This window comes from Schistocerca gregaria, unplaced genomic scaffold (assembly GCF_023897955.1).
Source record: "Schistocerca gregaria isolate iqSchGreg1 unplaced genomic scaffold, iqSchGreg1.2 ptg000378l, whole genome shotgun sequence".
NCBI classification, from domain to species: Eukaryota; Metazoa; Arthropoda; class Insecta; order Orthoptera; family Acrididae; genus Schistocerca; species Schistocerca gregaria.
In genome coordinates this window covers 10,292,360-10,436,538 of record NW_026061824.1, presented here as the reverse complement: position 1 = coordinate 10,436,538, position 144,179 = coordinate 10,292,360, and positions in this window count along the sequence as shown.

Here is a 144,179-nt window from a genome sequence, read left to right as displayed (position 1 = left end):
ACTCGTCTACAGAGCTATGTCGCGTGCTGCGGTATGCGGAGACACTAACAGCACCATAGTAGAACACAGATGAAATTTCTAAGTTGATGTAATAGCCAGTAAGAAGTAGCACAATAACGTTTTAGATATCGATTATTGACTTTTTAGCTGGCTTTGGGGACTTGGACATGAGCTAGGACCTTAAGATTTTGCATCAAAGGAGGACTAGCAGCTGCGTTGCACGGGAGAATGTGAAAAGTGTTCATATGTAGTAAAAATATGAGAAATCCGTCCGTTTTCGTCTTTTCTTATAAAATCGACTTAAAGCCAGATCGTCACATTGGTCGCTCTTATCTCTGAAACGGTTACATTTATCGTCTGCAAAGCTATGTCGCGTGCTGCGGTATGCGGAGACACTAACAGCACCATAGTAGAAAACAGATGAACCTTCTAAGTTGATGTAATAGCCAGTAAGAACTAGTACAATAACGTTTTAGATATCGATTATTGACTTTTTAGCTGGCTTTGGGGCCTTGGACATGGGCTAGGATCTTAAGATTTTGCATCAAAGGAGGACTACATGCTTCGTTGCACGGGAGAATGTGCAAGGTGTTCATATGCAGTAAAAACCTGAGAAATCCGTCCGTTTTCGTAATTTCTTATCAAATCGCCTTAAAGCCAGGACGTCACATTGGACGCTCTTCTCTCTGAAAAGGTTACATTTATCGTCTTTAAAGCTATGTCACTTGCTGCGGTATGCGGAGTCACTAACAGCACCATAGAAGAACACAGATGAAACTTCTAAGTTGATGTAATAGCCAGTAAGAAGTAATACAATAACGTTTTAGATTTCGATTATTGACTTTTTAGCTGGCTTTGGGGCCTTGGACATGAGCTCGGACCTTAAGATTTTGCATCAAAGGAGGACTAGCAGCTGCGTTGCACGGGAGAATGTGAAAAGTGTTAATGTGTAGTAAAAACCTGAGAAATCCATCCGTTTTCGTCATTTCTGATCAAATCGACTTAAAGCCAGATCGTCACATTGGTCGGTCTTCTCTCTGAAACGGTTACATTTATCGTCTGCAAAGCTATGTCGCGTGCTGCGGTATGCAGAGACACTAACAGCACCATAGTAGAACACTGATGAAAATTCTAACTTGATGTAATAGCCAGTAAGAAGTAGTACAATAACGTTTTAGATATCGACTATAGACTTTTTACCTGGCTTTGGGGTCTTGGAAATGAGCTAGGAACTTAAGACTTTGCATCAATTGAGGACTAGCAGCTGCGTTGAACGGGAGAATGTGAAAAGTGTTCATATGTAGTAAAAACATGAGAAATCCGTCCGTTTTCGTCATTTCTCATGAAATCAACTTAAAGCCAGATCGTCACATTGGTCACTCTTCTCTCTGAAACGGTTACATTTATCGTATGTAAAGCTATGTCACGTGCTGCGGTATGCGGAGACACTAACAGCACCATAGAAGAACACAGATGAAACTTCTAAGTTGATGTAATAGCCAGTAAGAAGTAATACAATAACGTTTTAGATTTCGATTATTGACTTTTTAGCTGGCTTTGGTGTCTAGGACATGAGCTAGGACCTTAAGACTTTGCATCAAAGGAGGACTAGCAGCTGCGTTGCACGGGAGAATGTGAAAAGTGTTCATATGTAGTAAAAACATGAGAAATCCGTCCGTTTTCGTCATTTCTTATCAAATCGACTTAAAGCCAGATCGTCACATTGATCGCTCTTCTCTCTGAAACGGTTACATTTATCGTCTGTAAAGCTATGTCGCGTGCTGCGGTATGCGGAGACACTAACGGCACCATAGTAGAAAACAGATGAAACTTCTAAGTTGATGTAATTGCCAGTAAGAAGTAGTACAATAAAGTTATAGATACCGATTATTGACTTTTTAGCTGGCTTTGGGGTATTGGACATGAGCTAGGACCTTATGATTTTGCATCAAAAGAGAACTAGCAGCTGCGTTGCACGGGAGAATGTGAAAAGTGTTCATATGTAGTAAAAACCTGAGACATCCGTCCGTTTTCGTCATTTTTCTTATCAAATCGACTTAAAGCCAGATCGTCACATTGGTCGCTCTTCTCTCTGAAACGGTTACATATATCGTCTGCAAAGCTATGTCGCGTGCTGCGGTATGCGGAGACACTAACAGCACCATAGTAGAAAACAGATGAAACTTCTAAGTTGATGTAATAGCCAGTAAGAAGTAGTACAATAACGTTATCGATACCGATTATTGACTTTTTAGCTGGCTTTGGGGTCTTGGACATGAGCTCGGACCTTAAGAATTTGCATCAAAAGGGAACTAGCAGCTGCGTTGCAGGGGAGAATGTGAAAAGTGTTCATATGTAGTAAAAACCTGAGAAATCCGTCCGTTTTCGTCATTTCTTATCAAATCGACTTAAAGCCAGATCGTCACATTGGTCGCTCATCTCTCTGAAACGGTTACATTTATCGTCTGCAAAGCTATGTCGCGTGCTGCGGTATGCGGAGACACTAACAGCACCATAGTAGAACACTGATGAAACTTCTAAGTTGATGTAATAGCCAGTAAGAAGTAGTACAATAACGTTTTAGATATCGATTATTGACTTTTTAGCTGGCTTTTGGGTCTTGGACATGAGCTAGGACCTTAAGACATTGCATCAAAGGAAGACTAGCTGCTGCGTTGCACGGGAGAATGTGAAAGTGTTCATGTGTAGTAAAAACCTGAGAAATCCGTCCGTTTTCGTCATTTCTTATCAAATCGACTTAAAGCCAGATCGTCACATTGGTCGCTCTTCTCTCTGAAACGGTTACATTTGTTACATTTATCGTCTGCAAAGCTATGTCGCGTGCTGCGGTATGCGGAGACACTAACAGCACCATAGTAGAAGACTGATGAAACTTCTAAGTTGATGTAATAGCCAGTAAGAAGTAGTACAATAAAGTTTTAGATATCGATTATTGACTTTTTAGCTGGCTTTGGGGTCTTGGACATGAGCTAGGACCTTAAGACATTGCATCAAAGGAAGACTAGCAGCTGCGTTGCACGGGAGAATGTGAAAAGTGTTCATATGTAGTAAAAACCTGAGAAATCCGTCCGTTTTCGTCATTTCTTATCAAATCGACTTAAAGCCAGATCGTCACATTGGTCGCTCATCTCTCTGAAACGGTTACATTTGTTACATTTATCGTCTGCAAACCTATGTTGCGTGCTGCGGTATGCGGAGAGACAAACAGCACCATAGTAGAACACTGATGAAACTTCTAAGTTGATGTAATAGCCAGTAAGAAGTAGTACAATAACGTTTTAGATTTCGATTATTGACTTTTTAGCTGGCTTTGGGGCCTTGGACTTGAGCTAGTACCTTAAGATTTTGCATCAATGGAGAACTAGCAGCTGCGTTGCACGGGAGAATGTGCAAAGTGTTCATATGTAGTAAAAACCTGAGAAATCCGTCCGTTTTCGTCATTTCTTATCAAATCGACTTAAAGCCAGATCGTCACATTTGCCGCTCTTCTCTCTGAAACGGTTACATTTATCGTCTGCAAAGCTATGTCGCGTGCTGCGGTATGCCGAGACACTAACAGCACCATAGTAGAACACTGATGAAACTTCTAAGTTGATGTAATAGCCAGTAAGAAGTAGTACAATAACGTTTTAGATATCGATTATTGACTTTTTAGCTGGCTTTTGGGTCTTGGACATGAGCTAGGACCTTAAGACATTGCATCAAAGGAAGACTAGCAGCTGCGTTGCACGGGAGAATGTGAAAGTGTTCATGTGTAGTAAAAACCTGAGAAATCCGTCCGTTTTCGTCATTTCTTATCAAATCGACTTAAAGCCAGATCGTCACATTGGTCGCTCATCTCTCTGAAACGGTTACATTTGTTACATTTATCGTGTGCAAAGCTATGTCGCGTGCTGCGGTATGCGGAGAGACTAACAGCACCATAGTAGAAAACAGATGAAACTTCTAAGTTGATGTAATAGCCAGTAAGAAGTAGTACAATAACGTTTTAGCTTTAGATTATTGACTTTTTAGCTGGCTTTGGGGTATTGGACATGAGCTAGGACCTTATGATTTTGCATCAGAAGAGAACTAGCAGCTGCGTTGCACGGGAGAATGTGAAAAGTGTTCATATGTAGTAAAAACCTGAGACATCCGTCCGTTTTCGTCATTTCTTATCAAATCGACTTAAAGCCAGATCGTCACATTGATCGCTCTTCTCTCTGAAACGGTTACATTTATCGTCTGTAAAGCTATGTCGCGTGCTGCGGTATGCGGAGACACTAACGGCACCATAGTAGAAAACAGATGAAACTTCTAAGTTGATGTAATTGCCAGTAAGAAGTAGTACAATAAAGTTATAGATACCGATTATTGACTTTTTAGCTGGCTTTGGGGTATTGGACATGAGCTAGGACCTTATGATTTTGCATCAAAAGAGAACTAGCAGCTGCGTTGCACGGGAGAATGTGAAAAGTGTTCATATGTAGTAAAAACCTGAGACATCCGTCCGTTTTCGTCATTTTTCTTATCAAATCGACTTAAAGCCAGATCGTCACATTGGTCGCTCTTCTCTCTGAAACGGTTACATATATCGTCTGCAAAGCTATGTCGCGTGCTGCGGTATGCGGAGACACTAACAGCACCATAGTAGAAAACAGATGAAACTTCTAAGTTGATGTAATAGCCAGTAAGAAGTAGTACAATAACGTTATCGATACCGATTATTGACTTTTTAGCTGGCTTTGGGGTCTTGGACATGAGCTCGGACCTTAAGAATTTGCATCAAAAGGGAACTAGCAGCTGCGTTGCAGGGGAGAATGTGAAAAGTGTTCATATGTAGTAAAAACCTGAGAAATCCGTCCGTTTTCGTCATTTCTTATCAAATCGACTTAAAGCCAGATCGTCACATTTGCCGCTCTTCTCTCTGAAACGGTTACATTTATCGTCTGCAAAGCTATGTCGCGTGCTGCGGTATGCGGAGACACTAACAGCACCATAGTAGAACACTGATGAAACTTCTAAGTTGATGTAATAGCCAGTAAGAAGTAGTACAATAACGTTTTAGATATCGATTATTGACTTTTTAGCTGGCTTTTGGGTCTTGGACATGAGCTAGGACCTTAAGACATTGCATCAAAGGAAGACTAGCTGCTGCGTTGCACGGGAGAATGTGAAAGTGTTCATGTGTAGTAAAAACCTGAGAAATCCGTCCGTTTTCGTCATTTCTTATCAAATCGACTTAAAGCCAGATCGTCACATTGGTCGCTCTTCTCTCTGAAACGGTTACATTTGTTACATTTATCGTCTGCAAAGCTATGTCGCGTGCTGCGGTATGCGGAGAGACTAACAGCACCATAGTAGAAAACAGATGAAACTTCTAAGTTGATGTAATAGCCAGTAAGAAGTAGTACAATAACGTTTTAGATTTAGATTATTGACTTTTTAGCTGGCTTTGGTGCCTTGGACGTGAGCTAGGACCTTAAGATTTTGCATCAATGGAGAACTAGCAGCTGCGTTGCATGGGAGAATGTGATAAGTGTTCATATGTAGTAAAAACATGAGAAATCCGTCCGTTTTCGTCATTTCTTATCAAATCGACTTAAAGCCAGATCGTCACATTGGTCGCTCTTCTCTCTGAAACGGTTACATTTATCGTCTGCAAAGCTATGTTGCGTGCTGCGGTATGCGGAGACACTAACAGCACCATAGTAGAAGACTGATGAAACTTCTAAGTTGATGTAATAGCCAGTAAGAAGTAGTACAATAAAGTTTTAGATATCGATTATTGACTTTTTAGCTGGCTTTGGGGTCTTGGACATGAGCTAGGACCTTAAGACATTGCATCAAAGGAAGACTAGCAGCTGCGTTGCACGGGAGAATGTGAAAAGTGTTCATATGTAGTAAAAACCTGAGAAATCCGTCCGTTTTCGTCATTTCTTATCAAATCGACTTAAAGCCAGATCGTCACATTGGTCGCTCATCTCTCTGAAACGGTTACATTTGTTACATTTATCGTCTGCAAACCTATGTTGCGTGCTGCGGTATGCGGAGAGACAAACAGCACCATAGTAGAACACTGATGAAACTTCTAAGTTGATGTAATAGCCAGTAAGAAGTAGTACAATAACGTTTTAGATTTCGATTATTGACTTTTTAGCTGGCTTTGGGGCCTTGGACTTGAGCTAGTACCTTAAGATTTTGCATCAATGGAGAACTAGCAGCTGCGTTGCACGGGAGAATGTGCAAAGTGTTCATATGTAGTAAAAACCTGAGAAATCCGTCCGTTTTCGTCATTTCTTATCAAATCGACTTAAAGCCAGATCGTCACATTTGCCGCTCTTCTCTCTGAAACGGTTACATTTATCGTCTGCAAAGCTATGTCGCGTGCTGCGGTATGCGGAGACACTAACAGCACCATAGTAGAACACTGATGAAACTTCTAAGTTGATGTAATAGCCAGTAAGAAGTAGTACAATAACGTTTTAGATATCGATTATTGACTTTTTAGCTGGCTTTTGGGTCTTGGACATGAGCTAGGACCTTAAGACATTGCATCAAAGGAAGACTAGCAGCTGCGTTGCACGGGAGAATGTGAAAGTGTTCATGTGTAGTAAAAACCTGAGAAATCCGTCCGTTTTCGTCATTTCTTATCAAATCGACTTAAAGCCAGATCGTCACATTGGTCGCTCATCTCTCTGAAACGGTTACATTTGTTACATTTATCGTGTGCAAAGCTATGTCGCGTGCTGCGGTATGCGGAGAGACTAACAGCACCATAGTAGAAAACAGATGAAACTTCTAAGTTGATGTAATAGCCAGTAAGAAGTAGTACAATAACGTTTTAGCTTTAGATTATTGACTTTTTAGCTGGCTTTGGGGTATTGGACATGAGCTAGGACCTTATGATTTTGCATCAGAAGAGAACTAGCAGCTGCGTTGCACGGGAGAATGTGAAAAGTGTTCATATGTAGTAAAAACCTGAGACATCCGTCCGTTTTCGTCATTTCTTATCAAATCGACTTAAAGCCAGATCGTCACATTGGTCGCTCTTCTCTCTGAAACGGTAACATTTATCGCCTACAAAGCTATGTCGCGTGCTGCGGCATGCCGAGACACTAACAGCACCATAGTAGAACACAGAAGAAGACTCTAAGTTGTAGTAATTGCCAGTAAGAAGTAGTGCAATAACGTTTTAGATATCGATTATTGACTTTTTAGCTGGCATTGGGGTCTTGGACATGAGCTAGCACCTTAAGACTTTGCATCAAAGGAGGACTAGCAGCTGCGTTGCACGGGAGAATGTGAAAAGTGTTCATGTGTAGTAAAAACCTGAGAAATCCGTCCGTTTTCGTCATTTCAGATCAAATCGACTTAAAGCCAGATCGTCACATTGGTCGCTCTTATCTCTGAAACGGTTACATTTATCGTCTGCAAAGCTATGTCGCATGCTGCGGTATGCGGAGACACTTACAGCACCATAGTAGAACACAGATGAAACTTCTAAGTTGATGTAATAGCCAGAAAGAAGTAGTACAATAACGTTTTAGATATCGATTATGGACTTTTTAGCTGGCTTTGGGGCCTTGGACATGAGCTAGGACCTTAAGATTTTGCATCAAAGGAGAACTAGCAGCTGCGTTATACGGGAGAAAGTGAAAGGTGTTCATATGTAGTAAAAACCTGAGAAATCCGTCCGTTTTCGTCATTTCTTATCAAATCGACTTAAAGCCAGATCGTCATATTGGTCGCTCTTCTCTCTGAAACGGTTACATTTATCGTCTGCAAAGCTATGTAGCGTGCTGCGGTATGCGGAGACACTAACAGCACCATAGTAGAACACTGATGAAACTTCTAAGTTGATGTATTAGCCAGTAAGAAGTAGTACAATAACGTTTTAGATATCGATTATTGACTTTTTAGCTGGCTTTGGTGTCTTGGACATGAGCTAGGACCTTAAGACATTGAATCAAAGGAGGGCTAGCAGCTGCGTTGCACGGGAGAATGTGAAAAGTGTTCATGTGTAGTAAAAACCTGAGAAATCAGTCCGTTTTCGTCATTTGTTATCGAATCGACTTAATGTCAGATCGTCTCATTGGCCGCTCATATCTCTGAAACGGTTACATTTATCGTCTGCAAAGCTATGTCGCTTGCTGCGGTATGCGGAGACACTAAAAGCACCATAGTAGAACACAGAAGAAGCTTCTAAGTCGATGTAATAGCCAGTAAGAAGTAGTACAATTCAAGTTTTAGTTATCGATTTTTGACTTTTTAGTCGGCTATGTAATAGCCAGTAAAATGTAGTACACTTCAAGTTTTAATTATCGATTATTGAATTTTTAGCCTTCTTTGTTGCCTTGGACATGACCTAGGACTTTAAGATTTTGCATGAAAGGAGGAATAGCAGCCACGTTGCACGGGAGAATGTGAAAAGTGTTCATATGTAGTAAAACCCTGAGAAATCCGTCCGTTTTTGTCATTTGTTATCGAATCGACTTAAAGCCAGATCGTCACATTGGTCACTCTTCTCTTTGAAACGGTTGTACTTATCGTTTGCAAAGCTATGTCGCGTGCTGCGGTATGCGGAGACAGTAAAAGCACTATAGTAGAACCCAGATGACGCTTCTAAGTTCATGTAATAGCCAGTAAGAAGTAGTACAATTCAAGTTTTAGGTATCGATTATTGACTTTTTAGCCGGTTTTGGTGCATTGGACATGAGCTAGGACCTTAAGATTTTGCATGAAAGGAAGACTAGCAGCCGCGCTACACGGACGAATGTGAAAAGTGTTCATATGTAGTAAAAACCTGAAAATCCGTCCGTTTTCGTCATTTGTTATCGAATCGACTTAAAGCCAGATCGTCACATTATCCGCTCTTCTCTCTGAAACGATTACATTTATCGTCTGCAAAGCTATGTCGCGTGCTACGTTATCCGGAGACACTAAAAGCATCATAGTAAAACACAGATGAACCTTCAAAGTTGATGTAATAGCCAGTAAAAAGTAGTACTCTTCAAGTTTTAGCTATCGATTATTGACTTTTTACCCTTCTTTAGCGCTTGGACATGAGTTAGGGCCTTAAGATATTTCATGAAGGGAAGGCTAGTGGCCACGATGCACGGGAGAATGTGAAAAGTGTTCATATGTAGTAAAAATCTGAGAAATTCGTCCGTTTTCGTCATTTGTTATCGAATCGACTGAAATCCAGATCGACACATTTGCCGCTCTTCTCTCTGGAACGATTACATTTATCGTCTGCAAAGCTATGTCGCGTGCTGCGGTATGCGGAGACACTAAAACCATAATAGTAGTACACAGATGAAGCCTCTAAGTTGATGTAATAGCCAGTAAGAAGTAGTACATTTCAAGTTTTCGTTATCGATTATTACTTTTTAGAAGGCTTTGGTGCAATTGACATGAGCTAGGACCTTAAGATTTTGTATGAAAGGAGGACTAGCAGCCGCGTTGCACGAGCGAATGTGAAAAGTGTTCATATGTAGTAAAAACCTGAGAAATCCGTCCGGTTTCGTTATTTGTTATCGAATCGACTTAAAGCCAGATCGATACATTGGGGGCTCTTCTCTCTGAAACGGTTACATTTATCGTCTGCAAAGCAATGTCTCGTGTTTCGGTATCCGGAGATACTAATAGCACCATAGTAGAACACAGATGAAACTTATAAGTTGACGTAATAGCAAGTAAGAAGTAGTACATTTCAAATTTTAGTTATTGATTATTGACTTTTTAGCCGGCTTTGGTGCCTTGAACATGAGCTAGGACCTTAAGATTTTGCATAAAAGTATGATTAGCAGTCACGTTGCATGGGAGAATGTGAAAAGTGTTCATATGTAATAAAAACCTGAGAAAGTCGTATCGACTTAAATCCAGATCAACACATTGGCCGCTCTTCTCCCTGAAACGTTTACGTTTTCACGTCTGCAAAGCTATGTCGCGTGCTGCGGTATCCGGAGACACTAAAAGCAGCATAGTAGAGCACAGATGAAGCCTCTAAGTTGATGTAATAGCCACTAAGAAGTAGTACAATTCAAGTTTTAGTTATCGATTACTGACTTTTTACCCTTCTTTGGAGCCTTGGACTTGAGGTAGGACCTTAAGATTTTACATGAAGGGAAGTCTATCAGCCGCGTTGCACGGGCGATTGTGAAAAATGTTCATATGTAGTAAAAACCTGAGAAATCCGTCCGTTTTCGTCATTTGGTATCGAATCGACTTTAATCCAGAAGGACACGTTGGCCGCTCTTCTCTCTGAAACGGTTACGTTTATCGTCTGCAAAGCTATGTCGCCTGCTGTGGTATCCGGAGACACTAAAAGCACCATAGTAGAACACAGGTGAAGCTTCAAAGTTGATGTAATACCCAGTACGAAGTAGTACAATTCAAGTTTTAGGTATCGATTATTATCTTTTTACCCTTCGTTGGTGCCTTGGACATCAGCTAGCAACTTAAGATTTTGCATGAAAGGAGGACTAGAAGCCGCGTAGCACGGTAGAATGTGAAAAGTGTTCATATGTAGTAAGAATCTGAGAAATCCGTCCGTTTTCGTCATTTGTTATTGATTCGACTTAAATCCAGATCGACACATTGGACGCTCTTCTCTCTGAAAGGATTACATTTATCGTCTGCAAAGCTATGTCGCGTGCTACGTTATCCGGAGACACTAAAAGCATCAGAGTAAAACATAGATGAACCTTCTAAGTTGATGTAATAGCCAGTAAGAGGTAGTACTATTCAAGTTTTTGTTATCGATTATTGACTTTTTACCATTCATTGGTGCTTCGACATGAGCTAGGAAGTTAAGATTTTGAATGAAGGGAAGTCTAGTGGCCGCGTTACAGGGGAGAATGTGAAAAGTGTTCATATGTAGCAAAAAACTGAAAAATTTATCCGTTTTCGTCATATGTTATCGTATCGAATTAAAGCCATATCGTCAAATTAGCCGCACTTCTCTCATAAACGGTTACATTTATCGTCTGCAAAGCTATGTCGCGTGCTGCGGTATACGGAGACACTAAAAGCACCATAGTAGAACACAGATAAAGCTTCTAAGTTGATGTAATAGCCAGTAAGAAGTAGTACAATTCAAGATTTAGTTATCGATTATTGACTTTTTAGCCGGCTTTGGTGCCTTTCACATGAGCTAGGACCTTAAGATTTTGCATGAAAGGAAGAATAGCAGCCACGTTGCAAGGGACAATGTGAAAAGTGTTCATATGTAGTAAAAACCTGAGAAATCCGTCCGTTTTCGTCATTTGTTATCGAATCGACTTAAATCCAGATCGTCACATTGGCCGGTCTTCTCTCTGAAACGGTTACATTTATCGTCTGCCAAGATATGTCTCGTGTTGCGGAATGCGGAGACACTAAATGCACCATAGTAGAACACAGATGAAGCTTCTACGTTGATGTAATAGCCAGTAAGAAGTCATACAAATCAAGTTTTAGTTGTCGATTACTGACTTTTTAGCCGGCTTTGGTGCCTTGGACATGACCTACGACTCTACGATTTTGCATGAAAGGAGGACTAGCAGCCGCGTTGCACGGGAGAATGTGAAAAGTGTTCATATGTAGTAAAACCTGACAAATCCGTCCGTGTTCGTCAATTGTTATCGAATCGACTTAAAGCCAGATCGTCACAGTGGCCGCTCTTCCCTCTGAAACGGTTACATTTACCCACTGCAAACCTATGTCGCTGGGTGCGGTATGCGGAGACACTAAAAGCACCATAGTAGAACACAGTAGAAGCTTCTAAGTTGATGTAATATGTAGTAAGAAGTAGAACAATTCAAGTTTTAGTTTTCGATTATTGACTTTTTAGCCGGATTTGGTGCCTTGGGCATGAGCTAGGGCCTTATGATTTTGCATGAAAGGACGACTAGCAGCCGCATTGCACAGGACAATGTGAAAAGTGTTCATATGTAGTAAAAACCTCAGATATCCGTCCGTGTTCGTCATTTGTTATCGAATCGACTTATAGCGAGATCGTCACATTGCCCGCTCTTCTCACTGAAACGATTTTATCTGTCGTCTGCAAAGCTATGTCGCTGGGTGCAGTATGCATAGACACTTAAGGAAACATAGTACAACACAGAAGAAGCTTCTAAGTTAATGTAATAGCCCGTAAGAAGTAGTACAATTCAAGTTTTCGTTATCGATTATTCACTTTTTAGCCTGCTTTGATGCCTTGTACATGAGCTAGTACCTTAAGTTTTTGCATGAAAGGAGGACTATTAGCCGCGTTGCACGGGACAATGTAAAAAGTGTTCATATGTAGTAAAAACCTGAGAAATCCGGCCCTTTTCGTCATTTGTTATCGAATCGACTTAAAGCCAGATCGTCACATTGGCCGCTCTTCTCCCTGAAACGATTACAATTATCATCTGCAAAGCTATGTCGCATGCTGCGGTATGCGGAGACACTAAAAGCACCATAGTAGAACACAGATGAAGCTTCTAAGTTGATGTAATAGCCAGTAAGAACTACTGCACTTCAAGTTTTAGTTTTCGATTATTGACCTTTTAGACTTTTTTGGTGCCTTGGACATGAGCTAGGACCTTAAGATTTTGCATGAAAGGAGGACTAGCAGCCGTATTGCACGGGAGAATGTGAAAAGTGTTCATATGTAGTAAAATCCTGAGAAGTCCGTCCGTTTTCGTCATTGTTATCAAATCGAATTAAAGCCAGATCATCACATTGGCCGCTCTTCCCTCTGAAACGGTTAAATTTACCGTCTACAAACCTATGTCGCTGGGTGCGGTATGCGGAGACACTAAAAGCACCGTAGAACACAGAAGAAGCTTCTAAGTTGATGTAATACCCAGTAAGAAGTAGTACAATTCAAGTTTCAGTTTTCGGTTATTGACTTTTTAGCCGGCTTTGGTGCCTTGGACATGAGCTAGGTCCTTAAGATTTTGCATGAAAGGAAAACTAGCAGCCGCGTTACTGGAGTGAATGTGAAAAGTGTTCATATGTAGTGAAAACCTGAGAAATCGGTATGTTTTCGTCAATTGTTGCCGAATCGACTTAAAGCCAGATCGTCACATTGGCCGGTCTTCTCTCTGAAACGGTTAAATTTACCGTCTGCAAACCTATGTCGCTGGGTGCGGTATGCGGAGTCACTAAGATCACCATAGTAGAACACAGAAGTAGCTTCTAAGTCGATCTAATACCGAGTAAAAAGTAGTAAAATTCACGTTTTAGTTATCGATTATTGACTTTTTAACCAATTTTGATGCTTTGTGCATGAGCTAGAACCTTATGATTTTGCATGAAAGGAGGACTAGCAGCCGTGTTGCACGGGAGAATGTGAAAAGTGTTCATATGTAGTAAATACCTAAGATATTCGCCTGTGTTCGTCATTTGTTATCAAATCGACTTTAAGCCAGATCCTCACATTAGCCGCTCTTCTCTCTGAAACGGTTACATTTATCGTCTGCAAAGCTATGTCGCGTGCTGCGGTATGCGGAGACACTACAATCACCATAGTAGAACACAGAAGTAGCTTCTAAGTTGACGTAATACCCAATAAGAAGTAGTACAATTAACGTTTTAGTTATCGATTATTGACTTTTCAGCCTTTTTTGTGCCTTGGGCATGAGCTAGGACCTTACGATTTTGCATGAAAGGACGACTAGCACCCGCGTTGCACGGGAGAATGTGAAAAGTGTTCATAAGTAGTAAAAACCTGACAAATCCGTCCGTGTTCGTCAATTGTTATCGAATCGACTTAAAGCGAGATCGTCACAGTGGCCGCTCTTCCCTCTGAAACGGTCACATTTACCCACTGCAAACCTATGTCGCTGGGTGCGGTATGCGGAGACACTAAAAGCACCATAGTAGAACACAGTAGAAGCTTCTAAGTTGATGTAATATGTAGTAAGAAGTAGTGCAATTCAAGTTTTAGTTTTCGATTATTGACTTTTTAGCCGGCTTTGGTGCCTTGGGCATGAGCTAGGACCTTAAGATTTTGCATGAAAGGACGACTAGCAGCCGCATTGCACGGGACAATGTGAAAAGTGTTCATATGTAGTAAAAACCTGAGAAATCCGTCCGTGTTCGTCATTTGTTATCGAATCGACTTATAGCGAGATCGTCACATTGCCCGCTCTTCTCACTGAAACGGTTTTATCTGTCGTCTGCAAAGCTATGTCGCTGGGTGCAGTATGCATAGACACTTAAGGCACCATAGTACAACACAGAAGAAGCTTCTAAGTTAATGTAATAGCCCACAAGAAGTTGTACAATTCAAAGTTTTCGTTATCGATTATTCACTTTTTAGCCGGCTTTGGTGAGTTGTACATGAGCTAGGACCTTAAGATTTTGCATGAAAGGAGGACTATTAGCCGCGTTGCACGGGAGAATGTAAAAAGTGTTCATATGTAGTAAAAAACTGAGAAATCCGTCCATTTTCGTCATTTGTTATCGAATCGACTTAAAGACACATCGTCACATTTAACGCTCTTCTCCCTGAAACGGTTACATTTATCGTCTGCAAAGCCATGTCACTTATTGCTGTATGCGGTGAGGCTAAAAGCAAACATAATAGAACACAGAAGAAACTTCTAAGTTGAAGTAATAGCCAGTAAGAAGCAGTACAATTCAAGTATTGGTTATCAATTATTGACTTTTAGCCGGCTTTGGTTCCTTGGACATGAGGTGGAATCATAAGATTTTGCATGAAAGGAGGACTAGCAGCCGCGTTGCACGGGAGAATGTGAAAAGGGTTCATATGTATTGAAAATCTGAGAAATCCGTATGTTTTCTTCAATTGTTATCGAATCGACTTAATGCCAGGTCGTTACATTGGCCGCTCTTCCCTCTGAAACCGTTATATTTATCGTCTCCAAAGATAGGTCGCGAGCTATGTAATGCGGAGACACTAAAAGCACTATACTAGAACACAGATGAAGCTTCTAAGTTGATGTCATAGCCAGTAAGAAGTAGTGCAATTCAAGTATTCGTTATCGATTATTCACTTTTCACCCGTCTTTGGTGCCTTGTACAGCAGCTAGGACATTAAGATTTTGCATGAAAGGAGGACTATCAGCCGCGTTGCACGGGAGAATGTGAAAAGTGTTCATATGTAGTAAAAACCTGAGAAATCCGTCCGTTTTCGTAATTTGTTATCGAATCGACTTAAAGCCAGGACGTACATTGGCCGCTCTTCTCTCTGAAACGGTTATATTTACCGTCTGCAAAGCTATGACGCGTGCTGCGGTATGCGGAGACACTAAAAGCACCATAGTAGAATACAGAAGAAGCTTCAAAGTTGATGTAAGAGCCAGTAAGAAACAGTAAAATTCAAGTTTTAGTTATCGATTATTGACCATTTAATTTTCTTTGGTGCTTTGGAAATGAGCGAGGACTTTCCGATTTTGCATGTAGGGAAGTGTAAGAGCCGCTTCGCACGGGATAATGTGAAAAATGTTCATATATACTAAAAACATGAGAAATCCCTCCGTTTTCGTCATTTGTTATCGAATCGACTTAAAGCCAGATAGTCACATTAGGGGCTCTTCTCTCTGAAACGGTTATATTTACCGTCTACAAAGCTATGTCGCGTTCTGCGGTATGCGGAGACACTAAAAGCACCATAGTAGAACACTGAACAATCTCCTAAGTTTATGTAATAGCCAGTAAGAAGTAGTACAATTCACGTTTTAGCTATCGATTATTCTTTTTAGCCGGCTTTGGTGCCTTGGACATGAGCTAGGACCTTAAGATTTTGTGTGAAAGGAGGACAAGCAGCCGCGTTACAGGGGTGAATGTGAAAAGTGTTCATATGTAGTAAAACCTGACAAATCCGTCCGTGTTCGTCAATTGTTATCGAATCGACTTAAAGCCAGATCGTCACAGTGGCCGCTCTTCCCTCTGAAACGGTTACATTTACCCACTGCAAACCTATGTCGCTGGGTGCGGTATGCGGAGACACTAAAAGCACCATAGTAGAACACAGTAGAAGCTTCTAAGTTGATGTAATATGTAGTAAGAAGTAGAACAATTCAAGTTTTAGTTTTCGATTATTGACTTTTTAGCCGGATTTGGTGCCTTGGGCATGAGCTAGGGCCTTATGATTTTGCATGAAAGGACGACTAGCAGCCGCATTGCACAGGACAATGTGAAAAGTGTTCATATGTAGTAAAAACCTCAGATATCCGTCCGTGTTCGTCATTTGTTATCGAATCGACTTATAGCGAGATCGTCACATTGCCCGCTCTTCTCACTGAAACGATTTTATCTGTCGTCTGCAAAGCTATGTCGCTGGGTGCAGTATGCATAGACACTTAAGGAAACATAGTACAACACAGAAGAAGCTTCTAAGTTAATGTAATAGCCCGTAAGAAGTAGTACAATTCAAGTTTTCGTTATCGATTATTCACTTTTTAGCCTGCTTTGATGCCTTGTACATGAGCTAGTACCTTAAGTTTTTGCATGAAAGGAGGACTATTAGCCGCGTTGCACGGGACAATGTAAAAAGTGTTCATATGTAGTAAAAACCTGAGAAATCCGGCCCTTTTCGTCATTTGTTATCGAATCGACTTAAAGCCAGATCGTCACATTGGCCGCTCTTCTCCCTGAAACGATTACAATTATCATCTGCAAAGCTATGTCGCATGCTGCGGTATGCGGAGACACTAAAAGCACCATAGTAGAACACAGATGAAGCTTCTAAGTTGATGTAATAGCCAGTAAGAACTACTGCACTTCAAGTTTTAGTTTTCGATTATTGACCTTTTAGACTTTTTTGGTGCCTTGGACATGAGCTAGGACCTTAAGATTTTGCATGAAAGGAGGACTAGCAGCCGTATTGCACGGGAGAATGTGAAAAGTGTTCATATGTAGTAAAATCCTGAGAAGTCCGTCCGTTTTCGTCATTGTTATCAAATCGAATTAAAGCCAGATCATCACATTGGCCGCTCTTCCCTCTGAAACGGTTAAATTTACCGTCTACAAACCTATGTCGCTGGGTGCGGTATGCGGAGACACTAAAAGCACCGTAGAACACAGAAGAAGCTTCTAAGTTGATGTAATACCCAGTAAGAAGTAGTACAATTCAAGTTTCAGTTTTCGGTTATTGACTTTTTAGCCGGCTTTGGTGCCTTGGACATGAGCTAGGTCCTTAAGATTTTGCATGAAAGGAAAACTAGCAGCCGCGTTACTGGAGTGAATGTGAAAAGTGTTCATATGTAGTGAAAACCTGAGAAATCGGTATGTTTTCGTCAATTGTTGCCGAATCGACTTAAAGCCAGATCGTCACATTGGCCGGTCTTCTCTCTGAAACGGTTAAATTTACCGTCTGCAAACCTATGTCGCTGGGTGCGGTATGCGGAGTCACTAAGATCACCATAGTAGAACACAGAAGTAGCTTCTAAGTCGATCTAATACCGAGTAAAAAGTAGTAAAATTCACGTTTTAGTTATCGATTATTGACTTTTTAACCAATTTTGATGCTTTGTGCATGAGCTAGAACCTTATGATTTTGCATGAAAGGAGGACTAGCAGCCGTGTTGCACGGGAGAATGTGAAAAGTGTTCATATGTAGTAAATACCTAAGATATTCGCCTGTGTTCGTCATTTGTTATCAAATCGACTTTAAGCCAGATCCTCACATTAGCCGCTCTTCTCTCTGAAACGGTTACATTTATCGTCTGCAAAGCTATGTCGCGTGCTGCGGTATGCGGAGACACTACAATCACCATAGTAGAACACAGAAGTAGCTTCTAAGTTGACGTAATACCCAATAAGAAGTAGTACAATTAACGTTTTAGTTATCGATTATTGACTTTTCAGCCTTTTTTGTGCCTTGGGCATGAGCTAGGACCTTACGATTTTGCATGAAAGGACGACTAGCACCCGCGTTGCACGGGAGAATGTGAAAAGTGTTCATAAGTAGTAAAAACCTGACAAATCCGTCCGTGTTCGTCAATTGTTATCGAATCGACTTAAAGCGAGATCGTCACAGTGGCCGCTCTTCCCTCTGAAACGGTCACATTTACCCACTGCAAACCTATGTCGCTGGGTGCGGTATGCGGAGACACTAAAAGCACCATAGTAGAACACAGTAGAAGCTTCTAAGTTGATGTAATATGTAGTAAGAAGTAGTGCAATTCAAGTTTTAGTTTTCGATTATTGACTTTTTAGCCGGCTTTGGTGCCTTGGGCATGAGCTAGGACCTTAAGATTTTGCATGAAAGGACGACTAGCAGCCGCATTGCACGGGACAATGTGAAAAGTGTTCATATGTAGTAAAAACCTGAGAAATCCGTCCGTGTTCGTCATTTGTTATCGAATCGACTTATAGCGAGATCGTCACATTGCCCGCTCTTCTCACTGAAACGGTTTTATCTGTCGTCTGCAAAGCTATGTCGCTGGGTGCAGTATGCATAGACACTTAAGGCACCATAGTACAACACAGAAGAAGCTTCTAAGTTAATGTAATAGCCCACAAGAAGTTGTACAATTCAAAGTTTTCGTTATCGATTATTCACTTTTTAGCCGGCTTTGGTGAGTTGTACATGAGCTAGGACCTTAAGATTTTGCATGAAAGGAGGACTATTAGCCGCGTTGCACGGGAGAATGTAAAAAGTGTTCATATGTAGTAAAAAACTGAGAAATCCGTCCATTTTCGTCATTTGTTATCGAATCGACTTAAAGACACATCGTCACATTTAACGCTCTTCTCCCTGAAACGGTTACATTTATCGTCTGCAAAGCCATGTCACTTATTGCTGTATGCGGTGAGGCTAAAAGCAAACATAATAGAACACAGAAGAAACTTCTAAGTTGAAGTAATAGCCAGTAAGAAGCAGTACAATTCAAGTATTGGTTATCAATTATTGACTTTTAGCCGGCTTTGGTTCCTTGGACATGAGGTGGAATCATAAGATTTTGCATGAAAGGAGGACTAGCAGCCGCGTTGCACGGGAGAATGTGAAAAGGGTTCATATGTATTGAAAATCTGAGAAATCCGTATGTTTTCTTCAATTGTTATCGAATCGACTTAATGCCAGGTCGTTACATTGGCCGCTCTTCCCTCTGAAACCGTTATATTTATCGTCTCCAAAGATAGGTCGCGAGCTATGTAATGCGGAGACACTAAAAGCACTATACTAGAACACAGATGAAGCTTCTAAGTTGATGTCATAGCCAGTAAGAAGTAGTGCAATTCAAGTATTCGTTATCGATTATTCACTTTTCACCCGTCTTTGGTGCCTTGTACAGCAGCTAGGACATTAAGATTTTGCATGAAAGGAGGACTATCAGCCGCGTTGCACGGGAGAATGTGAAAAGTGTTCATATGTAGTAAAAACCTGAGAAATCCGTCCGTTTTCGTAATTTGTTATCGAATCGACTTAAAGCCAGGACGTACATTGGCCGCTCTTCTCTCTGAAACGGTTATATTTACCGTCTGCAAAGCTATGACGCGTGCTGCGGTATGCGGAGACACTAAAAGCACCATAGTAGAATACAGAAGAAGCTTCAAAGTTGATGTAAGAGCCAGTAAGAAACAGTAAAATTCAAGTTTTAGTTATCGATTATTGACCATTTAATTTTCTTTGGTGCTTTGGAAATGAGCGAGGACTTTCCGATTTTGCATGTAGGGAAGTGTAAGAGCCGCTTCGCACGGGATAATGTGAAAAATGTTCATATATACTAAAAACATGAGAAATCCCTCCGTTTTCGTCATTTGTTATCGAATCGACTTAAAGCCAGATAGTCACATTAGGGGCTCTTCTCTCTGAAACGGTTATATTTACCGTCTACAAAGCTATGTCGCGTTCTGCGGTATGCGGAGACACTAAAAGCACCATAGTAGAACACTGAACAATCTCCTAAGTTTATGTAATAGCCAGTAAGAAGTAGTACAATTCACGTTTTAGCTATCGATTATTCTTTTTAGCCGGCTTTGGTGCCTTGGACATGAGCTAGGACCTTAAGATTTTGTGTGAAAGGAGGACAAGCAGCCGCGTTACAGGGGTGAATGTGAAAAGTGTTCATATGTAGTGAAAACCTGAGAAATCCGACCGTGTTCGTCAATTCTTATCGAATCGACTTAAAGCCAGATTGTCACATTGGCCGCTCTTCCCTCTGAAACGGTTTTATTTATCGTCTGTAATGCTATGTCGCTGGGTGCAGTATGCATAGACACTTAAAGCACCATAGTACAACACAGAAGAAGCTTCTAAGTTAATGTAATAGCCCGTAAGAAGTAGTACAATTCAAGTTTTCGTTATCGATTATTCACTTTTTAGCCTGCTTTGGTGCCTTGTACATGAGCTACGACCTTAAGTTTTTGCATGAAAGGAGGACTATTAGCCGCGTTGTACGGTACAATGTAAAAAGTGTTCATAAGTAGTAAAAACCTGAGAAATCCGGCCCTTTTCGTCATTTGTTATCGAAAGGACTTAAAGCCAGATCATCACATTGGCCGCTCTTCTCAATGAAACGATTACAATTATCATCTGCAAAGCTATGTCGCATGCTGCGGCATGCGGAGACACTAAAAGCACCATAGTAGAACACAGATGAAGCTTCTAAGTTGATGTAATAGCCAGTAAGAAGTACTGCAATTCAAGTTTTAGTTTTCGATTATTGACTCTTTACCTTTCTTTGGTTCCTTGGACATGAGCTAGGACCTTAAGATTTTGCATGAAAGGAGGACTAGCAGCCGCGTTGAACGGGAAAATGTGAAAAGTGTTCATATGTAGTAAAAACCTGAGAAGTCCGTCCGTTTTCGTCATTGTTATCAAATCGACTTAAAGCCAGATCGTCACATTGGCCGCTCTTCCCTCTGAAACGGTTAAATTTACCGTCTGCAAACCTATGTCGCTGGGTGCGGTATGCGGAGTCACTAAAATCACCATAGTAGAACACAGAAGTAGCTTCTAAGTTGATGTAATACCGAGTAAAAAGTAGTAAAATTAACCTTTTTAGTTATCGATTATTGACTTCTTAACCAATTTTGACGCTTTGGGCATGAGCTAGAACCTTAAGATTTTGCATGAAAGGAGGACTAGCAGCCGCATTGCACGGGAGAATGTGGAAAATGATCATATATAGTAAAAACCTGAGAAATCCCTCCGTTTACGTCATTTGTTATGGAATCGACTTAAAGCCAGATCGTCACATTGGCGGCTCTTCTCTCTGAAACGGTTACATATATCGTCTGCAAAGCTATGTAGCGTTCTCCGGTACGCGGAGACACTAAAAGCACCATAGTAGAACACTGAAAAAACTTTTGAGTTTATGTAATAGCCAGTAAGAAGTAGTACAATTCACGTTTTATTATCGATTATTGACTTTTTAGCCGGCTTTGGTGCCTTGGGCATGAACTAGGACCTTAAGATTTTGCGTGGAAAAACCTGAGAAATCCGTCCGTTTTCGTCATTTCTGATCAAATCGACTTAAAGCCAGATCGTCACATTGGCCGCTCTTCTCCCTGAAACGATTACAATTATCATCTGCAAAGCTATGTCGCATGCTGCGGTATGCGGAGACACTAAAAGCACCATAGTAGAACACAGTAGAAGCTTCTAATTTGATGTAATAGGTAGTAAGAAGTAGTAGAATTCAAGTTTTAGTTTTCGATTATTGACTTTTTAGCCGGCTTTAGTCCCTTGGACATGAGCTAGGACCTTAATATTAGCATGAAAGGAGGACTAGCAGCCGCGTTGCACGGGAAAATGTGAAAAGTGTTCATATGTTGTAAAAACCTGAGAAGTCCGTCCGTTTTCGTCATTGTTAACAAATCGACTTAAAGCCAGATCATCACATTGGCCGCTCTTCCCTCTGAAACGGTTAAATTTACCGTCTGCAAACCTATGTCGCTGGGTGCGGTATGCGGGGACACTAAAAGCACCATAGTAGAACACAGTAGAAGCTTCTAATTTGATGTAATAGGTAGTAAGAAGTAGTAGAATTCAAGTTTTAGTTTTCGATTATTGACTTTTTAGCCGGCTTTAGTCCCTTGGACATGAGCTAGGACCTTAATATTAGCATGAAAGGAGGACTAGCAGCCGCGTTGCACGGTAGAATGTGAAAAGTGTTCATATGTAGTAAAAACCTGAGAAATCCGTCCGTTTTCGTCATTTGTTGTCGAAAAGACTGAAAGCCAGATTGTCACATTGGGCGCTCTTCTCTCTGAAAGGGTTACATTTATCGTCTGCAAAGCTATATCGCGTGCTGCGGTATTCGGAGACACTAAAAGCACCATAGTAGAACACAGAAGAAGCTTCTAAGTTGATGTAATAGCCAGTAAGAAGCAGTATAATTCAAGTTTTAGTTATTGATTATTGACTTTTTACCCTTCTTTGGTGCCTTGGACATGAGCTAGGACCTTAAGATTTTGCACGAAAGGAGGACCAGCAGCCGCGTTGCACGGGAGAATGTGAAAAGTGTTCATATGTTGTAAAATCCTGAGAAATTCATCCGTTTTCGTCATTTATTATTGAAACGACTGGAAGCCAGATCGTCACTGTGGCCCCTCTTCTCTCCGAAACGGTTACATTTATCGTCTGTAAAGCTATGTCACGTGCTGCGGTATGCGGAGACACTAAAAGGATCATACTAGAACACAGATGAAGCTTCTAAGCTGATGTAATAGAAAGTAGGAAGTAGTACAATTCAAGTTTATTTATCGATTATTGAATTTTTAGCCGGCTTTGGTGCCTTGGACATGAGATGGTACCTTAAGATTTTGCATGAATGGAGGACAATAAGCCGCGTTGCACGGGAGAATGTGAAAAGTGTTCGGATGTAGTAAAAACCTGAGAAATTTATTCGTTTTCCTCCTTTTTTTTTGATTCGACTTAAAGCCAGATCGTTACTTTGGCCGCTCTTCTCTCTGAAAAGGTTACATTTAACGTCTGCAAAGCTACGTCGCGTTCTGCGATATGCGGTGACACTAAAAGGACCATAGTAGAACAGAGATGATGCTTCTAAATTAATGTAATAGAATGTAAGAAGTGGTAAAATTCAAGTTTATGTTATCGATAATTGACTTTTTACACTTCTTTGGTGTCTTGGACATGAGCTAGGACCTTAAGATTTTGCATGAAAGGAGGACTAGCAGCCGCGTTGCACGGGAGAATGTGAAAATGTTCATATGTAGTAAAAACCTGAGAAATCCGTCCGTTTTCGTCATTTGTTGTCGAAACGACTGAATGCCAGATCGTCACATTGGCCGCTCGTCTCTTTGTGACGGTTACATTTATCGTCTGCAAAGCTATATCGCGTGCTGCGGTATTCGGAGACACTAAAAGCACCATAGTAGAACACAGATGAATCTTCTAAGCTGATGTAATAGAAAGTATGAAGTAGAACAATTCAAGTTTCAGTTATCGATTATTGACTATTTAGCCGGCTTTCGTGCCTTGGACAGGAGCTAGGCCCTTAAGATTTTGCATGGAAGGAGGACTAACTGACGCGTTGCACGTGAGAATGCGAAATGTGTTCCTATGTAGTAAAAACCTGAGAAATCCTACCGTTTTCGTCATTTATTATGGAAACGACTGAAAGCCACATCGTCACATTGGCCGCACTTGCCTCTGAAACGGTTACATTTATCGTCTGCAAAGCTATGTTGCGTGCTGCGGTATGCGGAGACACTAAATCGCCATAGTAGAACACTGAAGAAGCTTCTATGTTGATGCAATAGCCAGTAAGAAGCAGTACAATTCAAATTTTAGTTATCGATTATTAACTTTTACCCTTTTTTGGTGCTTGCACATGAGTTATGATCTTACGATTTTTCATAAAAGGAGGAATAGCAGCCGCGTTGCACGGGAGAATGTGAAAAGTTTACATATGTAGTAAAAACCTGAGAAATCCATCCGTTTTCTTCATTTTTAAACGAATCGACTTAAAGCCAGATCGTCATATTGGCCGCTCTTCTCTTTGAAATGGTTACATTTATCGGCTGCAAGGCTATGTCGCGTACTGCTCTATGCGTACACACTAAAAGCACCATAGTAGAACACAGAAGAAGCTACTATGTTGATGTAATAGCCAGTAAGAATCAGTACAATTCAAGTTTTAGTTATCGATTATTGACTTTATACCCTTCTTTGGTGATTTAGACATGAGCTAGGACCTTACGATTTTGCATGAAAACAGGACTAGCAGCCGCGTTGCACGGGCGAATGTGAATAGAGTTCATATGTAGTAAAAACCTGAGAAACTTATTCGTTTTCATCATTTGATATCGAATCGATTTAAGCCAGAGCGTTACATTGGCCGCACTTCTCTCTGAAACGGTTACACTTATCGTCTGCAAAGCTATGTCGCGTGCTGCAGTATGCGGAGACACTAAAAGCACCATGGTAGAACACAGACGAAGCTTCTTAGTTGATGTAATAGCCTGTTAGATGTAGTACAATTCAAGTGTTAGTTATCGATTATTGACCTTTTACCCGACTTTTGTAGCTTGGACATGGGCTAGGACCTTAAGATTTTGCATGAAAGGAGGACTAGCTGCCACGTTGCACGGTAGAATGTGAAAAGTGATCATATGTAGTAAACACCTGAGAAATCCGTCCGTTTCCGTCATTTGTTGTCGAAACGACTGAAAGCCAGATCGTCACATTGGCCGCTCTTCTCCCTGAAACGGTTACATTTATCGTCTGCAAAGCTATATCGCGTGCTGCGGTATTCGGAGACACTAAAAGCACCATAGTAGAACACAGAAGAAGCTTCTAAGTTGATGTAATAGCCAGTAAGAAGCAGTACAATTCAAGTTTTAGTTATTGATTATTGACTTTTTACCCTTCTTTGGTGCCTTGGACATGACCTAGGACCTTAAGATTTTGCATTAAAGAAGAACTAGCAGCCGCGTTGCACGGGGGAATGTGAAAAGTGTTCATATGTAATAAAAACCTGAGAAATTCATCCGTTTTCGTCATTTTTTATCGAATTGACTTAAAGCCAGATCGTCACATTGGGGGCTCTTCTCTCTGAAACGGTTACATTTATCGTCTGCAAAGCTATGTCGCGTTCTGCGGTATGCGGAGACACTAAAAGCACCATAGTAGAACACAGAAGAAGCATCTAAGTTGATGTAATAGCCAGTACGAAGCAGTTCAATTTAGATTTTAGATATCGATTATTGACTTTTTACTCTTCTTTGGTGCCTTGGACATGTGCTTGGACCTTAAGATTTTGTATGAAAGGAGGACTACTAACCGCGTTGTACGGGGGAATGTGAAAAGTGTTCATATGTAGTAAAAACCTGATAAATCCGTCCGTTTCCGTCATTTCATAACGAATCGACTAAAACCTGGTCGTCACATTAGCCGCTCTTCTCGCTGAAACGGTTACATTTATCGTCTGCAAATCTATGTCGCGTGCTGCAGTATGCGGAGAGACTAAAAGCACCATAGTAGAACACAGAAGAAGCTTCTAAGTTAATGTAATAGCCAGTAAGAAGCAGTAAAATTCAAGTTTCAGTTATCGATTATTGACTTTTTAGGCGGCTTGTGTGCCTTGGGCATGAGCTAGGACCTTAAGATTTAGCCTGAATGGAGGACTGGGAGCCACGTTGCATGGGTGAATGTGAAACGTGTTCGTATGTAGCATAAACCTGATAAATCCGTCCGTTTTCGTCTTTTGTTATCTCATCGGCTTAATGCTAGATCGTCACATTGGCCGCTCTTCTCTCTGAAACCTTTACTTTTATAGTCTGCAAAGCAATGTCGCGTGCTCCGGTATGCGGAGAGACTAAAAGCAGAATAGCAGAACACATAAGAGGCTTCTAAGTTGATCTAATAGCCAGTAAGAAGCAGTAGAATTCATGTTTTAGTTATCGATTATTAACTTTTTAGATGGATTTGGTGCCTTAGACATTAGCTAGGACCGTAAGATTTAGCATGAAAGGAGGACTGGCAGCCGCGTTGCAAGGGAGAATGTGAAGTGTGTTAATATGTAGCATAAACTTGAGAAATCCGTCCGTTTTCGTCATTTGTTTTCGAATCGACTTGAAGCAAGATCGCCAAATTGGCCGCTCTTCACTCTGAAACGGTTACATTTATCGTCTGCAAAGCTATGTCGCGTGCTGCGGTATGCGGAAACACTAAAAGCACCATAGTAGAACACAGATGTAGCTTCCAAGTTGATGTAATAGCCAGTAAGAAGTAGTACAATTCAAGTTTTAGCTATGGATTATTGACTTTTTAGCCGGCTTTGGTGCCTTGGACATCAGGTATCACCTTAAGATTCTGCATTAAAGGAGGACTAGCAGTCGCTTTGCACGGGAGATTGTTAAAAGTGTTCATATGAATTCAAAACCTGAGAAATCCGTCCATTTCCGTCATTTGTTATCGTTTCGACTTAAAGCCAGATCGTCACATTGGCCGCTCCTCTCTCTGAAACGGTTACATTTCTCGTCTGCAAAGCTATGTCGAGCGCTGCGGTATGCGGCGTCACTAAAAACACCATAGTAGAACACAGATGAAGCTTCTACGTTCATGTAATAGCCAGTAAGAAGCAGTACAATTCGAGCATTAGTTTTCGATTATTGACTTTTTACCCTTCTTCGGTGCCTTGGACATGAACTAGGACCTTAAGATTTTGCATGAAAGGAGTTCTAGCAGCCGCGTTGCACGAGAGAGAGAGTGTAAAGTGTTCATATGTAGTAAAAACCTGAGAAATCCGTCCGTTTCCGTCATTTCATAACGAATCGACTTAAAGCCAGATCGTCACATTGGCCGCTCTTCTCTCTGAAACGGTTACATTTATCGTCTGCAAAACTGTGTCGCATGCTGCGGTGTGCAGAGACACTAAAAGCACCATAGTATAACACAGATGAAGCTTCTACGTTGGTGTGATACACAGTAACAAGTAGTACAATTCATGTTTTAGTTATCGATTATTGACTAATCACCCCTCTTTCGTGCCTTGGACATGAGCTAGGAACTTAAGTTTTTGCATGAAAGGAGGAGTAGCAGCCTCGTTGAACGGGAGAATGTGAAAAGTGTTCATATATGGTAAAAACCTGAGAAATCCGTCCGTTTTCGTCGTTTGTTATGGAATCGACTTAAAGCCAGATCGTCACATTAGCCGCTCTTCTCTCTAAACGGTTACATTTATCGTCTGCAAACCTACGTCGCGTGCTGCGGTATGCGGAAACACTAAATGCACTTAGTAGAACACAGATGAAGCTTCTAAGTTGATGTAATAACCAGTAAGAAGTAGTACAATTCAAGTATTAGTTATCGATCATTGACTTTTTACCTAGCTTTGGTGCCTTTGATATGTGCTAGGACCTTAAGATTTTCCATGAAAGGAGGACTAGCAGCCACGTTGCACGGGAGAATGTGGAAAGTGTTCACATGTAATAAAAATCTGTGAAATCCATCCGTTTTCGTCATTTGTTATCCAATCGACTTAATGTCAGATCGTCATATTGGCCGCTCTTCTCTCTGTAACGGTTACATTTATCGTCCGCAAAGCTGTGTCGCGTGCCGCGGTATGCGTGGACAGTAAAAGCACCATAGTGGAACACAGATGAAGCTTCTAAGTTGATGTATTAGCTAGTAAGAAGTGGTACAATTCCAGTTTTAACTATCGGTTATTGACTTTTTAGACGGCTTTGGTGCCTTGGACATGAGGTAGGCCCTTACGATTTTGCATGAACAAAGGACTAGCAGCCGCGTTGCACGGGAGAATGTGAAAAGTGTTCACATGTAGTAAAAATCTGTGAAAACCATCCGTTTTCGTCATTTGTTATCGAATCGACATAAAGCCAGATCGTCACATTGGCCGCTCTTCTCTCTGAAACGGTCACATTTATCGTCTACAATGGTAAGTCACGTGCTGCGGCATGCGGAGACACTAAAAGCTCCATAGTAGAACACAGATGAAGCTTCTAAGTGGATGTAATAGACAGTAAGAAGTAGTACAATTCAAGTTTTAGTTATCGATTATTGACTTTTTAGCCGGCTTTGGTGCCTTGGACATGAGGTAGGCCCTTAAGATTTTGCATGAATTGAGGACTAGCAGCCACGTGTCACGGGAGAATGTGAAAAGTGTTCATATGTAGTAAAAACCTGAGAAATCCGTCCGTTTTCATCATATGTTACTGAATCGACTTACAGCAAGATCGCCACATTTTCAACTCTTCTCTCTGAAACGGATGCATTTATCGTCTGCAAAGCTATGTCGCGTGCTCCGGTATGCGGAGACGCTAAAAGAACCATAGTAGAACACAGATGAAGCTTCTAAGTTGATGTATTAGCCAGTAAGAAGTGGTACAAACCAAGTTTTAATTATCGATTATTGACTTTTTAGCCGGCTTTGGTGCCTTGGACATAAGCTAGGACCTTAAGATTTTGCATGAAAGGATCAATAGCAGCCGCGTTCCACGGGAGAATATGAAATGTGTTCATATGTAGCAAAAACCTTGGAAATCCGTCGGTTTTCGTCATTTGTTATCGAATAGACTTAAAGCCAGATCGTCACAATTGCCGCTCTTCTCGCTAAACGTTTACATTTATCGTCTGCAAAGCTATGTCGCGTGCTGCGGTATGCGGAGACACTGAAAGCACCATAGTACAACTTAGAAGAAGCTTCTAACCTGATGTAATGGCCAGTAAGAAACAGTACATTTCCAGTTTTAGTTATCGATTAATGACTTTTTACCCTTCTTTGGTGCCTTGGACATAAGATAGGACCTTAAGATTTTGCATGAAACGAGGACTATCAGTTGCATTGCACGGGAGAATGTGAAAAGTGTTCATATGTAGTAAAAACCTGAGAAATCCGTCCGTTTTCGCCATTTGTTATCGAATCGACTTAAAGCCAGATCGTCACTTGGCCGCTCTTCTATCTGAAACGGTTACATTTATCGTCTGCAAAACTATGTCGCGTGCTGTGGTATGCGGAGATACTAAAAGCACCATAGTAGAAAGCAGAAGAAGCTTATAAGTTGATGTAATAGCCAGTAAGAAGCAGTAAAATTCAAGTTTTAGTTATCGATTATTGACTTTGTACGATTCTTTGGTGCCTTGGACATGAGCTAAGACCTTAAGATTTAGAATGAAAGGAGGACTAGCAGCCGCGTTGCACGGGCGAATGTGAAAAGGTTTCATATGTAGTAAAAACCTGAGAAATCCGTCCGTTTTCGTCATTTGTTATCGAATCGACTTAAAGCAGATCGTCACATTGGCCGCTCTTCTCTCTGAAACGGCTACATTTATCGTCTGCAAAGCTATGTCGCGTGATGCGGTATGCGGAGACACTAAAAGCACCATAGTAAAACACAGAAGAAGCTTCTAAGTTGAAGTAATAGCCAGTACGAAGCAGTTCAATTTAGATTTTAGTTATCGATTATTGACTTTTTACTCTTCTTTGGTGCCTTGGACATGAGCTTGGACCTTAAGATTTTGTATGAAAGGAGGACTAGGAACCGCGTTGTACGGGGGAATGTGAAAAGTGTTCATATGTAGTAAAAACCTGAGAAATCCGTCCGTTTCCGTCATTTCATAACGAATCGACTAAAACCTGATCGTCACATTAGCCGCTCTTCTCTCTGAAACGCTTACATTTATCGTCTGCAAAGCTATGACGCGTGCTGCGGTATGCGGATACACTAAAAGCACCATAGTAGAACACAGATGAAGATTCTAAGTTGATGTATTAGCCAATAAGAAGTAGTACAATTAAAGTTATAGCTATCAATTATTGAGTTTTTCTCGTCTTTGATTCCTTGGACATGAGCTAGGACCTTAAGGTTTTGCATGAATGGAGGTCTAGCAGCCGCGTTGCACGAAAGAGTGTGAAAAGTGTTCATATGTTGTAAAAACCTGAGAAATCAGTCCGTTTTCGGCATTTGTTATCTCATCGGCTTAAAGCTAGATCGTCACATTGGCCGGTCTTCTCTCTGAAACTGTTACATTTATCGTCTGCAAAACTATGTCGCGTGCTACGGTATGCGGAGACGTTAAAAGAACCTTAGTAGAACACAGATGAAGCTTCTAAGTTGATGTATTAGCCAGTAAGAAGTGGTACAAACCAAGTTTTAATTATCGATTATTGACTTTTTAGCCGGCTTTGGTGCCTTGGACATAAGCTAGAACCTTAAGATTTTGCATGAAAGGATCACTAGCAGCCGCGTTCCACGGGAGAATGTGAAATGTGTTCATATGTAGCAAAAACCTTGGAAATCCGTCGGTTTTCGTCATTTGTTATCGAATAGACTTAAAGCCAGATCGTCACATTTGCCGCTCTTCTCGCTAAACGGTTACATTTATCGTCTGCAAAGCTATGTCGCGTGCTGCGGTATGCGGAGACACTGAAAGCACCATAGTACAACTTAGAAGAAGCTTCTAACCTGATGTAATAGCCAGTAAGAAACAGTACAATTCCAGTTTTAGTTATCGATTAATGACTTTTTACCCTTCTTTGGTGCCTTGGACATAAGATAGGACCTTAAGATTTTGCATGAAACGAGGACTATCAGTTGCATTGCATGGGAGAATGTGAAAAGTGTTCATATGTAGTAAAAACCTGAGAAATCCGTCCGTTTTGCCATTTGTTATAGAATCGACTTAAAGCCAGATCGTCACATTGGCCGCTCTTCTCTCTGAAACGGCTACATTCATCGTCTGCAAAGCTGTGTCGCGTGACTCGGTATGCGGAGACACTAAAAGCACCATAGTAAAACACGGAAGAAGCTTCTAAGTTGAAGTAATAGCCAGTAAGAAGCAGTACAATTCAAATTTTAGTTACCGATTATTGACATTTTACCCTTCGTTGGTGCCCTGGACATGTGCTAGAGCCTTAAGATTTTGCATGACAGTAGGATTAGCAGCCGCGTTTGACGGGAGAATGTGAAAAGTGTTCGTATGTAGTAAAAACCTGAGAAATCCGTTTATTTTCGACATTAGTTATCGAATCGACCTAAAGCCAGATCGTCACATTGGCTACTCTTCTCGCTGAAACGGTTACATTTATCGTCTGCAAAGCTATGTCGCGTGCTGCGGTATAAGGAGTCACTAAAAGCACTATAGTAGAACAGAGAAGAAGCTTCTAAGTTGATGTAACGGCCATAAGAAGCAGTACAATTCAAGTTTTAGTTATCGATTAATGACTTTTTACCCTTCTTTGGTACCTTGGACATGAGCTAGGACCTTAAGATCTTGTATGACAGTAGGACTACCAGCCGCGTTGGACGGGAGAATGTGAAAAGTGTTCGTATGTATAAATACCTCAGAAATCCGTCCGTTTTCGTCATTTGTTATCAAATCGACTTAAAGCCAGTTCGTCACATTGGCTGCCCTTCTCTCTAAAACGGTTACATTTATCGTCTGCAAAGCTATGTCGCGTGCTGCGGTATGCGGGGACACTAAAAGCACTATAGTAGAACACAGAATAAGCTTCTAAGTTGATGTAATAGCCAATAAGAAGCAGTAAAATTCAAGTTGTAGTTATCGATTATTATATTTTTACCCTTCTTTGGTGCCTTGGACATGAGCTAGTACCTTAAGATTTAGCATGAACACAGGACTAGCAGCCGCGTTGCACGGGACAATGTGAAAAGGTTTCATATGTAGTAAAAACCTGAGAAATCCGTTTATTTTCGTCATTTGTTATCGAATCGACTTAAAGCCAGATCGTCACTTGGCCGCTCTTCTCTCTGAAACGGTTACATTTATCGCCTGCAAAGCTATGTCGCGTGCTGCGGTATGCGGAGACACTAAAAGCACCATAGTAGAACACAGAAGAAGCTTCTAAGTTGAAGTAATAGCCAGTAAGGAGCAGTACAATTCAAGTTTTAGTTATCGAATATTGACCTTTTACCCTTCTTTGGTGCATTGCATATGTGCTAGAGCCTTAAGATTTTTGAAGAAAGGAGGACTAGCAGCCGCGTTGCACGGGAGAATGTGAAAAGGTTTCATATGTAGTAAAAACCTGAGAAATCCGTCCGTTTTCGTCATTTGTTATCGAATCGACTTAAAGCAGATCGTCACATTGGCCGCTCTTCTCTCTGAAACGGTTACATTTATAGTCTGCAAAGCTATGTCGCGTGCCGCGGTATGCGGGTTCACTGAAAACACCTTAGTAGAACACAGATGAAGCTTCTGCGTTGATGTAATAGCCAGTAAGAAGTAATATAATACAATTTTTAGATATCGATTAATGACTTTTTACCCTTCTTTGGTGACTTGGACATAAGCTAGGACCTTAAGATTTTGCATGAAACGAGGACTATCAGTTGCGTTGCACGGGAGAATGTGAAAAGTGTTCATATGTAGTAAAAATCTGAGAAATCCGTCCGTTTCCGTCATGCCATAACGAATCGACTAAAACCTGATCGTCACATTAGCTGCTCTTCTCGCTGAAACGGTTACATTTATCGTCTGCAAATCTATGTCGCGTGCTGCGGTATGCGGGGACACTAAAAGCACCATAGTAGAACACAGAAGAAGCTAGTAAGTTGATGTAATAGCCAGTAAGAAGCAGTACAATTTAAGTTTTAGTTATCGATTATTGACGTTATACCCTTCTTTGGGGCCTTGGACATGAGTCAGGACCTTAAGATTTTGCACGAAAGGAGGACTAGCAGCCGCGTTGCACGGGAGAATGTGAAAAGGTTTCATATGTAGTAAAAACCTGAGAAATCCGTCCGTTTTCGTCATTTGTTATCGAATAGACTAATAGCCAGATCGCCACATAGGCCGCTCTTCTCTCTGAAACGCTTACATTTATCGTCTGCAAAGCTATGTCGCGAGCTGCGGTATACGGAGACACTAAAAGCACCATAGTAGAACACAGATGAAGATTCTAAGTTGATGTATTGGCCAATATGAAGTAGTACAATTAAAGTTATAGCTATCAATTATTGAGTTTTTCTCTTCTTTGATTCCTTGGACATGACCTAGGACCTTAAGGTTTTGCATGAATGGAGGTCTAGCAACCGCGTTGCACGAAAGAGTGTGAAAAGTGTTTATATGTTGTAAAATCCTGAGAAATCAGTCCGTTTTCGGCATTTGTTGTCTCATCGGCTTAAAGCTAGATCGTCACATAGGCCGCTCTTCTCTCTGAAACTCTTACATTTACCGTCTGCAAAGCTATGTCGCGTGCTCCGGTATGCGGAGAGACTAAAAGTAGCATAGCAGAACACATATTAGGGTTCTAAGTTTATCTAATAGCCAGTAAGACGCAGTACAATTCAAGATTTAGTTATCGATTTTTGATTCTTTGGTGACTTGGACATTAGCTAGGACCTTACGATTTTGCATGAAAGGAGGACTAGCAGCCGCGTTGCAAAGGAGAATGTGAAAAGTGTTCATATGCAGTATAAACCTGAGAAATCCGTTCGTTTTCACCATTTGTTATCGACTCGACTTAAAGTAAGATCGTCAAATTGGCCGCTCTTCTCTCTGAAACGGGTACATTTATCGTCTGCAAAGCTATGTCGCGTGCTCCGGTATGCGGAAAGACTAAACGCAGCATGGCAGAACACATAAGATGCTTCTAAGTTGATGTAATACCCAGTAAGAAGCAGTACAATTCAAGTTTTAGTTATCGATTATTGACTTTTTACTCTTCTTAGATGCCTTTGACATGAGCTAGGACCTTAACATTTTGCATGATAGGAGGACTAGCAGGCGCGTTGCACGGGAGAATGTGAAAAGTGTCCATATGTTGTAAAAACCTGAGACATCCGACGTTTTCGCCATTTGTTATCGAATCGACTTAAAGCCAGATCGTCACATGGGCCGCTCTTCTCTCTGAAACGGCTACATTTATCGTCTGCAAAGCTATGTCGCGTGATGCGGCATGCGGAGACACTAAACGCACCATAGTAAAACACAGAAGAAGCTTCTAAGTTGAAGTAATAGCCAGTAAGAAGCAGTACAATTCAAATTTTAGTTACCGATTATTGACTTTTTACCCTTCTTTGGTGCCTTGGACATGTGCTAGAACCTTAAGATTTTTGCAGAAATGAGGACTAGCAGCCGCGTTGCACGGGAGAATGTGAAAAGGTTTCATATGTAGTAAAAACCTGAGAAATCCGTTTATTTTCGTCATTTGTTATCGAATCGACTTAAAGTAAGATCGTCAAATTGGCCGCTCTTCTCTCTGAAACGGTTACATTTATCGTCTGCAAAGCTATGTCGCGTGCTCCGGTATGTGGAGAGACTAAACGCAGCATGGCAGAACACATAAGATGCTTCTAAGTTGATCTAATAGCCAGTAAGACGCAGTACAATTCAAGACTTAGTTATCGATTTTTGATTCTTTGGTGACTTGGACATTAGCTAGGACCTTACGATTTTGCATGAAAGGTGGACTAGCAGCCGCGTTGCAAAGGAGAGTGTGAAAAGTGTTCATATGTAGTATAAACCTGAGAAATCCGTTCGTTTTCATCATTTGTTATCGAATCGACTTGAAGCCAGATCGTCACATTGGCCGCTCTTCTCTCTGAAACGGTTACATTTATCGTCTGCAACGCTATGTCCAGTGCTGCGGTATGCGGAGACACTAACAGCACCATAGTAGAACACTGATGAAACTTCTAAGTTGATGTAATAGCCAGTAAAAAGTAGTACAATAACGTTTTAGATATCGATTATTGACTTTTAGCTGGTTTTAAGGGCATTGGACATGAGCTAGGGCCTTAAGATTTTGCATCAAAGGAGGACTAGCAGCTGCGTTGCACGGGAGAATGTGAAAAAAGTTCATATGTAGTAAAAACCTGAGAAATCCGTTCGTTTTCGTCATTTCTTATCAAATCGACTTAAAGCCAGATCGTCACATTGGTCGGTCTTCACTCTGAAACGGTTACATTTATCGTCTGGAAAGCTATGTCGCGTGCTACGGTATGCGGAGACACTAACAGCACCATAGTAGCACACAGATGAAACTTCCAAGTTAATGTAATTGCCAGTAAGAAGTAGTGCAATAACGTTTTAGATATCGATTATTGACTTTTTAGCTGGCTTTGGGGAATTGGACATGAGCTAGGACCTTAAGATTTTGCATCAAAGGAGGACTAGCAGCTGCGTTGCCCGGGAGAATGTGAAAAGTGTTCATATGTAGTAAAATCCTGAGAAATCCGTCCGTTTTCGTCATTTCTTATCAAATCGACTTAAAGCCAGAACGTCACATTGGGCGCTCTTCTCTCTGAAACGGTAACATTTATCGCCTACAAAGCTATGTCGCTTGCTGCGGTATGCCGAGACACTAACAGCACCATAGTAGAACACAGAAGAAGCTTCTAAGTTGTAGTAATTGCCAGTAAGAAGTAGTGCAATAACGTTTTAGATATCGATTATTGACTTTTTAGCTGGCTTTGTGGCCTTGGACATGAGCTAGGGCCTTAAGATTTTGCATCAAAGGAGGACTAGCAGCTGCGTTGCACGGGAGAATGTGAAAAGTGTTCATATGTATTAAGAACCTGAGAAATCCGTCCGTTTTCGTCATTTCTTATCAAATCGACTAAAAGCCAGATCGTCACATTGGTCGCTCTTCTCTCTGAAACGGTTACATTTATCGTCTGCAAAGCTATGTCTTGTGCTGCGGTTTGCGGAGACACTAACAGCACCAGAGCAGAACACTGATGAAACTTCTAAGTTGATGTAATAGCCAGTAAGAAGTAGTACAATAACGTTTTAGATATCGATTATTGACTTTTTAGCTGGCTTTGGGGTCTTGGACATGAGCTAGGACCTTACGACATTGCATCAAAGGAGGACTAGCAGCTGCGTTGCACGGGAGAATGAGAAAAGTGTACATATGTAGTAAAATCCTGGAAATTCGTCCGTTTTCGTCATTTCTTATCAAATCGACTTAAAGCCAGATCGTCACATTGGTCGCTCTTCTCTCTGAAACGGTTACATTTATCGTCTGCAAAGCTGTGTCGCGTGCTACGTTATGAAGAGACACTAACAGCACCATAGTAGAACACAGATGAAACTTCTAAGTTGATGTAATAGCCAGTAAGAAGTAGTACAATAAAGTTTTAGATATCGATTATTGACTTTTTAGCTGGCTTTGGGGCCTTGGACATGAGCTCCGACCTTAAGACTTTGCATCAAAGGAGGACTAGCAGCTGCGATGCACGGGAGAATGTGAAAAGTGTTCATATGTAGTAAAAACCTGAGAAATCCGTCCGTTTGCTGCGTTTATTATCAAATCGACTTAAAGCCAGAACGTCACAGTGGCCGCTCTTCTCTCTGAAACGGTAACATTTATCGCCTACAAAGCTATGTCGCGCGCTGCGGTATGCCGAGACACTAACAGCACCATAGTAGAACACAGAAGAAGCTTCTAAGTTGTAGTAATTGCCAGTAAGAAGTAGTAAAATAACGTTTTAGATATCGATTATTGACTTTTTAGCTGGTTTTGGGGCCTTGGACATGAGCTAGGACCTTAAGATTTTGCATCAAAGGAGGACTAGATGCTCCGTTGCACGGGAGAATGTGCAAAGTGTTCATATGCAGTAAAAACCTCAGAAATCCGTCCGTTTTCGTAATTTCTTATCAAATCGACTTAAAGCCAGGACGTCACATTGGACGCTCTCCTCTCTGAAAAGGTTACATTTATCGTCTGCAAAGCTATGTCGCGTGCTGCGGTATGCGGAGACACTAACAGCACCATAGTAGAACACAGATGAAACTTCCAAGTTGATGTAATTGTCAGTAAGAACTGGTACAATAACGTTTTAGATATCGGTTATTGACTTTGTAGCTGGCTTTGGGGAATTGGACATGAGCTAGGACCTTAAGATTTTGCATCAAAGGAGGACTAGCAGCTGCGTTGCCCGGGAGAATGTGAAAAATGTTCATATGTAGTAAAATCCTGAGAAATCCGTTAGTTTTCGTCATTTCTTATCAAATCGACTTAAAGCGAGGTCATCATATTGGTCGCTCTTCTCTCTGAAACGGTAACATTTATCGTCTGCAAAGCTATGTCGCGTGCTACGATATGCAGAGACACTAACAGCACCATAGTAGAACACTGATGAATCTTCTAAGTTGAAGTTATAGCCAGTAAATGTAGTACAATAACGTTTTAGATATCGATTATTGACTTTTGAGCTGGCATTGGGGTCTTGGACATCAGCTAAGACTTTAAGACTTTGCATCAAAGGAGGACTAGCAGCTGCGTTGCACGGGAGAATGTGAAAAGTGTTCACGTGTAGTATAAAACTGAGAAATCCATCCGTTTTCGTCATTTCTGATCAAATCGACTTAAAGCCAGATCGTCACATTGGTCGCTCTTCTCTCTGAAACGGTTACATTTATCGTCTGCAAAACTATGTCGCGTGCTGCGGTATGCGGAGACACTAACAGCACCATAGTAGAACACTGATGAAAGTTCTAACTTGATGTAATAGCCAGTAAGAAGTAGTACAATAACGTTTTAGATATCGACTATTGACTTTTTAGCTGGCTTTGGGGCCTTTGACATGAGCTAGGACCTTAAGATTTTGCATCAAAGGAGAACTAGCAGCTGCGTTGCACTGGACAAAGTAAAAAGTGTTCATATGTATTAAGAAACTGAGAAATCCGTCAGTTTTCGTCATTTCTTATCAAATCGACTTAAAGTGAGATCGTCACATTGGTCGCTCTTCTCTCTGAAACGGTTACATTTATCGTCTGCAAAGCTATGTCGCGTGCTGCGGTATGCGGAGACACTAACAGCACCATAGTAGAATACTGATGAAACTTCTAAGTTAATGTAACAGCCAGCAAGAAGTATTCAATAACGTTTTAGATATCGATTATTGAGTTTTTAGCTGGCTTTGGGGTCTTGGCCATGAGCTGGGGCCTTAAGACATTGCATCAAAGGAGGACTAGCAGCTGCGTTGCACGGGAGAATGTGAAAAGTGTTCATATGTAGTAAAAACCTGAGAAATCCGTCTTCTTTCGTCATTTCTTATCAAATCGACTTAAAGCCAGATCGTCACATAGGTCGCTCTTCTCTCTGAAACGGTTACATTTATCGTCTGCAAAGCTATGTCGCGTGCTGCGGTATGCGGAGACACTAACAGCACCATAGTAGAAAACAGATGAAACTTCTAAGTTGATGTAACAGCCAGTAAGAAGTAGTACAATAACGTTATAGATATCGATTATTGAATTTTTAGCTGGCTTTGGGGTATTGGACATGAGCTAGGACCTTAAGATTTTGCATCAAAGGGGAACTAGCAGCTGCGTTGCACGGGAGAATGTGAAAAGTGTTCATATGTAGTAAAAACCTGAGAAATCAGTCCATTTTCGTCATTTCTTATCAAATCGACTTAAAGCCAGATCGTCACATTGGTCGCTCTTCTCTCTGAAACTGTTACATTTATCGTCTGCAAAGCTATGTCGCGTGCTGCGGTATGCAGAGACACTAACAGCACCATAGTATAACACTGATGAAACTGCTAAGTTGATGTAATAGCCAGTAAGAAGTAGTGCAATAACGTTTTGGATATCGATTATTGACTTTTAACTGGCATTTGGCTCTCGGACATGAGCTAGGACCTTAAGACTTTGCATCAAAGGAGGACTAGCAGCTGCGTTGCACGGGAGAATGTGAAAAGTGTTCATATGTAGTAAAAACCTGAGAAATCCGTTCGTTTTCGTCATTTCTTATCAAATCGACTTAAAGCCAGATCGTCACATTGGTCGCTCTTCTCTCTGAAACGGTTACATTTATCGTCTGCAAAGCTATGTCGCGTGCTGCGGTTTGCGGAGACACTAACAGCACCATAGCTGAACAATGATTAATCTTCTAAGTTGATGTAATAGCCAGTAAAAAGTAGTACAATAACGTTTTAGATATCGATTATTGACTATTTAGCTGGCATTGGGGTCTTGGACATGAGCTAGGACCTTAAGACTTTGCATCAAAGGAGGACTAGCAGCTGCGTTGCACGGGAGAATGTGAAAAGTGTTCATCTGTAGTAAAAACCTGAGAAATCCGTCCGTTTTCGTCATTTCTGATCAAATCGACTTAAAGCCATATCGTCACATTGGTCGCTCTTCTCTCTGAAACGGTTACATTTATCGTCTGCAAAGCTATGTCGCGTGCTGCGGTATGCGGAGACACTAAAAGCACCATAGCAGAACACAGATGAAGGCTATATGTTGATGTAATAGCCAGTAAGAAGTAGTACAATTTTAATTGTAGTTATCGATTTTTGACTTTTTGTCCGGTTATGTTATAGCCAGTAAGATGTAGTACAATTCCAGTTTTAGTTATCGAATATTGAATTTTTAGCCTCTTTGGTGCTTTGGACATGAGCTAGGACCTTACGATTTTTCACGAAAGGAGGACTAGCAGCCGCGTATCACGGGAGAATGTAAATAGTGTTCATATGTAGTAAAAACCTGAGAAATCCGTCCGTTTTCGTCATTTGTTATCGAATCGACTGAATGTCAGATCGTCTCATTGGCCGCTCATATCTCTGAAACGGTTACATTTATCGTCTGCAAAGCTATGGCGCGTCCTGCGGTATGCGGAGACACTAAAAGCACCATAGTAGAACACAGAAGAAGCTTCTAAGTCGATGTAATAACCAGTAAGAAGTAGTACAATTCAAGTTTTAGTTATCGATTTTTGACTTTTTAGTCGGCTATGTAATAGCCAGTAAAATGTAGTAGACTTCAAGTTTTAATTATCGATTATTGAATTTTTAGCCTTCTTTGTTGCCTTGGACATGAGCTAGGACCTTACGATTTTGCGTGAAAGGACGACTATCAGCCGCGTTGCACGGGCGAATGTGAAAAGAGTTCATATGTATTACAAACCTGAGAAATCTGTCCGGTTTCGCCGATTTTTATCGTATCGACTTAAAGCCAGATCGTCACATTGGCCTCTCTTCTCTCTGACACGGTTACATTTATCCTCTGCAAAACTATGTCGCGTGGTGCGGTATCCGGAGAGACTAAAAGCATCATACTAAAACACAGATGAACCTTCTTAGTTGATGTTATAGCCAATAAGAAGTAGTAAAACTCAAGTTTTAGTTATCGATTATTGACTTTTTTTGCCGGCTTGGGTGCCTTAGACATTAGATTGGACATTAGACTTTGCATGAAAGGAGGACTAGCAACGGCGTTGCGCGGGATAATGTGAAAAGTGTTGATAGGTAGTAAAATCCTGAGAATCCGTCCGTTTTCGTCATTTGTTATCGAATCGACTTAAAGCCAGATCGTCACATTAACCTCTCTTCTCTCTGACACGGTAACATTTATCCTGTGCAAAACTATGTCGCGTGGTGCGGTATACGGAGACACTAAAAGCATCATAGTAAAACACAGATGAACCTTCTAAGTTGATGTAATAGCCAGTAAGAAGTAGTACTGTTCAAGTTTTTGTTATCGATTATTGACGTTTTACCATTCTTTGGTGCTTGGACATGAGCTAGGACCTTAAGATTTTGCATGAAGGGAAGTCTAGTGGCCGCGTTGCAGGGGAGAAAGTGACAAGTTTTCATATGTAGTAAAAATCTGAGAAATTCGTCCGTTTTCGTCATTTGTTATCGAATCGACTTAAATCCAGATCGACACATTGGCCACTCTTCTCTCTGAAACGATTACATTTATCGTCTGCAAAGCTATGTCGTGTGCTGCGGTATGCGGAGATACTAAAAGCGCTATAGTAGAACACAGATGTAGCTTCTAAGTTGATGTAATAGCCATAATGTAGTAATACAATTCAAGTCTTAGTTGTCGATTATTGACTTTTTAGCCGGCTTTGGTGCCTTGGACATGAGCTATGACTTCACGATTTTACATGAAAAGAGGACTAGATGCCGCGTTGCACGGGCGAATGTGAAAAGTGTTCATATGTATTAAAAACCTGAGAAATCTGACCGGTTTCGCCACTTTTTATCGTATTGACTTAAAGCCAGATCGTCACATTGGCCTCTCTTCTCTCTGACACGGTTACATTTATCGTCTGCAAAACTATGTCGCGTGGTGCGGTATCCGGAGAGACTAAAAGCATCATAGTAAAACACAAATGAACCTTCTAAGTTGATGTAATAACCAAGAAGAAGTAGTAAAACTCAAGTTTTTGCTATCGATTATTGACTTTTTAGGTGGCTTTGGTGAGTTGGACATGAGATGGGACCTTAAGATTTTGCATGAAAGGAAGACTAGCAGCCGCGCTACACGGGTGAATGTTAAAAGTGTTCATATGTAGTAAAACCTGAGAAATCCGTCTTTTTTCGTCATTTGTTATCGAAACGACTTAAAGCCAGATCGTCACATTATCCGATCTTCTCTCTGAAACGATTACATTTATCGTCTGCAAAGCTATGTCGTGTGCTACGTTATCCGGAGACACTAAAAGCATCATAGTAAAACACAGATGAACCTTCTAAGTTGATGTAATAGGCAGTAAGAAGTAGTACTATTCAAGTTTTTGTTATCGATTATTGACGTTTTACCATTCTTTGGTGCATGGACATGAGCTAGGACCTTAAGATTTTGCATAAAGGGACGTCTAGTGGCCGCGTTGCAGGGGAGAAAGTGACAAGTTTGCATATGTAGTAAAAATCTGAGAAATTCGTCCGTTTTCGTCATTTGTTTTCGAATCAACTTAAATCCAGATCGACACATTGGCCGCTCTTCTCTCTGAAACGATTACATTTATCGTCTGCAAAGCTATGTCCGGTGCTGCGGTATGCGGAGACACTAAAAGCACCATAATACAATACAAATGAACCTTCTAAGTTAATGTAATAACCAGTAAGAAGTAGTACAATTCAAGTTTAAGTTATAGATTATTGAATTTTTAGCCGGCTTTGGTGCCTTTGACATGAAATAGGACCTTAAGATTTTGCATGAAAGGCAGGACTAGCAACCACGTTGCACAGGGGAATGTGAAAAGTTTTCAAATGTAGTAAAAACCTGATAAATCGGTTCGTTTTCGTGATTTGTTATCGAATAGACTTAAATCCAGATCGCCACATTGGCCGCTATTCTCTCTGAAACGGTTACGTTTTGTCATCTGCAAAGCTATGTCGCGTGCTGCAGTATCCGGAGACACTAAAAGCAGCATAGTAGAGCACAGATGAAGCCTCTAAGTTGATGTAATACCCAGTAGGAAGTAGTACAATTCAAGTATTAGTTATCGATTACTGACTTTTTACGCTTCTTTGGAGCCTTGGACTTGAGGTAGGACCTTAAGATTTTGCATGAAGGGAAGTCTATCAGCCCCGTAGCACGGCAGAAAGTGAAAAGTGTTCATACATAGCCGCGGTCCTCGGGCGAATGTGAAAAGTGTTCATATGTAGTAAGAAACTGAGAATCCGTCCGATTTCGTCATTTGTTATCGAATCGACTTAACACCAGATCGTCTTATTGGCCGCTCTTCTCTCTGAAACGGCTACATTTATCGTCTGCAAAGCTATTTCGTGTGCTGTGAAATGCGGCGACACTAAAATCACCATAGAAGAATACAGATGAAACTTCTAAGTTTACGTAGTAGCCAGTAAGAAGTAGTAGAATTCAAGTTTTAGCTATCTATTATTGACTTTTTACCCTTCATTGGCGCTTGGACATGAGTTAGGGCCTTAAGATATTTCATGAAGGGAAGGCTAGTGGCCACGATGCACGGGAGAATGTGAAAAGTGTTCATATGTAGTAAAAATCTGAGAAATTCGTCCGTTTTCGTCATTTGTTATCGAATCGACCTAAATCCAGATCGACACATTTGCCGCTCTGCTCTCTGGAACGATTACATTTATCGTCTGCAAAGTTATGTCGCGTGCTGCGGTATGCGGAGACACTAAAACCATTATAGTAGTACACAGATGAAGCTTCTAAGTAATGTAATAGCCAGTAAGCAGTAGTACAATTCAGGTTTTAGTTATTGGTTATTGACTTTTTAGCACGCTTTGGATACTTAGACATTTGCTAGGAGCTTAGGATTTTGCATGAAAGGATGTCTAGCAACTGCGTTGCACGTGAGAATACGATAAGCGTTCATATGTAGTAAGAATCTGAGAAATCCGTCCGTTTTCGTCATTTGTTATTGATTCGACTTAAATCCAGATCGACACATTGGCCGCTCTTCTCTCTGAAAGGATTACATTTATCGTCTGCAAAGCTATGTCGCGTGCTACGTTATCCGGAGACACTAAAAGCATCAGAGTAAAACACAGATGAACCTCGTAAGTTGATGTAATAGCCAGTAAGAAGTAGTACTATTCAAGTTTTTGTTATCGATTATTGACTTTTTACCATTCTTTGGTGCTTCGACATGAGCTAGGAAATTAAGATTTTGCATGAAGGGAAGTCTAGTGGCCGCGTTGCAGGGGAGAATGTGAAAAGTGTTCATATGTAGTAAAAATCTGAGAAATTCGTCCGATTTCGTCATTTGTTATGGAATCGACTTAAAGCCAGATCGTCACATTGGCCGTTCTTCTCTCTGTAACGGTTGTACTTATCGTCTGCAAAGCTATGTCGCGTGCTGCGGTATACGGAGACACTAAAAGCACCATAGTAGAACACAGATAAAGCTTCTAAGTTGATGTAATAGCCAGTAAGAAGTAGTACAATTCAAGATTTAGTTATCGATTATTGACTTTTTAGCCGGCTTTGGTGCCTTTCACATGAGGTAGGACTATACGATTTTGCATGAAAGGAGGACTAGCAGCCGCGTTGCACGAGCGAATGTGAAAAGTATTCATATGTAGTAAATACCTGAGAAATCCGTCCGTTTTCGTCATTTGTTATTAATTCGACTTAAATCCAGATCGACACATTGGCCGCTCTTCTCTCTGTAACGGTTACATTTATCGCCTGCAAAGCTATGTCGAGTGCTGTGGTATGCGGAGATACTGAAAGCACCTTAGTAGAACACAGATGAATCTTCTAAGTTGATGTAAAGCCGGTAAGAAGTATTAGAATTCAAGTTCTTTTATCGATTATTGACTTTTTAGCTGGCTTTGGTGCATTGGACATGGGCTAGGACCTTAAGATTTTGCATGAAAGGAGGACTAGCAGCCGCGCTGCACGGGCGAATATGAAAAGTGTCATATGTAGTAAAAACCTAAGAAATCCGTCCGTTTTCGTCATTTGTTATCGAATCGACTTAAATCCAGATCGTCACATTGGCCGCTTTTCTCTCGGAAACGCTTACATTTATCGTCTGCAAAGCTAAGTCGCGTGCTGCGGTATGCGGAGATACTGAAAGCACCATAGTAGAACACAGAAGAAGCTTCTAAGTTGATGTAATAGCCAGTAAGAAGTAGTACAATTCAAGTTTTAGTTATCGATTATTGACTTTTTAGCCGGCTTTGGTGCCTTGGACATGAGCTACGACTCTACGATTATGCATAAAAGGAGGACTAGCAGCCGCGTTGCACGGGAGAATGTGAAAAGTGTTCATATGTAGTAAAAACCTGATAAATCCGTCCGTTTTCGTCATTTGTTATGCAATCGACTTAAAGCCAGATCGTCACATTTGCCGCTCTTCCCTCTGAAAGGGTTACATTTAACGGCTGCTAAGCTATGTCGCTGGGTGCGGTATGCGGAGACAAGTAAAGCACCATAGTAGAACAAAGAAGAAGATTCTAAGTTGATATAATAGTCAGTAAGAAGCAGTACAATTCAAGTCTTAGTTATCGATTATTGACTTTTTAGCCGGCTTTGGTGCTTTGGACATGAGCTAGGACCTTACGATTTTGCATAAAAGGGGGACTAGCAGCCGCGTTGCACGGGTGAATTTGAAAAGTGTTCATATGTAGTAAAAACCTGAGAAATCCGTCCGGTTTCGTCATTTGTTATCGATTCGATTTAAATCCAGATCGTCATATTCACCGCTCTTCTCTCTGAAACGGTTACATTTATCGTCGGCAAAGCTCTGTCGAGTGCTGCTGTATGGGGAGATACTGAAAGCACCATAGTAGAACATAGATGAAGCTTCTAAGTTGATGTAACAGCCAGTAAGAAGTAGTACTATTAAAAAATTAGTTATCGATTATTGACTTTTTAGCCGGCTTTGGTGGCTTGGACATGAGCAAAGACTTTACGATTTTGCATGAAAGGAGAACTAGCAACCGCGTTGCACGGGAGAATGTGAAAAGTGTTCATATGTAGTAAAAACCTGAGAAATCCGTCCGTTTTCGTCATTTGTTATCGAATCGACTTAAAGCCAGATCGTCACATTATCCGCTCTTCTCTCTGAAACGATTACATTTATCGTCTGCAAAGCTATGTCGCGTGCTACGTTATCCGGAGACACTAAAGCATCATAGTAAAACACAGATGAACCTTCTAAGTTGATGTAATAGCCAGTAAAAAGTAGTACTATTCAAGTTTTTGTTATCGATTATTGACGTTTTACCATTCTTTGGTGCTTGGACATGAGCTAGGACCTTAACATTTTGCATGAAGGGAAGTCTAGTGGCCGCGTTGCAGGGGAGAAAGTGAAAAGTGTTCATATGTAGTAAAAATCTAAGAAATTCGTCCGTTTTCGATATTTGTTATCGAATCGACTTAAATCCAGATCGACACATTGGCCGCTCTTCTCTCTGAAACGATTACATTTATCGTCTGCAAAGCTATGTCCGGTGCTGCGGTATGCGGAGACACTAAAAGCACCATAGTAGAACACAGATAAAGCTTCTAAGTTGATATAATAGCCAGTAAGAAGTAGTACAATTCAAGATTTAGTTATCGATTATTGACTTTTTACCTGGCTTTGGTGCCTTTGACATGAGGTAGGACTATACGATTTTGCATGAAAGGAAAACTAGCAACCGCGTTAAACGGGCGAATGTGAAAAGTGTTCATATGTAGTAACAACCTGAGAAATCCGTCCGTTTTCGTCAATTGTTATCGAAATGACTTAAAGCCAGGACGTTACATTGTCCGCTCTTCTCTCTGAAACGGTTACATTTATCGTCTGCAAAGCTATGTCGTGTGCGGCGGTATGCGAAGACACAAAAAGCACCATAGTAGAGCACTGAAAAAGGTTCTAAGTTTATGTAATAGCCAGTAAGAAGTTGTACAATTCACGTTTTAGTTATCGATTATTGACTTTTTAGCATTTTTTGTGCCTTGGGCATGAGCTTCGACGTTAAGATTTTGCATTAAAGGCGGACTAGCAGCCGCGTTGCACCGGAGAATGTGAAAAGTGTTCATATGTAGTAAAAACCTGAGAAATCCGTCCGTGTTCGTCACTTGTGATCGAATCGACTTAAAGCCAGGACGTACATTGGCCGCTCTTCCCTCTGAAACGGTTACATTTATCGTCTGCAAAGCTATGTCGCGTGCTGCGGTATGCGGAGACACTAAAAGCACCATAGTAGAACAAAGAAGAAGATTCTAAGTTAAAGTAATAGCCAGTAAAAAGCAGTACAATTCAAGTATGGTTATTGATTATTGATTTTTAGCCGGCTATGGTGCCTTCGACATGAGGTGGAACCTTAAGATTTTGTTTGAAAGGAGGACTAGGAGCCGCGTTGCACGGGAGAATGTGAAAAGGGTTCATATGTAGTAAAAAACTGGGAAATCCGTCCTTTTTCGTCAATTGTTATCGAATCGAATTAAAGCCACATCGTTACATTGGCCGCTCTTCCCTATGAAACGGTTAAATTTATCGTCTACAATGATATGTCGCGAGCTACGGTATGCGGAGACACTACAATCACCATATTAGAACACAGAAGTAGCTTCTAAGTTGACGTAATACCCAATAAGAAGTAGTACAATTAACGTTTTAGTTATCGATTATTGACTTTTCAGCCTTTTTTGGTGCCTTGGGCATGAGCTAGGACCTTAAGATTTTGCATGAAAGGACGACTAGCAGCCGCGTTGCACGGGAGAATGTGAAAAGTGGTCATATGTAGTAAAAACCTGACAAATCCGTCCGTGTTCGTCATTTGTTATCGAATCGACTTAAAGCCAGATAGTCACATTGGCCGTTCTTCCTTCTGAAACGGTTGCATTTACCGTATGCAAAGCTTTGTCGCTGGGTGCGGCATGCGGAGACACTAAAAGCACCATAGTAGAACACAGATGAAGCTTCTAAGTTGATGTAATAGCCAGTAAGAAGTAGTACAATTCAAGTTTTAGGTATCGATTGTTGACTTTTTACTCTTCTTTGGTGCCTTGGACATGAGCTAGGTCCTTAAGATTTTGCTTGAAGGAGGACTAGCAGCCGCGTTGCACGGGAGAATGTGAAAAGTGTTCATATGTAGTAAACACCTGAGAAATCCGTCCGTGTTCCTCATTTGTTATCGAATCGACTTAAAGACACATCGTCACATTTAACGCTCTTCTCTCTGAAACGGTTACATTTATCGTCTGCAAAGCTATGTCACGTATTGCGGTATGCGGTGAGGCTAAAAGCAAACATAATAGAACACAGAAGAAGCTTCTAAGTTGAAGTAATAGCCAGTAAGAAGCAGTACAATTCAAGTATTGGTTATCAATTATTGATTTTTAGCCGGCTTTGGTTCCTTAGACATGAGGTGGAACTATAAGATTTTGCATGAAAGGAGGACTAGCAGCCGCGTTGCACGGAAAATGTGAAAAGGGTTCATATGTTGTGAAAACCTGAGAAATCCGTATGTTTTCTTTAATTGTTATCGAATCGACTTAATGCCAGATCGTTACATTGGCCGCTCTTCCCTCAGAAACCGTTATATTTATCGTCTCATAAGATATGTCGCGAGCTACGTAATGTGGAGACACTAAAAGCAATATACTAGAACACAGATGAAGCTTCTAAGTTGATGTCATAGAAAGTAAGAAATAGTACAATTCAAGATTTAGTTATCGATTATTGACTTTTTAGCCGGGTTTGGTGCCTTTCACATGAGGTAGCACTATACGATTTTGCATGAAAGGAGGACTAGCAGCCGCGTTGCACGAGCGAATGTGAAAAGTGTTCATATGTAGAATAAAACCTGAGAAATCCGTCCGTTTTCGTCATTTGTTATCGAATCGACTTAAATCCAGATCGTCACATTGGCCGCTTTTCTCTCGGAAACGCTTACATTTATCGTCTGCAAAGATATGTCGCGTGCTGCGGTATGCGGAGATACTGAAAGCACCATAGTAGAACACAGAAGAAGCTTCTAAGTTGATGTAATAGCCAGTAAGAAGTAGTACAATTCAAGTTTTAGTTATTGATTATTGACTTTTTAGCCAGCTTTGGTGCCTTGGACATTAGCTAGGACCTTAAGATTTTTCATGAAAGGAAGACCAGCAACCACGTTGCAAGGGACAATGTGAAAAGTGTTCATATGTAGTAAAAACCTGAGAAATCCGTCCGTTTTCGTCATTTGTTATCGAATCGACTTAAATCCAGATCGACACATTGGCCGCTCTTCTCTCTGAAACGGTTACATTTGTCTTCTGCAAAGCTATGTTGCGTCCTGGGTTATGCGGCGACACTACAAGCACCATAGAAGAATACAGATGAATCTTCTAAGTTTATGTAATAGCCAGTATGAAGTAGTAGAATTCAAGTTTTAGCTATCGATTATTGACTTTTTACCCTTCTTTGGCTCTTCGACATGAGTTAGGGCCTTAAGATATTTCATGAAGGGAAGGCTAGTGGCCACGATGCACGGAGAATGTGAAAAGTGTTCATATGTAGTAAAAATCTGAGAAATTCGTCCGTTTTCGTCATTTGTTATCGAATCGACTTAAATCCAGATCGACACATTTACCGCTCTTCTCTCTGGAACGATTACATTTATCGTCTGCAAAGCTATACTGCGTGCTGCGGTATGCGGAGACACTAAAACTATAATAGTAGTACACAGATGAAGCCTCAAAGTTGATGTAATAGCCAGTAAGAAGTAGTACAATTCAAGTTTTCGTTATCGATTATACTTTTTAGCCGGCTTTGGTGCAATTGACATGAGCTAGGACCATAAGATTTTGTATGAAAGGAGGACTAGCAGCCGCGTTGCACGAGCGAATGTGAAAAGTGTTCATATGTAGTACAAACCTGAGAAATCCGTCCGGTTTCGTTATTTGTTATCGAATCGACTTAAAGCCAGATCGATACATTGGGCGCTCTTCTCTCTGAAACGGTTCCATTTATCGTCTGCAAAGCAATGTCTCGTGTTTCGGTATCCGGAGATACTAATAGCACCATAGTAGAACACAGATGAAACTTATAAGTTGATGTAATAGCCAGTAAGAAGTAGTACAATTCAAGTTTTAGTTATCGATTACTGCCTTTTTACCCTTCTTTGGAGCATTGCACTTGAGGTAGGACCTTAAGATTTTACATGAACGGAAGTCTATCAGCCCCGTAGCACGGGAGAAAGTGAAAAGTGTTCATATATGGTAAAAACCTGATAAATCCGTTCGTTTTCGTCATTTGTTATCGAATAGACTTAAATCCAGATCGTCACATTGGCCGCTTTTCTCTCGGAAACGCTTACATTTATCGTCTGCAAAGCTATGTCGCGTGCTGCGGTATGCGGAGATACTGAAAGCACCATAGTAGAACACAGAAGAAGCTTCTAAGTTGATGTAATAGCCAGTAAGATGTAGTACAATTCAAGTCTTAGTTATTGATTATTGACTTTTTAGCCAGCTTTGGTGCCTTGGACATTAGCTAGGACCTTAAGATTTTTCATGAAAGGAAGACCAGCAACCACGTTGCAAGGGACAATGTGAAAAGTGTTCATATGAAGTAAAAACCTGAGAAATCCGTCCGTTTTCGTCATTAGTTATCGAATCGACTTAAATCCAGATCGTCATATTCACCGCTCTTCTCTCTGAAACGGTTACATTTATCGTCGGCAAAGCTCTGTCGACTGCTGCGGTATGCGGAGACACTAAAAGCACCATAGTAGAACACAGATAAAGCTTCTAAGTTGATATAATAGCCAGTAAGAAGTAGTACAATTCAAGATTTAGTTATCGATTATTGACTTTTTAGCCGGCTTTGGTGCCTTTCACATGAGGTAGGACTATACGATTTTGCATGAAAGGAGGACTAGCAGCCGAGTTGCACGGGAGAATGTGAAAAGTGTTCATATGTAGTAAAAACCTGAGAAATTCGTCCGTTTTCGTCATTTGTTATCGAATCGACTTAAATTAAGATCGACACATTTGCCGCTCTTCTCTCTGGAACGATTACATTTATCGTCTGCAAAGCTATGTTGCGTGCTGCGGTATGTGAAGACACTAAAACCATCATAGTAGTACACAGACGAAGCTTCTATGTAATGTAATAGCCAGTTAGCAGTAGTACAATTCATGTTTCAATTATCGGTTATTGACTTTTTAGCACGCTTTGGAGCCTTGGACATTTGCTAGGAACTTAGGATTTTGCATGAAATGAGGACTAGCAACTGCGTTGCACGGGAGAATACGATAAGCATTCATATGTGGTAAGAATCTGAGAAATCCGTCCGTTTTCGTCATTTGTTAATGATTCGACTTAAATTCAGATCGACACATTGGCCGCTCTTCTCTCTGAAAGGATTACATTTATCGTCTGCAAAGCTATGTTGCGTGCTACGTTATCCGCAGACACTAAAAGCATCAGAGTAAAACACAGATGAACCTTCTAAGTTGATGTAATAGCCAGTAAGAAGTAGTACTATTCAATTTTTGTTATCGATTATTGACTTTTACCATCCATTGGTTGTTCGACATGAGCTAGGAAATTAAGATTTTGCATGAAGGGAAGTCTAGTGGCCGCGTTGCAGGGGAGAATGTGAAAAGTGTTCATATGTAGTAAAAATCTGAGAAATTCGTTGGTTTTCGTCATTTGTTATCAAATCGACTTAAAGCCACATCTTCACATTGGCCGCTCTTCTCTCTGAAACGATTACATTTATCGTCTGCAAAGGTATGTCGCGTGCTACGTTATCCGGAGACACTAAAAGTACCATAATAGAATACAGATGAAGCTTATAAGTTGATGTAATAGCCAGTAAGAAGTAGTACAATTCAAGTTCGTTTATCGATTATTGACTTTTTGCCGGCTTTGGTGCACTGGACATGAGCTAGGACCTTAAGATTTTGCATGAAAGGAAAACTAGCAGCCACGTTGCAAGGGACAATGTGAAAAGTGTTCATATGTAGTAAAAAACTGAGAAATCCGTCCGTTTTCGTCATTTGTTATCGAATCGACTTAAATCCAGATCGTCACATTGGCCGGTCTTCTCTCTGAAACGGTTACATTTATCGTCTGCAAAGATATGTCTCGTGTTGCGGTATGCGGAGACACTAAATGCACCATAGTAGAACACAGACGAAGCTTCTAAGTTAATGTAATAGCCAGTAAGAAGTAGTACAATTCAAGTTTTAGTTATTAATTGTTGACTTTTTAGCCGGCTTTGGTGCCTTGGACATGAGGTAGGACCTTACGATTTTGCATGAGATTAGGACTAGCAACTTTGTTGCACGGGAGGATGTGAAAAGAGTTTATATGTAGTAAAAACCTGAGAAATCCGTCCGTTTTCGTCATTTGGTAACGAATCGACTTAAATCCAGATCGACACATTGGCCGCTCTTCTCTCTGAAACGATTACATTTATCGTCTGCAAAGGTATGTCGCGTGCTACGTTATCCGGAGACACTAAAAGTACCATAATAGAACACAGATGAAGCTTCTAAGTTGATGTAATAGCCAGTAAGAAGTTATACAATGCAAGTTTTAGTTATCGATTACTGACTTTTTTGCCGGCTTTGTTGCCTTGGATATGGGCTACGTCTATACCATTTTGCATGAAAGGAGGACTAGCAGCCGCGTTGCACGGGCGATTGTGAAAAGTGTTCATATGTAGTAAAAACCTGAGAAATCCGTCCGTTTTCGTCATTTGTTAACGAATCGACTTAAATCCAGATCGACACATTGGCCGCTCTTCTCTTTGAAACGGTTACGTTTATCGTCTGCAAAGCTATGTCGCGTGCTTCGGTATGAGGAGACACTAAAAGCACCATAGTAGAACACAGATGAACCTTCTAAGTTGATGTAATAAACAATAAGAAGTACTACAACTCAAGTTTTAGTTATCGAGTGTTGACTTTTTAGCCGGCTTTGGTGCCTTGGACATGAGCTACGACTCTACGATTTTGCATGAAAGGAGGACTAGCAGCCGCGTTGCACGGGAGAATGTGAAAAGGGTTCATATGTAGTAAAAACCTGAGAAATCCGTCCTTTTTCGTCAATTGTTATCGAATCGAATTAAAGCCACATCGTTACATTGGCCGCTCTTCCCTATGAAACAGTTAAATTTATCGTCTCCAATGATATGTCGCGAGCAATGGTATGCGGAGACACTACAATCACCATAGTAGAACACAGAAGTAGCTTCTAAGTTGACGTAATACCCAATAAGAAGTAGTACAATTAACGTTTTAGTTATCGATTATTGACTTTTCAGCCTTTTTTGGTGCCTTGGGCATGAGCTAGGACCTTAAGATTTTGCATGAAAGGACGACTAGCAGCCGCGTTGCACGGGAGAATGTGAAAAGTGTTCATATGTAGTAAAAACCTGACAAATCCGTCCGTGTTCGTCAATTGTTAACGAATCGACTTAAAGCCAGATCGTCACATTGGCCGCTCTTCCCTCTGAAACGGTTACATTTACCCACTGCAAACCTATGTCGCTGGGTGCGGTATGCGGAGACACTAAAAGCACCATAGTAGAACAAGGATGAAGCTTCTAAGTTGATGTAATAGCCAGTAAGAAGTAGTACAATTCAAGTTTTAGTTCTCGATTATTGACTTTTTAACCGGCTTTGGTTCCTTGGACATGAGCTAGGTCCTTAAGATTTTGCTTGAAGGAGGACTAGCAGCCGCGTTGCACGGGAGAATGTGAAAAGTGTTCATAAGTAGTAAACACCTGATAAATCCGTCCGTGTTCCTCATTTGTTATCGAATCGACTTAAAGACACATCGTCACATTTAACGCTCTTCTCTCTGAAACGGTTACATTTACCGTCTGCAAAGCTATGTCACGTATTGCGGTATGCGGTGAGGCTAAAAGCAAACATAATAGAACACATAAGAAGCTTCTAAGTTGAAGTAATAGCCAGTAAGAAGCAGTACAATTCAAGTATTGGTTATCAATTATTGATTTTTAGCCGGCTTTGGTTCATTGGACATGAGGTGGAACGTTAAGATTTTGCATGAAAGGAGGACTAGCAGCCGCGTTGCACGGGAGAATGTGAAAAGGGTTCATATGTAGTGAAAACCTCAGAAATCCGTATGTTTTCTTCAATTGTTATCGAATCGACTTAATGCCAGATCGTTACATTGGCCTCTCTTCCCTCTGAAACCGTTATATTTATCGTCTCCAAAGATAGGTCGCGAGCTACGTAATGCGGAGACACTAAAAGCAATATACTAGAACACAGATGAAGCTTCTAAGTTGATGTCATAGCCAGTAAGAAATTGTGCAATTCAAGTATTCGTTATCGATTATTCACTTTTCACCCGGATTTGGTGCCTTGTACAGCAGCTAGGACATTAAGATTTTGCATGAAAGGAGGACTATTAGCCGCGTTGCACGGGAGAATGTGAAAAGTGTTCATATGTAGTAAAAACCTGAGAAATCCGTCCGCTTTCGTAATTTGTTATCGAATCGACTTAAAGCCAGGACGTACATTGGCCGCTCTTCTCTCTGAAACGGTTATATTTACCGTCTGCAAAGCTACGTCGCGTGCTGCGGTATGCGGAGACACTAAAAGCACCATAGTAGAACACAGAAGAAGCTTCTAACTTGATGTAAGAGCCAGTAAGAAACAGTAAAATTCAAGTTTTAGTTATCGATTATTGACCATTTACTTTTCTTTGGTGCTTTGGAAATGAGCTAGGCCTTTACGATTTTGCATGTAGGGAAGTGTAAGAGATGCTTCGCACGGGAGAATGTGAAAAATGTTCATATATACTAAAAACATGAGATATCCCTCCGTTTTCGTCATTTGTTATCGAATCGACTTAAAGCCAGATAGTCACATTGGGGGCTCTTCTCTCTGAAACGGTTGTATTTACCGTCTGCAAAGCTATGTCGCGTTCTGCGGTATGCGGAGACACTAAAAGCACCATAGTAGAACACTGAAAAAACTTCTAAGTTTTTGTAATAGCCAGTAAGAAGTAGTACAATTCACGTTTTAGCTATCGATTATTGACTTTTTAGCCGGCTTTGGTGCCTTGGGCATGAGCTAGGACCTTAAGATTTTGTGTGAAAGGAGGACTAGCAGCCGCGTTACACGGGTGAATGTGAAAAGTGTTCATATGTAGTGAAACCCTGAGAAATCCGACCGTGTTCGTCAATTCTTATCGAATCGACTTAAAGCCAGATTGTCACATTCGCCGCTCTTCCCTCTGAAACGGTTTTATTTATCGTCTGCAATGCTATGTCGCTGGGTGCAGTATGCATAGACACTTAAAGCACCATAGTACAACAAAGAAAAAGCTTTTAAGTTAATGTAATAGCCCGTAAGAAGTAGTTCAATTCAAGTTTTCGTTATCGATTATTCACATTTTAGCCTGCTTTGGTGCCTTGTACATGAGCTAGGACCTTAAGCTTTTGCATGAAAGAAGGACTTTTAGCCGCGTTGTACGGGACAATGTAAAAAGTGTTCATATGTAGTAAAAACCTGAGAAATCCGTCCGTGTTCGTCAATTGCAATCGAATCGTTTTAAAGCCAGATCGTCACAGTGGCCGCTCTTCCCTCTGAAACGGTTACATTACCTCACTGCAAACCTATGTCGCAGGGTGCGGTATGCGGAGACACTAAAAGCACCATAGGAGAACACAGTTGAAGCTTCTAAGTTGATGTAATAGGTAGTAAGAAGTAGTACAATTGAAGTTTTAATTTTCGATTATTGATTTTTTAGCCGGCTTTAGTCACTAGGACATGAGCTAGGACCTTAAGATTTTGCATGAAAGGAGGACTAGCAGCCGCGTTGCACGGGAAAATGTGAAAAGTGTTCATATGTAGTAATATCCTGAGAAGTCCGTCCGTTTTCGTCATTGTTGTCAAATCGACTTAAAGCCAGATCGTCACATTGGCCGCTTTTCCCTCTGAAACGGTTAATTTTACCGTCTGCAAAGCTATGTCGCGTGCTGCGGTATGCGGAGACACTAAAAGCACCATAGTAGAACACTGAAAATACTTCTAAGTTTATGTAATACCCAGTAAGAAGTAGTACAATTCACGTTTTAGCTATCGATTATTGACTTTGTAGCCGGCTTTGGTGCCTTGGGCATGAGCTAGGACCTTAAGATTTTGCGTGAAAGGAGGACTAGCAGCCGCGTTACTGGGGTGAATGTGAAAAGTGTTCATTCGTAGTGAAAACCTGAGAAATCCGTGTGTTTTCCTCAATTGTTGTCGAATCGACTTAAAGCATGATCGTCACATTGGCCGCTCTTCTCTCTGAAACGGTTGTACTTATCGTCTGCAAAGCTATGTCGCGTGCTGCGGTATGCGGAGACACTAAAATCACCATAGTAGAACACAGATGAGGCTTCTAAGTTGATGTAATAGCCAGTAAGATGTAATACAATTCAAGTATCAGGTACCGATTATCGACTTTTTAGCTATCTTTGGTACCTTGGACATGAGCTAGGACCTTAAGATTCTACATGAAAGGAGGACTAGCTGCCGAGTTGCACGGGAGAATGTGAATTGTGTTCATATGTAGTAAACACCTAAGATATTCGCCCGTTTTCGTCATTTGTTATCAAATGGACTTTAAGCCAGATCGCCACATTGGCCGCTCTTCTATCTGAAACGGTTACATTTATCGTCTGCAAAGCTATGTCGCGTGTTGCGGTATGCGGAGTCACTAAAATCACCATAGTAGAACACAGAAGTAGCTTCTAAGTTGATGTAATACCGAGTAAAAAGTAGTAAAATTCACGTTTTAGTTATCGATTATTGACTTTTTAGCCAATTTAGATGCTTTGGGCATGAGCTAGGACCTTACGGTTTTGCATGAAAGGAGGACTAGAAGCCGCGTTGCACGGGAAAATGTGAAAAGTGTTCATATGTCGTAAAAACTTGAGAATTTCGGCCGTTTTCGTCATTTGTTATCGAATCGACTTAAAGCCAGGACGTACATTCGCCGCTCTTCTCTCTGAAACGGTTACTTTTATCGTCTGCAAAGCTATGTCGCGTGCTGCGGTATGCGGAGACACTACAAGCACCATAGTTGAACACAGAAGAAGCTTCTGAGTTGTTGTAATAGCCAGTAAGAAGTAGTACAATTCAAGTTTTAGGTATCGATTATTGACTTTTTAGGCGGCTTTGGTGCCCTGAACATGAGCTAAGACCTTAAGATTTTACATGAAAGGAGGACTATTAGCCGCGTTGCACGGGTAAATGTAAAAAGTGTTCATATGTTTTAAAAACCTGAGAAATCCGTCCATTTTCGTCATTTGTTATCGAATCGACTTAAAGCCACATCGTCATATTGGCCGCTCTTCTCTCTGTAATGGTTACATTTATCGTCTGCAAAGCTATGTCACGTATTGCGGTATGCAGTGACGTTAAAAGCAAACATAATAGAACACAGAAGAAGCTTCTAAGTTGATGTAATAGCCAGTAAGAAGCAGTTCAATTCAAGTATTGGTTATCGATTAATGATTTTTATCCGGCTTTAGTTCCTTGGATATGAGGTGGAACCATAAGGTTTTGCATGAAAGGAGGACTAGCAGCTGCGTTCCACGGGAAAATGTGAAAAGGGTTCATATGTAGTGAAAACCTGAGAAATCCGTATGTTTTCGTCAATTGTTATCGAATCGACTTAAAGCTAGATCGTTACATTGGCCGCTCTTCCCTCTGAAACCGTTACATTTATGTCGCGAGCTACGTAATGCGGAGACACTAAAAGCACTATACTAGAACACAGACGAAGCTTCTAAGTTGATGTCATAGCCAGAAGAAGTGCAATTCAAGTATTCTTTATCGATTATTCAATTTTCACCCGGCTTTGGTGCCTTGTGCAGCAGCAGGGACATTAAGATTTTGCATGAAAGGAGGACTATTAGCCGCGTTGCACGGGAGAATGTGAAAAGTGTTCATATGTAGTAAAAACCTGAGAAATCCGTCCGTTTTCGTAATTTGTTAAATTGTACATTGGCCGCTCTTCTCTCTGAAACGGTTACATTCATCTTCTGCAAAGGTATGTCGCGTGCTGCGGTATTCGAAGACACTAAAAGCACAGAAGAAACTACTAAATTGATGTAATAGCCAGTAAGAAGTAGTACAATTCACGTTTCAGTTATCGATTATTGACTTTTTAGCTGGCTTTGGTGCCTTGGATGTGAGCTGGGACCTTACGATTTTGCATGAAAGGAGGACTAGCAGCTGCGTTGAACGGGAAAATGTGAAAAGTGTCCATATGTAGTTATAAAGTGAGAAATTCGCCCGTTTTCGTCATTTGTCATCAAATCCACTTTAAGCCAGATCGTCATATTGGCCGCTCTTCTCTCTGAAACGGTTACATTCAGCTTCTGCAAAGCACTGTCGCTGGGTGCGGTATGCGGAGACACTAAAAGAACCATTGTAGAACACAAAAGAAGCTTCTAAGTTGATTTAATAGCCAGTAAGAAGTAGTACAACTCAAGTTTAAGTTATCGATTATTGACTTTTTAGCCGGCTTTGGTGCCTTGGACATTTGCTAGGACCTTACGATTTTGCATTATGGAAGGTGTAGCAGCCGCGTTGCACGGAAGAATTTGAAAAGTGTTCATATGTAGTAAAACCTGAGAAGCCCGTCCGTTTTCGTTATTTTTTATGGAATCGACTTAAAGCCAGATCGTCACATTGGCCGCTCTTCTCTCTGAAACGGTTACATTTATAGTCTGCAAAGAGATGTCGCATGCTGCAGTATGCGGAGACACTGAATGCACCATAGTAGAACACAGAAGAAGCTTCTAAGTTGATGTAATAGCCAGTAAGATAAAGTACAATTCAAGTTTTAGGTATTGATTATTCACATTTTAGCCGGCTTTCCTGCCTTATACATGATCTAGGACCTTAAGATTTTCATTAAAGGAGGACTAGTAGCCGCGTTGCTCGGCAGAATGGGAAAAATGACCATATGTAGTAACAACCTGAGAAATCCGTCCGTTTTCGTTATTTGTTATCGAATCGACTTAAAGCCACATCGTCACATCGGCCGCTCTTCTCTCTGAAACGATACATTTGTCGTCTGCAAAACTAGGACGCGTGCTGCAGTAAGCGGAGACACTAAAAGCACCGTAGTAGAACACAGAAGAAGCTTCTAGGTTGATGTAATAGACAGTAAGAAGTAGTACAATACACGTTTTAACTATCGATTATTGCCTTTTGAGCCGGCTTTGGTGCCTTGGACATGAGCTAGGAACTTAAGATTTTGCATGAAAGCAAGACTAGCTGCCGCGTTGCACGGGAGAATGTGAAAAGTGTTCATATGTAGTAAAAACCTGAGAAATCCGTCCGTTTTCGTCATTTGTTATCGAATCGACTTAAAGCAAGGTTGTTACTTTGGCCGCTCCTCTCTCTGAAACGGTTACATTTATCTTCTGCAAAGCTATGTGGAGTGCTGCGGTATGCTGAGACACTAAAAGCACCATAGTAGAACACAGACGAAGCTTCCAAGTTGAAGTAATAGCCAGTAAGAAGCAGTACAAATCAAGTTTCAGTTATCGATTATTGAATTTTTAGCCTTCTTTGGTGCCTTGGACATGAGCTAGGACCTTATGATTTAGCATGAAAGGAGGACTAGCAGCCGCGTTGCACGGGAAAATGTGAAAAGTGTTCATATGTAGAAAAAACCTGCGAAATCCGTCCGTTTTCGTCATAGTAGAACACAGAAGAAACATCTAAGTTGATGTAATAGCCAGTAAGAAGTAGTACAATTCACGTTTTAGTTATCGATTATTGACTTTGTAGCTGGCTTTGGTGCCTTGGACATGAGCTAGGACCTTAAGATTTTGCATGAAATGAGGACTAGCAGCTGCGTTGAACGGGAAAATGTGAAAAGTGTCCATATGTAGTTATAAAGTGAGAAATTCGCCCGTTTTCGTCATTTGTTATCAAATCCACTTTAAGCCAGATCGTCATATAGGCCGCTCTTCTCTCTGAAACGGTTACATTCAGCGTCTGCAAAGCACTCTCGCTGGCTGCGGTATGCGGAGACACTAAAAGCACCATTGTAGAACAAAAAAGAAGCTTCTAAGTTGATTTAATAGCCAGTAACAAGTAGTACAATTCAAGTTTTAGTTATCGATTATTGACTTTTTAGCCGGCTTTGGTGCCTTGGACATTTGCTAGGACTTTACGATTTTGCATTATGGAAGGTGTAGCATCCGCGTTGCACGGAAGAATTTGAAAAGTGTTCATATGTAGTAAAAACCTGAGAAGCCCGTCCGTTTTCGTTATTTTTTATCGAATCGACTTAAAGCCTGATCGTCACATTGGCCGCTCTTCTCTCTGAAACGGTTGTACTTATCGTCTGCAAAGCTATGTCGCGTGCTGCGGTATGCGGAGACACTAAGAGCACCATAGTAGAACACAGACGAAGTTTCCAAGCTGATGTAATAACCAGTAAGAAGCAGTACAAATCAAGTTTCGGTTATCGATTATTGAATTTTTAGCCTTCTTTGGTGCCTTGCACATGAGCTAGGACCTTATGATTTTGCATGAAAGGAGGACTAGCAGCGCGTTGCACGGAAAAATGTGAAAAGTGTTCATATGTAGTAAAAACCTGAGAAATCCACCCGTTTTCGTCATTTGTTATCGAATGGACTTAAACCCAGATCGCCACGTTGGCCGCTCTTCTCTCTGAAACGGTTACATTTATCGTTTGCAAAGCTATGGCGCGTGCTGCGGTATGCGGAGACACTAAAAGCACCATAGTAGAACACAGAAGAAGCTTCTAAGTGTATGTAATACCCAGTAACAAGTAGTACAATTCACGTTTCAACTATCGATTATTGCCTTTTGAGCCGGCTTTGGTGCCTTGGACATGAGCTAGGACCTTAAAATTTTGCATAAATGGAGAACTAGAAGCCGCGTTGCTCGGCAGAATGTGAAACGTATTCATATGTAGTAAAAACCTGAGAAATCCGTCCGTTTTCGTCATGTGTTTTCGAATCGAATTAAAGCAAGGAGGTTACATTGGCCGCTATTCTCTCTGAAACGGTTACATTTATCGTCTGCAAAGCTATGTCGCGTGCTGCGGTATGCGGAGACACTAAAAGCACCATAGTAGGACACACTAGAAACTTCTAAATTGATGTAATAACCAGTAAGAAACAGTACAATGCAAGTTTTAGTGATCGATTATTGACTTTTTAGCCGGCTTTGGTACCTGGGACATGAGCTAGAACTTTAAGATTTTGCATGAAAGGAGAACTAGCAGCTGCGTTGCACGAGAAAATGTGAAAAGTGTTCATATGTAAATAAAACACGAGAAATTCGCTAGTTTTCGTCATTTGTTATCAAATCGACGTTAAGACAAATCATCACTTTGGTCGCGCTTCTCTCTGAAACGGTTACATTTATCGTCTGCAAAGCTCTGTCGCGTGCTGCGGTATGCGGAGACACTAAAAGCAACATAGTAGGACACAGAAGTTACTTCTAAGTTAATGTAATAGGCAGCAAGAAACAGTAGAATTCAAGTTTGAGTTATCGATTATTGACCTTTTACCCTTCTTTGGTGCCATGGACATGAGCTAGGAACATAATATTTTGCATGAAAGGAAGTCTAGCAGCCGCGTCGCACGGGAGAATGTGTACAGTGTTCATATGTAGCAAAAACCTGAGAAATCCGTCTGTTTTCGTCATTTGTTATCGGATCGACTTAAAGCAAGGTTGTTACATTGGCCGCTCTTCTCTCTGAGACGGTTACATTTATCTTCTGCAAAGCTATGTCGCGTTCTGCGGTATGCGGAGACACTAAAAGCACCATAGTGGAACACAGAAGAAGCATCTAAGTTGATATAATAGCCATTAAGAAACAGTACACTTCAAGTTTTGTTATCGATTATTGAACTTTTACCCTACTTTGGTGCCTTGGACATGAGCTAGGACCTTAAGATTTTGCTTGTTTGGAAGACTAGCAGCCGCGTTGCACGGGAGAATGTGAAAAGTGTTCATATGTAGCAAAAACATGAGAAATCAGTCCGTTTTCGTCATTTGTTATCCAATCGACTTAATGTCAGATCGTCTCATTGGCCGCTAATCACTCTTAAACGGTGACGTATATCGTCTGCAAAGCTATGTCGCGTTCTGCGGTATGCGGAGACACTAAAAGCACCATAGTAGAACACAGACGAAGCTTCCAAGTTGATGTAATAGCCAGTAAGAAGCAGTACCAATCAAGTTTCTGTTATCAATTATTGCCTTTATAGCCGGCTTTGGTGCCTTGGACATGAGCTAGTACCTTAAGATTTTGCATAAAAGGAGGACCAGCAGCCGCGTTGTTCGGGACAATGTGAAACGTATTCATACGTAGTAAAAACCTGAGAAATCCGTCCGTTTTCGTCATTTGTTATCGAATCGACTTAAAGCCAGATCGTCACATTGCCGCTCTTCCCTCTGAAATGGTTGTACTTATCGTCTCCAAAGCTATGTCGCGGGCTTCGGTATGTGGAGACACTAAAAGCACCATAGTAGAACACATATTAAGCTTCTAAGTTGATGTAATAGCCAGTAAGAAGTAGTACAATTCAAGTTTTAGGTATCGATTATTGACTTTCTATCTGGCTTTGGTGCCTTGGAAATGAGCTAGGACTTTAAGATTCTGCATGAAAAGAAGACTAGCAGCCGCGTTGCACGGGAGAATGTGAAAAGTGTTCATATGTAGCAAAAACCTGAGAAATCCGTCCGTTTTCGTCATTTGTTATCGAATCGACTTAAAGCAAGGTTGTTACATTGGCCCCTCTTCTCTCTGAAACGGTTACATTTATCTTCTGCAAAGCTATGTCGCGTGCTGCGGTATGCGGAGACACTAAAAGCACCATAGTAGAACACAGAAGGAACTTCTAAGTTAATATAATAGAAAGTAAGAAACAGTACAATTCAAGTTTTGTTATCGGTTATTGACCTTTTACCCAACTTTGGTGCCTTGGACATGGGCTAGGACCTTAAGATTTGGCTTGAAAGGAAGACTAGCAGCCGCGTTGCACGGGAGACTGTGGAAAGGGTTCATATGTAGCAAGAACATGAGAAATCAGTCCATTTTCGTCATTTGTTATCCTATCGACTTAATGTCAGATCGTCTCATTGGCCGCTCATCACTCTTAAACGGTGACATATATCGTCTGCAAAGCTAAGTCGCGTGCTGCGGTATGCGGTGACACTAAAAGCACCATAGTAGAACATAGAAGAAGCTTCTAAGTTGACGTAATAGCCAGTAAGAAACAGTAAAATTCAAGTTTTGTTATCGATTATTGAACTTTTACCCTACTTTGGTGCCTTGGACATGAGCTAGGACATTAAGGAAGACTAGCAGCCGCGTTGCACGGGGGAATGTGAAAAGTGTTCATATGTAGCAAAAACATGAGAAATCAGTCCGTTTTCGTCAGATGTTATTGATTCGACTTAATGTCAGATCGTCTCACTGGCCGCTCATCATACTTAAACGGAGACATATATCGTCTGCAAAGCTATGTCGCGTTCTGCGGTATGAGGAGACACTAAAAGCACAATAGTAGAACACAGACGAAGCTTCCAAGTTGATGTAATAGCCAGTATGAAGCAGTACAAATCTAGTTTTAGTGATCGATTATTGACTTTTTAGCCGGCTTTGGTACCTGGGACATGAGCTAGAACCTTAAGATTTTGCATGAAAGGAGAACTAGCAGCTGCGTTGCTCGAGAAAATGTGATAAGTGTTCATATGTAAATAAAACATGAGAAATTCGCTAGTTTTCGTCAGTTGTTATCAAATCGACTTTAAGCCAGATCATCACTTTGGTCGCGCTTCTCTCTGAAAGTACAAGTCAAGTTTTAGGTATTGATTATTGACTTTTTAGCTGGCTTTGGTGCCTTGGACATGAGCTAGGACTTTAAGATTCTGCATGAAAAGAGGACTAGCAGCCGCGTTGCACGGGAGAATGTGAAAAGTGTTCATATGTAGTAAAAACCTGAGAAATCCGTCCGTTTTCGTCATTTGTTATCGAATCGACTTAAAGCAAGGTTGTTACATTGGCCCCTCTTCTCTCTGAAACGGTTACATTTATCTTCTGCATAGCTATGTCGCGTACTGCGGTATGCGGAGACACTAAAAGCACCATAGTAGAACACAGAAGAAACTTCTAAGTTAATATAATAGAAAGTAAGAAACAGTACAATTCAAGTTTTTTAATCGGTTATTGACCTTTTACCCTACTTTGGTGCCTTGGACATGAGCTAGGACCTTAAGATTTTGCATGAAAGGAAGACTAGAAGCCGCGTTGCACGGGAGAATGTGAAAAGTGTTCATATATAGCAAAAACCTGAGAAATCCGTCCGTTTTCTTTATTTTTTTATCGAATCGACTTAAAGCAAGGTTGTTACATTGGCCGCTCTTCTCTCTGAAAAGTTACATTTATCGACTGCTAAGCTATGGCGCGTGCTGCAGTATGCGGAGACACTAAACGCACCATGGTATAACATAGAAGAAGCTTCTAAGTTGATGTAATAGCCAGTAAGAAACAGTACAATTCAAGTTTTGTAATCGATTATTGTTCGTTTACCCTACTTTGGTGCCTTGGACATGAGCTAGGACGTTAAGATTTTGCTTGAAAGGAAGACTAGCAGCCGCATTGCACGGGAGAATATGAAAAGTGTTCATATGTAGCAAAAACATGAGAAATCAGTCCGCTTTCGTCATTTGTTATTGAATCGACTTAATGTCAGATCGTCTCACTGGCCGCACATCATTCTTAAACGGTGACATATATCGTCTGCAAAGCTATGTCGCGTTCTGCGGTATGAGGAGACACTAAAAGCACAATAGTAGAACACAGACGAAGCTTCCAAGTTGATGTAATAGCCAGTAAGAAGCAGTACAAATCAAGTTTTAGTGATCGATTATTGACTTTTTAGCCGGCTTTGGTACCTTGGACATGAGCTAGAACCTTAAGATTTTGCATGAAAGGTGAACTAGCAGCTGCGTTGCACGAGAAAATGTGAAAAGTGTTCATATGTAAATAAAACATGAGAAATTCGCTAGTTTTCGTCATTTGTTATCAAATCGACTTTAAGCCAGATCATCACTTTGGTCGCGCTTCTCTCTGAAACGGTTACATTTATCGTCTGCAAAGCTATGTCGCGTGCTGCGGTATGCGGAGACACTAAAAGCAACATAGTAGGACACAGAAGAAACTTCTAAGTTGATGTAATAGCCAGTAAGAAACAGTACAATTCAAGTTTTAGTTATCGATTTTTGACCTTTTACCCTTCTTTGATGCCTTGGACATGAGCTAGGACCTTACGATTTGCATGAAAGGAAGACTAGCAGCCGCGTTGCGCGGGAGAATGTGAAAAGTGTTCATATATAGCAAAAACCTGAGAAATCCGTCCGTTTTCTTTATTTGTTATCGAATCGACTTAAAGCAAGGTTGTTACATTGGCCGCTCTTCTCTCTGAAATGGTTACATTTATCGATTGCTAAGCTATGGCGCGTGCTGCAGTATGCGGAGACACTAAAAGCACCATGGTAGATCATAGAAGAAGCTTCTAAGTTGATGTAATAGCCAGTAAAAAACAGTACAATTCAAGTTTTGTAATCGATTATTGAACGTTTACCCTACTTTGGTGCCTTGGACATGAGCTAGGACGTTAAGATTTTGCTTGAAAGGAAGACTAGCAGCCGCATTGCTCGGGAGAATATGAAAAGTGTTCATATGTAGCAAAAACATTAGAAATCAGTCCCCTTTTGTCATTTGTTATTGAATCGACTTAATGTCAGATCGTCTCACTGGCCGCGCATCATTCTTAAACGGTGACATATATCGTCTGCAAAGCTATGTCGCGTTCTGCGGTATGAGGAGACACTAAAAGCACAATAGTAGAACACAGACGAAGCTTCCAAGTTGATGTAATAGCCAGTAAGAAGCAGTACAAATCAAGTTTTAGTGATCGATTATTGACTTTTTAGCCGGCTTTGGTACCTGGGACATGAGCTAGAACCTTAAGATTTTGCATGAAATGTGAACTAGCAGCTGCGTTGCACGAGAAAATGTGAAAAGTGTTCATATGTAAATAAAACATGAGAAATTCGCTAGTTTTCCTCATTTGTTATCAAATCGACTTTAAGCCAGATCATCACTTTGGTCGCGCTTCTCTCTGAAACGGTTACATTTATCGCCTGCAAAGCTATGTCGCGTGCTGCGGTATGCGGAGACACTAAAAGCAACATAGTAGGACACAGAAGAAACTTCTAAGTTGATGTAATAGCCAGTAAGAAACAGTACAATTCAAGTTTTAGTTATCGATTTTTGACCTTTTACCCTTCTTTGATGCCTTGTACATGAGCTAGGACCTTACGATTTGCATGAAAGGAAGACTAGCAGCCGCGTTGCGCGGGAAAATGTGAAACGTATTCATATGTAGTAAAAACCTGAGAAATCCGTCGGTTTTCGTCATTTGTTATCGAATCGACTTAAAGCCAGATCGTCACATTGCCTCTCTTCCCTCTGAAATGGTTGTACTTATCGCCTCCAAAGGTATGTCGCGGGCTTCGGTATGTGGAGACACTAAAAGCACCATAGTAGAACACAGATGAAGCTTCTAAGTTGATGTAATAGCTAGTAAGAAGTAGTACAATTCAAGTTTTAGGTATCGATTATTGACTTTTTAGCTGGCTTTGGTGCCTTGGACATGAGCTAGGAACTTAACATTTTGCATGAAAGGAGGACTAGCAGCCGAGTTGCACGGGAGAATGTGAAAAGTGTTCATATGTATTAAAAACCTGAGAATTCCGTCCGTTTTCGTCATTTGTTATCGAATCGACTTAAAGCCAGATCGTCACATTGGCCGCTCTTCTCTCTGAAACGGTTGTACTTATCGTCTGCAAAGCTATGTCGCGTGCTGCGGTATGCGGAGACACAAAAAGCACCACAGTAGGACACAGATGAAGCTTCTAAGTTTATGTAATAGCCAGTAAGAAGTAGTACAATTCATGTTTTAGTTATCGATTATTGACTTTTTAACTGGCATTGGTGCCTTGGACATGAGCTAGGAACTTAACATTTTGCATGAAAGAAGGACTAGCAGCCGAGTTGCACGGGAGAATGTGAAAAGTGTTCATCTGTAGTAAAAACCTGAGAAATCCGTCCGTTTTCGTCATTTGTTATCGAATCGACTTAAAGCCAGATCGTCACATTAGCCGCAGTTCTGTCTGAAACGGTTACATTTATCGTCTGCAAAGCTATGTCGCATGCTGCGGTATGCAGAGACACTAAAAGCACCATAGTAGAACACAGATGAAGCTTCTAAGTTGATGTAATAGCTAGTATGAAGTAGTACAATTCAAGTTTTTGTTACTGTATCAATTATTGACTTTTTACCATTCTTTGGTACCTTGGATATGAACTAGGAACTTAAGATTTTGCATGAAAGGATGACTAGCAGCCGCGTTGCACGGGAGAATGTGAAAAGTGTTCATATGTGGGATAAAGCTGAGAAATCCGTCCGTATTCGTCATTTGTTATCGAATCGACTTAAAGCCAGATCGTCACATTGGCCGCTCTTCTCTCTGAAACGGTTGTACTTATCGTCCGCAAAGCTATGTCGCGTGCTGCGGTACACAGAGACACTAAAAGCACCATAGTGGAACACAGATGAAGCTTCTAAGTTAATGTAATAGCAAGGAAGAAGTAGTAAAATTCGAGTTTTAGGTATCGATTATTGATATTTTAGCTGGCTTTGGTGCCTTGGACATGATCTAGGACCTTAAGATTCTGTTTGAAGGGAGGACTAGCAGCCGAGTTGCACGTTAGTATGTGGAAAGTGTTCATATGTAGTAAAAACCTGAGAAATCCGTCCGTTTTCGTCATCTTTTATCGAATCGACTTAAAGCCAGATCGTAAGATTTTTTGCTCTTCTCTCTGAAACGGTTGTACTTATCGTCTGCAAAGCTATGTCGCGTGCTGCGGTATGCGGAGACACTGAAATCACCATAGTTGAAGACAGATGGAGCTTCTAAGTTGATGTAATAGCCAGTAACAAGTAGTACAAGTCAAGTTTTAGGTATTGATTATTGACTTTTTAGCTGGCTTTGGTGCCTTGGACATGAGCTAGGACTTTAAGATTCTGCATGAAAAGAGGACTAGCAGCCGCGTTGCACGGGAGAATGTGAAAAGTGTTCATATGTAGTAAGAACCTGAGAAATCCGTCCGTTTTCGTCATTTGTTATCGAATCGACTTAAAGCAAGGTTGTTACATTGGCCCCTCTTCTCTCTGAAACGGTTACATTTATCTTCTGCAAAGCTATGTCGCGTGCTGCGGTATGCGGAGACACTAAAAGCACCATAGTAGAACACAGAAGAAGCTTCTAAGTTAATATAATAGAAAGTAAGAAACAGTACAATTCAAGTTTTGTTATCGATTATTGACCTTTTACTCAACTTTGGTGCCTTGGACATGGGCTAGGACCTTAAGATTTGGCTTGAAAGGAAGACTAGCAGCCGCGTTGCACGGGAGACTGTGGATAGGGTTCATATGTAGCAAGAATATGAGTAATCAGTCCATTTTCGTCATTTGTTATCCTATCGACTTAATGTTAGATCGTCTCATTGGCCGCTCATCACTCTTATACGGTGACATATATCGTCTGCAAAGCTATGTCGCGTGCTGCGGTATGCGGAGACACTAAAAGCACCATAGTAGAACATAGAAGAAGCTTCTAAGTTGATGTAATAGCCAGTAAGAAACAGTACAATTCAAGTTTTGTAATCGATTATTGAACTTTTACCCTACTTTGGTGCCTTGGACATGAGCTAGCACGTTAAAATTTTGCTTGAAAGGAAGACTAGCAGCCGCATTGCACGGGAGAATATGAAAAGTGTTCATATGTAGCAAAAACCTGAGAAATCCGTCCGTTTTCTTTATTTGTTATCGAATCGACTTAAAGCAAGGTGGTTACATTGGCCGCTCATCTATCTGAAAGGGTTACATTTATCTTCTGCAAAGCTATGTCGCGTTCTGCGGTATGCGGAGACACTAAAAGCACCATAGTGGAACACAGAAGAAGGATCTAAGTTGATATAACAGCCATTAAGAAACAGTACAATTCAAGTTTTAGTTATCGATTATTGAACTTTTACCCTTCTTTGGTGCCTTGGACATGAGCTAGGACCTTAAGATTTTGCTTGAAAGGAAGACTATCAGCCGCGTTGCACGGGAGAATGTGAAAAGTGTTCCTATGTAGCAAAAACATGAGAAATCAGTCCGTTTTCGTCATTTGTTATCCATTCGACTTAATGTCAGATCGTCTCATTGGCTGCTCATCACTATTAAACGGTGACGTATATCGTCTGCAAAGCTATGTCGCGTTCTGCGGTATGCGGAGACACTAAAAGCACCATAGTAGAACACATACGAATCTTCCAAGTTGATGTAATAGCCAGTAAGAAGCAGTACCAATCAAGTTTCGGTTATCGATTATTGCCTTTATAGCCGGCTTTGGTGCCTTGGACATGAGCTAGGACCTTACGATTTTGCATAAATGGAGGACTACCTGCCGCGTTGCTAGGGACAATGTGAAACGTATTCATATGTAGTAAAAACCTGAGAAATCCGTCCGTTTTCGTCATTTGTTATCGAATCGATTTAAAGCCAGATCGTCACATTGGCCGCAGTTCTGTCTGAAACAGTTACATTTATCGTCTGAAAAGCTATGTCGCGTGCTGCGGTATGCAGAGACACTAAAAGCACCATAGTAGAACACAGATGAAGCTTCTAAGTTGATGTAATAGCTAGTATGAAGTAGTACAATTCAAGTTTTTGTTATCGATTATTGACTTTTTACCCTTCTTTGGTGCCTTGGACATGAGCTAGGACCTTAAGATTCTGCATGAAAGGATGACTAGCAGCCGAGTTGCACGGGAGAAAATGAAAAGTGTTCATACGTATTAAAAACCGGAGAAATCCGTCCGTTTTCGTCATTTGTTATCGAATAGACTTAAAGCCAGATCGTCACATTGGACGCAGTTCTGTTTTAAACGGTTACATTTATCGTCTGCAAAGCTATGTCGCGTGCTGCGGTATGCAGAGACACTAAAAGCACCATAGTAGAACACAGATGAAGCTTCTAAGTTGATGTAATAGCTTGTAAGTAGTAGTGCAATTCAAGTTTTAGGTATCGATTATTGACTTTTTACCCTTCTTTGGTGACTTGGACATGAGATAGGAACTTAAGATTTTGCATGAAAGGAGGCCTAGCAGCCGCGTTGCACGGGAGAATGTGAAAAGTGTTCGTATGTAGTAAAACCTGAGAAATCTGTCCGTATTCGTCATTTGTTATCGAATCGACTTAAAGCCAGATCGTCACATAGGCCGCTCTTCTCTCTGAAACGGTTGTACTTATCGTCTGCAAAGCTATGTCGCGTGCTGCGGTATGCGGAGACACTAAAAGCACCATAGTAGAACACAGATGAAGCTTCTAAGTTGATGTAATAGCCAGTAAGAAGTAGTACAATTCATGTTTTAGTTATCGATTATTGACTTTTTAACTGCCTTTGGTGCCTTGGACATGAGCTAGGACCGTAACATTTTGCATGAAAGGAGGACTAGCAGCCGAGTAGCACTTGAGAATGTGAAAAGTGTTCATCTGTAGTAAAAACCAGAGAAATCCGTCCGTTTTCGTCATTTGTTATCGAATCGACGTAAAGCCAGATCGTCACATTGGCCGCTCTTCTCTCTGAAACGGTTGTACTTATCGTCTGCAAAGCTATGTCGCGTGCTGCGGTATGCGGAGACACTAAAAGCACCATAGTAGAACACAGATGAAGCTTCTAAGTTGATGTAATAGCCAGTAAGAAGTAGTACAATTCATGTTTTAGTTATCGATTATTGACTTTTTAACTGCCTTTGGTGCCTTGGACATGAGCTAGGACCGTAACATTCTGCATGAAAGGAGGACTATCAGCCGAGTAGCACCGGAGAATGTGAAAAGTGTTCATCTGTAGTAAAAACCTGGGAAATCCGTCCGTTTTCGTCATTTGTTATCGAATCGACTTAAAGCCAGATCGTCACATTGGCCGCTCTTCTCTCTGAAACGGTTGTACTTATCGTCTGCAAAGCTATGTCGCGTGCTGCTGTATGCAGAGACACTAAAACCACCATAGTAGAACACAGATGAAGCTTCTAAGTTGATGTAATAGCTAGTATGAAGTAGTACAATTCAAGTTTTTGTTATCGATTATTGACTTTTTACCCTTCTTTGGTACCTTGGACATGAGCTAGGAACTTAAGATTTCGCATGAAAGGATGACTAGCAGCCGCGTTGGACGGGAGAATGTGAAAAGTGTTCATATGTGGTATAAAGCTGAGAAATAAGTCCGTATTCGTCATTTGTTATCGAATCGACTTAAAGCCAGATCGTCACATTGGCCGCTCTTCTCTCTGAAACGGTTGTACTTATCGTCTGCAAAGCTATGTCGCGTTCTGCGGTATGCAGAGACACGAAAAGCACCATAGTAGAACACAGATGAAGCTTCTAAGTTGATGTAATAGCCAGTAAGAAGTATTACAATTCAAGTTTTTGGTATCGATTATTGACTTTTTACCCTTCTTAGGTGCCTTGGACATGACCTAGGAACTTAAGATTTTGCATGAAAGGAGGTCTAGCAGCCGCGATGCGCGGGAGAATGTGAAAAGTGTTCATATGTAGTAAAAGCCTGAGAAATCCGTCCGTTTTCGTCATTTGTTATCGAATCGACTTAAAGCCAGATCGTCACATTGGCCGCTCTTCTCTCTGAAACGGTTGTACTTATCGTCTGCAAAGCTATGTCGCGTGCTGCGGTATCCGGAGACACTAAAAGCACCATAGTAGAACACAGATGAAGCTTCTATGTTGATGTAATAGCCAGTAAGAAGTAGTACAATTCAAATTTTAGGTATCGATTATTGACTTTTTAGCTGGCTTTGGTGCCTTGGACATGAGCTAGGACCTTAAGATTCTGCATGAAAGGAGGACTAGCAGCCGAGTTGCACGGGAGAGTGTGAAAAGTGTTCATATATAGTAAAATCCTGAGAAATCCCTCCCTTTTTTTCATTTGTTATCGAATCGACTTAAAGCCAGATCGTCACATTGGCCGCTCTTCTCTCTGAAACGGTTACATTTATCGTCTGCATGGCTGTGTCGCGTGCTGCGGTATGTGGAGACACTAAAAGCACCATAGTAGAACACAGATGAGCTTCTAAGTTGATGTAATAGCCAGTAAGAAATAGTACATTTCAAGTTTTAGTTATCGATTATTGACTTCTTAGCTGGTTCTGGTGCCTTGGACATGAGCTAGGACCTTAACATTTTGCATGAAAGGATGACTAGCAGCCGAGTTGCACGGGAGAATGTGAAAAGTGTTCATATGTGGGATAAAGCTGAGAAATCCGTCCGTATCCGTCATTTGATATCGAATCGACTTAAAGCAAGTTCGTCACATTGGTCGCTCTTCTCTCTGAAACGGTTGTACTTATCGTCTGCAAAGCTATGTCGCGTGCTGCGGTATGCGCAGACACTAAAAGCACCACAGTAGAACACGGATGAAGCTTCTAAGTTGATGTAATAGCCAGTAAGAAGTAGTACAATTCAAGTTTTAGTTATCGATTATTGACTTTTTACTGGCTTTGGTGCCTTGGACATGAGCTAGGAACTTAAGATTTTGCATGAAAGGAGGACTAGCAGCCGCGATGCGCGGGAGAATGTGAAAAGTGTTCATATGTAGTAAAAACCTGAGAAATCCGTCCGTTTTCGTCATTTGTTATCGAATCGAATTAAAGCCAGATCGTCACATTGGCCGCTTTTCTCTCTGAAACGGTTACATTTATCGTCTGCAAAGCTATGTCACGTGCTGCGGTATGTGGAGACACTAAAAGCACCACATTAGAACACAGATGAAGCTTCTAAGTTGATGTAATAGCCAGTAAGAAGTAGTACAATTCAAGTTTTATTTATCGATTATTGACTTTTTAACTGGCTTTGGTGCCTTGGAGATGAGCTAGGAACTTAAGATTTTGCATGAAAGGAGGACTAGCAGCCGCGATGCGCGGGAGAATGTGAAAAGTGTTAATATGTAGTAAAAACCTGAGAAATCCGTCCAATTTCGTCATTTGTTATCGAATCGACTTAAAGAAAGATCGTCAAATTGGCCGCTCTTCTTTCTGAAACGGTTGTACTTATCGTCTGCAAAGCTATGTCGCTTGTTGCGGTATGCGGAGACACTAAAAGCACCATAGTAGAACACAGCTGAAGGATCTAAGTTGATGTAATAGACAGTAAGAAGTAGTACAGTTCAAGTTTTGGTATCGATTATTGAATTTTAGCTGGCTTTGGTGCCTTTGACATGAGCTAGGACCTGATGATTCTGCATGAAATGAGGACTAGCAGCCGAGTTGCATGGGAGAATGTGAAAAGTGTTCATACGTAGTAAAAACTTGAGAAATCCGTAGGTTTTCGTCATTTGTTATCGAATCGACTTAAAGCCAGATCGTCACATTGGCCGCCGTTCTGTCTTAAACGGTTACATTTATCGTCTGCAAAGCTATGTCGCGTGCTGCGGTATGCGGAGACACTAAAAGCACCATAGTAGAACACAGATGAAGCTTCTACGTTTATGTAATAGCCAGTATGAAGTAGTACAATTCAAGTTTTTGTTATCGATTATTGACTTTTTACCCTTCTTTGATGCCTTGGACATGACCTATGAACTTATGATATTGCATGAAAGGAGGACTAGCAGTCGCGATGCACGGGATAATGTGAAAAGTGTTCATATGTAGTAATACCTGAGAAACCCGTCCGTATTCGTCATTTGTTATCAAATCGATTAAAGCCAGATCGTCACATTGGCCGCTCTTCTCTCTGAAACGGTTGTACTTATCGTGTACAAAGCTATGTCACGTGCTGCGGTATGCGGAGACACTAAAAGCACCATAGTAGAACACAGATGAAGCTCCTAAGTTGATGTAATAGCTTGTAAGTAGTAGTACAATTCAAGTTTTAGGTATCGATTATTGACTTTTTACCCTTCTTTGGTGCCTTGGACATGAGCTAGGAACTTAAGATTTTGCATGAAAGGAGGACTAGCAGCCGCGTTGCACGGGAGAATGTGAAAAGTGTTCGTATGTAGTAAAACCTGAGAAATCTGTCCGTATTCGTCATTTGTTATCGAATCGACTTAAAGCCAGATCGTCACATAGGCCGCTCTTCTCTCTGAAACGGTTGTACTTATCGTCTGTAAAGCTATGTCGCGTGCTGCGGCTTGCGGAGACACAAAAAGCACCACAGTAGAACACAGATGAAGCTTCTAAGTTGATGTAATAGCGAGTAAGAAGTAGTACAATTCAAGTTTTAGTTATCGATTATTGACTTTTTAACTGGCTTTGGTGCCTTGGACATGAGCTAGGAACTTAACATTTTGCATGAAAGGAGGATTAGCAGCCGAGTTGCTCGGGAGAAAGTGAAAAGTGTTCATATGTAGTAAAAACCTGAGAAATCCGTCCGTTTTCGTTATTTGTTATCGAATCGACTTAAAGCCAGATCGTCACATAGGCCGCTCTTCCCTGTGAAACGGTTGTACTTATCGTCTGCAAAGCTATGTCGCGTGCTGCGGTATGCGTAGACACTAAAAGCACCATAGTAGAACACAGATGAAGCTTCTAAGCTGATGTAAAAGCCAGTAAGGAGTAGTACAATTCTAGTTTTAGGTATCGATTATTAACTTTTTAACCTTCTTTGGTGCTTTGAACAGGAGCTAGGAACTTAAGATTTTGTATGAAAGGACTACTAGCAGTAGCGTACACTGGAGACTCTGAAAAGTGTTCATATGTAGTAAAAACCTGAGAAATCCGTCCGTTTTCGTCATTTGTTATCGAATCGACTTAAAGCCAGATCGTTACATTGGCCACTCTTCTGCCTGAAAGGGTTGTACTTATCGTCTGCAAAGCTATGTCGCGTGCTGCGGTATGCGGAGACACAAAAAGCACCATAGTAGAACACAGATGAAGCTTCTAAGTTGATGTAATAGCCAGTAAGAAGTAGTACAATTCAAGTTTTAGTTCTCGATTATTGTCTTTTTAACTGGCTTTGGTGCCTTATACATGAGCTAGGACCATAACATTTTGCATGAAAGGAGGACTAGCAGCCGTGTTGCACGGGAGAAAGTGAATAGTGTTCATACGTAGTAAAAACCTGAGAAATCCGTCCGTTTTCGTCATTTGTTATCGAATCGACTTAAAGCCAGATCGTCACATTGGCCGCTCTTCTCTCTGAAACGGATGTACTTATCGTCTGCAAAGCTATGTCGCGTTTTGCGGTATGCGGAGACACTAAAAGCACCATAGTAGAACACAGATGATGCTTCTAAGTTGTTGTAATAGCCAGTAAGAAGTAGTACAATTCAAGTTTTAGGTATCGATTATTGACTTTTTAGCTGGCTTTGGTGCATTGGACATGAGCTAGGACCTTAAGATTCTGCAAGAAGGGTGGACTTTCAGCCGAGTTGCACGGGAAAATGTGAAAAGTGTTCATATGTAGTAAAAACCTGTGAAATCCGAACGTTTTCGTCATTTGTTATCGAATCGACTTAAAGCCAGATCGTCACATTGGCCGCTTTTCTCTCTGAAACGGTTACATTTATCGTCTGCAAAGCTATGTCACGTGCTGCGGTATGTGGAGACACTAAAAGCACCATAGTACAACACAGATGAAGCTTCTGAGTTGATGTAATAGCCAGTAAGAAGTAGTACAATTCAAGTTTTAGTTACCGATTATTGACTTTTTAACTGCCTTTGGTGCCTTTGACATGAGCTAGGACCGTAACATTTTGCATGAAAGGGTGGCTAGCAGCCGAGTAGCACGGGAGAATGTGAAAAGTGTTCATCTGTATTAAAAACCTGAGAAATCCGTCGGTTTTCGTCATTTGTTATCCAATCGACATAAAGCCAGATCGTCACATAGGCCGCTCTTCTCTCTGAAACGGTTGTACTTATCGTCTGCAAAGCTATGTCGCGTGCTGCGGTATGCGGAGACACAAAAAGCACCATAGTAGAACACAGATGAAGCTTCTAAGCTGATGTAAAAGCCAGTAAGGAGTAGTACAATTCTAGTTTTAGGTATCGATTATTAACATTTTACCCTTCTTTGGTGCTTTGAACAGGAGCTAGGAACTTAAGATTTTGTATGAAAGGAGGACTAGCAGTAGCGTTGCACTGAAGAATGTGAAAAGTGTTCATATGTAGTAAAAACCTGAGAAATCCGTTCGTTTTCGTCATTTGTTATCGAATAGACTTAAAGCCTGATCGTCACATTGACCGCAGTTCTGTCTGAAAAGGTTACATTTATGGTCTGCAAAGCTATGTCGCGTGCTGCGGTAAGTAGAGACACTAAAAGCACCATAGTAGAACACAGATGAAGCTTCTAAGTTGATGTAATAGCCAGTAATAATTAGTACAATTCAAGTTTTAGGTATCGATTATTGACTTTTTACCCTTCTTTGGTGCCTAGACATGAGCTAGGAACTTAAGATTTTGCATGAAAGGAGGACTAGCAGCCGCGTTGCACGGAAGAATGTGAAAAGTGTTCATATGTAGTAAAAACCTGAGAAATCCGTCCGTTTTCGTCATTTGTTACAGAATCGACTTAAAGCCAGATCGTCACATTGGCCGCTCTTCTCCCTGAAACGGTTGTACTTATCGTCTGCAATGCTACGTCGCGTGCTGCGGTATGCGGAGACACTAAAAACACCATGGTAGAACACAGATGATGCTTCTAAGTTGATGTAATAGCCAGTAAGATGTAGTAGAATTCAAGTTTTAGTTATCGATTACTGACTTTTTAACTAGCTTTGGTGCCTTGGACATGAGCTAGGCCCTTAACATTTTGCATGAAAGGAGGACTAGCAGCCGAGTTGCGCGGGAGAATGTGAAAAGTGTTCATTTGTAGTAAAAACCTGAGAAATCCGTCCCTTTAGTAGAACACAGATAAAGCTTGTAAGTTGTTGTAATAGCCAGTAAGAAGTAGTACAATTCAAGTTTTAGGTATCGATTATTGAATTTGTACCCTTCTTTGGTGCCTTGGACATGAGCTAGGAACTTAAGATTTTGCATGAAAGTAGGACTAGCAGCCGCGATGCGCGGGAGAATGTGAAATGTGTTCATTAGTAATAAAAAACTGAGAAATCCGTCCGTTTTCGTCATTTGTTATCAAATCGACTTAAAGCCAGATCGTCACATTGGCCGCTCTTCTCTCTGAAACGGTTGTACTTATCGTGTGCAAAGCTATGTCGCGTGCTGCGTAAACACTAAAAGCACCATAGTAGAATACAGATGAAGCATCAAAGTTGATGTAATAGCCAGTAAGAAGTAGTACAATTCAAGTTTTAGGTATCGATTATTGACGTTTTAGCTGCCATTGGTGCCTTGGACATGAGCTAGGACCTTAAAATTCTGCATGAAAGGAGGACTAGCAGCCGAGTTGCACGGGAGAATGTGAAAAGTGTTCATATGTAGTAAAAACCTGACAAAATCCGAACGTTTTCGTCATTTGTAATCGAATCGACCTAATGCCAGGTCGTCACATTGGCCGCAGTTCTGTCTGGAACGGTTACATTTATCGTCTGCAGAGCTATGTCGCGTGCTGCGGTATGCAGAGACACTAAAAGCACCATAGTAGAACACAGATGAAGCTTCTAAATTGATGTAATAGCCAGTAAGAAGTAGTACAATTCAAATTTTAGGAATCGATTATTGACTTTTTACCCTTCTTTGGAGCCTTGGACATGAGCTATGGCCTTAAGATTTTGGATTAAACTAGGACTAGCAGCCGCGATGCGCGGGAGACTGTAAAAAGTGTTCATATGTAGTAAAAACCTGAAAAATACGTCCGTTTTCGTCATTTGTTATCGAATCGACGTAAAGCCAGATCGTCACATTGGCCGCTCTTCTATCTGAAACGGTTACATTTATCGTCTGCAAAGCTATGTCGCATGCTGCGGTATGCGTAGACACTAAAAGTACCATAGTGGATCACAGATGAAGCATCTAAGTTGATGTAATAGCCAGTAAGAAGTAGTACAATTCAAGTTTTAGGTATCAAATATTGTCTTTTTAGCTGGCTTTGGTGCCTTGGACATGAGCTAGGACCTTAAGATTTTGGATTAAACTAGGACAAGCAGCCGCGATGCGCGGGAGAATGTGAAAAGTGTTCTTATGTAGTAAAACCTGAGAAATCCGTCCGTATTCGTCATTTGTTATTGAATCGACTTAAAGCCAGATCGTCACATCGGCCGCTCTTCTCTCTGAAACGGATGTACTTATTGTCTGCAAAGCTATGTCGCGTGCTGCGGTATGCGGAGACACTAAAAGCACCATAGTAGAACACAGATGAAGCTTCTAAGTTGGTGTAATAGCCAGTAAGAAGTAGTACAATTCTAGTTTTAGTTATCGATTAATGACTTTTTAACTGCCTCTGGTGCCGTGGACATGAGCTAGGACCGTAACATTTTGCATGAAAGGAGGACTAGCAGCCGAGTAGCATGGGAGAATGTGAAAAGTGTTCATTTGTAGTAAAAACCTGAGAAATCCGTCCGTTTTCGTCATTTGTTATCGAATCGACTTAAATCCAGATCGTCACATTGGCCACTTTTCTCTCTGAAACGGTTACATTTATCGTCTGCAAAGCTATGTCGCGTGCTGCGGTATGCGGAGACACTAAAAGCACCATAGTAGAACACAGATGAAGCTCCTAAGTTGATGTAAAAGCCAGTAAGAAGTAGTACAATTCAAGTTTTAGGTATCGATTATTAACTTTTTACCCTTCTTTGGTGCTTTGAACAGGAGCTATTAACTTAAGATTTTGTATGAAAGGAGGACTAGCAGTAGCGTTGCACTGGAGAATGTGAAATGTGTTCATATGTAGTAAAAACCTGAGAAATCCGTCGGTTTTCGTCATTTGTTATCGAATCGACTTAAAGCCATATCGTCACATTGGCCGCTCTTCTGTCTGAAACGGTTACATTCTTCGTCTGCAAAGCTATGTCGCATGCTGCGGTATGCGGAGACACGAAAAGCGCCATAGTGGATCACAGATGAAGCATCTAAGTTGATGTAATAGCCAGTAAGAAGTAGTACAATTCAAGTTTTAGGTATCGATTAATGACTTTTCAGCTGGCTTTGGTGCCTTGGACATGAGCTAGAACCTTAAGATTCTGCATGAATGGAGGACTAGCAGCCGAGTTGCAAGGGAGAATGTGAAAAGTGTTCATATGTAGTAAAAACGTGGGGAATCCGTCCGTTTTCGTAATTTATTATCGAATCGACTTAAAGCCAGATCATCACATTGGCCGCTCTTCTCTCTGAAACGGTTGTACTTATCGTCTGCAAAGCTATGTCGCGTGCTGCGGTATGCGGAGACACTAAAAGCACTATAGTAGAACACAGATTAAGCTTCTAAGTTGATGTAATAGCCAGTAAGAAGTAGTACAATTCAAGTTTTAGGTATCGATTATTGACTTTTTAGCTGGCTTTGGTGCCTTGGACATGAGCTAGGACCTTAAGATTCTGCATGAAAGGAGGACTAGCAGCCGAGTTGTATGTGAAAAGTGTTCATATGTAGTAAAAACCTGAGAAATCCGTCCCTTTTCGTCATTTGTTATCGAATCAACTTGAAGCCAGATCGTCACATTGGCCGCTCTTCTCTCTGAAACGGTTGTACTTATCGTTTGCAAAGCTATGTCACGTGCTGCGGTATGCGGAGACACAAAAGGCACCATAGTGGACACACAGATGAAGCTTCTAAGTTGATGTAATAGCCAGTAAGATGTAGTACAATTCAAGTTTTTGGTATGGATTATTGACTTTTTAGCTATCTTTGGTGCCTTGGACATGAGCTAGGACCTTAAGATTCTGCATGAAATTAGGACTAGCAGCCGAGTTGCATGGGAGAATGTGAAAAGTGTTCATATGTAGTAAAAACCTGAGAAATCCGTCCGTTTTCGTAATTTGTTATGGAATCGACTTAAAGCCAGATCGTCACATTGGCCGCTCTTCTCTCTGAAACGGTAGTACTTACCGTCTGCAAAGCTATGTCGCGTGCTGCAGTATGCGGAGACACTAAAAGCACCATAGTAGAACACAGATGAAGCTTCTAAGTTGATGTGATAGCCAGTGAGAAGTAGTACAATTCAAGTTTTAGGTATCGATTATTGACTTTCTAGCTGGCTTTGGTGCCTTGGACATGAGCTAGGACGTTAAGATTCTGCATGAAAGGAGGACTAGCAGCCGCGTTGCACGGGAGTTTGTGAAAAGTGTTCATATGTAGTAAAAACCGGAGAAATCCGTCCATTTTCGTCATTTGTTATAGAATCGACTTAAAGCCAGATCGTCACATTGGCCGCTCTTCTCTCTGAAACGGTTGTACTTATCGTTTGCAAAGCTATGTCGCATGCTGCGTTATGCGGAGATACTAAAATCACCATAGTGGAACACAGATGAAGCTTCTAAGTTGACGTAATAGCCAGTAAGAAGTAGTACAACTCAAGGTTTAGGTATCGATTATTGACCTTTTAGCTGGCTTTGGTGCCTTGGACATGAGATAGGTCCTTAAGATTCTGCATGAAATGAGGACTAGCAGCCGAGTTGCATGGGAGAATGTGAAAAGTGTTCATCTGTAGTAAATACCTGAGAGATTCGTTCGTTTTCGTCATTTGTTACCAAATCAACTTAAAGCCAGATCGTCACATTGGCCGCTCTTCTCTCTGAAACGGTTGTACTTATCGTTTGCAAAGCTATGTCGCGTGCTGCGGTATTCCGAAACACAAAAAGCACCATAGTGGACACACAGATGAAGCTTCTAAGTTGATGTAATAGCCAGTAAGGAGTAGTACAATTCAAGTTTTAGGTATCGAATATTGACTTCTTAGCAGGCTTTGGTGCCTTGGACATGGGCTAGGACCTTAAGATTCTGCATGAAAGGAGGACTAGCAGCCGAGTTGCACGGGAGGATGCGAAAAGTGTTCATATGTAGTAAAAACCTGAGAAATCCGTCCGTTTTCGTAATTTATTATCGAATCGACTTAAAGCAGTGCGTCACATTTTCCGCTCTTCTCTCTGAAACGGTTGCACTTATCGTCTGCAAAGCTATGTCGCGTGCTGCGGTATTCGGAGACACTAAGAGCACCATAGTAGAACAGAGATGAAGCTTCTAAGTTGATGTGATAGCCAGTGAGAAGTAGTACAATTCAAGTTTTAGGTCTCGATTATTGACTTTTTAGCTGGCTTTGGTGCTTTGGACATGAGCTAGGACCTTACGATTCTGCATGAAAGGAGGACTAGCAGCCGAGTTGCACGGGATAATGTAAAAAGTGTTCATATGTAGTAAAAACCTGAGAAATCCGTCCGTTTTCGATATTTGTTATCGAATCGACTTAAAGCCAGATCGTCACATTGGCCCCTCTTCTCTCTGAAACGGTTGTACTTATCGTCTGCAAAGCTATGTCGCGTGCTGCAGTATGCGGAGATACTAAAAGCACCATAGTAGAACACAGATGAAGCTTCTAAGTTGATGTGATAGCCAGTGAGAAGTAGTACAATTAAAGTTTTAGGTATCGATTACTGAATTTTTAGCTGGCTTTGGTGCCTTGGACATCAGGTGGGACCTTAAGATTGTGCATGAAACGAGGACTAGCAGCCGCGTTGCACGGGAGTATGTGAAAAGTGTTCATATGTAGTAAAAACCTGAGAAATCCGTCCATTTTCGTCATTTGTTATCGAATCGACTTAAAGCCAGATCGTCACATTGACCGCTCTTCTCTCTGAAACGGTTGTACTTATCGTCTGCAAAGCTATGTCGCGTGCTGCGGTATGCGGAGACACTAAAAGCACCATAGTAGAACACAGATGAAGCTTCTAAGTTGATGTAATAGCCAGTAAGGAGTAGTACAATTCAAGTTTTAGGTATCGAATATTGAATTTTTAGCTGGCTTTGGTGCCTTGGACATGAGCTAGGACCTTAAGATTCTGCATGAAAGGAGGACTAGCAGCCGAGTTGCATGGGAGAATGTGAAAAGTGTTCATATGTAGTAAAAACCTGAAAAATCCGTCCGTTTTCGTCATTTGTTATCGAATGGACTTGAAGCCAGATCGTCACATTGGCCGCTCTTCTCTCTGAAACGGTTGTACTTATCGTTTGCAAAGCTATGTCGCGTGCTGCGGTATGCGGAGACACGAAAAGCACCATAGTGGACACACAGATGAAGCTTCTAAGTTGATGTAATAGCCAGTAAGAAGTAGTACAATTCAAGTTTTAGGTATGGATTATTGACTTTTTAGCTATCTATGGTGCCTTGGAAATGAGCTAGGACATTAAGATTCTGCATGAAAGGAGGACTAGGAGCCGCGTTGCATGGGAGTATGTGACAAGTGTTCATATGTAGTAAAAACCTGAGAAATCCGTCCGTTTTCGTCATTTGTTATCGAATCGCCTTAAAGCCGGATCGTCACATTGGCCGCTCTTCTGTCTGAAACGGTTACATTTATCGTCTGCAAAGCTATGTCGCGTGCTGCGGTATGTGCAGACACTAATAGCACCATAGTAGAACACAGATGAAGCTTCTAAGTTGACGTAATAGCCAGTAAGAAGTAGTACAATTCAAGTTTTTGTTATCGATTATTGACTTTTTAGCTGGCTCTGGTGCCTTGGACATGAGCTAGGACCTTAACATTTTGCATGAAAAGAGGACTAGCAGCCGCGTTGCCAGGGAGAATGTGAAAAGTGTTCATATGTAGTAAAAACCTGAGAAATCCGTCCGTTATCGTCATTTGTTATCGAATCGACTTAAAGCCGGATCGTCACATTGGCCGCTCTTCTGTCTGAAACGGTTACATTTATCGTCTGCAAAGCTATGTCGCGTGCTGCGGTATGTGCAGACACTAAAAGCACAATAGTAGAACACAGATGAAGCTTCTAAGTTGATGTAATAGCCAGTAATAATTAGTACAATTCAAGTTTTAGGTATCGATTATTGACTTTTTACCCTTCTTTGGTGCCTAGACATGAGCTAGGAACTTAAGATTTTGCATGAAAGGAGGACTAGCAGCCGCGTTGCACGGAAGAATGTGAAAAGTGTTCATATGTAGTAAAAACCTGAGAAATCCGTCCGTTTTCGTCATTTGTTACAGAATCGACTTAAAGCCAGATCGTCACATTGGCCGCTCTTCTCCCTGAAACGGTTGTACTTATCGTCTGCAATGCTACGTCGCGTGCTGCGGTATGCGGAGACACTAAAAACACCATGGTAGAACACAGATGATGCTTCTAAGTTGATGTAATAGCCAGTAAGATGTAGTAGAATTCAAGTTTTAGTTATCGATTATTGACTTTTTAACTAGCTTTGGTGCCTTGGACATGAGCTAGGCCCTTAACATTTTGCATGAAAGGAGGACTAGCAGCCGAGTTGCGCGGGAGAATGTGAAAAGTGTTCATTTGTAGTAAAAACCTGAGAAATCCGTCCCTTTAGTAGAACACAGATAAAGCTTGTAAGTTGTTGTAATAGCCAGTAAGAAGTAGTACAATTCAAGTTTTAGGTATCGATTATTGAATTTGTACCCTTCTTTGGTGCCTTGGACATGAGCTAGGAACTTAAGATTTTGCATGAAAGTAGGACTAGCAGCCGCGATGCGCGGGAGAATGTGAAATGTGTTCATTAGTAATAAAAAACTGAGAAATCCGTCCGTTTTCGTCATTTGTTATCAAATCGACTTAAAGCCAGATCGTCACATTGGCCGCTCTTCTCTCTGAAACGGTTGTACTTATCGTGTGCAAAGCTATGTCGCGTGCTGCGTAAACACTAAAAGCACCATAGTAGAATACAGATGAAGCATCAAAGTTGATGTAATAGCCAGTAAGAAGTAGTACAATTCAAGTTTTAGGTATCGATTATTGACGTTTTAGCTGCCATTGGTGCCTTGGACATGAGCTAGGACCTTAAGATTCTGCATGAAAGGAGGACTAGCAGCCGAGTTGCACGGGAGAATGTGAAAAGTGTTCATATGTAGTAAAAACCTGACAAAATCCGAACGTTTTCGTCATTTGTAATCGAATCGACCTAATGCCAGGTCGTCACATTGGCCGCAGTTCTGTCTGGAACGGTTACATTTATCGTCTGCAGAGCTATGTCGCGTGCTGCGGTATGCAGAGACACTAAAAGCACCATAGTAGAACACAGATGAAGCTTCTAAATTGATGTAATAGCCAGTAAGAAGTAGTACAATTCAAATTTTAGGAATCGATTATTGACTTTTTACCCTTCTTTGGAGCCTTGGACATGAGCTATGGCCTTAAGATTTTGGATTAAACTAGGACTAGCAGCCGCGATGCGCGGGAGACTGTAAAAAGTGTTCATATGTAGTAAAAACCTGAAAAATACGTCCGTTTTCGTCATTTGTTATCGAATCGACGTAAAGCCAGATCGTCACATTGGCCGCTCTTCTATCTGAAACGGTTACATTTATCGTCTGCAAAGCTATGTCGCATGCTGCGGTATGCGTAGACACTAAAAGTACCATAGTGGATCACAGATGAAGCATCTAAGTTGATGTAATAGCCAGTAAGAAGTAGTACAATTCAAGTTTTAGGTATCAAATATTGTCTTTTTAGCTGGCTTTGGTGCCTTGGACATGAGCTAGGACCTTAAGATTTTGGATTAAACTAGGACAAGCAGCCGCGATGCGCGGGAGAATGTGAAAAGTGTTCTTATGTAGTAAAACCTGAGAAATCCGTCCGTATTCGTCATTTGTTATTGAATCGACTTAAAGCCAGATCGTCACATCGGCCGCTCTTCTCTCTGAAACGGATGTACTTATTGTCTGCAAAGCTATGTCGCGTGCTGCGGTATGCGGAGACACTAAAAGCACCATAGTAGAACACAGATGAAGCTTCTAAGTTGGTGTAATAGCCAGTAAGAAGTAGTACAATTCTAGTTTTAGTTATCGATTAATGACTTTTTAACTGCCTCTGGTGCCGTGGACATGAGCTAGGACCGTAACATTTTGCATGAAAGGAGGACTAGCAGCCGAGTAGCATGGGAGAATGTGAAAAGTGTTCATTTGTAGTAAAAACCTGAGAAATCCGTCCGTTTTCGTCATTTGTTATCGAATCGACTTAAATCCAGATCGTCACATTGGCCACTTTTCTCTCTGAAACGGTTACATTTATCGTCTGCAAAGCTATGTCGCGTGCTGCGGTATGCGGAGACACTAAAAGCACCATAGTAGAACACAGATGAAGCTCCTAAGTTGATGTAAAAGCCAGTAAGAAGTAGTACAATTCAAGTTTTAGGTATCGATTATTAACTTTTTACCCTTCTTTGGTGCTTTGAACAGGAGCTATTAACTTAAGATTTTGTATGAAAGGAGGACTAGCAGTAGCGTTGCACGGGAGTTTGTGAAAAGTGTTCATATGTAGTAAAAACCGGAGAAATCCGTCCATTTTCGTCATTTGTTATAGAATCGACTTAAAGCCAGATCGTCACATTGGCCGCTCTTCTCTCTGAAACGGTTGTACTTATCGTTTGCAAAGCTATGTCGCATGCTGCGTTATGCGGAGATACTAAAATCACCATAGTGGAACACAGATGAAGCTTCTAAGTTGACGTAATAGCCAGTAAGAAGTAGTACAACTCAAGGTTTAGGTATCGATTATTGACCTTTTAGCTGGCTTTGGTGCCTTGGACATGAGATAGGTCCTTAAGATTCTGCATGAAATGAGGACTAGCAGCCGAGTTGCATGGGAGAATGTGAAAAGTGTTCATCTGTAGTAAATACCTGAGAGATTCGTTCGTTTTCGTCATTTGTTACCAAATCAACTTAAAGCCAGATCGTCACATTGGCCGCTCTTCTCTCTGAAACGGTTGTACTTATCGTTTGCAAAGCTATGTCGCGTGCTGCGGTATTCCGAAACACAAAAAGCACCATAGTGGACACACAGATGAAGCTTCTAAGTTGATGTAATAGCCAGTAAGGAGTAGTACAATTCAAGTTTTAGGTATCGAATATTGACTTCTTAGCAGGCTTTGGTGCCTTGGACATGGGCTAGGACCTTAAGATTCTGCATGAAAGGAGGACTAGCAGCCGAGTTGCACGGGAGGATGCGAAAAGTGTTCATATGTAGTAAAAACCTGAGAAATCCGTCCGTTTTCGTAATTTATTATCGAATCGACTTAAAGCAGTGCGTCACATTTTCCGCTCTTCTCTCTGAAACGGTTGCACTTATCGTCTGCAAAGCTATGTCGCGTGCTGCGGTATTCGGAGACACTAAGAGCACCATAGTAGAACAGAGATGAAGCTTCTAAGTTGATGTGATAGCCAGTGAGAAGTAGTACAATTCAAGTTTTAGGTCTCGATTATTGACTTTTTAGCTGGCTTTGGTGCTTTGGACATGAGCTAGGACCTTACGATTCTGCATGAAAGGAGGACTAGCAGCCGAGTTGCACGGGATAATGTAAAAAGTGTTCATATGTAGTAAAAACCTGAGAAATCCGTCCGTTTTCGATATTTGTTATCGAATCGACTTAAAGCCAGATCGTCACATTGGCCCCTCTTCTCTCTGAAACGGTTGTACTTATCGTCTGCAAAGCTATGTCGCGTGCTGCAGTATGCGGAGATACTAAAAGCACCATAGTAGAACACAGATGAAGCTTCTAAGTTGATGTGATAGCCAGTGAGAAGTAGTACAATTAAAGTTTTAGGTATCGATTACTGAATTTTTAGCTGGCTTTGGTGCCTTGGACATCAGGTGGGACCTTAAGATTGTGCATGAAACGAGGACTAGCAGCCGCGTTGCACGGGAGTATGTGAAAAGTGTTCATATGTAGTAAAAACCTGAGAAATCCGTCCATTTTCGTCATTTGTTATCGAATCGACTTAAAGCCAGATCGTCACATTGACCGCTCTTCTCTCTGAAACGGTTGTACTTATCGTCTGCAAAGCTATGTCGCGTGCTGCGGTATGCGGAGACACTAAAAGCACCATAGTAGAACACAGATGAAGCTTCTAAGTTGATGTAATAGCCAGTAAGGAGTAGTACAATTCAAGTTTTAGGTATCGAATATTGAATTTTTAGCTGGCTTTGGTGCCTTGGACATGAGCTAGGACCTTAAGATTCTGCATGAAAGGAGGACTAGCAGCCGAGTTGCATGGGAGAATGTGAAAAGTGTTCATATGTAGTAAAAACCTGAAAAATCCGTCCGTTTTCGTCATTTGTTATCGAATGGACTTGAAGCCAGATCGTCACATTGGCCGCTCTTCTCTCTGAAACGGTTGTACTTATCGTTTGCAAAGCTATGTCGCGTGCTGCGGTATGCGGAGACACGAAAAGCACCATAGTGGACACACAGATGAAGCTTCTAAGTTGATGTAATAGCCAGTAAGAAGTAGTACAATTCAAGTTTTAGGTATGGATTATTGACTTTTTAGCTATCTATGGTGCCTTGGAAATGAGCTAGGACATTAAGATTCTGCATGAAAGGAGGACTAGGAGCCGCGTTGCATGGGAGTATGTGACAAGTGTTCATATGTAGTAAAAACCTGAGAAATCCGTCCGTTTTCGTCATTTGTTATCGAATCGCCTTAAAGCCAGATCGTCACATTGGCCGCTCTTCTCTCTGAAACGGTTGTACTTATCGTCTGCAAAGCTATGTCGCGTGCTGCGGTATTCCGAGACACAAAAAGCACCATAGTGGACACACAGATGAAGCTTCTAAGTTGATGTAATAGCCAGTAAGAAGTAGTACAATTCCAGTTTTAGGTTATGGATTATTGACTTTTTAGCTGGCTTTGGTGACTGGGACATGAGCTAGGACCTTAAGACTCTGCATGAAATTAGGACTAGCAGCCGAGTTGCATGGGAGAATGTGAAAAGTGTTCATATGTAGTAAAAACCTGAGAAATCCGTCCGTTTTCGTAATTTGTTATGGAATCGACTTAAAGCCAGATCGTCACTTTGGCCGCTCTTCTCTCTGAAACGGTTGTACTTATCGTCTGCAAAGCTATGTCGCGTGCTGCGGTATGCGGAGACACTAAAAGCACAATAGTAGAACACAGATGAAGCTTCTAAGTTGATGTAATAGCCAGTAAGGAGTAGTACAATTCAAGTTTTAGGTATCGAATATTGACTTTTTAGCAGGCTTTGGTGCCTTGGACATGGGCTAGGACCTTAAGATTCTGCATGAAAGGAGGACTAGCAGCCGAGATGCACGGGAGGATGCGAAAAGTGTTCATATGTAGTAAAAACCTGAGAAATCCGTCCGTTTTCGTAATTTATTATCGAATCGACTTAAAGCAGTGCGTCACATTGGCCGCTCTTCTCTCTGAAACGGTTGTACTTATCGTCTGCAAAGCTATGTCGCGTGCTGCGGTATGCGGAGACACTAAAAGCACCATAGTAGAACACAGATGAAGCTTCTAAGTTGATGTAATACCCAGTAAGAAGTAGTACAATTCAAGTTTTAGGTATCGATTATTGACTTTTTAGCTGGCTTTGGTGCTTTGGACATGAGCTAGGACCTTACGATTCTGCATGAAAGGAGGACTAGCAGCCGAGTTGCACGGGATAATGTAAAAAGTGTTCATATGTAGTAAAAACCTGAGAAATCCGTCCGTTTTCGATATTTGTTATCGAATCGACTTAAAGCCAGATCGTCACATTGGCCCCTCTTCTCTCTGAAACGGTTGTATTTATCGTCTGCAAAGCTATGTCGCGTGCTGCAGTATGCGGAGACACTAAAAGCACCATAGTAGAACACAGATGAAGCTTCTAAGTTGATGTGATAGCCAGTGAGAAGTAGTACAATTAAAGTTTTAGGTATCGATTACTGACTTTTTAGCTGGCTTTGGTGCCTTGGACATCAGGTGGGACCTTAAGATTGTGCATGAAACGAGGACTAGCAGCCGCGTTGCACGGGAGTATGTGAAAAGTGTTCATATGTAGTAAAAACCTGAGAAATCCGTCCATTTTCGTCATTTGTTATCGAATCGACTTAAAGCCAGATCGTCACATTGCCCGCTCTTCTCTCTGAAACGGTTGTACTTATCGTCTGCAAAGCTATGTCGCGTGCTGCGGTATGCGGAGACACTAAAAGCACCATAGTAGAACACAGATGAAGCTTCTAAGTTGATGTAATAGCCAGTAAGGAGTAGTACAATTCAAGTTTTAGGTACCGATTATTGACTTTTTAGCTGGCTTTGGTGACTTGGACATGAGCTAGGATCTTAAGATTCTGCATGAAAGGAGGACTAGCAGCCGAGTTGCATGGGAGAATGTGAAAAGTGTTCATATGTAGTAAAAATATGAGAAATCCGTCCGTTTTCGTAATTTGTTATGGAATCGACTTAAAGCCAGATCGTCACATTGGCCGCTCTTCTCTCTGAAACGGTTGTACTTATCGTCTGCAAAGCAATGTCGCGTGCTGCGGTATGCGGAGACACTAAAAGCACCATAGTAGAACACAGATGAAGCTTCTAAGTTGATGTAATAGCCAGTAAGAAGTAATACAATTCAAGTTTTAGGTATCGAATATTGACTTTTTAGCTGGCTTTGGTGCCTTGGACATGAGCTAGGACCTTATGATTCTGCATGAAAGGAGGACTAGCAGCCGAGTTGTATGGGACAATCTGAAAAGTGTTCATATGTAGTAAAAACCTGAGAAATCCGTCCGTTTTCGTCATTTGTTATCGAATAGACTTAAAGCCAGATCGTCACATTGGCCGCTCTTCTCTCTGAAACGGTTGTACTTAACGTCTGCAAAGCTATGTCGCGTGCTGCGGTATGCAGAGACACTAAAAGCACCATACTAGAACACAGACGAAGCTTCTAAGTTGATGTAATAGCCAGTAAGAAGTAGTACAATTCAAGTTTTAGGTATCGATTATTGACTTTTTAGCTGGCTTTGGTGCCTTGGACACGAGCTAGGACTTTAAGATTCTGCATGAAAGCAGGACTAGCAGCCGCAATGCACGGGAGTATGTGAAAAGTGTTCATATGTAGTAAAAACCTGAGATATCCGTCCATTTTCGTCATTTGTTATCGAATCGACTTATAGCCAGATCGTCACATTGGCCCCTCTTCTCTCTGAAACGGTTGTACTTATCGTCTGCAAAGCTATGTCGCGTGCTGCGGTATGCGAAGACACTAAAATCACCATAGTGAAACACAGATGAAGCTTCTAAGTTGATGTAATAGCCAGTAAGAAGTAGTACAATTCAAGTTTTAGCTATCGATTATTGACTTTTTAGCTGGCTTTGGTGCCTTGGACATGAGCTATGTCCTTAAGATTCTGCACGAAAGGAGGACTAGCAGCCGAGTTGAATGGGAGAATGTGAAAAGTGTTCATATGTAGTAAAAACCTGAGAAATCCGTCCGTTTTCGTCATTTGTTATCGAATCAACTTGAAGCCAGATCGTCACATCGGCCGCTCTTCTCTCTGAAACGGTTGTACTTAACGTCTGCAAAGCTATGTCGCGTGCTGCGGTATGCAGAGACACTAAAAGCACCATACTAGAACACAGACAAAGCTTCTAAGTTGATGTAATAGCCAGTAAGAAGTAGTACAATTCAAGTTTTAGGTATCGATTATTGACATTTTAGCTGGCTTTGGTGCCATGGACATGAGCTAGGACCTTAAGATTCTGCATGAAAGGAGGACTAGCAGCCGCGTTGCACGGGAGTTTGTGAAAAGTGTTCATATGTAGTAAAAACCTGAGAAATCCGTCCATTTTCGTCATTTGTTATAGAATCGACTTAAAGCCAGATCGTCACATTGGCCGCTCTTCTCTCTGAAACGGTTGTACTTATCGTTTGCAAAGCTATGTCGCATGCTGCGTTATGCGGAGATACTAAAATCACCATAGTGGAACACAGATGAAGCTTCTAAGTTGACGTAATAGCCAGTAAGAAGTAGTACAATTCAAGTTTTAGCTATCGATTATTGACTTTTTAGCTGGCTTTGGTGCCTTGGACATGAGCTATGTCCTTAAGATTCTGCACGAAAGGAGGACTAGCAGCCGAGTTGAATGGGAGAATGTGAAAAGTGTTCATATGTAGTAAAAACCTGAGAAATCCGTCCGTTTTCGTCATTTGTTATCGAATCAACTTGAAGCCAGATCGTCACATTGGCCGCTCTTCTCTCTGAAACGGTTGTACTTACCGTCTGCAAAGCTATGTCGCGTGCTGCAGTATGCGGAGACACTAAAAGCACCATAGTAGAACACAGATGAAGCTTCTAAGTTGATGTGATAGCCAGTGAGAAGTAGTACAATTAAAGTTTTATGTATCGATTACTGAATTTTTAGCTGGCTTTGGTGCCTTGGACATCAGGTGGGACCTTAAGATTGTGCATGAAACGAGGACTAGCAGCCCCGTTGGACGGGAGTATGTGAAAAGTGTTCATATGTAGTAAAAACCTGAGAAATCCGTCCATTTTCGTCATTTGTTATCGAATCGACTTAAAGCCAGATCGTCACATTGCCCGCTCTTCTCTCTGAAACGGTTGTACTTATCGTCTGCAAAGCTATGTCGCGTGCTGCGGTATGCGGAGACACTAAAAGCACCATAGTAGAACACAGATGAAGCTTCTAAGTTGATGTAATAGCCAGTAAGGAGTAGTACAATTCAAGTTTTAGGTATCGAATATTGAATTTTTAGCTGGCTTTGGTGCCTTAGAAATGAGCTAGGACATTAAGATTCTGCATGAAAGGAGGACTAGGAGCCGCGTTGCATGGGAGTATGTGACAAGTGTTCATATGTAGTAAAAACCTGAGAAATCCGTCCGTTTTCGTCATTTGTTATCGAATCGCCTTAAAGCCAGATCGTCACATTGGCCGCTCTTCTCTCTGAAACGGTTGTACTTATCGTCTGCAAAGCTATGTCGCGTGCTGCGGTATTCCGAGACACAAAAAGCACCATAGTGGACACACAGATGAAGCTTCTAAGTTGATGTAATAGCCAGTAAGAAGTAGTACAATTCAAGTTTTAGGTTATGGATTATTGACTTTTTAGCTGGCTTTGGTGACTGGGACATGAGCTAGGACCTTAAGATTCTGCATGAAATTAGGACTAGCAGCCGCGTTGAATGGGAGAATGTGAAAAGTGTTCATATGTAGTAAAAACCTGAGAAATCCGTCCGTTTTCGTCATTTGTTATCGAATCAACTTGAAGCCAGATCGTCACATCGGCCGCTCTTCTCTCTGAAACGGTTGTACTTAACGTCTGCAAAGCTATGTCGCGTGCTGCGGTATGCAGAGACACTAAAAGCACCATACTAGAACACAGACAAAGCTTCTAAGTTGATGTAATAGCCAGTAAGAAGTAGTACAATTCAAGTTTTAGGTATCTATTATTGACTTTTTAGCTGGCTTTGGTGCCTTGGACATGAGCTAGGACCTTATGATTCTGCATGAAAGGAGGACTAGCAGCCGAGTTGTATGGGACAATCTGAAAAGTGTTCATATGTAGTAAAAACCTGAGAAATCCGTCCGTTTTCGTCATTTGTTATCGAAACAACTTGAAGCCAGATCGTCACATTGGCCGCTCTTCTCTCTGAAACGGTTGTACTTACCGTCTGCAAAGCTATGTCGCGTGCTGCAGTATGCGGAGACACTAAAAGCACCATAGTAGAACACAGATGAAGCTTCTAAGTTGATGTGATAGCCAGTGAGAAGTAGTACAATTCAAGTTTTAGGTATCGATTATTGACTTTTTAGCTATCTTTGGTGCCTTAGAAATGAGCTAGGACATTAAGATTCTGCATGAAAGGAGGACTAGGAGCCGCGTTGCATGGGAGTATGTGACAAGTGTTCATATGTAGTAAAAACCTGAGAAATCCGTCCGTTTTCGTCATTTGTTATCGAATCGCCTTAAAGCCAGATCGTCACATTGGCCGCTCTTCTCTCTGAAACGGTTGTACTTATCGTCTGCAAAGCTATGTCGCGTGCTGCGGTATTCCGAGACACAAAAAGCAGACACACAGATGAAGCTTCTAAGTTGATGTAATAGCCAGTAAGAAGTAGTACAATTCAAGTTTTAGGTTATGGATTATTGACTTTTTAGCTGGCTTTGGTGACTGGGACATGAGCTAGGACCTTAAGATTCTGCATGAAATTAGGACTAGCAGCCGCGTTGCATGGGAGAATGTGAAAAGTGTTCATATGTAGTAAAAACCTGAGAAATCCGTCCGTTTTCGTAATTTGTTATGGAATCGACTTAAAGCCAGATCGTCACTTTGGCCGCTCTTCTCTCTGAAACGGTAGTACATACCGTCTGCAAAGCTATGTCGCGTGCTGCGGTATGCGTAGCCACTAAAAGCACCATAGTAGAACACAGATGAAGCTTCTAAGTTGATGTAATAGCCAGTAAGAAGTAGTACAATTCAAGATTTACGTATCGATTATTGACTTTTTTGCTGGCTTTGGTGCCTTTGGCATGAGCTAGGTCTTTATGATTCTGCATGAAAGGAGGACTAGCAGCCGAGTTGCATGGGAGAATGTGAAAAGTGTTCATATGTAGTAAAAACCTGAGAAATCCATCCGTTTTCGTCATTTGTTATCGAATCGACTTAAAGCCAGATCGTCACATTGGCCGCTCTTCTCTCTGAAACGGTTGTACTTATCGTCTGCAAAGCTATGTCGCGTGCTGCGGTATGCGGAGACATTAAAAGCACAATAGTAGAACACAGATGAAGCTTCTAAGTTGATGTAATAGCCAGTAAGGAGTTGTAAAATTCAAGTTTTAGGTATCGAATATTGACTTTTTAGCAGGCTTTGGTGCCTTGGACATGGGCTAGGACCTTAAGATTCTGCATGAAAGGAGGACTAGCAGCCGAGTTGCACGGGAGGATGCGAAAAGTGTTCATATGTAGTAAAAACCTGAGAAATCTGTCCGTTTTCGTAATTTATTATCGAATCGACTTAAAGCAGTGCGTCACATTGGCCGCTCTTCTCTCTGAAACGGTTGTACTTATCGTCTGCAAAGCTATGTCGCGTGCTGCGGTATGCGGAGACACTAAAAGCACCATAGTAGAACACAGATGAAGCTTCTAAGTTGATGTAATACCCAGTAAGAAGTAGTACAATTCAAGTTTTAGGTATCGATTATTGACTTTTTAGCTGGCTTTGGTGCTTTGGACATGAGCTAGGACCTTACGATTCTGCATGAAAGGAGGACTAGCAGCCGAGTTGCACGGGATAATGTAAAAAGTGTTCATATGTAGTAAAAACCTGAGAAATCCGTCCGTTTTCGATATTTGTTATCGAATCGACTTAAAGCCAGATCGTCACATTGGCCCCTCTTCTCTCTGAAACGGTTGTATTTATCGTCTGCAAAGCTATGTCGCGTGCTGCAGTATGCGGAGACACTAAAAGCACCATAGTAGAACACAGATGAAGCTTCTAAGTTGATGTGATAGCCAGTGAGAAGTAGTACAATTAAAGTTTTAGGTATCGATTACTGACTTTTTAGCTGGCTTTGGTGCCTTGGACATCAGGTGGGACCTTAAGATTGTGCATGAAACGAGGACTAGCAGCCGCGTTGCACGGGAGTATGTGAAAAGTGTTCATATGTAGTAAAAACCTGAGAAATCCGTCCATTTTCGTCATTTGTTATCGAATCGACTTAAAGCCAGATCGTCACATTGCCCGCTCTTCTCTCTGAAACGGTTGTACTTATCGTCTGCAAAGCTATGTCGCGTGCTGCGGTATGCGGAGACACTAAAAGCACCATAGTAGAACACAGATGAAGCTTCTAAGTTGATGTAATAGCCAGTAAGGAATAGTACAATTCAAGTTTTAGGTACCGATTATTGACTTTTTAGCTGGCTTTGGTGACTTGGACATGAGCTAGGATCTTAAGATTCTGCATGAAAGGAGGACTAGCAGCCGGGTTGCATGGGAGAATGTGAAAAGTGTTCATATGTAGTAAAAATATGAGAAATCCGTCCGTTTTCGTAATTTGTTATGGAATCGACTTAAAGCCAGATCGTCACATTGGCCGCTCTTCTCTCTGAAACGGTTGTACTTATCGTCTGCAAAGCAATGTCGCGTGCTGCGGTATGCGGAGACACTAAAAGCACCATAGTAGAACACAGATGAAGCTTCTAAGTTGATGTAATAGCCAGTAAGAAGTAATACAATTCAAGTTTTAGGTATCGAATATTGACTTTTTAGCTGGCTTTGGTGCCTTGGACATGAGCTAGGACCTTATGATTCTGCATGAAAGGAGGACTAGCAGCCGAGTTGTATGGGACAATCTGAAAAGTGTTCATATGTAGTAAAAACCTGAGAAATCCGTCCGTTTTCGTCATTTGTTATCGAAAAGACTTAAAGCCAGATCGTCACATTGGCCGCTCTTCTCTCTGAAACGGTTGTACTTAACGTCTGCAAAGCTATGTCGCGTGCTGCGGTATGCAGAGACACTAAAAGCACCATACTAGAACACAGACGAAGCTTCTAAGTTGATGTAATAGCCAGTAAGAAGTAGTACAATTCAAGTTTTAGGTATCGATTATTGACTTTTTAGCTGGCTTTGGTGCCTTGGACACGAGCTAGGGCTTTAAGATTCTGCATGAAAGCAGGACTAGCAGCCGCGTTGCACGGGAGTATGTGAAAAGTGTTCATATGTAGTAAAAACCTGAGATATCCGTCCATTTTCGTCATTTGTTTTCGAATCGACTTATAGCCAGATCGTCACATTGGCCCCTCATCTCTCTGAAACGGTTGTACTTATCGTCTGCAAAGCTATGTCGCGTGCTGCGGTATGCGAAGACACTAAAATCACCATAGTGGAACACAGATGAAGCTTCTAAGTTGATGTAATAGCCAGTAAGAAGTAGTACAATTCAAGTTTTAGCTATCGATTATTGACTTTTTAGCTGGCTTTGGTGCCTTGGACAAGATCTATGTCCTTATGATTCTTCACGAAAGGAGGACTAGCAGCCGAGTTGAATGGGAGAATGTGAAAAGTGTTCATATGTAGTAAAAACCTGAGAAATCCGTCCGTTTTCGTCATTTGTTATCGAATCGACTTAAAGCCAGATCGTCACATTGCCCGCTCTTCTCTCTGAAACGGTTGTACTTATCGTCTGCAAAGCTATGTCGCGTGCTGCGGTATGCGGAGACACTAAAAGCACCATAGTAGAACACAGATGAAGCTTCTAAGTTGATGTAATAGCCAGTAAGAAGTAGTACAATTCAAGTTTTAGCTATCGATTATTGACTTTTTAGCTGGCTTTGGTGCCTTGGACATGAGCTATGTCCTTAAGATTCTGCACGAAAGGAGGACTAGCAGCCGAGTTGAATGGGAGAATGTTAAAAGTGTTCATATGTAGTAAAAGCCTGAGAAATCCGTCCGTTTTCGTCATTTGTTATCGAATCAACTTGAAGCCCGATCGTCACATTGGCCGCTCTTCTCTCTGAAACGGTTGTACTTATCGTTTGCAAAGCTATGTCGCGTGCTGCGGTATTCCGAGACACAAAAAGCACCATAGTGGACACACAGATGAAGCTTCTAAGTTGATGTAATAGCCAGTAAGAAGTAGTACAATTCAAGTTTTAGGTTATGGATTATTGACTTTTTAGCTGGCTTTGGTGACTGGGACATGAGCTAGGACCTTAAGATTCTGCATGAAATTTGGTCTTGCAGCCGAGTTGCATGGGAGAATGTGAAAAGTGTTCATATGTAGTAAAAACCTGAGAAATCCGTCCGTTTTCGTAATTTGTTATGGAATCGACTTAAAGCCAGATCGTCACATTGGCCGCTCTTCTCTCTGAAACGGTAGTACTTACCGTCTGCAAAGCTATGTCGCGTGCTGCGGAATGCGTAGCCACTAAAAGCACCATAGTAGAACACAGATGAAGCATCTAAGTTGATGTAATAGCCAGTAAGAAGTAGTACAATTCAAGTTTTAGGTATCGAATATTGACTTTTTAGCAGGCTTTTGTGCCTTGGACATGGGCTAGGACCTTAAGATTCTGCATGAAAGGAGGACTAGCAGCCGAGTTGCACGGGAGGATGCGAAAAGTGTTCATATGTAGTAAAAACCTGAGAAATCCGTCCGTTTTCGTAATTTATTATCGAATCGACTTAAAGCAGTGCGTCACATTGGCCGCTCTTCTCTCTGAAACGGTTGTACTTATCGTCTGCAAAGCTATGTCGCGTGCTGCGGTATGCGGAGACACTAAAAGCACCATAGTAGAACACAGATTAAGCTTCTAAGTTGATGTAATACCCAGTAAGAAGTAGTACAATTCAAGTTTTAGGTATCGATTATTGACTTTTTAGCTGGCTTTCGTGCTTTGGACATGAGCTAGGACCTTATGATTCTGCATGAAAGGAGGACTAGCAGCCGAGATGCATGGGAGAATGTGAATAGTGGTCATATGTAGTAAAAATATGAGAAATCCGTCAGTTTTCGTCATTTGTTATCGAATCGACTTAAAGCCAGATCGTCACATTGCCCGCTCTTCTCTCTGAAACGGTTGTACTTATCGTCTGCAAAGCTATGTCGCGTGCTGCGGTATGCGGAGACATTAAAAGCACCATAGTAGAACACAGATGAAGCTTCTAAGTTGATGTAATAGCCAGTAAGATGTAGTACAATTCAAGTTTTAGCTATCGATTATTGACTTTTTAGCTGGCTTTGGTGCCTTGGACATGAGCTAGGACCTTAAGATTCTGCATGAAAGGAGGACTAGCAGCCGCGTTGCACGGGAGTTTGTGAAAAGTGTTCATATGTAGTAAAAACCTGAGAAATCCGTCCATTTTCGTCATTTGTTATAGAATCGACTTAAAGCCAGATCGTCACATTGGCCGCTCTTCTCTCTGAAACGGTTGTACTTATCGTTTGCAAAGCTATGTCGCATGCTGCGTTATGCGGAGATACTAAAATCACCATAGTGGAACACAGATGAAGCTTCTAAGTTGACGTAAAGCCAGTAAGAAGTAGTACAACTCAAGGTTTAGGTATCGATTATTGACCTTTTAGCTGGCTTTGGTGCCTTGGACATGAGATAGGTCCTTAAGATTCTGCAAGAAAGGAGGACTAGCAGCCGAGTTGCATGGGAGAATGTGAAAAGTGTTCATATGTAGTAAAAACCTGAGAAATCCATCCGTTTTCGTCATTTGTTATCGAATCGACTTAAAGCCAGATCGTCACATTGGCCGCTCTTCTCTCTGAAACGGTTGTACTTATCGTCTGCAAAGCTATGTCGCGTGCTGCGGTATGCGGAGACACTAAAAGCACAATAGTAGAACACAGATGAAGCTTCTAAGTTGATGTAATAGCCAGTAAGGAGTAGTACAATTCAAGTTTTAGGTATCGAATATTGACTTTTTAGCAGGATTTGGTGCCTTGGACATGGGCTAGGACCTTAAGATTCTGCATGAAAGGAGGACTAGCAGCCGAGTTGCACGGGAGGATGCGAAAAGTGTTCATATGTAGTAAAAACCTGAGAAATCCGTCCGTTTTCGTAATTTATTATCGAATCGACTTAAAGCAGTGCGTCACATTGGCCGCTCTTCTCTCTGAAACGGTTGTACTTATCGTCTGCAAAGCTATGACGCGTGCTGCGGTATGCGGAGACACTAAAGGCACCATAGTAGAACACAGATTAAGCTTCTAAGTTGATGTAATACCCAGTAAGAAGTAGTACAATTCAAGTTTTATGTATCGATTACTGACTTTTTAGCTGGCTTTGGTGCCTTGGACATGAGGTGGGACCTTAAGATTCTGCATGAAAGGAGGACTAGCAGCCGAGTTGCATGGGAGAATGTGAAAAGTTTTCATATGTAGTAAAAACCTGAAAAATCCGTCCGTTTTCGTCATTTGTTATCGAATGGACTTGAAGCCAGATCGTCACATTGCCCGCTCTTCTCTCTGAAACGGTTGTACTTATCGTCTGGAAAGCTATGTCGCGTGCTGCGGTATGCGGAGACACTAAAAGCACCATAGTAGAACACAGATGAAGCTTCTAAGTTGATGTAATAGCCAGTAAGGAGTAGTACAATTCAAGTTTTAGGTATCGAATATTGAATTTTTAGCTGGCTTTGGTGCCTTGGACATGAGCTAGGACCTTAAGATTCTGCATGAAAGGAGGACTAGCAGCCGAGTTGCATGGGAGAATGTGAAAAGTTTTCATATGTAGTAAAAACCTGAGAAATCCGTCCGTTTTCGTCATTTGTTATCGAATGGACTTGAAGCCAGATCGTCACATTGGCCGCTCTTCTCTCTGAAACGGTTGTACTTATCGTTTGCAAAGCTATGTCGCGTGCTGCGGTATGCGGAGACACGAAAAGCACCATAGTGGACACACAGACGAAGCTTCTAAGTTGATGTAATAGCCAGTAAGAAGTAGTACAATTCAAGTTTTAGGTATGGATTATTGACTTTTTAGCTATCTTTGGTGCCTTGGAAATGAGCTAGGACATTAAGATTCTGCATGAAAGGAGGACTAGAAGCCGCGTTGCATGGGAGTATGTGACAAGTGTTCATATGTAGTAAAAACCTGAGAAATCCGTCCGTTTTCGTCATTTGTTATCGAATAGACTTAAAGCCAGATCGTCACATTGGCCGCTCTTCTCTCTGAAACGGTTGTACTTAACGTCTGCAAAGCTATGTCGCGTGCTGCGGTATGCAGAGACACTAAAAGCACCATACTAGAACACAGACGAAGCTTCTAAGTTGATGTAATAGCCAGTAAGAAGTAGTACAATTCAAGTTTTAGGTATCGATTTTTGACTTTTTAGCTGGCTTTGGTGACTTGGACATGAGCTAGGATCTTAAGATTCTGCATGAAAGGAGGACTAGCAGCCGAGTTGCATGGGAGAATGTGAAAAGTGTTCATATGTAGTAAAAATCTGAGAAATCCGTCCGTTTTCGTAATTTGTTATGGAATCGACTTAAAGCCAGATCGTCACATTGGCCGCTCTTCTCTCTGAAACGGTTGTACTTATCGTCTGCAAAGCAATGTTGCGTGCTGCGGTATGCGGAGACACTAAAAGGACCATAGTAGAACACAGATGAAGCTTCTAAGTTGATGTAATAGCCAGTAAGAAGTAATACAATTCAAGTTTTAGGTATCGAATATTGACTTTTTAGCTGGCTTTGGTGCCTTGGACATGAGCTAGGACCTTATGATTCTGCATGAAAGGAGGACTAGCAGCCGAGTTGTATGGGACAATCTGAAAAGTGTTCATATGTAGTAAAAACCTGAGAAATCCGTCCGTTTTCGTCATTTGTTATCGAATCGACTTGAAGCCAGATCGTCACATTGGCCGCTCTTCTCTCTGAAACGGTTGTACTTATCGTCTGCAAAGCTATGTCGTGTGCTGCGGTATGCGGAGACACTAAAAGCACCATACTAGAACACAGGTTAAGCTTCTAAGTTGATGGAATAGGCAGTAAGAGGTAGTACAATTCAAGTTTTAGGTATCGATTATTGACTTTTTGCTGGCTATGTTGCCTTGGACATGAGCTAGGACCTTAAGATTCTGCATGAAAGGAGGACTAGCAGCCGCGTTGCACGGAGAATGTGAAAAGTGTTCATATGTAGTAAAAATATGAGAAATCCGTCCGTTTTCGTCATTTGTTATCGAATCGACTTAAAGCCAGATCGTCACATTGGTCGCTCTTCTCTCTGAAACGATTGTACTTATCGTCTGCAAAGCTATGTCGCGTGCTGCGGTATGCGGAGACACTAAAATCACCAGAGTGGAACACAGATGAAGCTTCTAAGTTGATGTAATAGCCAGTAAGAAGTAGTACAATTAACGATTTAGGAATCGATTATTGACTTTTTAGCTGGCTTTGGTGCCTTTGGCATGAGCTAGGTCCTTATGATTCTGCATGAAAGGAGGACTAGCAGCCGAGTTGCATGGGAGAAAGTGAAAAGTGTTCATATGTAGAAAAAACCTGAGAAATCCATCCGTTTTCGTCATTTGTTATCGAATCGACTTAAAGCCAGATCGTCACATTGGCCGCTCTTCTCTCTGAAACGGTTGTACTTATTGTCTGCAAAGCTATGTCAGGTGTTGCGGTATGCGGAGACACTAAAAACACCATAGTAGAACACAGATGAAACTTCAAAGTTGATGTAATAGCCAGTAAGAAGTAGTACAATTCAAGTTTTAGGTATCGATTATTGCCTTTTTAGCTGGCTTTGGTGCCTTGGACATGAGCTAGGACCTTAAGATTCTGCATGAAAGGAGGACTAGCAGCCGAGTTGCATGGGAGGATGCGAAAAGAGTTCACATGTAGTAAAAACCTGAGAAATACGTCCGTTTTCGTAATTTATTATCGAATCGACTTAAAGCAGTGCGTCACATATGCCGCTCTTCTCTCTGAAACGGTTGTACTTATCGTCTGCAAAGCTATGTCGCGTGCTGCGGTATGCGGAGACACTAAAAGCACCATAGTAGAACACAGATGAAGTTTCTAAGTTGATGTAATAGCCAGTAAGAAGTAGTACAATTCAAGTTTTAGGTATCGATAATAGACGTTTTAGCTGGCTTTGGTGCCTTGGACATGAGGTAGGACCTTAAGATTGTGCATGAAAGGAGGACTAGCAGCCGCGTTGCACGGAGAATGTGAAAAGTGTTCATATGTAGTAAAAACCTGAGAAATCCGTCCGTTTTCGTAATTTATTATCGAATCGACTTAAAGCCAGATCGTCACATTGATCGCTCTTCTCTCTGAAACGGTTGTACTTATCGTCTGCAAAGCTATGTCGCGTGCAGCGGTATGCGGAGACACTAAAATCACCATAGTAGAACACAGATGAAACTTCAAAGTTGATGTAATAGCCAGTAAGAAGTAGTACAATTCAAGTTTTAGGTATCGATTATTGACTTTTTAGCTGGCTTTGGTGCCTTGGACATGAGCTAGGACCTTAAGATTGTGCATGAAAGGAAGACTAGCAGCCGCGTTGCATGGGAGTATGTGAAAAGTGTTCATATGTAGTAAAAACCTGAGAAATCCGTCCATTTTCGTCATTTGTTATCGAATCGACTTAAAGCCAGATCGTCACATTGGCCGCTCTTCTCTCTGAAACGGTTGTACTTATCGTCTGCAAAGCTATGTCGCGTGCTGCGGTATGCGGAGACACTAAAAGCACCATAGTAGAACACAGATGAAGCTTCTAAGTTGACGTAATAGCCAGTAAGAAGTAGTACAATTCAAGTTTTAGCTATCGATTATTGACTTTTTAGCTGGCTTTGGTGCCTTGGACATGAGCTATGTCCTTAAGATTCTGCACGAAAGGAGGACTAGCAGCCGAGTTGAATGGGAGAATGTGAAAAGTGTTCATATGTAGTAAAAGCCTGAGAAATCCGTCCGTTTTCGTCATTTGTTATCGAATCAACTTGAAGCCAGATCGTCACATTGGCCGCTCTTCTCTCTGAAACGGTTGTACTTATCGTCTGGAAAGCTATGTCGCGTGCTGCAGTATGCGGAGACACTAAAAGCACCATAGTAGAACACAGATGAAGCTTCTAAGTTGATGTGATAGCCAGTGAGAAGTAGTACAATTCAAGTTTTAGGTATCGATTATTGACTTTCTAGCTGGCTTTGGTGCCTTGGACATGAGCTAGGTCCTTAAGATTCTGCAAGAAAGGAGGACTAGCAGCCGAGTTGCATGGGAGAATCTGAAAAGTGTTCATATGTAGTAAAAATCTGAGAAATCCGTCCGTTTTCGTAATTTGTTATGGAATCGACTTAAAGCCAGATCGTCACATTGGCCGCTCTTCTCTCTGAAACGGTTGTACTTATCGTCTGCAAAGGAATGTCGCGTGCTGCGGTATGCGGAGACACTAAAAGGACCATAGTGGAACACAGATGAAGCTTCTAAGTTGATGTAATAGCCAGTAAGAAGTAATACAATTCAAGTTTTAGGTATCGAATATTGACTTTTTAGCTGGCTTTGGTGCCTTGGACATGAGCTAGGACCTTATGATTCTGCATGAAAGGAGGACTAGCAGCCGAGTTGTATGGGACAATCTGAAAAGTGTTCATATGTAGTAAAAATCTGAGAAATCCGTCCGTTTTCGTCATTTGTTATCGAATCGACTTGAAGCCAGATCGTCACATTGGCCGCTCTTCTCTCTGAAACGGTTGTACTTATCGTCTGCAAAGCTATGTCGTGTGCTGCGGTATGCGGAGACACTAAAAGCACCATACTAGAACACAGGTTAAGCTTCTAAGTTGATGTAATAGCCAGTAAGAGGTAGTACAATTCAAGTTTTAGGTATCGATTATTGACTTTTTGCTGGCTATGTTGCCTTGGACATGAGCTAGGACCTTAAGATTCTGCATGAAAGGAGGACTAGCAGCCGCGTTGCACGGAGAATGTGAAAAGTGTTCATATGTAGTAAAAATATGAGAAATCCGTCCGTTTTCGTCATTTGTTATAGAATCGACTTAAAGCCAGATCGTCACATTGGCCGCTCTTCTCTCTGAAACGGTTGTACTTATAGTTTGCAAAGCTATGTCGCATGCTGCGTTATGCGGAGATACTAAAATCACCATAGTGGAACACAGATGAAGCTTCTAAGTTGACGTAAAGCCAGTAAGAAGTAGTACAACTCAAGGTTTAGGTATCGATTATTGACCTTTTAGCTGGCTTTGGTGCCTTGGACATGAGATAGGTCCTTAAGATTCTGCATGAAAGGAGGACTAGCAGCCGAGTTGCATGGGAGAATGTGAAAAGTGTTCATATGTAGTAAATACCTGAGAAATTCGTTCGTTTTCGTCATTTGTTACCGAATCGACTTAAAGCCAGATCGTCACATTGGCCGCTCTTCTCTCTGAAACGGTTGTACTTATCGTTTGCAAAGCTATGTCAGGTGTTGCGGTATGCGGAGACACTAAAAACACCATAGTAGAACACAGATGAAACTTCAAAGTTGATGTAATAGCCAGTAAGAAGTAGTACAATTAACGATTTAGGAATCGATTATTGACTTTTTAGCTGGCTTTGGTGCCTTTGGCATGAGCTAGGTCCTTATGATTCTGCATGAAAGGAGGACTAGCAGCCGAGTTGCATGGGAGAAAGTGAAAAGTGTTCATATGTAGAAAAAACCTGAGAAATCCATCCGTTTTCGTCATTTGTTATCGAATCGACTTAAAGCCAGATCGTCACATTGGCCGCTCTTCTCTCTGAAACGGTTGTACTTATTGTCTGCAAAGCTATGTCAGGTGTTGCGGTATGCGGAGACACTAAAAACACCATAGTAGAACACAGATGAAACTTCAAAGTTGATGTAATAGCCAGTAAGAAGTAGTACAATTCAAGTTTTAGGTATCGATTATTGCCTTTTTAGCTGGCTTTGGTGCCTTGGACATGAGCTAGGACCTTAAGATTCTGCATGAAAGGAGGACTAGCAGCCGAGTTGCATGGGAGGATGCGAAAAGAGTTCACATGTAGTAAAAACCTGAGAAATACGTCCGTTTTCGTAATTTATTATCGAATCGACTTAAAGCAGTGCGTCACATATGCCGCTCTTCTCTCTGAAACGGTTGTACTTATCGTCTGCAAAGCTATGTCGCGTGCTGCGGTATGCGGAGACACTAAAAGCACCATAGTAGAACACAGATGAAGTTTCTAAGTTGATGTAATAGCCAGTAAGAAGTAGTACAATTCAAGTTTTAGGTATCGATAATAGACGTTTTAGCTGGCTTTGGTGCCTTGGACATGAGGTAGGACCTTAAGATTGTGCATGAAAGGAGGACTAGCAGCCGCGTTGCACGGAGAATGTGAAAAGTGTTCATATGTAGTAAAAACCTGAGAAATCCGTCCGTTTTCGTAATTTATTATCGAATCGACTTAAAGCCAGATCGTCACATTGATCGCTCTTCTCTCTGAAACGGTTGTACTTATCGTCTGCAAAGCTATGTCGCGTGCAGCGGTATGCGGAGACACTAAAATCACCATAGTAGAACACAGATGAAACTTCAAAGTTGATGTAATAGCCAGTAAGAAGTAGTACAATTCAAGTTTTAGGTATCGATTATTGACTTTTTAGCTGGCTTTGGTGCCTTGGACATGAGCTAGGACCTTAAGATTGTGCATGAAAGGAAGACTAGCAGCCGCGTTGCATGGGAGTATGTGAAAAGTGTTCATATGTAGTAAAAACCTGAGAAATCCGTCCATTTTCGTCATTTGTTATCGAATCGACTTAAAGCCAGATCGTCACATTGGCCGCTCTTCTCTCTGAAACGGTTGTACTTATCGTCTGCAAAGCTATGTCGCGTGCTGCGGTATGCGGAGACACTAAAAGCACCATAGTAGAACACAGATGAAGCTTCTAAGTTGACGTAATAGCCAGTAAGAAGTAGTACAATTCAAGTTTTAGCTATCGATTATTGACTTTTTAGCTGGCTTTGGTGCCTTGGACATGAGCTATGTCCTTAAGATTCTGCACGAAAGGAGGACTAGCAGCCGAGTTGAATGGGAGAATGTGAAAAGTGTTCATATGTAGTAAAAGCCTGAGAAATCCGTCCGTTTTCGTCATTTGTTATCGAATCAACTTGAAGCCAGATCGTCACATTGGCCGCTCTTCTCTCTGAAACGGTTGTACTTATCGTCTGGAAAGCTATGTCGCGTGCTGCAGTATGCGGAGACACTAAAAGCACCATAGTAGAACACAGATGAAGCTTCTAAGTTGATGTGATAGCCAGTGAGAAGTAGTACAATTCAAGTTTTAGGTATCGATTATTGACTTTCTAGCTGGCTTTGGTGCCTTGGACATGAGCTAGGTCCTTAAGATTCTGCAAGAAAGGAGGACTAGCAGCCGAGTTGCATGGGAGAATCTGAAAAGTGTTCATATGTAGTAAAAATCTGAGAAATCCGTCCGTTTTCGTAATTTGTTATGGAATCGACTTAAAGCCAGATCGTCACATTGGCCGCTCTTCTCTCTGAAACGGTTGTACTTATCGTCTGCAAAGGAATGTCGCGTGCTGCGGTATGCGGAGACACTAAAAGGACCATAGTGGAACACAGATGAAGCTTCTAAGTTGATGTAATAGCCAGTAAGAAGTAATACAATTCAAGTTTTAGGTATCGAATATTGACTTTTTAGCTGGCTTTGGTGCCTTGGACATGAGCTAGGACCTTATGATTCTGCATGAAAGGAGGACTAGCAGCCGAGTTGTATGGGACAATCTGAAAAGTGTTCATATGTAGTAAAAATCTGAGAAATCCGTCCGTTTTCGTCATTTGTTATCGAATCGACTTGAAGCCAGATCGTCACATTGGCCGCTCTTCTCTCTGAAACGGTTGTACTTATCGTCTGCAAAGCTATGTCGTGTGCTGCGGTATGCGGAGACACTAAAAGCACCATACTAGAACACAGGTTAAGCTTCTAAGTTGATGTAATAGCCAGTAAGAGGTAGTACAATTCAAGTTTTAGGTATCGATTATTGACTTTTTGCTGGCTATGTTGCCTTGGACATGAGCTAGGACCTTAAGATTCTGCATGAAAGGAGGACTAGCAGCCGCGTTGCACGGAGAATGTGAAAAGTGTTCATATGTAGTAAAAATATGAGAAATCCGTCCGTTTTCGTCATTTGTTATAGAATCGACTTAAAGCCAGATCGTCACATTGGCCGCTCTTCTCTCTGAAACGGTTGTACTTATAGTTTGCAAAGCTATGTCGCATGCTGCGTTATGCGGAGATACTAAAATCACCATAGTGGAACACAGATGAAGCTTCTAAGTTGACGTAAAGCCAGTAAGAAGTAGTACAACTCAAGGTTTAGGTATCGATTATTGACCTTTTAGCTGGCTTTGGTGCCTTGGACATGAGATAGGTCCTTAAGATTCTGCATGAAAGGAGGACTAGCAGCCGAGTTGCATGGGAGAATGTGAAAAGTGTTCATATGTAGTAAATACCTGAGAAATTCGTTCGTTTTCGTCATTTGTTACCGAATCGACTTAAAGCCAGATCGTCACATTGGCCGCTCTTCTCTCTGAAACGGTTGTACTTATCGTTTGCAAAGCTATGTCGTGTGCTGCGGTATTCCGAGACACAAAAAGCACCATAGTGGACACACAGATGAAGCTTCTAAGTTGATGTAATAGCCAGTAAGAAGTAGTACAATTCAAGTTTTAGGTTATGGATTATTGACTTTTTAGCTGGCTTTGGAGACTGGGACATGAGTTAGGACCTTAAGATTCTGCATGAAATTAGGACTAGCAGCCAAGTTGCATGGGAGAATGTGAAAAGTGTTCATATGTAGTAAAAACCTGAGAAATCCGTCCGTTTTCGTATTTTGTTATGGAATCGACTTAAAGCCAGATCGTCACATTGGCCGCCCTTCTCTCTGAAACGGTAGTACTTACCGTCTGCAAAGCTATGTTGCGTGCTGCGGTATGCGTAGCCACTAATAGCACCATAGTAGAACACAGATGAAGCTTCTAAGTTGATGTAATAGCCAGTAAGAAGTAGTACAATTGAAGATTTACGTATCGATTATTGACTTTTTTGCTGGCTTTGGTGCCTTTGGCATGAGCTAGGTCTTTATGATTCTTCATGAAAGGAGGACTAGCAGCCGAGTTGCATGGGAGAATGTGAAAAGTTTTCATATGTAGTAAAAACCTGAAAAATCCGTCCGTTTTCGTCATTTGTTATCGAATGGACTTGAAGCCAGATCGTCACATTGCCCGCTCTTCTCTCTGAAACGGTTGTACTTATCGTCTGCAAAGCTATGTCGCGTGCTGCGGTATGCGGAGACACTAAAAGCACCATAGTAGAACAGAGATGAAGCTTCTAAGTTGATGTAATAGCCAGTAAGGAGTAGTACAATTCAAGTTTTAGGTATCGAATATTGAATTTTTAGCTGGCTTTGGTGCCTTGGACATGAGCTAGGACCTTAAGATTCTGCATGAAAGGAGGACTAGCAGCCGAGTTGCATGGGAGAATGTGAAAAGTTTTCATATGTAGTAAAAACCTGAAAAATCCGTCCGTTTTCGTCATTTGTTATCGAATGGACTTGAAGCCAGATCGTCACATTGGCCGCTCTTCTCTCTGAAACGGTTGTACTTATCGTTTGCAAAGCTATGTCGCGTGCTGCGGTATGCGGAGACACGAAAAGCACCATAGTGGACACACAGATGAAGCTTCTAAGTCGATGTAATAGCCAGTAAGAAGTAGTACAATTCAAGTTTTAGGTATGGATTATTGACTTTTTAGCTATCTTTGGTGCCTTGGAAATGAGCTAGGACATTAAGATTCTGCATGAAAGGAGGACTAGGAGCCGCGTTGCATGGGAGTATGTGACAAGTGTTCATATGTAGTAAAAACCTGAGAAATCCGTCCGTTTTCGTCATTTGTTATCGAATAGACTTAAAGCCAGATCGTCACATTGGCCGCTCTTCTCTCTGAAACGGTTGTACTTAACGTCTGCAAAGCTATGTCGCGTGCTGCGGTATGCAGAGACACTAAAAGCACCATACTAGAACACAGACGAAGCTTCTAAGTTGATGTAATAGCCAGTAAGAAGTAGTACAATTCAAATTTAAGGTATCGATTATTGACTTTTTAGCTGGCTTTGGTGATTTGGACATGAGCTAGGATCTTAAGATTCTGCATGAAAGGAGGACTAGCAGCCGAGTTGCATGGGAGAATGTGAAAAGTGTTCATATGTAGTAAAAATCTGAGAAATCCGTCCGTTTTCGTAATTTGTTATGGAATCGACTTAAAGCCAGATCGTCACATTGGCCGCTCTTCTCTCTGAAACGGTTGTACTTATCGTCTGCAAAGCAATGTCGCGTGCTGCGGTATGCGGAGACACTAAGAGGACCATAGTAGAACACAGATGAAGCTTCTAAGTTGATGTAATAGCCAGTAAGAAGTAATACAATTCAAGTTTTAGGTATCGAATATTGACTTTTTAGCTGGCTTTGGTGCCTTGGACATGAGCTAGGACCTTATGATTCTGCATGAAAGGAGGACTAGCAGCCGAGTTGTATGGGACAATCTGAAAAGTGTTCATATGTAGTAAAAACCTGAGAAATCCGTCCGTTTTCGTCATTTGTTATCGAATCGACTTGAAGCCAGATCGTCACATTGGCCGCTCTTCTCTCTGAAACGGTTGTACTTATCGTCTGCAAAGCTATGTCGTGTGCTGCGGTATGCGGAGACACTAAAAGCACCATACTAGAACACAGGTTAAGCTTCTAAGTTGATGTAATAGCCAGTAAGAGGTAGTACAATTCAAGTTTTAGGAATCGATTATTGACTTTTTTGATGTCTTTGGTGCCTTTAACATGAGCTAGGTCCTTATGATTCGGCATGAAAGGAGGACTAGCAGCCGAGTTGCATGGAAGAATATGAAAAGTGTTCATATGTAGTAAAAACCTGAGAAATCCATCCGTTTTCGTCACCTGTTATCGAATCGACTTAAAGCCAGATCGTCACATTGGCCCCTCTCCTCTCTGAAACGGTTGTACTTATCGTCTGCAAAGCTATGTCGCGTGCTGCGGTATGCGGAGACACTAAAAGCACCATAGTAGAACACAGATGAAGTTTCTAAGTTGAAGTTATAGCCAGTAAGAAGTAGTACAATTCAAGTTTTAGGTATCGATTATTGACTTTTTATCTGGCTTTTGTGCCTTGGACATGAGTTAGGACCTTAACATTCTGCATGAAAGGAGGACTAGCAGCCGCGTTGCACGGGAGTATGTGAAAAGTGTTCATATGTAGTAAAAACCTGAGAAATCCGTCCATTTTCGTCATTTGTTATCAATCGGCTTATAGCCAGATCGGCACATTAGCCGCTCTTCTCTCTGAAACGGTTGTACTTATCGTCTGCAAAGCTATGTCGCGTGCTGCGGTATGCGGACACACTAAAAGCACCATAGTAGAATACAGATGAAGCTTCAAAGTTGATGTAATAGCCAGTAAGAAGTAGTACAATTCAAGATTTAGGTATCGATTATTGACTGTTTTGCAGGCTTTGGTGCCTTGGACATGAGCTAGGACCTTACGATTCTGCATGAAAGGAGGACTAGCAGCCGAGTTGCACGGGAGAATGTAAAAAGTGTTCATATGTAGTATAAACCTGAGAAATCCGTCCGTTTTCGTCACTTGTTATCGAATCGACTTAAAGCCAGATCGTCACATTGGCCCCTCTTCTCTCTGAAACGGTTGTACTTATCGTCTGCAAAGCTATGTCCCGTGCTGCGGTATGCGGAGACACTAAAAGCACCGTAGTAGAACACAGATGAAGGTTCTAAGTTGATGTGATAGCCAGTGAGAAATACTACAATTCAAGTTTTAGGTATCGATTATTGACTTTTTAGCTGGCTTAGGTGCCTTGGACATGAGCTAGGACCTTAAGATTCTGCATGAAAGGAGGACTAGCAGCCGCGTTGCACAGGAGTATGTGAAAAGTGTTCATATGTAGTAAAAACCTGATAAATCCTTCCATTTTCGTCATTTGTTATCGAATCGACTTAAAGCCAGTTCGTCACATTGGCCCCTCTTCTCTCTGAAACGGTTGTACTTATCGTCTGCAAAGCTATGTCGCGTGCTGCGGTATGCGGAGACACTAAAAGCACCATAGTAGAACACAGATGAAGCTTCTAAGTTGATGTAATAGCCAGTAAGGAGTAGTACAATTCAAGTTTTAGGTATCGAAAATTTACTTCTTAGTTGGCTTTGGTGCCTTGGACATGAGCTAGGACCTTAAGATTGTGCATGAAAGGAGGACTATCGGCCGCGTTGCACGGGAGTATGTGAAAAGTGTTCATATGTAGTAAAAACCTGTGAAATCCGTCCATTTTCGTCATTTATTATCTAATCGACTTGAGGCCAGTTCGTCACATTGCCCCCTCTTCTCTCTGAAACGGTTGTACTTATCATCTGCAAAGCTATGTCGCGTGCTGCGGTATGCGGAGACACTAAAAGCACCATAGTAGAACACAGATGAAGCTTCTAAGTTGATGTAATAGCCAGTAAGGAGTAGTACAATTCAAGTTTTAGGTATCGAATATTGACTTTTTAGCTGGCTTTGGCGCCTTGGACATGAGCTAGGACCTTAAGATTCTGCATGAAAGGAGGACTAGCAGCCGAGTTGCACGAGAGGATGCGAAAAGTGTTCATATGTAGTAAAAACCTGAGAAATCCGTCCGTTTTCGTAATTTATTATGGAATCGACTTAAAGCAGTGCGTCACATTGGCCGCTCTTCTCTCTGAAACGGTTGTACTTATCGTCTGCAAAGCTATGTCGCGTGCTGCGGTATGCGGAGACACTAAAAGCACCATAGTAGAACACAGATGAAGCTTCAAAGTTGATGTAATAGCCAGTAAGAAGCAGTACAATTCAAGATTTAGGTATCGATTATTGTCTTTTTTGCTGGCTTTGGTGCCTTGGACATGAGCTAGGACCTTACGATTCCGCACGGAAGGAGGACTAGCAGCCGAGTTGCTTGGGAGAATGTGAAAAGTGTTCATATGTAGTAAAAACCTGAGAAATACGTCCATTTTCGTCATTTGTTATCCAATCGGCTTATAGCCAGTTCGTCACATTGCCCCCTCTTCTCTCTGAAACGGTTGTACTTATCATCTACAAAGCTATGTCGCGTGCTGCGGTATGCGGAGACACTAAAAGCACCATAGTAGAACACAGATGAAGCTTCTAAGTTGATGTAATAGCCAGTAAGGAGTAGTACAATTCAAGTTTTAGGTATCGAATATTGACTTTTTAGCTGGCTTTGGCGCCTTGGACATGAGCTAGGACCTTAAGATTCAGCATGAAAGGAGGACTAGCAGCCGAGTTGCACGCGAGGATGCGATAAGTGTTCATATGTAGTAAAAACCTGAGAAATCCGTCCGTTTTCGTAATTTATTATGGAATCGACTTAAAGCAGTGCGTCACATTGGCCGCTCTTCTCTCTGAAACGGTTGTACTTATCGTCTGCAAAGCTATGTCGCGTGCTGCGGTATGCGGAGACACTAAAAGCACCATAGTAGAACACAGATTAAGCTTCTAGGTTGATGTAATAGCCAGTAAGAAGTAGTACAATTGGAGTTTTAGGTATCGATTATTGACTTTTTAGCTGGCTTTTGTGCCTTGGACATGAGCTAGGACCTTATGACTCTGCATGAAAGGAGGACTAGCAGCCGAGATGCATGGGAGAATGTGAATAGTGTTCATATGTAGAAAAAAATAGAGAAATCCGTCCGTTTTCGTCATTTGTTATCGAATCGACTTAAAGCCAGATCGTTACATTGGCCGCTCTTCTCTCTGAAACGGTTGTACTTATCGTCTGCAAAGCTATGTCGCGTGCTGCGGTATGCGGAGACACTAAAAGCACCATAGTAGAACACAGATGAAGGTTCAAAGTTGATGTAATAGCCAGTAAGAAGTAGTATAATACAAGATTTAGGTATCGATTATTGACTTTTTTGCTGGCTTTGGTGCCTTGGACATGAGCTAGGACCTTAAGATTCTGCATGAAAGGAGGACTAGCAGCCGAGTTGCACGAGAGAATGTAAAAAGTGTTCATATGTAGTAAAAACCTGAGAAATCCGTCCGTTTTCGTCATTTGTTATCGAATCGACTTAAAGCCAGATCGTCACATGAGCCCCTCTTCTCTCTGAAACGGTTGTACTTATTGTCTGCAAAGCTATGTCGCGTGCTGCAGTATGCGGAGACACTAAAAGCACCATAGTAGAACACAGATGAAGCTTCTAAGTTGATGTGATAGCCAGTGAGAAGTAGTACAATTCAAGTTTTAGGTATCGATTATTGACTTTTTAGCTGGGCTTTGGTGCCTTGGACATGAGCTAGGACCTAAAGATTCTGCATGAAAGGAGGACTAGCAGCCGCGTTGCACGGGAGGATGTAAAAAGTGTTCAAATGTAGTAAAAACCTGCGAAATCCGTCCGTTTTCGTCATTTGTTATCGAATCGACTTAAAGCCAGATCGTCACATGGGCCCCTCTTCTCTCTGAAACGGTTGTACTTATCGTCTGCAAAGCTATGTCGCGTGCTGCGGTATGCGGAGACACTAAAAGCACCATAGTAGAATACAGATGAAGCTTCTAAGTTGATGTAATAGCCAGTAAGGCGTAGTACAATTCAAGTTTTAGGTATCGATTATTGTCTTTTTTGCTGGCTTTGGTGCCTTGGACATAAGCTAGGACCTTAAGATCCTGCATGAAAGGAGGACTAGCAGCCGCGTTGTACGGGACTATGTGACAAGTGTTCATATGTAGTAAAAACCTGAGAAATCCGTCCATTCTCGTCATTTGTTATCGAATCGACTTGAAGCCAGATCGTCACATTGGCCGCTCTTCTCTCTGAAACGGTTGTACTTATCGTCTGCAAAGCAATGTCGCGTGCTGCGGTATGCGGAGACACTAAAATCACCATAGTGGAACACTGATGAAGCTTCTAAGTTGATGTAATAGCTAGTAAGATGTAGTCAATTTAGGTATCGATTATTGACTTTTTAGCTGGCTTTGGTGCCTTGGACATGAGCTATGTCCTTATGATTCTGCATGAAAGGAGGACTAGCAGCCGAGTTGCATTGGAGAATGTGGAAAGTGTTCATATGTAGTAAAAACCTGAGAAATCCGTCCGTTTTAGTCATTTGTTATCGAATCAACTTGAAGCCAGATCGTCACATTGCCCGCTTTTCTCTCTGAAACGGTTGTACTTATCGTCTGCAAAGCTATGTCGCGTGCTGCAGTATGCGGAGACACTAAAAGCACCATAGTAGAACGCAGATGAAGCTTCTAAGTTGATGTGATAGCCAGTGAGAAGTAGTACAATTAAAGTTTTAGGTATCGATTATTGACTTTTTAGCTGGCTTTTGTGCCTTGGACATGAGCTAGGACCTTATGATTCTGCATGAATGGAGGACTAGCAGCCGAGTTACATGGGAGTATGTGAAAAGTGTTCATATGTAGTGAAAACCTGAGAAATCCGTCCGTTTTCGTCATTTGTTATCGAATCGACTTAAAGCCAGATCGTCACATTGGCCGCTCTTCTCTCTGAAACGGTTGTACTTATCGTCTGCAAATCTATGTCGCGTGCTGCGGTATGCGGAGACACTAAAAGCACCATAGTAGAACACAGATGAAGCTTCAAAGTTGATGTAATAGCCAGTAAGAAGTAGTACAATTCAAGATTTAGGTATCGATTATTGACTTTTTTGCTGGCTTTGGTGCCTTGGACATGACCTAGGACCTTAAGATTCTGCATGAAAGGAGGACTAGCAGCCGAGTTGCACGGGAGAATGTAAAAAGTGTTCATATGTAGTAAAAACCTGAGAAATCCGTCCGTTTTCGTCATTTGTTATCGAATCGACTTAAAGCCAGATCGTCGCATGGGCCCCTCTTCTCTCTGAAACGGTTGTACTTATCGTCTGCAAAGCTATGTCGCGTGCTGCAGTATGCGGAGACACTAAAAGCAATATAGTAGAATACAGATGAAGCTTCTAAGTTGATGTAATAGCCAGTTAGAAGTAGTACAATTCAAGATTTAGGTATCGATTATTGACTTTTTTGCTGGCTTTGGTGCCTTGGACATGAGCTAGGACCTTACGATTCTGCATGAAAGGAGGACTAGCAACCGAGTTGCATGGGAGAATGTAAAAAGTGTTCATATGTAGTATAAACCTGAGAAATCCGTCCGTTTTCGTCACTTGTTATCGAATCGACTTAAAGCCAGATCGTCACATTGGCCCCTCTTCTCTCTGAAACGGTTGTACTTATCGTCTGCAAAGCTATGTCGCGTGCTGCGGTATGCGGAGACACTAAAAGCACCATAGTAGAACACAGATGAAGGTTCTAAGTTGATGTGATAGCCAGTGAGAAGTAGTACAATTCAAGTTTTAGGTATCGATTATTGACTTTTTAGCTGGCTTAGGTGCCTTGGACATGAGCTAGGACCTTAAGATTCTGCATGAAAGGAGGACTAGCAGCCGCGTTGCACAGGAGTATGTGAAAAGTGTTCATATGTAGTAAAAACCTGAGAAATCCGTCCATTTTCGTCATTTGTTATCGAATCGACTTAAAGCCAGTTCGTCACATTGGCCCCTCTTCTCTCTGAAACGGTTGTACTTATCGTCTGCAAAGCTATGTCGCGTGCTGCGGTATGCGGAGACACTAAAAGCACCATAGTAGAACACAGATGAAGCTTCTAAGTTGATGTAATAGGCAGTAAGGAGTAGTACAATTCAAGTTTTAGGTATCGAATATTGACTTTTTAGCTGGCTTTGGCGCCTTGGACATGAGCTAGGACCTTAAGATTCTGCATGAAAGGAGGACTAGCAGCCGAGTTGCACGGGAGGATGCAAAAAGTGTTCATATGTAGTAAAAACCTGAGAAATCCGTCAGTTTTCGTAATTTATTATCGAAACGACTTAAAGCAGTGCGTCACATTGGCCGCTCTTCTCTCTGAAACGGTTGTACTTATCGTCTGCAAAGCTATGTCGCGTGCTGCGGTATGCGGAGACACTAAAATCACCATAGTGGAACACAGATGAAGCTTCTAAGTTGATGTAACAGCTAGTAAGATGTAGTCAATTTAGGTATCGATTATTAACTTTTTAGCTGGCTTTGGTGCCTTGGACATGAGCTATGTCCTTAAGATTCTGCATGAAAGGAGGACTAGCAGCCGAGTTGAATGGGAGAATGTGAAAAGTGTTCATATGTAGTAAAAACCTGAGAAATCCGTCCGTTTTCGTCATTTGTTATCGAATCGACTTAAAGCCAGATCGTCACATGGGCCCCTCTTCTCTCTGAAACGGTTGTACTTATCGTCTGCAAAGCTATGTCGCGTGCTGCGGTATGCGGAGACACTAAAAGCACCATAGTAGAACACAGATTAAGCTTCTAAGTTGATGTAATAGCCAGTAAGAAGTAGTAAAATTCTAGTTTTAGGTATCGATTATTGACCTTTTAGCTGGCTTTTGTGCCTTGGACATGAGCTAGGACCTTATGATTCCGCACGGAAGGAGGACTAGCAGCCGAGTTGCTTGGGAGAATGTAAAAAGTGTTCATATATAGTAAAAACCTGAAAAATGCGTCCGTTTTAGTCATTTGTTATCGAATCGACTTAAAGCCAGATTGTCACTTTGGCCGCTCTTCTCTATGAAACGGTTGTACTTATCGTCTGCAAAGCTATGTCGCGTGCTGCAGTTTGCGGAGACACTAAAAGCACCATAGTAGAATACAGATGAAGCTTCAAAGTTGATGTAATAGCCAGTAAGAAGTAGTACAATTCAAGATTTAGGTATCGATTATTGACTTTTTTGCTGGCTTTGGTGCCTTGGACATGAGCTGGGACCTTACGATTCTGCATGAAAGGAGGACTAGCAGCCGAGTTGCACGGGAGAATGTAAAAAGTGTTCATATGTAGTATAAACCTGAGAAATCCGTTCGTTTTCGTCACTTGTTATCGAATCGACTTAAAGCCAGATCGTCACATTGGCCCCTCTTCTCTCTGAAACGGTTGTACTTATCGTCTGCAAAGCTATGTCGCGTGCTGCGGTATGCGGAGACACTAAAAGCACCGTAGTAGAACACAGATGAAGGTTCTAAGTTGATGTGATAGCCAGTGAGAAATACTACAATTCAAGTTTTAGGTATCGATTATTGACTTTTTAGCTGGCTTAGGTGCCTTGGACATGAGCTAGGACCTTAAGATTCTGCATGAAAGGAGGACTATCAGCCGTGTTGCACGGGGGTATGTGAAAAGTGTTCATATGTAGTAAAAACCTGTGAAATCCGTCAATTTTCGTCATTTGTTATCTAATCGACTTGAGGCCAGTTCGTCACATTGGCACCTCTTCTCTCTGAAACGGTTGTGCTTATCATCTGCAAAGCTATGTCACGTGCTGCGGTATGCGGAGACACTAAAAGCACCATAGTAGGACACAGATGAAGCTTCTAAGTTGATGTAATAGCCAGTAAGGAGTAGTACAATTCAAGTTTTAGGTATCGAATATTGACTTTTTAGCTGGCTTTGGCGCCTTGGACATGAGCTAGGACCTTAAGATTCTGCATGAAAGGAGGACTAGCAGCCGAGTTGCACGCGAGGATGCGAAAAGTGATAATATGTAGTAAAAACCTGAGAAATCCGTCCGTTTTCGTAATTTATTATGGAATCGACTTAAATCAGTGCGTCACATTGGCCGCTATTCTCTCTGAAACGGTTGTACTTATCGTCTGCAAAGCTATGTCGCGTGCTGCGGTATGCGGAGACACTAAAAGCACCATAGTAGAACGCAGATGAAGCTTCAAAGTTGATGTAATAGCCAGTAAGAAGCAGTACAATTCAAGATTTAGGTATCGATTATTGTCTTTTTTGCTGGCTTTGGTGCCTTGGACATGAGCTAGGGCCTTAAGATTCTGCATGAAAGGAGGACTAGCAGCCGCGTTGCACGGGACTATGTGACAAGTGTTCATATGTAGTAAAAACCTGAGAAATCCGTCCATTTTCGTCATTTGATATCGAATCGACTTAAAGCCAGATCGTCACATTGGCCTCTCTTCTCTCTGAAACGGTTGTACTTATCGTCTGCAAAGCTATGTCGCGTGCTGCGGTATGCGGAGACACTAAAATCACCATAGTGGAACACAGATGAAGCTTCTAAGTTGATGTAATAGCTAGTAAGATGTAGTCAATTTAGGTATCGATTATTGACTTTTTAGCTGGCTTTGGTGCCTTGGACATGAGCTATGTCCTTATGATTCTGCATGAAAGGAGGACTAGCTGCCGAGTTGCATTGGAGAATGTGGAAAGTGTTCATATGTAGTAAAAACCTGAGAAATTCGTCCGTTTTAGCCATTTGTTATCGAATCAACTTGAAGCCAGATCGTCATAGTGCCCGCTTTTCTCTCTGAAACGTTTGTACTTATCGTCTGCAAAGCTATGTCGCGTGCTGCGGTATGCGGAGACACTAAAAGCACCATAGTAGAACACAGATGAAGCTTCTAAGTTGATGTAATAGCCAGTAAGGAGTAGTACAATTCAAGTTTTAGGTATCGAATATTGACTTTTTAGCTGGCTTTGGCCCCTTGGACATGAGCTAGGACCTTAAGATTCTGCATGAAAGGAGGACTAGCAGCCGAGTTGCACTGGAGGATGCGAAAAGTGTTCATATGTTGTAAAAACCTGAGAAATCCGTCCGTTTTCGTAATTTATTATGGAATCGACTTAAAGCAGTGCGTCACATTGGCCGCTCTTCTCTCTGAAACGGTTGTACTTATCGTCTGCAAAGCTATGTCGCGTGCTGCAGTATGCGGAGACACTAAAAGCACCATAGTAGAACACGGATGAAGCTTCTAAGTTGATGTGATAGCCAGTGAGAAGTAGTACAATTCAAGTTTTAGGTATCGATTATTGACTTTTTAGCTGGCTTTTATGCCTTGGACATGAGCTAGGACCTTATGATTCTGCATGAAAGGAGGACTAGCAGCCGAGATGCATGGGAGAATGTGAATAGTGTTCATCTGTAGTAAAAAAATGAGAAATCCGTCCTTTTTCGTCATTTGTTATCGAATCGACTTAAAGCCAGATCGTCAAATTGGCCTCTCTTCTCTCTGAAACGGTTGTACATATCGTCTGCAAAGCTATGTCGCGTGCTGCGGTATGCGGAGACACTAAAAGCACCATAGTAGAACACAGATGAAGGATCTAAGTTGATGTAATAGCCAGTAAGGAGTAGTAAAATTCAAGTTTTAGGTATCGAATATTGACTTTTTAGCTGGCTTTGGTGCCTTGGACATGAGCTAGGACCTTAAGATTCTGCATGAAAGGAGGACTAGCAGCCGAGTTGCACGGGAGGATGCGAAAAGTGTTCATATGTAGTAAAAACCTGAGAAATCCGTCCGTTTTCTTAATTTATTTTCGAATCGACTTAAAGCTGTGCGTCACATTGGCCGCTCTTCTCTCTGAAACGGTTGTACTTATCGTCTGCAAAGCTATGTCGCGTGCTGCGGTATGCGGAGACACTAAAATCACCATAGTAGAACACAGATTAAGCTTCTAAGTTGATGTAATAGCCAGTAAGAAGTAGTACAATTCAAGTTTAAGGTATCGATTATTGACTTTTTAGCTGGCTTTTCTGCCTTGGACATGAGCTAGGACCTTATGATTCTGCATGAAAGGAGGACTAGCAGCCGAGTTGCACGGGAGGATGTGAATAGTGTTCATATGTAGTAAAAAAATGAGAAATCCGTCCGTTTTCGTCATTTGTTATCGAATCGACTTAAAGCCAGATCGTCACATTGGCCGCTCTTCTCTCTGAAACGGTTGTACTTATCGTCTGCAAAGCTATGTCGCGTGCTGCAGTATGCGGAGACACTAAAAGCACCATAGTAGAACACAGATGAAGCTTCTAAGTTGATGTAATAGCCAGTAAGGAGTAGTACAATTCAAGTTTTAGGTATTGAATATTGAATTTTTAGCTGGCTTTGGTGCCTTGGATATGAGCTAGGACCTTACGATTCTGCATGAAATCAGGACTAGCAGCCGCGTTGCACGGGAGTATGTGAAAAGTGTTCATATGTAGTAAAAACCTGAGAAATCCGTCCATTTTCGTCATTTGTTATCGAATCGACTGAAAGCCAGATCGTCACATTGGCCATTCTTCTCTCTGAAACGGTTGTACCTCTCGTCTGCAAAGCTATGTCGTGTGCTGCGGTATGCGGAGACACTAAAATCACCATAGTGGAACACAGATGAAGCTTCTAAGTTGATGTAATAGCCAGTAAGAAGTAGTACAATTCAAGTTTTAGGTATCGATTATTGACTTTTTAGCTGGCTTTGGTGCCTTGGACATGAGCTAGGACCTTAAGATTCTGCATGAAAGGAGGACTAGCAGCCGAGTTGCACGGGAGAATGCGAAAAGTTTTCATATGTAGTAAAAACCTGAGAAATCCGTCCGTTTTCGTAATTTGTTATCGAATCGACTTAAAGCCAGATCGTCACATTGGCCGCTCTTCTCTCTGAAACGGTTGTACTTATCGTCTGCAAAGCTATGTCGCGTGCTGCGGTATGTGGAGACACTAAAAGCACCATAGTAGAACACAGATGAAGCTTCTAAGTTGATGTAATAGCCAGTAAGGAGTAGTACAATTCAAGTTTTAGGTATCGAATATTGAATTTTTAGCTGGCTTTGGTGCCTTGGACTTGAGCTAGGACCTTAAGATTCTGCATGAAAGGAGGACTAGCAGCCGAGTTGCACGGGAGAATGCGAAAAGTTTTCATATGTAGTAAAAACCTGAGAAATCCGTCCGTTTTCGTAATTTATTATCGAATCGACTTAAAGCAGTGCGCCAAATTGGCCGCTCTTCTCTCTGAAACGGTTGTACTTATCGTCAGCAAAGCTATGTCGCGTGCTGCGGTATGCGGAGACACTAAAAGCACCATAGTAGAACACAGATTAAGCTTCTAAGTTGATGTAATAGCCAGTAAGAAGTAGTACAATTCAAGTTTTAGGTATCGATTATTGACTTTTTAGCTGGCTTTTGTGCCTTGGACATGAGCTAGGACCTTATGATTCCGCATGGAAGGAGGACTAGCAGCCGAGTTGCATGGGAGAATGTGAAAAGTGTTCATATGTAGTAAAAACCTGAGAAATCCGTCCGTTTTCGTCATTTGTTATCGAATCGACTTAAAGCTAGGTCGTCACATTGGCTGCTCTTCTCTCTGAAACGGTTATACTTATCGTCTGCAAAGCTATGTCGCGTGCTGCGGTATGCGGAGACACTAAAAGCACCATAGTAGAACACAGATGAAGCTTCTAAGTTGATGTAATAGCCAGTAAGAAGTAGTACAATTCAAGATTTAGGTATCGATTATTGACTTTTTTGCTGGCTTTGGTGCCTTGGACATGAGCTAGGACCTTACGATTCTGCATGAATGGAGGACTAGCAGCCAAGTTGCACGGGAGGATGCGAAAAGTGTTCATATGTAGTAAAAACCTGAGAAATCCGTCCGTTTTCGTAATTTATTATCGAATCGACTTAAAGCAGTGCGTCACATTGGCCGCTCTTCTCTCTGAAACGGTTGTACTTATCGTCTGCAAAGCTATGTCGTGTGCTGCGGTATGCGGAGACACTAAAATCACCATAGTGGAACACAGATGAAGCTTCTAAGTTGATGTAATAGCCAGTAAGAAGTAGTACAATTCAAGTTTTAGGTATCGATTATTGACTTTTTAGCTGGCTTTGGTGCCTTGGACATGAGCTATGTCCTTAAGATTCTGCATGAAAGGAGGACTAGCAGCCGAGTTGCATGAGAGAATGTGAAAGGTGTTCATATGTAGTAAAAACCTGAGAAATCGGGCCTTTTTCGTCAGTTGTAATCGAATCAACTTGAAGCCAGATCGTCACATTGCCCGCTCTTCTCTCTGAAACGGTTGTACTTATCGTCTGCAAAGCTATGTCGCGTGCTGCGGTATGCGGAGTCACTAAAAGCACCATAGTAGAACACAGATGAAGCTTCTAAGTTGATGTAATAGCCAGTAAGGAGTAGTACAATTCAAGTTTTAGGTATCGAATATTGACTTTTTAGCTGGCTTTGGTGCCTTGGACATGAGGTAGGACCTTACGATTCTGCATGAAAGGAGGGCTAGCAGCCGAGTTGCACGGGAGAATGTAAAAAGTGTTCATATGTAGTAAAAACCTGAGAAATCCGTCCGTTTTCGTCATTTGTTATCGAATCGACTTAAAGCCAGATCGTCATATTGGCCCCTCTTCTCTCTGAAACGGTTGTACTTATCGTCTGCAAAGCTATGTCGCGTGCTGCGGTATGCGGAGACACTAAAAGCACCATAGTAGAACACAGATGAAGCTTCTAAGTTGATGTAATAGCCAGTAAGGAGTAGTACAATTCAAGTTTTAGGTATCGAATATTGACTTTTTAGCTGGCTTTGGCCCCTTGGACATGAGCTAGGACCTTAAGATTCTGCATGAAAGGAGGACTAGCAGCCGAGTTGCACTGGAGGATGCGAAAAGTGTTCATATGTAGTAAAAACCTGAGAAATCCGTCCGTTTTCGTAATTTATTATGGAATCGACTTAACGCAGTGCGTCACATTGGCCGCTCTTCTCTCTGAAACGGTTGTACTTATCGTCTGCAAAGCTATGTCGCGTGCTGCAGTATGCGGAGACACTAAAAGCACCATAGTAGAACACGGATGAAGCTTCTAAGTTGATGTGATAGCCAGTGAGAAGTAGTACAATTCAAGTTTTAGGTATCGATTATTGACTTTTTAGCTGGCTTTTATGCCTTGGACATGAGCTAGGACCTTATGATTCTGCATGAAAGGAGGACTAGCAGCCGAGATGCATGGGAGAATGTGAATAGTGTTCATCTGTAGTAAAAAAATGAGAAATCCGTCCTTTTTCGTCATTTGTTATCGAATCGACTTAAAGCCAGATCGTCAAATTGGCCTCTCTTCTCTCTGAAACGGTTGTACATATCGTCTGCAAAGCTATGTCGCGTGCTGCGGTATGCGGAGACACTAAAAGCACCATAGTAGAACACAGATGAAGGATCTAAGTTGATGTAATAGCCAGTAAGGAGTAGTAAAATTCAAGTTTTAGGTATCGAATATTGACTTTTTAGCTGGCTTTGGTGCCTTGGACATGAGCTAGGACCTTAAGATTCTGCATGAAAGGAGGACTAGCAGCCGAGTTGCACGGGAGGATGCGAAAAGTGTTCATATGTAGTAAAAACCTGAGAAATCCGTCCGTTTTCTTAATTTATTTTCGAATCGACTTAAAGCTGTGCGTCACATTGGCCGCTCTTCTCTCTGAAACGGTTGTACTTATCGTCTGCAAAGCTATGTCGCGTGCTGCGGTATGCGGAGACACTAAAATCACCATAGTAGAACACAGATTAAGCTTCTAAGTTGATGTAATAGCCAGTAAGAAGTAGTACAATTCAAGTTTAAGGTATCGATTATTGACTTTTTAGCTGGCTTTTCTGCCTTGGACATGAGCTAGGACCTTATGATTCTGCATGAAAGGAGGACTAGCAGCCGAGTTGCACGGGAGGATGTGAATAGTGTTCATATGTAGTAAAAAAATGAGAAATCCGTCCGTTTTCGTCATTTGTTATCGAATCGACTTAAAGCCAGATCGTCACATTGGCCGCTCTTCTCTCTGAAACGGTTGTACTTATCGTCTGCAAAGCTATGTCGCGTGCTGCAGTATGCGGAGACACTAAAAGCACCATAGTAGAACACAGATGAAGCTTCTAAGTTGATGTAATAGCCAGTAAGGAGTAGTACAATTCAAGTTTTAGGTATTGAATATTGAATTTTTAGCTGGCTTTGGTGCCTTGGATATGAGCTAGGACCTTACGATTCTGCATGAAATCAGGACTAGCAGCCGCGTTGCACGGGAGTATGTGAAAAGTGTTCATATGTAGTAAAAACCTGAGAAATCCGTCCATTTTCGTCATTTGTTATCGAATCGACTGAAAGCCAGATCGTCACATTGGCCATTCTTCTCTCTGAAACGGTTGTACCTCTCGTCTGCAAAGCTATGTCGTGTGCTGCGGTATGCGGAGACACTAAAATCACCATAGTGGAACACAGATGAAGCTTCTAAGTTGATGTAATAGCCAGTAAGAAGTAGTACAATTCAAGTTTTAGGTATCGATTATTGACTTTTTAGCTGGCTTTGGTGCCTTGGACATGAGCTAGGACCTTAAGATTCTGCATGAAAGGAGGACTAGCAGCCGAGTTGCACGGGAGAATGCGAAAAGTTTTCATATGTAGTAAAAACCTGAGAAATCCGTCCGTTTTCGTAATTTATTATCGAATCGACTTAAAGCAGTGCGCCAAATTGGCCGCTCTTCTCTCTGAAACGGTTGTACTTATCGTCAGCAAAGCTATGTCGCGTGCTGCGGTATGCGGAGACACTAAAAGCACCATAGTAGAACACAGATTAAGCTTCTAAGTTGATGTAATAGCCAGTAAGAAGTAGTACAATTCAAGTTTTAGGTATCGATTATTGACTTTTTAGCTGGCTTTGGTGCCTTGGACATGAGGTAGGACCTTAAGATTGTGCATGAAAGGAGGACTAGCAGCCGCGTTGCACGGGAGTATGTGAAAAGTCTTCATATGTAGTAAAAACCTGAGAAATCCGTCCCCTTTTATTCATTTGCTATCGAATCGACTTAAAGCCAGATCGTCACATTGGCCGCTCTTCTCTCTGAAACGGTTGTACTTATCGTCTGCAAACCTATGTCGCGTGCTGCGGTATGCGGAGACACTAAAAGCACCATAGTAGAACACAGATGAAGCTTCTAAGTTGATGTAATAGCCAGTAAGGCACAGTACAATTCAAGTTTTAGGTATCGAATATTGAATTTTTTGCTGGCTTTGGTGCCTTGGACTTGAGCTAGGACCTTAAGATTCTGCATGAAAGGAGGACTAGCAGCCGAGTTGCACGGGAGAATGCGAAAAGTTTTCATATGTAGTAAAAACCTGAGAAATCCGTCCGTTTTCGTAATTTATTATCGAATCGCCTTAAAGCAGTGCGTCACATTGGCTGCTCTTCTCTCTGAAACGGTTGTACTTATCGTCTGCAAAGCTATGTCGCGTGCTGCAGTATGTGGAGACACTAAAAGCACCATAGTAGAACACAGATGAAGCTTCTAAGTTGTTGTGATAGCCAGTGAGATGTAGTACAATTCAAGTTTTAGGTATCGATTATTGACTTTTTAGCTGGCCTTGGTGCCTTGGACATGAGCTAGGACCTTATGATTCTGCATAAAAGGAGGACTAGCAGCCGCGCTGCACGGGAGTATGTGAAAAGTGTTCATATGTAGTAAAAACCTGAGAAATCCGTCCATTTTCGTCATTTGTTATCGAATCGACTTAAAGCCAGATCGTCACATTGGCCCCTCTTCTCTCTGAAACGGTTGTACTTATCGTCTGCAAAGCTATGTCGCGTGCTGCAGTATGCGGAGACACTAAAAGCACCATAGTAGAACACAGATGAAGCTTCTAAGTTGATGTGATTGCCAGTGAGAAGTAGTACAATTCAAGTTTTAGGTATCGATTATTGACTTTTTAGCTGGCTTTTATGCCTTGGACATGAGCTAGGACCTTATGATTCTGCATGAAAGGAGGACTAGCAGCCGAGATGCATGGGAGAATGTGAATAGTGTTCATATGTAGTAAAAAAATGAGAAATCCGTCCGTTTTCGTCATTTGTTATCGAATCGACTTAAAGCCAGATCGTCACATTGGCCGCTCTTCTCTCTGAAACGGTTGTACTTATCGTCTGCAAAGCTATGTCGCGTGCTGCGGTATGCGGAGACACTAAAAGCACCATAGTAGAACACAGATGAAGCTTCAAAGTTGATGTAATAACCAGTAATAAGTAGTAAAATTCCAGGTTTAGGTATCGATTATTGACTTTTTTGCTGGCTTTGGTGCCTTGGACATGAGCTAGGACCTTACGATTCTGCATGAAAGGAGGACTAGCAGCAGCGTTGCACGGGAGTATGTGAAAAGTGTTCATATGTAGTAAAAACCTGAGAAATCCGTCCGTTTTCGTAATTTATTATCGAATCGACTTAAAGCAGTGCGTCACATTGGCCGCTCTTCTCTCTGAAACGGATGTACTTATCGTCTGCAAAGCTATGTCGCGTGCTAGGGTATGCGGAGACACTAAAAGCACCATAGTAGAACACAGATGAAGCTTCTAAGTTGATGTAATAGCCAGTAAGGAGTAGTACAATTCAAGTTTTAGGTATTGAATATTGAATTTTTAGCTGGCATTGGTGCCTTGGATATGAGCTAGGACCTTACGATTCTGCATGAAATCAGGACTAGCAGCTGCGTTGCACGGGAGTATGTGAAAAGTGTTCATATGTAGTAAAAACCTGAGAAATCCGTCACCTTTTATTCATTTGTTTTCGAATCGACTTAAAGCCAGATCGTCACATTGGCCGCTCTTCTCTCTGAAACGGTTGTACTTATCGTCTGCAAAGCTATGTCGCGTGCTGCGGTATGTGGAGACACTAAAAGCACCATAGTAGAACACAGATAAAGCTTCTAAGTTGATGTAATAGCCAGTAAGGAGTAGTACAATTCAAGTTTTAGGTATCGAATATTGAATTTTTAGCTGGCTTTGGTGCCTTGGACTTGAGCTAGGACCTTAAGATTCTGAATGAAAGGAGGACTAGCAGCCGAGTTGCACGGGAGAATGCGAAAAGTTTTCATATGTAGTAAAAACCTGAGAAATCCGTCCGTTTTCGTAATTTATTATCGAATCGACTTAAAGCAGTGCGTCACATTGGCCGCTCTTCTCTCTGAAACGGTTGTACTTATCGTCAGCAAAGCTATGTCGCGTGCTGCGGTATGCGGAGACACTAAAAGCACCATAGTAGAACACAGATTAAGCTTCTAAGTTGATGTAATAGCCAGTAAGAAGTAGTACAATTCAAGTTTTAGGTATCGATTATTGACTTTTTAGCTGGTTTTTGTGCCTTGGACATGAAATAGGACCTTATGATTCCGCATCGAAGGAGGACTAGCAGCCGAGTTGCATGGGAGAATGTGAAAAGTGTTCATATGTAGTAAAAACCTGAGAAATCCGTCCGTTTTCGTCATTTGTTATCGAATCGACTTAAAGCTAGGTCGTCACATTGGCTGCTCTTCTCTCTGAAACGGTTGTACTTATCGTCTGCAAAGCTATGTCGCGTGCTGCGGTATGCGGAGACACTAAAAGCACCATAGTAGAACACAGATGAAGCTTCTAAGTTGATGTAATAGCCAGTAAGAAGTAGTACAATTCAAGATTTAGGTATCGATTATTGACTTTTTTGCTGGCTTTGGTGCCTTGGACATGAGCTAGGACCTTACGATTCTGCATGAATGGAGGACTAGCAGCCAAGTTGCACGGGAGGATGCGAAAAGTGTTCATATGTAGTAAAAACCTGAGAAATCCGTCCGTTTTCGTAATTTATTATCGAATCGACTTAAAGCAGTGCGTCACATTGGCCGCTCTTCTCTCTGAAACGGTTGTACTTATCGTCTGCAAAGCAATGTCGCGTGCTGCGGTATGCGGAGACACTAAAAGCACCATAGTAGAACACAGATGAAGCTTCTCAGTTGATGTAATAGCCAGTAAGAAGTAATACAATTCAAGTTTTAGGTATCGATTATTGACTTTTTAGCTGGCTTTGGTGCCTTGGACATGAGCTATGTCGTTAAGATTCTGCATGAAAGGAGGACTAGCAGCCGAGTTGCATGGGAGAATGTGAAAGGTGTTCATATGTAGTAAAAACCTGAGAAATCGGGCTTTTTCGTCAGTTGTTATCGAATCAACTTGAAGCCAGATCGTCACATTGCCCGCTCTTCTCTCTGAAACGGTTGTACTTATCGTCTGCAAAGCTATGTCGCGTGCTGCAATATGCGGAGTCACTAAAAGCACCATTGTAGAACACAGATGAAGCTATTAAGTTGATGTGATAGACAGTGAGAAGTAGTACAATTCAAGTTTTAGGTATCGATTATTGACTTTTTAGCTGGCTTTGGTGCCTTGGACATGAGGTAGGACCTTAAGATTGTGCATGAATTGAGGACTAGCAGCCGCGTTGCACGGGAGTATGTGAAAAGTGTTCATATGTAGTAAAAACCTGAGAAATCCGTCCCCTTTTATTCATTTGTTTTCGAATCGACTTAAAGCCAGATCGTCACATTGGCCGCTCTTCTCTCTGAAACGGTTGTACTTATCGTCTGCAAAGCAATGTCGCGTGCTGCGGTATGCGGAGACACTAAAAGCACCATAGTAGAACACAGATGAAGCTTCTAAGTTGATGTAATAGCCAGTAAGAAGTAATACAATTCAAGATTTAGGTATCGAATATTGACTTTTTAGCTGGCTTTGGTGCCTTGGACATGAGCTAGGACCTTACGATTCTGCATGAAATCAGGACTAGCAGCCGCGTTGCACGGGAGTATGTGAAAAGTGTTCATATGTAGTAAAAACCTGAGAAAACCGTCCATTTTCGTCATTTGTTATCGAATCGACTTAAAGCCAGGTCGTCACATTGGCCCCTCTTCTCTCTGAAACGGTTGTACTTATCGTCAGCAAAGCTATATAGTGTGCTGCGGTATGCGGAGACACTAAAATCACCATAGTGGAACACAGATGAAGCCTCTAAGTTGATGTAATAGCCAGTAAGAAGTAGTACAATTCAAGTTTTAGGTATCGATTATTGACTTTTTAGCTGGCTTTGGTGCCTTGGACATGAGCTATGTCCTTAAGATTCTGCATGAAAGGAGGACTAGCAGCCGAGTTGCACGGGAGAATGTGAAAAGTGTTCATATGTAGTAAAAACCTGAGAAATCCGTCCATTTTCGTCATTTGTTATCGAATCGACTTAAAGCCAGATCGTCACATTGGCCCCTCTTCTCTCTGAAACGGTTGTACTTATCGTCTGCAAATCTATGTCGCGTGCTGCAGTATGCGGAGACACTAAAAGCACCATAGTAGAACACAGATGAAGCTTCTAAGTTGATGTGATTGCCAGTGAGAAGTAGTACAATTCAAGTTTTAGGTATCGATTATTGACTTTTTAGCTGGCTTTTATGCCTTGGACATGAGCTAGGACCTTATGATTCTGCATGAAAGGAGGACTAGCAGCCGAGATGCATGGGAGAATGTGAATAGTGTTCATATGTAGTAAAAAAATGAGAAATCCGTCCGTTTTCGTCATTTGTTATCGAATCGACTTAAAGCCAGATCGTCACATTGGCCGCTCTTCTCTCTGAAACGGTTGTACTTATCGTCTGCAAAGCTATGTCGCGTGCTGCGGTATGCGGAGACACTAAAAGCACCATAGTAGAACACAGATGAAGCTTCTAAGTTGATGTAATAGCCAGTAAGAAGTAATACAATTCAAGTTTTAGGTATCGATTATTGACTTTTTTGCTGGCTTTGGTGCCTTGGACATGAGCTAGGACCTTACGATTCTGCATGAAAGGAGGACTAGCAGCAGCGTTGCACGGGAGTATGTGAAAAGTGTTCATATGTAGTAAAAACCTGAGAAATCCGTCCGTTTTAGTAATTTATTATCGAATCGACTTAAAGCAGTGCGTCACATTGGCCGCTCTTCTCTCTGAAACGGATGTACTTATCGTCTGCAAAGCTATGTCGCGTGCTAGGGTATGCGGAGACACTAAAAGCACCATAGTAGAACACAGATGAAGCTTCTAAGTTGATGTAATAGCCAGTAAGGAGTAGTACAATTCAAGTTTTAGGTATTGAATATTCAATTTTTAGCTGGCATTGGTGCCTTGGATATGAGCTAGGACCTTACGATTCTGCATGAAATCAGGACTAGCAGCCGCGTTGCACGGGAGTATGTGAAAAGTGTTCATATGTAGTAAAAACCTGAGAAATCCGTCCATTTTCGTCATTTGTTATCGAATCGACTGAAAGCCAGATCGTCACATTGGCCATTCTTCTCTATGAAACGGTTGTACTTATCGTCTGCAAAGCTATGTCGTGTGCTGCGGTATGCGGAGACACTAATATCACCATAGTGGAACACAGATGAAGCTTCTAAGTTGATGTAATAGCCAGTAAGAAGTAGTACAATTCAAGTTTTAGGTATCGATTATTGACTTTTTAGCTGGCTTTGGTGCCTTGGACATGAGCTAGGACCTTAAGATTCTGCATGAAAGGAGGACTAGCAGCCGAGTTGCACGGGAGAATGCGAAAAGTTTTCATATGTAGTAAAAACCTGAGAAATCCGTCCGTTTTCGTAATTTGTTATCGAATCGACTTAAAGCCAGATCGTCACATTGGCCCCTCTTCTCTCTGAAACGGTTGTACTTATCGTCTGCAAAGCTATGTCGCGTGCTGCGGTATGCGGAGTCACTAAAAGCACCATTGTAGAACACAGATGAAGCTCCTAAGTTGATGTGATAGCCAGTGAGAAGTAGTACAATTCAAGTTTTAGGTATCGATTATTGACTTTTTAGCTGGCTTTGGTGCCTTGGACATGAGGTAGGACCTTAAGATTGTGCATGAAAGGAGGACTAGCAGCCGCGTTGCACGGGAGTATGTGAAAAGTGTTCATATGTAGTAAAAACCTGAGAAATCCGTCCCCTTTTATTCATTTGTTTTCGAATCGACTTAAAGCCAGATCGTCACATTGGCCGCTCTTCTCTCTGAAACGGTTGTACTTATCGTCTGCAAAGCTATGTCGCGTGCTGCGGTATGTGGAGACACTAAAAGCACCATAGTAGAACACAGATTAAGCTTCTAAGTTGATGTAATAGCCAGTAAGGAGTAGTACAATTCAAGTTTTAGGTATCGAATATTGAATTTTTAGCTGGCTTTGGTGCCTTGGACTTGAGCTAGGACCTTAAGATTCTGAATGAAAGGAGGACTAGCAGCCGAGTTGCACGGGAGAATGCGAAAAGTTTTCATATGTAGTAAAAACCTGAGAAATCCGTCCGTTTTCGTAATTTATTATCGAATCGACTTAAAGCAGTGCGTCACATTGGCCGCTCTTCTCTCTGAAACGGTCGTACTTATCGTCAGCAAAGCTATGTCGCGTGCTGCGGTATGCGGAGACACTAAAAGCACCATAGTAGAACACAGATTAAGCTTCTAAGTTGATGTAATAGCCAGTAAGAAGTAGTACAATTCAAGTTTTAGGTATCGATTATTGACTTTTTAGCTGGTTTTTGTGCCTTGGACATGAGCTAGGACCTTATGATTCCGCATGGAAGGAGGACTAGCAGCCGAGTTGCATGGGAGAATGTGAAAAGTGTTCATATGTAGTAAAAACCTGAGAAATCCGTCCGTTTTCGTCATTTGTTATCGAATCGACTTAAAGCTAGGTCGTCACATTGGCTGCTCTTCTCTCTGAAACGGTTGTACTTATCGTCTGCAAAGCTATGTCGCGTGCTGCGGTATGCGGAGACACTAAAAGCACCATAGTAGAACACAGATGAAGCTTCTAAGTTGATGTAATAGCCAGTAAGAAGTAGTACAATTCAAGATTTAGGTATCGATTATTGACTTTTTTGCTGGCTTTGGTGCCTTGGACATGAGCTAGGACCTTACGATTCTGCATGAATGGAGGACTAGCAGCCAAGTTGCACGGGAGGATGCGAAAAGTGTTCATATGTAGTAAAAACCTGAGAAATCCGTCCGTTTTCGTAATTTATTATCGAATCGACTTAAAGCAGTGCGTCACATTGGCCGCTCTTCTCTCTGAAACGGTTGTACTTATCGTCTGCAAAGCAATGTCGCGTGCTGCGGTATGCGGAGACACTAAAGGCACCATAGTAGAACACAGATGAAGCTTCTCAGTTGATGTAATAGCCAGTAAGAAGTAATACAATTCAAGTTTTAGGTATCGATTATTGACTTTTTAGCTGGCTTTGGTGCCTTGGACATGAGCTATGTCGTTAAGATTCTGCATGAAAGGAGTACTAGTAGCCGAGTTGCATGGGAGAATGTGAAAGGTGTTCATATGTAGTAAAAACCTGAGAAATCGGGCCTTTTTCGTCAGCTGTTATCGAATCAACTTGAAGCCAGATCGTCACATTGCCCGCTCTTCTCTCTGAAACGGTTGTACTTATCGTCTGCAAAGCTATGTCGCGTGCTGCAATATGCGGAGTCACTAAAAGCACCATTGTAGAACACAGATGAAGCTATTAAGTTGATGTGATAGACAGTGAGAAGTAGTACAATTCAAGTTTTAGGTATCGATTATTGACTTTTTAGCTGGCTTTGGTGCCTTGGACATGAGGTAGGACCTTAAGATTGTGCATGAAAGGAGGACTAGCAGCCGCGATGCACGGGAGTATGTGAAAAGTGTTCATATGTAGTAAAAACCTGAGAAATCCGTCCCCTTTTATTCATTTGTTTTCGAATCGACTTAAAGCCAGATCGTCACATTGGCCGCTCTTCTCTCTGAAACGGTTGTACTTATCGTCTGCAAAGCAATGTCGCGTGCTGCGGTATGCGGAGACACTAAAAGCACCATAGTAGAACACAGATGAAGCTTCTAAGTTGATGTAATAGCCAGTAAGAAGTAATACAATTCAAGATTTAGGTATCGAATATTGACTTTTTACCTGGCTTTGGTGCCTTGGACATGAGCTAGGACCTTACGATTCTGCATGAAATCAGGACTAGCAGCCGCGTTGCACGGGAGTATGTGAAAAGTGTTCATATGTAGTAAAAACCTGAGAAAACCGTCCATTTTCGTCATTTGTTATCGAATCGACTTAAAGCCAGGTCGTCACATTGGCCCCTATTCTCTCTGAAACGGTTGTACTTATCGTCAGCAAAGCTATATAGTGTGCTGCGGTATGCGGAGACACTAAAATCACCATAGTGGAACACAGATGAAGCTTCTAAGTTGATGTAATAGCCAGTAAGAAGTAGTACAATTCAAGTTTTAGATATCGATTATTGACTTTTTAGCTGGCTTTGGTGCCTTGGACATGAGCTATGTCCTTAAGATTCTGCATGAAAGGAGGACTAGCAGCCGAGTTGCACGGGAGAATGCGAAAAGTTTTCATATGTAGTAAAAACCTGAGAAATCCGTCCGTTTTCGTAATTTGTTATCGAATCGACTTAAAGCCAGATCGTCACATTGGCCCCTCTTCTCTCTGAAACGGTTGTACTTATCGTCTGCAAAGCTATGTCGCGTGCTGCGGTATGCGGAGTCACTAAAAGCACCATTGTAGAACACAGATGAAACTCCTAAGTTGATGTGATAGACAGTGAGAAGTAGTTCAATTCAAGTTTTAGGTATCGATTATTGACTTTTTAACTGGCTTTGGTGCCTTGGACATGAGGTAGGACCTTAAGATTGTGCATGAAAGGAGGACTAGCAGCCGCGTTGCACGGGAGTATGTGAAAAGTGTTCATATGTAGTAAAAACCTGAGAAATCCGTCCCCTTTTATTCATTTGTTTTCGAATCGACTTAAAGCCAGATCGTCACATTGGCCGCTCTTCTCTCTGAAACGGTTGTACTTATCGTCTGCAAAGCTATGTCGCGTGCTGCGGTATGCGGAGTCACTTAAAGCACCATAGTAGAACACAGATGAAGCTTCTAAGTTGATGTAATAGCCAGTAAGGAGTAGTACAATTCAAGTTTTAGGTATCGAATATTGACTTGTTAGCTGGCTTTGGTGCCTTGGACATGAGGTAGGACCTTACGATTCTGCATGAAAGGAGGGCTAGCAGCCGAGTTGCACGGGAGAATGTAAAAAGTGTTCATATGTAGTAAAAACCTGAGAAATCCGTCCGTTTTCGTCATTTGTTATCGAATCGACTTAAAGCCAGATCGTCACATTGGCCCCTCTTCTCTCTGAAACGGTTGTACTTATCGTCTGCAAAGCTATGTCGCGTGCTGCGGTATGCGGAGTCACTAAAAGCACCATAGTAGAACACAGATGAAGCTTCTAAGTTGATGTAATAACCAGTAAGAAGTAGTAAAATTCCAGGTTTAGGTATCGATTATTAAATTTTTGCTGGCTTTGGTGCCTTGGACATGAGCTAGGACCTTACGATTCTGCATGAAAGGAGGACTAGCAGCAGCGTTGCACGGGAGTATGTGAAAAGTGTTCATATCTAGTAAAAACCTGAGAAATCCGTCCGTTTTCGTAATTTATTATCGAATCGACTTAAAGCAGTGCGTCACATTGGCCGCTCTTCTCTCTGAAACGGTTGTACTTATCGTCTGCAAAGCTATGTCGCGTGCTGCGGTATGCGGAGACACTAAAAGCACCATAGTAGAACACAGATGAAGCTTCTAAGTTGATGTAATAGCCAGTAAGGAGTAGTACAATTCAAGTTTAAGGTATTGAATATTGAATTTTTAGCTGGCTTTGGTGCCTTGGATATGAGCTAGGACCTTACGATTCTGCATGAAATCAGGACTAGCAGCCGCGTTGCACGGGAGTATGTGAAAAGTGTTCATATGTAGTAAAAACCTGAGAAATCCGTCCATTTTCGTCATTTGTTATCGAATCGACTGAAAGCCAGATCGTCACATTGGCCATTCTTCTCTCTGAAACGGTTGTACTAATCGTCTGCAAAGCTATGTCGTGTGCTGCGGTATGCGGAGACACTAATATCACCATAGTGGAACACAGATGAAGCTTCTAAGTAGATGTAATAGCCAGTAAGAAGTAGTACAATTCAAGTTTTAGGTATCGAATATTGACTTTTTAGCTGGCTTTGGTGCCTTGGACATGAGCTAGGACCTTAAGATTCTGCATGAAAGGAGGACTAGCAGCCGAGTTGCACGGGAGAATGCGAAAAGTTCTCATATGTAGTAAAAACCTGAGAAATCCGTCCGTTTTCGTAATTTGTTATCGAATCGACTTAAAGCCAGATCGTCACATTGGCCCCTCTTCTCTCTGAAACGGTTGTACTTATCGTCTGCAAAGCTATGTCGCGTGCTCCGGTATGCGGAGTCACTAAAAGCACCATTGTAGAACACAGATGAAGCTCCTAAGTTGATGTGATAGCCAGTGAGAAGTAGTACAATTCAAGTTTTAGGTATCGATTATTGACTTTTTAGCTGGCTTTGGTGCCTTGGACATGAGCTAGGACCTTAAGATTGTGCATGAAAGGAGGACTAGCAGCCGCGTTGCACGGGACTATGTGAAAAGTGTTCATATGTAGTAAAAACCTGAGAAATCCGTCCCCTTTTATTCATTTGTTTTCGAATCGACTTAAAGCCAGATCGTCACATTGGCCGCTCTTCTCTCTGAAACGGTTGTACTTATCGTCTGCAAAGCTATGTCGCGTGCTGCGGTATGTGGAGACACTAAAAGCACCATAGTAGAACACAGATGAAGCTTCTAAGTTGATGTAATAGCCAGTAAGGAGTAGTACAATTCAAGTTTTAGGTATCGAATATTGAATTTTTAGCTGGCTTTGGTGCCTTGGACTTGAGCTAGGACCTTAAGATTCTGCATGAAAGGAGGACTAGCAGGCGAGTTGCACGGGAGAATGCGAAAAGTTTTCATATGTAGTAAAAACCTGAGAAATCCGTCCGTTTTCGTAATTTATTATCGAATCGACTTAAAGCAGTGCGTCACATTGGCCGCTCTTCTCTCTGAAACGGTTGTACTTATCGTCAGCAAAGCTATATAGTGTGCTGCGGTATGCGGAGACACTAAAATCACCATAGTGGAACACAGATGAAGCTTCTAAGTTGATGTAATAGCCAGTAAGAAGTAGTACAATTCAAGTTTTAGATATCGATTATTGACTTTTTAGCTGGCTTTGGTGCCTTGGACATGAGCTATGTCCTTAAGATTCTGCATGAAAGGAGGACTAGCAGCCGAGTTGCACGGGAGAATGCGAAAAGTTTTCATATGTAGTAAAAACCTGAGAAATCCGTCCGTTTTCGTAATTTGTTATCGAATCGACTTAAAGCCAGATCGTCACATTGGCCCCTCTTCTCTCTGAAACGGTTGTACTTATCGTCTGCAAAGCTATGTCGCGTGCTGCGGTATGCGGAGTCACTAAAAGCACCATTGTAGAACACAGATGAAGCTCCTAAGTTGATGTGATAGACAGTGAGAAGTAGTTCAATTCAAGTTTTAGGTATCGATTATTGACTTTTTAACTGGCTTTGGTGCCTTGGACATGAGGTAGGACCTTAAGATTGTGCATGAAAGGAGGACTAGCAGCCGCGTTGCACGGGAGTATGTGAAAAGTGTTCATATGTAGTAAAAACCTGAGAAATCCGTCCCCTTTTATTCATTTGTTTTCGAATCGACTTAAAGCCAGATCGTCACATTGGCCGCTCTTCTCTCTGAAACGGTTGTACTTATCGTCTGCAAAGCTATGTCGCGTGCTGCGGTATGCGGAGTCACTTAAAGCACCATAGTAGAACACAGATGAAGCTTCTAAGTTGATGTAATAGCCAGTAAGGAGTAGTACAATTCAAGTTTTAGGTATCGAATATTGACTTGTTAGCTGGCTTTGGTGCCTTGGACATGAGGTAGGACCTTACGATTCTGCATGAAAGGAGGGCTAGCAGCCGAGTTGCACGGGAGAATGTAAAAAGTGTTCATATGTAGTAAAAACCTGAGAAATCCGTCCGTTTTCGTCATTTGTTATCGAATCGACTTAAAGCCAGATCGTCACATTGGCCCCTCTTCTCTCTGAAACGGTTGTACTTATCGTCTGCAAAGCTATGTCGCGTGCTGCGGTATGCGGAGTCACTAAAAGCACCATAGTAGAACACAGATGAAGCTTCTAAGTTGATGTAATAACCAGTAAGAAGTAGTAAAATTCCAGGTTTAGGTATCGATTATTAACTTTTTTGCTGGCTTTGGTGCCTTGGACATGAGCTAGGACCTTACGATTCTGCATGAAAGGAGGACTAGCAGCAGCGTTGCACGGGAGTATGTGAAAAGTGTTCATATCTAGTAAAAACCTGAGAAATCCGTCCGTTTTCGTAATTTATTATCGAATCGACTTAAAGCAGTGCGTCACATTGGCCGCTCTTCTCTCTGAAACGGTTGTACTTATCGTCTGCAAAGCTATGTCGCGTGCTGCGGTATGCGGAGACACTAAAAGCACCATAGTAGAACACAGATGAAGCTTCTAAGTTGATGTAATAGCCAGTAAGGAGTAGTACAATTCAAGTTTAAGGTATTGAATATTGAATTTTTAGCTGGCTTTGGTGCCTTGGATATGAGCTAGGACCTTACGATTCTGCATGAAATCAGGACTAGCAGCCGCGTTGCACGGGAGTATGTGAAAAGTGTTCATATGTAGTAAAAACCTGAGAAATCCGTCCATTTTCGTCATTTGTTATCGAATCGACTGAAAGCCAGATCGTCACATTGGCCATTCTTCTCTCTGAAACGGTTGTACTAATCGTCTGCAAAGCTATGTCGTGTGCTGCGGTATGCGGAGACACTAATATCACCATAGTGGAACACAGATGAAGCTTCTAAGTAGATGTAATAGCCAGTAAGAAGTAGTACAATTCAAGTTTTAGGTATCGAATATTGACTTTTTAGCTGGCTTTGGTGCCTTGGACATGAGCTAGGACCTTAAGATTCTGCATGAAAGGAGGACTAGCAGCCGAGTTGCACGGGAGAATGCGAAAAGTTCTCATATGTAGTAAAAACCTGAGAAATCCGTCCGTTTTCGTAATTTGTTATCGAATCGACTTAAAGCCAGATCGTCACATTGGCCCCTCTTCTCTCTGAAACGGTTGTACTTATCGTCTGCAAAGCTATGTCGCGTGCTCCGGTATGCGGAGTCACTAAAAGCACCATTGTAGAACACAGATGAAGCTCCTAAGTTGATGTGATAGCCAGTGAGAAGTAGTACAATTCAAGTTTTAGGTATCGATTATTGACTTTTTAGCTGGCTTTGGTGCCTTGGACATGAGCTAGGACCTTAAGATTGTGCATGAAAGGAGGACTAGCAGCCGCGTTGCACGGGACTATGTGAAAAGTGTTCATATGTAGTAAAAACCTGAGAAATCCGTCCCCTTTTATTCATTTGTTTTCGAATCGACTTAAAGCCAGATCGTCACATTGGCCGCTCTTCTCTCTGAAACGGTTGTACTTATCGTCTGCAAAGCTATGTCGCGTGCTGCGGTATGTGGAGACACTAAAAGCACCATAGTAGAACACAGATGAAGCTTCTAAGTTGATGTAATAGCCAGTAAGGAGTAGTACAATTCAAGTTTTAGGTATCGAATATTGAATTTTTAGCTGGCTTTGGTGCCTTGGACTTGAGCTAGGACCTTAAGATTCTGCATGAAAGGAGGACTAGCAGGCGAGTTGCACGGGAGAATGCGAAAAGTTTTCATATGTAGTAAAAACCTGAGAAATCCGTCCGTTTTCGTAATTTATTATCGAATCGACTTAAAGCAGTGCGTCACATTGGCCGCTCTTCTCTCTGAAACTCTTGTACTTATCGTCAGCAAAGCTATGTCGCGTGCTGCGGTATGCGGAGACACTAAAAGCACCATAGTAGAACACAGATTAAGCTTCTAAGTTGATGTAATAGCCAGTAAGAAGTAGTACAATTCAAGTTTTAGGTATCGATTATTGACTTTTTAGCTGGCTTTTGTGCCTTGGACATGAGCTAGGACCTTATGATTCCGCATGGAAGGAGGACTAGCAGCCGAGTTGCATGGGAGAATGTGAAAAGTGTTCATATGTAGTAAAAACCTGAGAAATCCGTCCGTTTTCGTCATTTGTTATCGAATCGGCTTAAAGCAGTGCGTCACATTGGCCGCTCTTCTCTCTGAAACGGTTGTACTTATCGTCTGCAAAGCAATGTCGCGTGCTGCGGTATGCGGAGACACTAAAAGCACCATAGTAGAACACAGATGAAGCTTCTAAGTTGATGTAATAGCCAGTAAGAAGTAATACAATTCAAGTTTTAGGTATCGAATATTGACTTTTTAGCTGGCTTTGGTGCCTTGGACATGAGCTATGACCTTACGATTCTGCATGAAATCAGGACTAGCAGCCGCGTTGCACGGGAGTATGTGAAAAGTGTTCATATGTAGTAAAAACCTGAGAAAACCGTCCATTTTCGTCATTTGTTATCGAATCGACTTAAAGCCAGGTCGTCACATTGGCCCCTCTTCTCTCTGAAACGGTTGTACTTATCGTCTGCAAAGCTATGTCGTGTGCTGCGGTATGCGGAAACACTAAAATCACCATAGTGGAACACAGATGAAGCTTCTAAGTTGATGTAATAGCCAGTAAGAAGTAGTACAATTCAAGTTTTAGGTATCGATTATAGACTTTTTAGCTGGCTTTGGTGCCTTGGACATGAGCTATGTCCTTAAGATTCTGCATGAAAGGAGGACTAGCAGCCGAGTTGCATGGGAGGATGTGAAAGGTGTTCATATGTAGTAAAAACCTGAGAAATCGGGCCTTTTTCGTCAGTTGTAATCGAATCAACTTGAAGCCAGATCGTCACATTGCCCGCTCTTCTCTCTGAAACGGTTGTACTTATCGTCTGCAAAGCTATGTCGCGTGCTGCGGTATGCGGAGTCACTAAAAGAACCATTGTAGAACACAGATGAAGCTCCTAAGTTGATGTGATAGACAGTGAGAAGTAGTTCAATTCAAGTTTTAGGTATCGATTATTGACTTTTTAACTGGCTTTGGTGCCTTGGACATGAGGTAGGACCTTAAGATTGTGCATGAAAGGAGGACTAGCAGCCGCGTTGCACGGGAGTATGTGAAAAGTGTTCATATGTAGTAAAAACCTGAGAAATCCGTCCCCTTTTATTCATTTGTTTTCGAATCGACTTAAAGCCAGATCGTCACATTGGCCGCTCTTCTCTCTGAAACGGTTGTACTTATCGTCTGCAAAGCTATGTCGCGTGCTGCGGTATGCGGAGTCACTAAAAGCACCATAGAAGAACACAGATGAAGCTTCTAAGTTGATGTAATAGCCAGTAAGGAGTAGTACAATTCAAGTTTTAGGTATCGAATATTGACTTGTTAGCTGGCTTTGGTGCCTTGGACATGAGGTAGAACCTTACGATTCTGCATGAAAGGAGGGCTAGCAGCTGAGTTGCACGGGAGAATGTAAAAAGTGTTCATAAGTAGTAAAAACCTGAGAAATCCGTCCGTTTTCGTCATTTGTTATCGAATCGACTTAAAGCCAGATCGTCACATTGGCCCCTCTTCTCTCTGAAACGGTTGTACTTATCGTCTGCAAAGCTATGTCGCGTGCTGCGGTATGCGGAGTCACTAAAAGCACCATAGTAGAACACAGATGAAGCTTCTAAGTTGATGTGATAGCCAGTGAGAAGTAGTACAATTCAAGATTTAGGTATCGATTATTGACTTTTTAGCTGGCTTTGGTGCCTTGGACATGAGGTAGGACCTTAAGATTGTGCATGAAAGGAGGACTAGCAGCCGCGTTGCACGGGAGTATGTGAAAAGTCTTCATATGTAGTAAAAACCTGAGAAATCCGTCCCCTTTTATTCATTTGTTATCGAATCGACTTATAGCCAGATCGTCACATTGGCCGCTCTTCTCTCTGAAACGGTTGTACTTATCGTCTGCAAACCTATGTCGCGTGCTGCGGTATGCGGAGACACTAAAAGCACCATAGTAGAACACAGATGAAGCTTCTAAGTTGATGTAATATCCAGTAAGGAGCAGTACAATTCAAGTTTTAGGTATCGAATATTGAATTTTTTGCTGGCTTTGGTGACTTGGACTTGAGCTAGGACCTTAAGATTCTGCATGAAAGGAGGACTAGCAGGCGAGTTGCACGGGAGAATGCGAAAAGTTTTCATATGTAGTAAAAACCTGAGAAATCCGTCCGTTTTCGTAATTTATTATCGAATCGCCTTAAAGCAGTGCGTCAAATTGGCCGCTCTTCTCTCTGAAACGGTTGTACTTATCGTCTGCAAAGCTATGTCGCGTGCTGCAGTATGTGGAGACACTAAAAGCACCATAGTAGAACACAGATGAAGCTTCTAAGTTGATGTGATAGCCAGTGAGATGTAGTACAATTCAAGTTTTAGGTATCGATTATTGACTTTTTAGCTGGCCTTGGTGCCTTGGACATGAGCTAGTACCTTAAGATTCTGCATAAAAGGAGGACTAGCAGCCGCGCTGCACGGGAGTATGTGAAAAGTGTTCATATGTAGTAAAAACCTGAGAAATCCGTCCATTTTCGTCATTTGTTATCGAATCGACTTAAAGCCAGATCGTCACATTGGCCCCTCTTCTCTCTGAAACGGTTGTACTTATCGTCTGCAAGCTATGTCGCGTGCTGCAGTATGCGGAGACACTAAAAGCACCATAGTAGAACACAGATGAAGCTTCTAAGTTGATGTGATTGCCAGTGAGAAGTAGTACAATTCAAGTTTTAGGTATCGAGTATTGACTTTTTAGCTGGCTTTTAAGCCTTGGACATGAGCTAGGACCTTATGATTCTGCATGAAAGGAGGACTAGCAGCCGAGATGCATGGGAGAATGTGAATAGTGTTCATATGTAGTAAAAAAATGAGAAATCCGTCCGTTTTCGTAATTTGTTATCGAATCGACTTAAAGCCAGATCGTCACATTGGCCGCTCTTCTCTCTGAAACGGTTGTACTTATCGTCTGCAAAGCTATGTCGCGTGCTGCGGTATGCGGAGACACTAAAAGCACCATAGTAGAACACAGATGAAGCTTCAAAGTTGATGTAATAACCAGTAAGAAGTAGTAAAATTCCAGGTTTAGGTATCGATTATTAACTTTTTTGCTGGCTTTGGTGCCTTGGACATGAGCTAGGACCTTACGATTCTGCATGAAAGGAGGACTAGCAGCAGCGTTGCACGGGAGTATGTGAAAAGTGTTCATATGTAGTAAAAACCTGAGAAATCCGTCCGTTTTCGTAATTTATTATCGAATCGACTTAAAGCAGTGCGTCACATTGGCCGCTCTTCTCTCTGAAACGGTTGTACTTATCGTCTGCAAAGCTATGTCGCGTGCTGCGGTATGCGGAGACACTAAAAGCACCATAGTAGAACACAGATGAAGCTTCTAAGTTGATGTAATAGCCAGTAAGGAGTAGTACAATTCAAGTTTAAGGTATTGAATATTGAATTTTTAGCTGGCTTTGGTGCCTTGGATATGAGCTAGGACCTTACGATTCTGCATGAAATCAGGACTAGCAGCCGCGTTGCAAGGGAGTATGTGAAAAGTGTTCATATGTAGTAAAAACCTGAGAAATCCGTCCATTTTCGTCATTTGTTATCGAATCGACTGAAAGCCAGATCGTCACATTGGCCATTCTTCTCTCTGAAACGGTTGTACTAATCGTGTGCAAAGCTATGTCGTGTGCTGCGGTATGCGGAGACACTAATATCACCATAGTGGAACACAGATGAAGCTTCTAAGTTGATGTAATAGCCAGTAAGAAGTAGTACAATTCAAGTTTTAGGTATCGATTATTGACTTTTTAGCTGGCTTTGGTGCCTTGGACATGAGCTAGGACATTAAGATTCTGCATGAAAGGAGGACTAGCAGCCGAGTTGCACGGGAGAATGCGAAAAGTTCTCATATGTAGTAAAAACCTGAGAAATCCGTCCGTTTTCGTAATTTGTTATCGAATCGACTTAAAGCCAGATCGTCACATTGGCCCCTCTTCTCTCTGAAACGGTTGTACTTATCGTCTGCAAAGCTATGTCGCGTGCTCCGGTATGCGGAGTCACTAAAAGCACCATTGTAGAACACAGATGAAGCTCCTAAGTTGATGTGATAGCCAGTGAGAAGTAGTACAATTCAAGTTTTAGGTATCGATTATTGACTTTTTAGCTGGCTTTGGTGCCTTGGACATGAGCTAGGACCTTAAGATTGTGCATGAAAGGAGGACTAGCAGCCGCGTTGCACGGGACTATGTGAAAAGTGTTCATATGTAGTAAAAACCTGAGAAATCCGTCCCCTTTTATTCATTTGTTTTCGAATCGACTTAAAGCCAGATCGTCACATTGGCCGCTCTTCTCTCTGAAACGGTTGTACTTATCGTCTGCAAAGCTATGTCGCGTGCTGCGGTATGTGGAGACACTAAAAGCACCATAGTAGAACACAGATGAAGCTTCTAAGTTGATGTAATAGCCAGTAAGGAGTAGTACAATTCAAGTTTTAGGTATCGAATATTGAATTTTTAGCTGGCTTTGGTGCCTTGGACTTGAGCTAGGACCTTAAGATTCTGCATGAAAGGAGGACTAGCAGGCGAGTTGCACGGGAGAATGCGAAAAGTTTTCATATGTAGTAAAAACCTGAGAAATCCGTCCGTTTTCGTAATTTATTATCGAATCGACTTAAAGCAGTGCGTCACATTGGCCGCTCTTCTCTCTGAAACTCTTGTACTTATCGTCAGCAAAGCTATGTCGCGTGCTGCGGTATGCGGAGACACTAAAAGCACCATAGTAGAACACAGATTAAGCTTCTAAGTTGATGTAATAGCCAGTAAGAAGTAGTACAATTCAAGTTTTAGGTATCGATTATTGACTTTTTAGCTGGCTTTTGTGCCTTGGACATGAGCTAGGACCTTATGATTCCGCATGGAAGGAGGACTAGCAGCCGAGTTGCATGGGAGAATGTGAAAAGTGTTCATATGTAGTAAAAACCTGAGAAATCCGTCCGTTTTCGTCATTTGTTATCGAATCGACTTAAAGCTAGGTCGTCACATTGGCTGCTCTTCTCTCTGAAACGGTTGTACTTATCGTCTGCAAAGTTATGTCGCGTGCTGCGGTATGCGGAGACACTAAAAGCACCATAGTAGAACACAGATGAAGCTTCTAAGTTGATGTAATAGCCAGTAAGAAGTAGTACAATTCAAGATTTAGGTATCGATTATTGACTTTTTTGCTGGCTTTGGTGACTTGGACATGAGCTAGGACCTTACGATTCTGCATGAATGGAGGACTAGCAGCCAAGTTGCACGGGAGGATGTGAAAAGTGTTCATATGTAGTAAAAACCTGAGAAATCCGTCCGTTTTCGTAATTTATTATCGAATCGGCTTAAAGCAGTGCGTCACATTGGCCGCTCTTCTCTCTGAAACGGTTGTACTTATCGTCTGCAAAGCAATGTCGCGTGCTGCGGTATGCGGAGACACTAAAAGCACCATAGTAGAACACAGATGAAGCTTCTAAGTTGATGTAATAGCCAGTAAGAAGTAGTACAATTCAAGATTTAGGTGTCGATTATTGACTTTTTTGCTGGCTTTGGTGACTTGGACATGAGCTAGGACCTTACGATTCTGCATGAATGGAGGACTAGCAGCCAAGTTGCACGGGAGGATGTGAAAAGTGTTCATATGTAGTAAAAACCTGAGAAATCCGTCCGTTTTCGTAATTTATTATCGAATCGGCTTAAAGCAGTGCGTCACATTGGCCGCTCTTCTCTCTGAAACGGTTGTACTTATCGTCTGCAAAGCAATGTCGCGTGCTGCGGTATGCGGAGACACTAAAAGCACCATAGTAGAACACAGATGAAGCTTCTAAGTTGATGTAATAGCCAGTAAGAAGTAATACAATTCAAGTTTTAGGTATCGAATATTGACTTTTTAGCTGGCTTTGGTGCCTTGGACATGAGCTATGACCTTACGATTCTGCATGAAATCAGGACTAGCAGCCGCGTTGCACGGGAGTATGTGAAAAGTGTTCATATGTAGTAAAAACCTGAGAAAACCGTCCATTTTCGTCATTTGTTATCGAATCGACTTCAAGCCAGGTCGTCACATTGGCCCCTCTTCTCTCTGAAACGGTTGTACTTATCGTCTGCAAAGCTATGTCGTGTGCTGCGGTATGCGGAAACACTAAAATCACCATAGTGGAACACAGATGAAGCTTCTAAGTTGATGTAATAGCCAGTAAGAAGTAGTACAATTCAAGTTTTAGGTATCGATTATTGACTTTTTAGCTGGCTTTGGTGCCTTGGACATGAGCTATGTCCTTAAGATTCTGCATGAAAGGAGGACTAGCAGCCGAGTTGCATGGGAGGATGTGAAAGGTGTTCATATGTAGTAAAAACCTGAGAAATCGGGCCTTTTTCGTCAGTTGTAATCGAATCAACTTGAAGCCAGATCGTCACATTGCCCGCTCTTCTCTCTGAAACGGTTGTACTTATCGTCTGCAAAGCTATGTCGCGTGCTGCGGTATGCGGAGTCACTAAAAGAACCATAGTAGAACACAGATGAAGCTTCTAAGTTGATGTAATAGCCAGTAAGGAGTAGTACAATTCAAGTTTTAGGTATCGAATATTGACTTTTTAGCTGGCTTTGGTGCCTTGGACATGAGGTAGGACCTTACGATTCTGCATGAAAGGAGGGCTAGCAGCCGAGTTGCACGGGAGAATGTAAAAAGTGTTCATATGTAGTAAAAACCTGAGAAATCCGTCCGTTTTCGTCATTTGTTATCGAATCGACTTAAAGCCAGATCGTCACATTGGCCCCTCTTCTCTCTGAAACGGTTGTACTTATCGTCTGCAAAGCTATGTCGCGTGCTGCGGTATGCGGAGTCACTAAAAGCACCATAGTAGAACACAGATGAAGCTTCTAAGTTGATGT